The sequence below is a fragment of the Salmo salar genome, chromosome 21, assembly GCF_965601325.2.
Source record: "Salmo salar chromosome 21, fSalSal1, whole genome shotgun sequence".
Lineage (NCBI taxonomy): Eukaryota > Metazoa > Chordata > Actinopteri > Salmoniformes > Salmonidae > Salmo > Salmo salar.
Window position 1 is genome coordinate 47744890 of NC_138311.1, and position 144179 is coordinate 47889068.

At 41.4% G+C, this 144179-nt stretch overlaps 2 protein-coding genes across 2 annotated transcripts; both read right to left on the bottom strand.

Moving 5' to 3' along the window:
* Nucleotides 1-4138: 4138 nt before the first annotated feature.
* Nucleotides 4139-113413, bottom strand: LOC106582420 (SH3 domain-binding protein 4). The gene is made up of 5 exons (XM_014165522.2): nucleotides 113274-113413; nucleotides 48172-48398; nucleotides 45615-48004; nucleotides 6464-6652; nucleotides 4139-5754 (listed from the first exon to the last, which is right to left on the bottom strand). The coding sequence occupies exons 2-5, from the start codon at nucleotides 48293-48295 to the stop codon at nucleotides 5530-5532; spliced, it is 2928 nt and encodes a 975-aa protein (XP_014020997.1). The 5' UTR covers nucleotides 48296-48398; nucleotides 113274-113413; the 3' UTR covers nucleotides 4139-5529.
* Nucleotides 113414-136852: 23439 nt separating this feature from the next.
* Nucleotides 136853-137896, bottom strand: LOC106582415 (uncharacterized). Its single transcript, XM_014165512.2, has one exon. It carries the CDS (start codon nucleotides 137894-137896, stop codon nucleotides 136853-136855), a length of 1044 nt encoding a protein of 347 aa, XP_014020987.2.
* Nucleotides 137897-144179: the final 6283 nt, after the last annotated feature.

Here is a 144179-nt window from a genome sequence, read left to right on the forward strand (position 1 = left end):
GGGAGAGAGACACCTACAGTATGGTGCAGTGAGAGAGAGACACATACAGTATGGTGCAGGGAGAGAGAGAGACACCTACAGTATGGTGCAGGGAGAGAGAGACACCTACAGTATGGTGCAGGGAGAGAGACCTACAGTATGGTGCAGGGAGAGAGACCTACAGTATGGTGCAGGGAGAGAGACCTACATTATGGTGCAGGGAGAGAGAGACACCTACATTATGGTGCAGTGAGAGAGAGACACCTACAGTATGGTGCAGGGAGAGAGAGACACCTACAGTATGGTGCAGGGAGAGAGAGACACATACAGTATGGTGCAGGGAGAGAGACACCTACAGTATGGTGCAGGGAGAGAGACACCTACAGTATGGTGCAGGGAGAAAGACCTACAGTATGATGCAGGGAGAGAGACACCTACAGTATGGTACAGGGAGAGAGAGACACCTACAGTATGGTGCAGGGAGAGAGACACCTACAGCATGGTGCAGGGAGAGAGAGACACATACAGTATGGTGCAGGGAGAGAGAGAGACACCTACAGTATGATGCAGGGAGAGAGACACCTACAGTATGGTGCAGGGAGAGAGAGACACCTACAGTATGGTGCAGGGAGAGAGACACCTACAGTATGGTGCAGGGAGAGAGAGACACATACAGTATGGTGCAGGGAGAGAGAGAGACACCTACATTATGTTGCAGGGAGAGAGACACCTATAGTATGGTGCAGGGAGAGAGACACCTACAGTAAGGTGCAGGGAGAGAGAGACACCTACAGTATGGTGCAGGGAGAGAGAGAGACACCTACAGTATGGTGCAGGGAGAGAGAGAGACACCTACAGTATGGTGCAGGGAGAGAGAGAGACACCTACATTATGTTGCAGGGAGAGAGACACCTACAGTATGGTGCAGAGAGATAGAGACACCTACAGTATGGTGCAGGGAGAGAGACACCTACAGTATGGTGCAGGGAGAGAGAGAGACGCCTACATTATGGTGCAGGGAGAGAGACCTACAGTATGGTGCAGGGAGAGAGACCTACAGTATGGTGCAGGGAGAGAGACACCTACAGTGTGATGCAGGGAGAGAGACACCTACAGTATGGTGCAGGGAGAGACATCTACAGTATGATGCAGGGAGAGAGACACCTACAGTATGGTGCAGGGAGAGAGACACCTACAGTATGGTGCAGTGAGAGAGAGACACATACAGTATGGTGCAGAGAGAGAGAGAGACACCTACAGTATGGTGCAGGGAGAGAGAGACACCTACAGTATGGTGCAGGGAGAGAGACCTACAGTATGGTGCAGGGAGAGAGACCTACAGTATGGTGCAGGGAGAGAGACCTACAGTATGGTGCAGGGAGAGAGAGACACCTACATTATGGTGCAGTGAGAGAGAGACACCTACAGTATGGTGTAGGGAGAGAGACCTACAGTATGGTGCAGGGAGAGAGACCTACAGTATGGTGCAGGGAGAGAGACCTACAGTATGGTGCAGGGAGAGAGACCTACAGTATGGTGCAGTGAGAGAGACCTACAGTATGGTGCAGTGAGAGAGACCTACAGTATGGTGCAGCGAGAGAGAGACACCTACAGTATGGTGCAGGGAGAGAGACCTACAGTATGGTGCAGCGAGGGAGAGACACCTACATTATGGTGCAGGGAGAGAGAGACACCTACAGTATGATGCAGGGAGAGAGAGACACCTACAGTAAGGTGCAGCGAGAGAGAGACACCTACAGTATGGTGCAGGGAAAGAGAGAGAGACCTACAGTATGGTGCAGGGAAAGAGAGAGAGACCTACAGTATGGTGCAGGGAAAGAGAGAGACACCTACAGTATGGTACAGGGAGAGAGAGACACCTACAGTATGGTGCAGGGAGAGAGACACCTACAGCATGGTGCAGGGAGAGAGAGACACATACAGTATGGTGCAGGGAGAGAGAGAGACACCTACAGTATGATGCAGGGAGAGAGACACCTACAGTATGGTGCAGGGAGAGAGAGACACCTACAGTATGGTGCAGGGAGAGAGACACCTACAGTATGGTGCAGGGAGAGAGAGACACATACAGTATGGTGCAGGGAGAGAGAGAGACACCTACATTATGTTGCAGGGAGAGAGACACCTATAGTATGGTGCAGGGAGAGAGACACCTACAGTATGGTGCAGGGAGAGAGACACCTACAGTAAGGTGCAGGGAGAGAGAGACACCTACAGTATGGTGCAGGGAGAGAGAGAGACACCTACAGTATGGTGCAGGGAGAGAGAGAGACACCTACATTATGTTGCAGGGAGAGAGACACCTACAGTATGGTGCAGAGAGAGAGAGACACCTACAGTATGGTGCAGGGAGAGAGACACCTACAGTATGGTGCAGGGAGAGAGAGAGACGCCTACATTATGGTGCAGGGAGAGAGACCTACAGTATGGTGCAGGGAGAGAGACCTACAGTATGGTGCAGGGAGAGAGACACCTACAGTGTGATGCAGGGAGAGAGACACCTACAGTATGGTGCAGGGAGAGACATCTACAGTATGATGCAGGGAGAGAGACACCTACAGTATGGTGCAGGGAGAGAGACACCTACAGTATGGTGCAGTGAGAGAGAGACACATACAGTATGGTGCAGAGAGAGAGAGAGACACCTACAGTATGGTGCAGGGAGAGAGAGACACCTACAGTATGGTGCAGGGAGAGAGACCTACAGTATGGTGCAGGGAGAGAGACCTACAGTATGGTGCAGGGAGAGAGACCTACAGTATGGTGCAGGGAGAGAGAGACACCTACATTATGGTGCAGTGAGAGAGAGACACCTACAGTATGGTGTAGGGAGAGAGACCTACAGTATGGTGCAGGGAGAGAGACCTACAGTATGGTGCAGGGAGAGAGACCTACAGTATGGTGCAGGGAGAGAGACCTACAGTATGGTGCAGTGAGAGAGACCTACAGTATGGTGCAGTGAGAGAGACCTACAGTATGGTGCAGCGAGAGAGAGACACCTACAGTATGGTGCAGGGAGAGAGACCTACAGTATGGTGCAGCGAGGGAGAGACACCTACAGTATGGTGCAGGGAGAGAGAGACACCTACAGTATGATGCAGGGAGAGAGAGACACCTACAGTATGGTGCAGCGAGAGAGAGACACCTACAGTATGGTGCAGGGAAAGAGAGAGAGACCTACAGTATGGTGCAGGGAAAGAGAGAGAGACCTACAGTATGGTGCAGGGAAAGAGAGAGAGACCTATAGTATGATGCAGGGAGAGAGAGACCTACAGTATGATGCAGGGAGAGAGACACCTACAGTATGGTGCAGGGAGAGAGACCTACAGTATGGTGCAGGGAGAGAGACCTACAGTATGGTGCAAGGATAGAGAGCGAGAGACCTACAGTATGGTGCCGTGAGAGAGACACCTATTGTGCAGGGAGAGAGAGACACCTACAGTATGGTGCAGGGAGAGACACCTACAGTATGGTGCAGGGAGAGAGACACCTACAGTATGGTGCAGGGAGAGAGAGACACCTACAGTATGGTGCAGGGAGAGAGACCTACAGTATGGTGCAGGGAGAGAGACACCTACAGTATGGTGCAGGGAGAGAGACACCTAGAGTATGGTGCAGGGAGAGAGACCTTTGGAACCGTTCAGCTGGAACTTTAAACGGTTTGATGGTTGCTTTCAACATCAGACTTATGGAGTGATGGGAATGCTTGGCAAAGCAGAAAGTTGGATAAACAAACAGGCTGCTGGATGTCATCCAAAAATTCAACTCTTCCTCCATTCCATCCGTCTCCATCTATTCCTCATCCTCTCTTTCATGGGTGTCTATCTCTCGCTGGTGTATTTCAACCTCTTTCACTTCATCTGTATCAGCCAATTAACCGTTAGTGTCTCACCCCCATCTTACCTTTTTTCTCCCTGTGTGCCTGTACATCTCCTCTCAACAGAACATGCTGTATTCTCTGGTATGTGGTTGGGTGGTCAGCACAAACATAACGCTGATTAGAAAACCAAACAACCTGTTCCATCACTAATACTATTTCCACGCTTGTAAGGGAAAACGAGAACACAAACAAATCTGACATGAATATAAATTATTGCTACTGTGGTAGGTAAGAAATCCCATCTTTCAGCATAATGAATTGCGTAAAAATATTCACATTTTATTTATATTCTCCACAAAAGTATGCAGTCACAAAACAGATGTGAAATGTGTATGTGTACAACATACAGGGGACAAAACATATCCAGAATCTTTAACAGAGTTAGCATTGTAACAGTGGTTGGATATTGAATGAGGCATATATGTAGTTATATGTAGAGTCATATTAACTGCTGACAAGCTTCGGTACAATATATTCACTAAGTCTAGTATATAAAGAACTGCAGGCCATATGGTTTAATTTTAAAAGATAGTTAGAGAGGTGAAAAAGCAGTGAGAGATGAATTTATTTGAAATTAAAGAGCAAAGTTAATCTGTGAGTTATGCCCAGTTATTAACTCGGTCCTTAAAAATATGTTCACTAACAAAGTAGTTGAAATAAAACGGACAACAGTAGGAGGAAAAAATAAGAGAGCGCTTTCTTCTCAACAACTCCAAAGCTTTATAAATAAACACATTTATTTAGCTCCTTTGACACACGTGACAAGGCTAAAGAACAAGGATACCATTTAAAAAGTTTGTTTTAGCACTGGATCGAGTCCACAGTTATGAACGAAAGGTGTCAAAATGTCTTTAAAAAATGCTGTGCCATATTTAGAGTAAAAAAATACATACTATGTCAGACAATGAAGATTAAAATAGTCTTTGTGAATACTGAGACTGTAGCATTGTGTAGTTTGGCTGGTGGCTATACAAAGATGGGTGGTTGAGGACTAGCAGTCTAATCCTCCTGGAGGTGAGGAGGAGTCTAGTCCTCCTAGGGGTGAGGGGGTACAGTCTAGCAGTCTAATCCTCCTGGAGGTGAGAGGGAGTCTAGTCCTCCTAGGGGTGAGGGGGGACAGTCTAGCAGTCTAATCCTCCTGGGGGTGAGGAGGAGTCTAGTCCTCCTAGGGGTGAGGGGGGACAGTCTAGCAGTCTAATCCTCCTGGAGGTGAGAGGGAGTCTAGTCCTCCTAGGGGTGAGGGGGGACAGTCTAGCAGTCTAATCCTCCTGGGGGTAATGGGAGTAGTCTAGCAGTCCAGCCCCTCACCCCCATGAGGTCTAAAGGCAGATTAGGAGGAAGCAGGACTCAGAGGGACCAGACAGACAGCTGTTGTTCAGAATATTCAATACAAACAGGGAATAAGGTTGTGGGGGTCAGGGGTGGGGTTAGGGATCGGGTCAGGGGTGGGGATAGGATGTTGATGGACATAGGAAGGACAGCAGGAGGTGGAGTCTATATCAACAGTCCAATGGTTCATCCTATCCTCCTCTTCTATCTTTCATCTATACAGGTGGGAAATAAATTGCTATCCAATTAGCGGAGATATAAGAGAAGGAAACAAGCTGCACCCTATGAGTGATGATGACGATGATCATGGTCAGTTTGGTCTATATGGCACAGTCGTCCTGAGAGGCGGGGCTGAAGGCGGAGCTCCGGAGCGTATCCAGGCAGTTGACAAGGATGAGCGTTCCCGTTAGGTGTTTCCAACGCTTGGTGATGGGGCTCTTCATCTTGTCCAGGCCTATGTGGAGCTCCTGGATCACGTCCCGGTAGCTGTCCCCAATCTGGGCCGCCCACGTCACTAGGAAGTCATAGGCTGGCTTCCACATGGCCTACACAGGGAGAAAGAGAGAGAGGTGGCGATTGAAGGGAGCATATTGAACTGACAATAGATCACATGGGAATTGCATGTTGTTTTCTGATGTTTCTATGGTAATAATTAAATAAACTCAGTGACCTTGTGATTAGATTGCCCGCCCTGAGATTGGAAGGTTGGGAGTTTGATTCTCGGCCGCTTCATACCAAAGACTGTAAAAATGGGACTCGACGCATCTCTGCTTCGCACTCAGCATAAGGATATAGATTGTAAGGCCCTGTGATAGACTAGCGTCCTATCTGTCCAGGGGGTGTACTTGTACATCAAGCTGCCTCACACTACAGAAACAGGAGATAGGCTCCTGCTCCTATGAGCTGTTCTAGCTCGCACAAGCCAACGCTCGTGCAAGGTTATTTACTTACCATGGTCATAATGATGTTGTTGGCTTACACACAGTGCAGCACAGGGAGAGATAAGGACAGAGGACAATGTGGGGTGGTAATTAAAGGAAACATACTGAAGTGATGGTGACAATAAAATCACATGGAACTGGCATGTTACATTCCACCAGTTTAACTATGGTTATGTGGCTGACATTCACAGTATATCAATCCAAAAGTATGTAAAGCACAAAAAGTATTTAACCATTTACAGTTCACAGGTCATGTAATTTCCAAAAGCTGTGTGTAGTATTTCAATAATGCCAGATCAGAACCTAGCCTCACCTCGTTGTCCACCACTCCGTTCCTGTCTCTGTGCGGTCCCTCGTATGCATCCAGCTGCAGACGGGACACTTTGGATAGCCTTTCAGCCAGTTCCCTCCACCGCCCAGCCACCTCCACCGCCGTGGTCAGCAGGACAAAGTCCATCACCAGCCTGGCCACCAGGCCCTGGCAGTCCATCTTCAGCAACGCCTGAGGGGGGAAGACAGAGACTGGTTAAAAAAATGAAAAATGAAAACACAAACTGTACATTCTTGCCAGTACAATTTCACGAGGAGAGCTGGTCAGGACAGGATAACATACAAAACCCACAGGAACAAACACACACAAGAACACAAGATTAAAAGTTTTGTTTATTGGCTATGCTTCCCATTGTTCCTAAATATCCTCTTTTCCATAATCTCAACTGTGTCATTTCCCATAATCTCAGATCTGTGTCATTTTCCATAATCTCAGGTCTGTTATTTTTCTGATGTATTCCGGAGGGCCTGACGGGAACAAAGCCTCTACAGCGCTAAGCACCACCTCACCAGGAGGGCTACAGCATTCCAGAGCCATGCAGGCTCCAACTCTCTGGCTCCAACTCTCTGGCTCCAGCTAGGTACAGTAGCTGGCTATGCTGCTGGGCTGAGAGGAAGAGAGCGATTCCTGTTTGACTAACTCAGCGATAGGCAGGGGAGCAGACCAGGGGACAATGTGCCAGTATGGAGCACAGCAAATAGCAGGAAACCCATGCCGTTTTACACTACTTCAAATGGAGAAAGAGACATTTGACTGGCTAGCACTGTGTAAAATGGCCTGTTTCCAAGTGTGTACATGTAAATTAGAATATCTTTAATGATAAGAAGTAGAAAAGCAATATTGAGAAGTCAGAACAAAAACAGAGTCTGACCAGTCGGCTCTGGAAGGTCATGGATATTTACACACGCTAATAGCCTCTAACACCTTGTCTATTGTCCTCATATCACATCCCAGTTCAGCTCAGCAGGCAAACTACTCCAAACATGTATTTAGTAGGTTTATAACCTAGTACATATATTTTTAAGTCTTAACAAGAAGTATAGACTATAAAGTTAATGGTGTCTATATTCATACAATCATCAATAAAGATCTAATATCAAATCAAACTTAATTTAAAACTATTTGAATTACATTTAAAATAGCAACACATTTAAAACAACAAAATGAATATGTGAACTTTCATGTGCCTTAATAACAAACTTGTATGCAATCTGTAAATACAAATAAAAATTGTTAAAATTACGAGCCTAGTTCGTTTAGCCACAGAAAACGAAAGCAACCTTCCCGCTAGCCATGATTGGCTGAGATAATGAGTGGGCTGGACATGCTGAGAGATGAGTTTGGATTGGTCTGCCATATAGCATGCTTCTGTCTATTTGAGCTGGTCAGTATGTGTTGGTAATCCTGTCTAACGCTGCTTCTAAATGTTTTTTATCCCGTAGTAAAACTGCATACGTGTTGCTTTCCACTTTCTGGAGGACCGAGTTCAGTGGAATTTGAGTATGATAGCTAAGGAGATGGAGAAAACACCTGTCTCCAGATTACATCTTAAAACTAAGGGCAACCATGGCATGTGCGACAGGAGACGTATCCATAAATGAAAAGGGGTTTAATTTCAAGTTAAAGTGTACTGTTAGCCAACTAACGTTAGCTGCCTGGCTCGCTAGCTAACATTACGTGCATGATCTTATTATACGTATCTCAGAGCCATTTGCTTGGCTAGCTAACATTGAACCTGATTGGTTAGCTACCTTCAGATTCATGCAGGGTAGGAACATCAGGAGTTGGGATTATGGTTCATTGTTTAGCCTCTCTGGGCTAGGCGGGACGAATTCGTCCCACCTACGCAACAGCCAGTTGAATCCCGTGGCGCGATTTTCAAATACCTTAGAAATGCTATTACTTCAATTTCTCAAACATATGACTATTTTACAGCATTTTAAAGACAAGACTCTCGTTAATCTAACCACACTATCCGATTTCAAAAAGGCTTTACAACGAAAGCAAAACATTAGATTATGTCAGCAGAGTACCCAGCCAGAAATAATCAGACACCCATTTTTCAAGCTAGCATATAATGTCACATAAACCCAGAAGACAGCTAAATGCAGCACTAACCTTTGATGATCTTCATCAGATGACAATCCTAGGACATTATGTTATACAATACATGCATGTTTTGTTCAATCAAGTTCATATTTATATCAAAAACCAGCTTTTTACATTAGCATGTGACGTTCAGAACTAGCATACCCCCCGCAAACTTCCGGGGAATTTACTAACAATTTACTAAATTACTCACGATAAACGTTCACAAAAAACATAACAATTATTTTAAGAATTATAGATACAGAACTCCTTTGTGCAATCGAGGTGTCCGATTTTAAAATAGCTTTTTGGTGAAAGCACATTTTGCAATATTCTCAGTAGATAGCCCAGCCATCACGGCTAGCCATTTAGACACCGACCAAGTTTAGCCCTGACCAAAGTCAGATTTACTATTACAAAAGTTTGATTACCTTTGTTGTCTTTGTCAGAATGCACTCCCAGGACTGCTACTTCAATAACAAATGTTGGTTTGGTCCAAAATAATCCATCGTTATATCCAAATAGCGGCGTTTTGTTCGTGCGTTCCAGACACTATCCGAAATGGTAAATCAGGGTTACGAGCATGGCGCAATTCGTGACAAAAAAATTCTAAATATTCCATTACCGTACTTCGAAGCATGTCAACCGCTGTTTAAAATCCATTTTTATGCCATTTTTCTCGTAAAAAAGCGATAATATTCCGACCGGGAATCTCCGTTTAGGTAAACAGAGGAAAGAAAACAAAGCTTTCGGTCGACGCGGGCACGAGCCTGAGTCTCACAGTACTGTAACCAGCCACTACCCAAACGCGCTACTTTTTTTCAGCCAGAGCCTGCAAAGCCACGATTCAGCTTTTTGCCGCCTTCTGAGAGCCGATGGCAGCCGTAGGAAGTGTCACGTAACAGCAGACATCCTTTGTAATGGATAGAGATGGCAAAGAAGGCCAAGAAATGGTCAGACAGGGCACTTCCTGTACAGAATCTTCTCAGGTTTTGGCCTGCCATATGAGTTCTGTTATACTCACAGACACCATTCAAACAGTTTTAGAAACTTTAGGGTGTTTTCTATCCAAAGCCAATAATTATATGCATATTCTAGTTACTGGGCAGGAGTAGTAACCAGATTAAATCGGGTACGTTTTTTATCCAGCCGTGTCAATACTGCCCCCTAACCCTAACAGGTTAGCTAGCTAGATGTCTTAACAAAAGACCCCACTATGCAAGTAACCCATTTTGGGTGCGTTCGTAAATTCCGTCTGGCCAACTACTTCGATTTCAGAGCACTCTCATCTGAGTGTGGCAGAGCGCAGAATAACTGAAGAATTTACGAATGCTCAACACCCGTTGAATATGGCCGGTGTCAGTAAACATTGGCAAAAAAGCATAATTAAATTGTTTCCAGCAGCACAGGTACAGTCACCAATGCTCTGGATAACATAAAACAGCCTAACCAGCTCTGCTAGGGCGATGGTCAGAGTGGGTTTTTCTCTCATATGTGTCTGGAAGTAGCTAACAAGCTGGCCAATATTAGCCAGTTAGCTTGGGTGCTTGACTGCCGTTATGAGGTCAGAACGTTCGGATCAACCATACTCATCGGCCAGAGCGTCCAGCGTGCGATCTGAACGCTCCGAGAGCGAAACGCTCTGAATTTATTGACTGACAATAAGACAGCACAGTTGCAGTCACCAACGCTCTGGGAAACATAAAAACAGCCTAACCAGCTCTAGTAGGGTGAGTAATGTTCAGTGAGCTTTTTTGTCTGGAAGTAGCTAGCAAGTTAGCTTGGGTGCTTGACTGCTATTTTTTTTAAATTATTATTATGAACAAAACAAATACAAGAGTACATAGACAGGGGTATTACAAAAAGTTTTATGGTACGTATTGCTTTTTTGTTTTTACACTTACTGATAATTTCAAAAATAATATTTAAATTCTATGTGAAGAGGGGTTTGTTCTCCGCCCACTTCATTTTATGGATAAAGAATCTGCCATGAAAAATAAACAAATTAACAATGAAAGTTAAATCAGGGCCCATATAATTTCGATCAAAATAAAACATATCAGTCTTTCAAACTGACATTAATAGTAGTTTATTTGAAAATAAAATCTTCTAACTCACTCCAAAATCTTCTGACATGAGAACAGTCCCAAAATAAAAAGGTCAAGAGTCCCTGAGTCACAACCACAAAATACACATTTGTTATCAATAGCCATTTTGAATCTGTTTATAACAAAGGTCTTTACAGGGGTGCTTGACTGCTGTTGTTAGTACAGCATGCTCGGATCAACCCTTAAAGAGATGGGTGGGGCTAAAGCTTAAGAGGGTGTGAATGATGCTGAATGGGTGTAGACAAAGAAGGGCTCTCCAGTAACAGTACCAAAACATTCAAAAGGCCATTTTCTCAAAAAGGAAGTTTACAAGTTTAATCAACTTTGAAAGCAAAATTACTTTTCCATTGTTCCTCAAATGCAGTGTATGATATACCATCTTGTAGCTCTGAGGCTACATTAGACCGGCTTGAGCCGGTTGGTCACACATTGTACTGTAGTCCAAAACGCATTTCTTCAAGTGGCTACGGAGGTGCATATTCAATGTGCAATACTGTTTTCCATACAACCTTGCAAAGTTCTCACATAACTGTTGCAAGTGGAAAAGAGCCAACTCGCTCCACTGTGATACATAAGACGGTACAGGCTTTGACAAAATAGGTCCAGCAATCATAACAGGAAAGTACCTTAAGAGCGAAGAAGGAGTAAACGCATGTCACATTTTTACATTCATGTGCATTGAAATGAGAAAACCCTGATGAGATTTCAGCGAGCAGGTGGCCAACTTAAGCTGAATATTTCTCATCATTCCATCATCCAGCTCACCAATATTCTTCCAGACGGTAAAAACGTGTTTTGATGCCCCCAGTAAGATTATGCATAGGGTCCACTACAGCCATGTCCATGGGCATGAAATATGGCAATATAAATAGCTCTGAGGATCTCAGTTTCAGTCTCTATTGTTTTCCTGTGTGCCTTGGTCTTTACCTGTGTCCACATACTCTGTTGCATTTTGTGAACTTAATTCTGATGTTGCAGTACATGGTTGTCCATCCAGTGCATGATGGAGTAATCTGCTTTTTTTTTACCCCAGTTCCATGGAAATGTCTGTAGGCATTTGTTGCAACCTGTGTGAGCTTGACATGGATCTGTGTTGTTGAGCAGATAAAAACATGGTGGTGAAATCACAAGTAGACTACATGGAAGTTAAAAACGTCACGCTAGGGGAAAAAAAGTTTCTAATAAAAGGTTTCTAATAAAATGACATTGAAAATAAACAGGTGCCTGAAAGGCTTAGCAATAAAGTAGTCAACTGTATAACTTATGAAATGTCATCGATGTACACTAGTTGTTAGTTGGAGAATAGGCTACTTGGAGAAAAGATTATTAATGCTTTTACAGAGACGCAAACAACTCTGTAATAATAAACACACACAAAACATGTTCATCCTGCCAAAATAACTCATGGGTCTGTTCTGGCTGCAATGGCAATTCATCTGGAAAGGTGGCTGTGTCTTGCTGTTCAACTGTCCATTGAGTGAATTTATCCTAGAACTTAGTTTTATAAAATGATGTTCATCATCGTATGCGGTCTTTCTCAAAAGTCTGTGGCAGTGATCTAGGTTTGAGATCTGCCTTGCGCTTTTACATGATTGCGACACAATCTATTTTTACAGCCAATCATCAATAAATAATATGTGAGGCAGAGATACTTTATGTAGAATTACGGACACAGGCTTTGAGCTAAGTCTTGTGGATCCGTGCACCTAGAGCCAAAGATGGTGGATAAATGAAGATGTCTTACTCAGGTCTTTTACCATTGACAAAGTGGTCACAGTTGCTGTCTACTTAAGGGGTGGCTCTCCCATAGACACCAATGCGATAGCAGCTGGGTCTGGTCTACTAGTATATGAACTAGAAAAATGTGCAAGTCTCTGCTGGAGCAACCATATACAGTCATCGGCAGCGACACACTTGGCTCCCGAGTGGCGCAGCTTTCTAAGGCAAGGCATCTCAGTGCAAGAGGCGTCACTACAGTCCCTGGTTTGAATCCAGGCTGTATCACATCCGGCCGTGATTGGGAGTCCCATATGGCGGCGCACAATTGGCCCAGCGTCGTCCGAGTTTGGTAGGCCGTCATTGTAAATAAAAATTTGCTATTAACTGACTTGCCTAGTTAAAAAAAACTTGTATCACAGTTTCCACTAGATGTCAAAATCGTAAAAATGAATGAAAACAAACATTTGCTCTTTGGTTTTAATTGAAGGTTAGGCATAAGGTTTGTGGTGTTTTTAAGGTTTAGAATCTAATTTTATGAAGATAAATTGTACAAATAGGTGGGGTTTATGGCTTTGTGACTGTGGTAACTAGCGACGCCCAGAGTTTCTGTGCTTGTTTGAGTGGTAAGGCTGAAGCAATCAACTGCAGATGAAAGTCGAAGAGTGAATTCGGGGAGCTGCATCTGCTACAGCTGAAAGTCGGCCACTGATGTGGTTTTCCAACAGCAGGGCTCAGTGCAATAAGGCAATGTTGCCATTGTTTATAAAAGTATCACCCACACAAACTGTAAATATATGTGTACATTGTACTATCAATTGGGGAGAGAGAACCTCAAATATCACTTTAATTTATACCTATCCACTTAATAGTTATAGAATCGCGGAAAATATGCTTCCTGTTTCAGTCACATCTTTGGTCCCGTTCGCGTGGGTTAAACCCCCCCCACTAATGATTCGTTGACAAATAGTGCCCCCCACAATGAAGGTGATGGCTGGAAATTGCAGCTGGTGAGGAGCAACTGCCGAAAATCTACACATAGGCGCAAGTCGGACAATATTTATCCCCATAATGCAACAGACTTTGAAAGACTTGACAAAAGCGATCTGCTCGAACACAGACGCTGTTTTGATGGAACAGAAAGTGAAGCTTCATTAAACACAAGCACAAACTCATCAGCCAATCAAATGCATGGGAATTGAAGGGAAGGCGTAGTGATTGAAAGGTAAACAATCCAATCAAACTAACAAAACCAGAAGGGCTGTTGAAAATGACCAGTCAAAAGAACGCGATTTGAAAACTCTGCCACAGGTTTTCTAAACTGTCTTTGGGTGCGTTTGAGTGGTAAGGCGAAAGTAGACGGAAGTCAACGATTGAAGTCGGGGATGTACATATGCACCAACAGGAAGTCGGATAACTTCTGCTGTTTCTAGGAAAACGCGAATGGCTGACATGGCACTCGCCTTTGTTATTGTCGATTAAGTGAATGATATAAAAATTCCACTTTTTTATATCATTCATATTATCAACATGTTCCAAGGAATGAATATCCTGATAAAGAAATATTAGATACAAGCCCAAGCTCTTCCTTTGTGAGGTTCTCAAAATATAGCCAGGTACAGTAGTGAATGCATAGGCTACAACAATGAGAACATATAGGTGTTTTTGCAGCATATGGGATATGCTTGGTTGTTTGCCATTACTTCATGCCCTTGTACCTGTACCTTGTATTATTTGTGATTGTGCAACATGGAATTGTAACATATGTGATTAAATGGTCCACAAAGATTCTTACTGAATGCAAATTGATTGCATATCAGCGTCGCTACAGCCTGCAGTGTATATTTCTTTAATTCACAACCTTTATATTGCTTGTCAGTAAGCATGTAAAGAACAGAATTTGATTCAATTACATGAAGTATACAACACTCACCGTACAGAACAGCATTAGACTATACAGTGGCTAAAATTGAGATTTTGTGCCACTGATCTACACACAATACCCCACAATGTCAGTGGAATTTTGTTTAGAGAATTTTTTACGAATTAATACATTTGTCTTGAGTCAATAAGTATTCAATGCCTTTGTTATGACAAGGCTTAAAACGTCCAGGAATAAAAATTAGCTTAACCTTTCTGGGCCCGGGGGCAGTATTGAGTAGTTTGGATGAATGAGGTGCCCAAATTAAACTGCCTATTACTCGGGCTCAGAACGTAGGACATGCATAGTATTAGATTTGGATAGAAAACACGCTGAAGTTTCCAAAACTGTTTGAATGATGTCTGTGAGTATAACAGAACTCATATGCAGGCATAAACCTGAGAAAAAATCCAACCAGGAAGTGGATTGTAGTTTTTCAAGACTGGGCCTATTCAGTACACAGTGACTTAGGGTTCAATTTGTACTTCCTAAGGCTTCCACTAGATGTCAACAGTCTTTAGAACGTGTTTCAGGATTTCGCAGTCAACAGAGAGCAAACAAGACCTCCTGGAGTCTGATGACTGAGAGAATGACATGGCCTCAATTACACGCATTCACGTGAGGGGTAGCTGTGTTCCATAATGTTTTTCAAGACATTGGAATCTTCCGGTTGGAATATTACTGAAGTTTTACGTTAAAAAGGCCCTAAAGATTGATGCTTTTACAACATTTGACATGTTTCAATGAACGTAAATATAACTTTTTGTCGTGAAATTTTCGGCGCGCTGCCTACATTTGGAGTAGCTTACTGAACGCGCAAACAACAAGGAGGTATTTGGACATAAATTATGGACTTTATCGAACAAAACACCATTTATTGTGGACCTGGGATTCCCTGGAAGTGCCTTCTGTTGAAGATCAAAGGTAAGTGAATATTTATAATGCTATTTATGATTTTAGATGACTCCAAAATGGCGGGTATCTGTATTGCCTGATGTATGTTTCTGAGCGCCGTACTCAGATTATTGCAAAGTGTGCTTTCCCCGTGAAGCTTTTTTAAAATCTGTCACAGCGGTTGCATAAAGGAGATGTTCATCTATAATTCTTTGAATAACAGTTTAATATTTTATCAACGTTTATGATGAGTATTTTTGTAAATTGTTGTGCTGATTCACCGGCAGTATTGAAGGCAAAATATTTTCTTAACATCACGCGCCAATGTAAAATGGGGTTTTTGGATATAAATATGAACTTTATCGAACAAAACATACATGTATTGTGTAACATTGAGATCTAGGAGTGTCAAAGGTCGTCAAAGGTTAGTGCTTAATTTTAGCTGTATTTCTGGTTTTTGTGACCCCTCTCCTGCTTGGAAAATGGCTGTGTGGTTTTTCTTGTGTTGGCACTGTCCTAACATAATCTAACTTTATGCTTTCGCCGTAAAGCCTTTTTGAAATCGGACAATGTGGTTGGATTAAGGAGAGGTGTATCTCTAAAATGGTGTAAAATAGTTGTGTTTGAGAAATTTGAATTATGACATTTTGTTGTTTTGAATTTGCCGCCCTGATATTTCACTGGCTGTGTCCCGCAGGTTACGCTAGCGTACCACGTAGCCCATAGAAGTTAACAAGTCACATAATAAGTGCATGGACTCACTGTGTGCAATAATATTAAAGTACTTTTTGAATGATTACCATCTCTATACCCCACATATACAACAATTATCTATGAGGTCCCTCAGTCGATCAGTGAATTTCAAGCACAGATTCAACGACAAAGACCAGGGATGTTTTCCAATGCCTTGCAAAGAAGGGCACCTATTGGCAGATGGGTAAAAATAAAAAAAGCAGACACTGAATTTCCCTTTGAGCATGGTGAAGTTATTAATGACGATTTGGATGGTGTGTCAATACACTCAGTCACTACAAAGATACAGGCATCCTTCCTAACTCAGTGGCCGGAGAGGAAAGAAATCGCTCAAGGATATCACCATGAGGCCAATAGTGATTTTAAAGCAAAGTTTAATGGCTGTGATAGGAGAAAACTGAGGACGGATCAACAACATTGTAGTTACTCCATAATTCTAACCTAAATGACAGAGTGAAAAGAAAGAAATCTGTACAAAATAATATTCCTAAACATGCATCCTGTTTGCAATAAGGCACTAAAGAAATACTGAAAGAAAAGTGTGGCAAAGATATTAACTTTTTGTACTCAATACAATGCGTTATGTTTGGGACAAATCCAACACGTCACTGAGTACTCTTCATATTTTCAAGCATGGTGGTGGTTGCATCAAGTTATGGATATGCTCGTCATCGGCCAGGGCTTGGGAGTTTTTTGGGGGAGAAACCCCCCCCAGAATAGAGCTAAGCACAGGTAAAATCCTAGAGGAAAATCTGGTTCAGTCTGCTTTCCAAAAGACACTGGGCGACAATCTAACTTTTCAGCAGGACAATAACCTAAAACTTAAGGCCAAATATACACTGGAGTTGCTTACCAAGACAACATTGAACGTTCCTGAGTGGCCTAGTTACAGTGTTGACTTAAATCGACTTGAAAATCTATGGCAAGACTTTAAAATGGCCGTCTAGCAATGATCAACATCCAACTTGACAGAGCTTGAAGAATAAAAAAAGAAAAAAATGAAAAGGCAAATATTGTACAATCCAGGCGTGCAACGCTCTTAGAACAAAACTGCATTCTTTCAACTTACCCAGAAAGACTCAAAAAACTGTAATTGCTACCAAAGGTGATTCTAACATGTATTGACTAAGGGGCCTGAATATTAATCTCAGTAAATGTTAGAAAATCTTTAGAAAATGTTTTTCTTTTCTTCTTCCACTTTGACATTAGAGTATTTTGTAGTTAACATGATAATTTTACATTGATTTAATTTTAGGAGTAAAAAATAGCATGTTGCTGTTTTGACTGGCAAGCAAAGTTAGCCAACTATCCTTTGGTAGCTAGCTAGCTAACGTTAGCTATCCAATGTTGGTGGGAGAACAGATTGCTTGGTGGCTAGCTAACGTTAACTATCCAATATTGGTGGGAGAACAGATTGCTTGGTAGCTAGCTAGCTAACCAAGTCTAGTAAAATACAGCAAAGGAGAAAAGCGCCTATTGACATTTGATTTTTATTGTTTTGATACAATTAGTTAGTGGGAACGATGCATCACCAAATGAGGTAATGGATTTCCAACAACTCATGGCCATGCGGAATCAGATGCCAGACTACAACACGGGGGCTGATATGAACGAAAGGCTGACAAGTAACTCAACTATTTCAACAACAGAAGTAGAAGCTATAGCCGACCACTCCTCCAGCGACTGCAACATAACAGGAGTTTGTCGAGCAAGATGGAATGAGCTATCCACAAGTTCAATGTTTACCTTCATAACTTGCACTTTGATGGTAGCTAATGTAGAATATTTTAATCCTGTTAATTTGCTAATGATGTTATTTTCTGTTTTAATAGCAAACAGCAAGGATCTACACATTAATGCTGACTTGGAGGACAAATATAAGCCACAAGAAAAGTGACTACAAATCTGTATTTCTTTGACTTTGACAAATATATACAGTACCAGTCAAAAGTTTGGACACACCTACTCTTTCATGGGTTTTTCTTTGTTTTTACTATTTTTTACATTGTAGAATAATAGTGAAGACATGAACTATGAAATAACACATATAGAATCATGCACTAACCAAAAAAAGTGTTAAACCAATCAAAATATATTTTATATTTGAGATTCCTCAAAGTAGCCACCCTTTGCCTTGATGACAGCTTTGCACACTCTTGGCAGTCTCTCAACCAGCTTCACATGGAATGCTTTTCCAACAGTCTTGAAGGACTTCCCACATATGCTGAGCACTTGTTGGCTGCTTTTCCATGACTCTACGGTCCAACTCATCCTAAACCATCTCAATTGGGTTAAGGTCGGGTGATTGTGGAGGCCAGGTCATCTGATGCAGCGCTCCATCACTCTCCTTCTTGGTCAAATAGCCCTTACACAGCCTGGAAGTGTGTTGGGTCATTGTCCTGTTGAAAAACAAATGAGAGTCCCACTAAGCGCAAACCAGATGGGATGGCGTATCACTGCAGAATGCTGTGGTAGCCTTGCTGGTTAAGTGTTCCTTGAATTCTAAATAAATCACAGTGTTACCAGCAAAGCACCGCACACCATCACACCACCTCCGCCATGCTTTAACCACACATGCAGAGATCATCCGTTCACCTACTCTGCATCTCACAAAGACACGACTGTTGGAACCAAAAATCTCAAATTAGGACTCAGACCAAAAGGACAGATTTCCACCGGTCTAATGTCCATTGCTCGTGTTTCTTGGCCCAAGCAAATCTCTTCTTCTTATTGGTCCTTTAGTAGTGGTTTATTTGTAGCAATTCGACCATGAAGGCCTGATTCACATAGTCTCCTCTGAACAGTTGATGTTGAGATGTGTCTGTTACTTGAACTCTGTGAAGCATTAATTTGGGCTTCAATCTGAGGCTGGTAACTCTAATGAACTTATCCTCTGCAGCAGAGGTAACTCTGGGTCTTCCTTTCCTGTTGCGGTTCTCATGAGAGCCAGTTTCATGTATACCCCCCCCCCCCCACCTTGTCACAACACAACTGGCTCAAACACATTGAGGAAAGAAATTGCACAAATTAACTTTTAACAAGGCACACCTTAATTGAAATGCATTCCAGGTGACTACCTCATGAAGCTGGTTTAGAGACTGCCAAGAGTGTGCAAAGCTGTCATCAAGGCAAAGGGTGGCTACTTAGAAGAATCTCATATATAAAATATATTTTGATTTGTTTAACACTTTTTTGGTTACTACATGATTCCATGTGTGTTGTTTCATAGTTTTGATGTCTAAACTATTATTCTACAATGTAGAAAATAGTAAAAATAAAGAAAAACTCTGGAATGAGTAGGTGTGTCCAAACGTTTGACTGGTACTGTATAAATATATATTAAAAAAATTACATCCAACCAAGCAATCAGGTTGTTGTAGGATGGTTATCTTAGCATTGTCAAATATGTTACATGAAATAGTGGTGTGAATATCATGCACAATCTTAATTTTATGTTTTTCTTTGTCATGTCTCAGGAAGAACACTCTGCACAACACCCATGTACTGTCTGCCGTTCAGTCAGCTGAGGTTAAGGTACACAGATGGAAAGTGAAGCATGGCAGAGTTTAAGTTGAAGGTCAGTAAAAACATGGACTGACTAACATAGTTCTACATCTTACAACTTTCTCAATGATTTTGATGCATATAACCTTTGATAATACACCACACTGACTACTCAGATGTAAAATCGGTAGTATTGGACTGAAAGAGAGGTATAAGTCGTCAGACACTCCAGACAGAGCAAAGGAACGGGACATAAAAAAGGTGGCATCGCCAGAGACAGGTTTGATTATAAATGTAAACCAATCCATACATTTTCAATTCAGTACCGAGTTTTGAAAAGTTAAGACTTGTTCCACAGATTTTAATGTGTGCTTTTTTTTGCAGAATAACTTATTGTCTCCTGTAATGTCACAGACTCTCTGCTGAAGAGAAGAGTATCCGGATGAATTTTTAATAACCTCCCACCCTGGCACTCCCCAGAGTTTTAGAACCTGATTGCGTCAGCAGACCGGAAAAGGGCCAAGCAAGCTTATGGGGAGAAAAAGCGCAGTCAGAGCAACCGTCCACGTCAAACGCAGCCCTACCCAGAACAACCGAATGTGCAATAGACCACAGACTATTTTCACTGACTCTTCACACTTGCTCCTCAAGAGACTTATTGCACCGACTCCCACTCACTCACCCAGCCTTACATATACGCACTCACAGAACATCCTCTTCTTTATTACTTATATATATTTTTAATAAATTGTCTTGATATTATGCATTTTTTTATAAACGTGTATTGCACCGCTGAGAGCGTGTCATTTTTTTGTTATTTCATTACTTGTTTTTTTGGAAGGGGGTTTGGGAATATATCATTTTTTACTTATATGTTATAAATGTTTTATTTTTTTATTAGAGATGTAGTGTATATTATGACACCTACAAAAGACTGTCAAAACCCACATTTATTCAAATGTGTTTTTCCCTGCCAAGAAGTTTCCTTTCGTTTGAAAGTTGGTTTCTTAAATCCATTGTTGTTGTAATGATTTCTTTACATTCAAGTTTTTTTTCACCGTATTTTAAAGAACTTGTAGAAAATATTTGGTCATTTGTTTGGAACAATAACATGTCTAGGTGTTTTATCAGAGATAAAACACCTAAGTTCTTCCGACTGGCATGGTAGTGTCTAGAGTCTTCAGAGCTGTAAGTATAATTAGGAGTCTGAAACTATTTTGTGGCAGTGTAGTCATGGGCTTGTTTCTGTATATCTTATCTGTTTGGAGTATTGCCCAGACCAACCAGTCGCCCTTTAAAACCCTCAGTCTTGTCAAGTTGAGGTGAAAGCAAACTATGCCTGTGCTCATGGAATCTGAATATGTTTTCATGTAGTACAGCCTCAGGCAGAGAGAATCATAGGGCATGACTGAAGTGCAGCATGCAAAGTCATTCACCCAAACACATATCTGAACACACAACAAACCCATGTACATGCCAAAGACCCATGCTTTACTGATACTCACAGCACACATGGTTAACCTCAGTGACTCTGATCCGTTCTCTGACTAGCAGACTCAGAGCTCCGCCAACTAAAGCTCTTATTTGGGCTTTAGTTCCATGGGCAGGAATACATGGAATGACAGGAAACGGGCATGGTGGGGGGGGAGGAATGTGGTTGGTGGAGATGCTCACTCTCTGTGTGTACAGAGACATAGACAGGTTACAGACAAGAGTATAAGATAGCGGGATGGATGCCTGGAGTTCCTGCTAACGGCTACCCAGGAATGCACAGTTTCAGCCCAGATCAGAGTTCAATAGCAGAGGGAGTTTCCACTTCAGCCCAGTCTATATTATATATACCCTTATCCAGAGAGAATAACAAGGACATTCAAAAGAAGGATTATGTTCCCATCTGTGTGCATTTGTACAGGATAAGTAAGACCTGAGACAAGCACCTGCTTCCTCTCTGGATAACAGGAAATTCCCTGCAGGAATCAAGGAGATTGCTTCCTAAGTCACCTTCAGCTAGGTCCTGACCCAGCCAGGAGTCCTGGTGCTAACAGACAGACAATAATACTGCACATATAGAGCCAGTAAAGTTGACTTTGCACACAACACAAACAGTTTCAGTGTTGACCTACACTGAGTGTAAAAAGCATTAAGAACACCTGCTCTTTCCATTACAGACTGATCAGGTTAATCCAGGAGAAAGCTATGATTCCTTATTGATGCCACCTGTTAAATCCACTTCAAAAAGTTTATTTTATTTTTATTTATTTTTTTACATTGGATAAAAGTAGAGACTAGATGGTATATCATACACTACAGTTGAGGAACAATGGGAAAGTAATTCTGTTTTAAAAGTTGATAAACTTGTAACCTCACTTTTGAGAAAATGGGCCTTGAATGTTTTGGTACCGACTGGAGAGCCTACAAGCCTACAACCATTCATTTTTATTATTTAACCTTTATTTAACTAGGAAAGTCAGTTAAGAACAAATTCTTAATTACAATGACAGCCTACTGGAGAACAGTGGATTAACTGCCTTGTTCAGGGGCAGAACGACAGATTTTTACCTTGTCAGCTCGGGGATTCAATCCAGCAACCTTTCGGCTCTAATCTGACGCATTGTTCACACCCTCTTAAGCCTTAGCCCCAGACATCTCTTTATTTTAGCACATGTGAGGCCATGTGCTAAACAACCATGATTTCAAGTCTAAAGGCTGGTTTATACTATGGGTGTGTTCGGAAATTTAATCTGGAGTGCCAGTGTGATCAGAGTGCGCTCTCTGGGCATTCTTAAACTCAGAGCATTGTCAGATTGTCAGTTCATAAATTCAGTGTTTCTCGCTCTCGGAACGTTCAGAGCGCACACTGGATGCTCTAGCCGAGGTGTAGGGTTGATCCGAGTGTTCTGACCAAGTCAAGTACCCAAGCTAACTGGCTAACATTGGCTAGCTTGCTAGCTACTTCCAGACACAAATGAGAGAACAGCTCACTGACCATTTTACTCGCCCTAGCTGAGCTGGTTAGGCTGTTTTCATGTTATCCAGAGCGTTGGTGACTGCAACTGTGCAGCTGGCAACAATTTAATTACTATTTTTTTGCCAACGTTTACTGACACCGGCCATATTCAACGCCTGTTGAGCGTTCATAAATTTGTCAGTTATTCTGCACCCTGGCACACTCAGACGACGAATTTACCAGCTACGTCTATCGACAGTTGTCACAGTGACATCATGAACATTCTATTGAAATGTCTTTTGTTTAGACATGTAGCTAGCTAGCTAAACAATGAACCATGATCCCAACTCATAACATTACTACCCTGCATGAATCTGCAGGTATCTAACCAACCAGGTTCAATGTTAGCAAGCTAACAGGCTATAATTAGCAATGCAAATGGCTCTGAGAAAAGAATAATATAACTACACAGATCATGTACTTAACGTTAGCTAGCGAGCCAGCCAGCTAATGTTAACTAGCAAGCTCGCAGTACACTAACTTGAAATGAAAACGACTGACAAAATTAGAAACATGTAATATCTGAAAATGTTGCTAGCTAGACTATCTTACCCGTATATATGGATGGACGCTTCTCCCTCTCTGTCACGGATGCCATGGTTGCCCTTAGTTTGAAGATGGAATCCAGAGAGAGGTATTTTATACGACAGCCTTCTGCGTGTTCTCTTTTCGACTCCGTCTGCATATTTACAAACAACCAGAATCATTTTCTACATCTCCTTAGCTATCATACTCGAATTCCACTGATTTCGAAACTCAGTCCTCCAGAAAGTGGAGAGCAACGCTTATGCAGTTCTACTATATGATATCTTTCAAAAAAGCCACGAGAAGATTGCTGTCTTTTTCTGTGGCTAAACCAACTGGGCTCGTAATTTCACAAATGTATTCATATTTTCAGTTGGCATACATGTTTGTTATTAAGGGACATGAAAGTTCCAGAAGGCAAAACAATTTAATAATGTTCAAATGGCCCTCCTGTGAAGTAGTGACACATGCATAGTTTCCTGAAAATGAAGTGTTCCTACTGTTATGATGCGTATCATGTATTTACATTGTCAAGAGTCGTATGATAACATCTCGGCACTGAGACAGGATTCAAGGAAGCAAACATATTTTTCTAATTTTTATGGTATTTGAAGTCAATTTCTACTTAATAATCGTCCACCAATAGACAATGGGTTAAATCCATGCAGGGCATAATTGCCATTTACACAGCTTAAGGCCACACACAATCACAGATAGCTGAAGAGGAATTATATGCTGTGCTGTTTTTCTCAAATGTCACTGAGGAATAAAGGATTGGTGTTTTGTGTGTGATGTGTGTGTGGCTGTGTGTCCGAGTGTATGTCTGTGTGCGTGTGCCTGCCTGTGTCTGTGTGCGAGTGGTTTAGCTAAATGTCACAATGATTGTTTCACCAGCACATCAGTCAGTACGCATACCCTTCACTGCATAAATCTTCTCACTGAATGCAACTCCGGCAGGCATATTTCTGAGAGGGACGGGCGGGGCTTTACACAGTGTATCGGTCTTTACACAGTGTGAATCAGTCTTGGCTCGATCGTTTACTACTTGTAAACAAAGTGTATGAAAGCAAGATCTAAGGATAGCTCTGAGTGATCAATGGCAGGTTGAGAACTGAGGGAGTTCATTTGAGGAATGTGATGCTTCTTGAAGAATAGCAATCTCTCTCGTCTCTCTAGACCTCTCCTTATTCTCTAATCATCTCGAGGGCTCCGGAGTGGCGCAGCGTTCTAAGGCACTGCATCTCAGTGCTAGTCGTGCAGGTTTGGGGAGGGTTTGACCAGGGTAGGCCGTCATTTGAAATAAGAATTTGTTCTTATCTGACTTGCCTAGTTAAATAAAAAAGATTTAAAAAATGTATAAAATCTCCCATTACTTATGTACTGTGTATATCAGCTTTGTCAGTCTCCCTACTTCCATCTTATCCACTTCTCTTCTATTTCGCTCTCCATTTCTGCTCCCTCGTCTCTCGTTCCATCTCAGCCACTCACTCTGTATTTCAGTCACGCTCTCGTTCTCTTACTTCTACTTTTCCCTTTCAACCTGTAGGCTCTCTTCATGTTTTCCTGTTTGAATACACATATCCAACTGAACGCCTCCATACCCTCAACCAAAACATGAGTCTGCTTAGCTGCGATTAGAGAATTCTGGGTTCTGATTGTGTCACTCCACCCCTCTGCATGAACCCCCTCCATTCTACCCAGACTGGCAGAAGAGTGAAAACAAACAAACAAACAAACAAACGTCTCAAATCTCCGGAGAGAAACAGATATGGAGAGCTGTCAACTGCACCACCACAGTAGTTGGCCACACCTTACTGCTGAAGGAGGGAAGGGTGGGAGGGAGAACAGGAGAGCATTGATTAGAAAGTGAAGAACAGAAGATGGAGTCTAGGGATGCTGAGAAAAAAAGGGGGGGGGCTGTGTGCAAAAATGGCAAAGCACAGAGCTAACCGCACATAATCATCCTGATGGTCGCTTCCAACTTTCAAAGTAGTCTTCCAGAAACAGATTGTTATCACTACTCCAGAGTACTACCAACTGCATGGGATCTCTCTCTCTGCAAATAATTCAAAGAGTAGAGTAGGGGTCTGCTACAGAGTTGGGAACGAAATCCCTCTCAGTGCAGGACACAGTGGGGTGCCCACCTACATGGTTTAGAACCTCTCCAGATTTTCCCTCTTTTTCCAAATCCTATTTGCAGAATGGAACGGGTGCAAAGGTGGCTCGGTCAGAGCCCATCTGAAAACTGAAGTCAGTATGCACACACACACACAAACACCCGCTGGCCTCCAATTCATGACCCAACAACACCGGACAGCACAGGGAGTGTTTCTGCATAATTGTCTGGTCCTAGCTGGGCTGAGGTAGGTTGTCTGGTCCTAGCTGGGCTGAGGTAGGTTGTCTGGTCCTAGCTGGGCTGAGGTAGGTTGTCTGGTAATAGCTGGGCTGAGGTAGAGGGGCTATCCGAGGGGGTAAAGGGGAGGTCAAGTGGACAGCAGGCGCCTCTTGGTCCATAACTGGCGCTTCTGTTTAGCCTGTTAACAATGAGACAGGAAACATCTGTGGGGCTGTGATCCTCCACAGAGACATAACCTGGCCCACGTCCATCATACACCAAACTCCATGGTCATTACACACAGAACTCTGGTTCTCAGAATGGGGTTGATACAAGCCCACATTATTGTTATGTGCAGATGTAGGATCATAATTTGAGCCAGTTCGCTACAGCAGGAAAATGATCCTGCAGCAACAGGATTCTGTGAAATTAATTAAATACATTGTTGTAGAGGTTGATATTTTTCGTGAGAGAAAATCAAGTCAAATTTCAGTGGAAATTAAAGCCTTTTTAAACACCAAATACACTACAAGTTTTAAGTTTCTCTCATTGATCAAATTAAGATCCTACATCTGTAAAAGTCCAGAAGACGCAATACACATAAATCACAAAATAGTGTGATTATTTTTGTCTCTCAGTCAGTGACAAGGCTGGCTGTTTGATGTTGCAGTGCAGAGCTCAGACATCACAGCTGAGGCTTGATTTCATATACAAAGAGTGAGTGAGAAAATCCGTACATCTTATAGAGAATTGGGTTCTTTCTACATTGAACAAAAATTTGAATGCAACATGTAAAGTTTTGGTCCCATGTTTCATGAGCTGAAATAAAAGATCACAGAAATGTTCCATACGCACTAAAAACGTATTTCTCTCAGATTTTGGGCACAAATTAGTTTACATGCCTCTTAGTAAGCATTCCTCTTTCGCCAAGATAATCCATCCACCTGACAGGTGTGGTATATCAAGAAACTGAATAAACGGCTCAATCATTACACAGGTGCACCTTGTGCTGGGGACAATAAATGGCCACTCTAAAATGAGCAGTTTTGTCACACAACACAATGGAATAGATGTGTCAAGTTTTGAGGGAGCGTGCAATTGGCATGGTGACTGCAATAATGTCCACCAGAGCTGTGCCAGATAACTGGATGTTAATTTCTCTACCATAAGCCACCTCCAACGTCGTTTTAGAGAATTTGGCAGTAGGTCCATCCGGCCACACAACGTGTAACCACGCCAGCCCAGGACCTCCACATCCGGCTTCTTCACCTGCAGGATCGTCTGAGAACAGCCACCCAGTCAGCTTATGAAACTGTGGGTTTGCACAAACAAAGAATTTCTGCACAAACTGTCAGAAACCGTCTCCAGGATGCTCATCTGCGTGCTCATCGTCCTCACCAGGGTCTTGAACCGACTTCAGTAGGCAAATGCCGGACTTCGATAGCCACCGGCACGCTGGAGAAGTATGCTTTTCACGGATGAATTTCAGTTTCAAATGTACTAGGCAGATGGCAGACAGCACGTATGGCGTTGTGTGGGCGAGCGGTTTGTTGATGTCAACGTTGAGCGATGGCAGTGCGGCATAGGCAAGATGCAGTAGATGGTATAGAATACAGTATATACATATGAGATGAGTAATGTAGGATGTAAACATTATTAAAGTGACGTTATTTATAGTGACTAGAGATATCTTTATTAAGTCCATTTATTTAAGTGGCCAGAGAGTCGAGTCAGTACGTTGGCAGCAGCCACTCTATGTAAGTGAAGGCTGTTTAACAGTCTGATGGCCTTGAGATAGAAGCTGTTTTTCAGTCTCTTGGTCCCAGCTTTGATGCACCAGTACTTGCTTTCTGGATGATAGCGGGGTTAACAGGCAGTGGCTCGGGTGGTTTTTGTCCTTGATGATCTTTTTGGCCTTCCTGTATCATCGGGTGCTGTACGTGTCCTAGAGGGCAGGTAGTTTGCCTCCGGTGACGCATTCTGCAGACCGCACTACCCTCTGGAGAGCCTTGCGATTGAGGGCGGTGCAGTTGCCCTACCCTAAATTGTGCATCTGTAAAAGTGTGAGTGTTTTCGGTGACAAGCCAAATTTCTTAAGCCTCTTGATGTTGAAGAGGCGCAATTGCGCCTTCACCACGCTGTCTGTGTGGTTGGACCATTTCAGTTTGTCCGTGATGTGTATGCCGAGGAACTTAAACCTTTCCACCTTCTCCACTACTGTCCCGTCGATGTGGGGGTGCTCCCTCTGCTGTTTCCTGAAGTCCACGATCATCTCCTTTATTTTGTTGACGTTGAGTGAGAGGTTATTTTCCTGACACCACACTCCGAGGGCCCTCACCTCCTCCCTGTAGGCCATCTCGTCGTTGTTGGTAATCAGGCCTACCACTGTAGTGTCGTCTGCAAACTTGATGATTGAGTTGGAAGTGTGCATGTGTAACAGTTTAGCTTCCGTCCCTCTCCTCGCCCCAACCTGGGCTTGAACCACGGACCATCTGCACACATCACCCCACGAAGCATCGTTACCCATCGCGCCACAAAAGCCGCGGCCCTTGCAGAGCAAGGGGAACAACTACTTCAGGTCGCAGAGAGAGTGACGTCACCCGATTGAAACGCTATTAGTGCGCACCACCGCTAACAAACTAGCCATTTCACATCGGTTACACATGGCCACGCAGTCATGGGTGAACAGGGAGTACAGGAGAGGGCTGAGAAAGCACCCTTGTGGGGCCCCAGTGTTGAGGATCAGCGGGATGGAGATATTGTTTTCTACCCTCACCATCTGGGGGCGGCCCGTCAGAAAGTCTAGGACCCAGTTGCACAGGACGGGGGTCGAGACCCAGGGTTTCGAGCTTAATGACAAGATTGGAGGGTACTATGTCGTTAAATGCTGAGCTGTAGTCAATGAACATTATTCTTACATAGGTATTCCTCTTGTCCAGATGGAATAAGGCAGTGTGCAGTGTGATGGCGATTGCATCGTCAGTGGACCTATTGGGGCGGTAAGCAAATTGGAGTGGGTCTAGGTAGGGTGGAGGTGATATGATCCTTGACTAGTCTCTCAAAGCACTTCATGACGACAGAAGTGAGTGCAACGGGGTGAGTCATTTAGTTCAGTTACCTAAGCTTTCGTGGGAACAGGAACAATGGTGGCCATCTTGTAGCATGTGGGGACAACAGACTGGGATAGGGATTGATTGAATATGTCCGTAAACACACCAGCCAGCTGGGTCTGCGCATGCTCTGAGGACGCGGCTAGGGATGCCGTCTAGGCTGGCAGCCTTGAGAAGGAGAGCCCAGAGGCTTTGGTAGCGGGCCGTGTCAGTGGCACTGTATTGTCCTCAAAGCGAGCAAAGAAGTTGTTTAACTTGTCTGGGAGCAAGATGTTGATGTCCGCGACGGGGCTGGTTATCTTTCTGTAATCCGTGATTGACTGTAGACCCTGCCACATACATCTCGTCTTTGAGCCGTTGAATTGCAACTCTACTTTGTCTCTATACTGACGCTTTGCTTGTTTGATTGCCTTGCAGAGGAAATAGCTGCACTGTTTGTATTCGGTCATGTTTCCAGCCGCCTTGCCATGATTAAAAGCAGTGGTTCGCACCTTCAGTGTTGCATTAATGCTGCCATCAATCCACGGTTTCTGGTTAGGAAAGGTTTTAATAGTCACACTTTGCATAGTATGTGTGCAATATTCGTCACATTAATTACATCTAGATGTGCCGCTAGCGGAACACCTCGCCAATACCCAATGATAGAGCGTGGCGCGAATTACAAACTCCTCAAAAATCTAAAAACTTCAATTTTTCAAACCTATGACTATTTTACACCATTTTAACCTGTTAGGGCTAGGGGGCAGCATTGACACGGCTGGATAAAAAACATACCCGATTTAATCTGGTTACCACTCCTACTCAGTAACTAGAATATGCATATACTTATTACATATGGATAGAAAACACCCTACATTTTCTAAAACTGTTTGAATGGTGTCTGTGAGTATAACAGAACTCAAATGGCAGGTCAAAACCTGAGAGATTCCTTTACAGGAAGTGGCCTGTCTGACCATTTCTGGAACTTCTTTGCCATCTCTATCATTTACTAAGGATCTCTGCTCTAACGTGACACTTCCCACGTCGTCCATAGGCTCTCAGAGCCCGGGAAAAAAGAGAATGTCGTCATTCCAGCCCCAGGCTGAAACACATTATCGCCTTTCTCAAGTGGCCCATCAAGAGACACTAGCTTATGCGCGTGACCCCGACCGCCCCCGCCTTTGGGATTTTTTCCTCTGTTTGCCGAAAAGGAGATTCCCTGTCGGAATATTATCGCTTTTCTACGAGAAAAATGACGTAAAAATTGATTTTAAACAGCGGTTGACATGCTTCGACGTACGGCAATGGAATACTTTGAATTTTATTGTCAGGAATTGCGCCAAGCGCGCGACACTTCTTTACTATTTCGGATAGTGTCTGGAACGCACGAACAAAACGCCGCTATTCGGATATAACGATGGATTATTTTGGACCAAACCAACATTTGTTATTGAAGTAGACGTCCTGGGTGTGCATTCTGACGAAGACAACAAAAGGTAATGACATTTTTATAATAGTAAATATGATTATGGTGAGTGCTAAACTTGCCGGGTGTCTAAATAGCGAGCCCGTGATGCCTGGGCTATGTACTTAGAATATTGCAAAATGTGCTTTCACCAAAAAGCTATTTTAAAATCGGACATATCGAGTGCATAGAGGAGGTCTGTATCTATAATTCTTAAAATAATTGTTATGCTTTTTGTGAACGTTTATCGTGAGTAATTTAGTAAAATGTTAGCGAATTCCCCGTAAGTTTGCGGGGGTATGCTAGTTCTGAACGTCACATGCTAATGTAAAAAGCTGTTTTTTGATATAAATATGAACTTGATTGAACAAAACATGCATGTATTGTATAACATAATGTCCTAGGGTTGTCATCTGATGAAGATCATCAAAGGTGAGTGCTGCATTTAGCTGTCTTCTGGGTTTTGGTGACATTATATGCTGGCTTGAAAAATGGGTGTCTGATTATTTCTGGCTTGGTACTCTGCTGACATAATCTAATGTTTTGCTTTCGTTGTAAAGCCTTTTTGAAATCGGACAGTGTGGTTAGATTAACGAGAGTCTTATCTTTAAATGGCTGTAAAATAGTCATGTTTGAGAAATTGAAGTAATAGGATTTTGAAGATTTTGAAAATCGCGCCACAGGCTGGCAGTGGCTGTTACGTAGGTGGGACGAATTCGTCCCGCCGGTCCCATAGAGGTTAAAAGACAAGACTCTCCTTTATCTAACCACATTGTCCGATTTCAAAAAGGCTTTACAACGAAAGCAAAACATTAGATTATGTCAGGAGAGTACACAGCCAGAAATAATCACACACCCATTTTTCAAGCTAGCATATAATGTCACAAAAAACAAAACCACAGCTAAATGCAGCACTAACCTTTGATGATCTTCATCAGATGACACTCCTAGGACATTATGTTATACAATACATGCATGTTTTGTTCAATCAAGTTCATATTTATATCAAAAACCAGCTTTTTACATTAGCATGTGACGTTCAGAACTAGCATACCCACCGAACACTTCCGGTGAATTTACTAAATTAGTCACGATAAACGTTCACAAAAAACATAGCAATTATTTTAAGAATTATAGATACAGAACTCCTTTATGCAATCGCGGTGTCCGATTTTAAAATAGCTTTTCGGTGAAAGCACATTTTGCAATATTCTGAGTAGATAGCCCGGCCATCATGGCTAGCTATTTTGACACCCACCAAGTTTGGCACTCACCAAACTCAGATTTACTATAAGAAAAATTGGATTACCTTTGCTGTTCTTTGTCAGAATGCACTCCAAGGACTTCTACTTCAACACCCAATGTTGTTTTAGTTCCAAATAATCCATAGTTATATCCAAATAGCTCAGTTTTGTTCTTGCGTTCAAGACACTATCCGAAGGGTGACGCGCCGGCGCGTATCGTGACAAAAAAATTCAAAATATTCCATTACTGTACTTCGAAGCATGTCAAACGCTGTTTAAAATCAATTTTTATGCAATTTTTCTCGTAAAATAGCGATAATATTCCGACCGGGAGACCTTCTTTTCGTTCAAACACTGAAAATAGAAAATGGAGTCTTCACATGCATGCGGGCGCCCGTGTCATTGTTCTCAGAATGACCACTTTGCAAAAGCCCTACTGTTTTTCGCCCAGGGACTGCAGAGTCATCATTCCCCGTTCTGGCGCCTTCTGAGAGCCTATGGGAGCCTTAGAAAATGTCACGTTACAGCAGAGATCCTCTGTTTTTGATAAAGAGGCTATAGAAGGCCAAGAAATGGCCAGAGAGGGAACTTCCTGTATGGAATCTTCTCAGGTTTTGGCCTGCCATATGAGTTCTGTTATACTCACAGACACCATTCAAACAGTTTTAGAAACTTTAGGGTGTTTTCTATCCAAATCAAACAATTATATGCATATTCTAGTTTCTGGGCAGGAGTAATAACCAGATTAAATCGGGTACGTTTTTTATCCGGCTGTGAAAATACTGCCCCCTATCCTAAACAGGTTAACGCTTGGCGGTCAGGCTCTTCTATGGATTTAACCATTTCAGCACTTGTGAGTCTAGACAACATTTTAATTGTAAGTTGTCCTCAGCATTCAGCCTCGGTCTGCTAACAGTTTTTTAAGATGCACAGCAACAGGATAATAACGACACAAACAATTCCTTTAGAAGACACACTCTCTTGCGCTTTGCTTTGTCTGTCAATTTTATGTAATCCCAAATACACTGAACAAAAATATATACGCACAGCAACAATTTCAAAGATTTTACTGATTTACAGTTCATAAAAGGAAATCAGTCAATTGAAATAAACAAATTAGGCTCTAATCTATGGATTTCACATGATTGGGAATACAGATATGCATATGTTGTTCACAGATACCAACAAAAAAAAGGCAGTGGTGTGGATTAGAAAACCAGTCAGTATGTGGTGTGACAACCATTTGCGTCATGTAGCACGACATCTCCTTCACAGTGTTGATCAGGCTGTTAAATGTGGTCTGTGGAATGTGGTCCCACTCTTTAACCTCTTAGGGCTAGGGGGCAGTATTTACACCGCCGGATAAAAAACGTACCCGATTTAATCTGGTTACTACTCCTACCCAGTAACTAGAATATGCATATACTTATTAGATATGGATAGAAAACACCCTAAAGTTTCAAAAACTGTTTGAATGGTGTCTGTGAGTATAACAGAACTCATATGGCAGGCAAAAACCTGAGAGATTCCTTTACAGGAAGTGGCCTGTCTGACCATTTATTGGCTTTCTTTGACATCTCTTTCCAAAACAAAGGATCTCTGCGGTAACGTGACACTTCCCACGGCTCCCATAGGCTCTCAGAGCCCGGGAAAAAGCTGAATGTCGTCATTCCAGCCCCAGGCGAAACACATTATCGCCTTTGTCAAGTGGCCGATCAGGGGACAGTGGGCTTAGGCGCGTGCACTGGTCGCCCCCGTCTTTCTTTTTTTCCCTCTATTTACCGAAACGCAGATTCCCGGTCGGAATATTATCGCTTTTTTACGAGATAAATTGCATAAAAATTGATTTTAAACAGCGGTTGACATGCTTCGAAGTACGGTAATGGAATATTTAGACATTTTTTGTCACGAAATGCGCCATGCTCGTAACCCTGATTTACCATTTCGGATAGTGTCTAGAACGCACGAACAAAACGCCGCTGTTTGGATATAACGATGGATTATTTGGGACCAAACCAACATTTGTTATTGAAGTAGAAGTCCTGGGAGTGCATTCTGACGAAGAACAGCAAAGGTAATAACATTTTTGTTATAGTAAATCTGATTTTGGTGAAGGCTAAACTTGCTGGGTGTCTAAATAGCTAGCCCGTGATGTCTGGGCTATGTACTTAGAATATTGCAAAATGTGCTTTCACCAAAAAGCTATTTTAAAATCGGGCATATCGAGTGCATAGAGGAGTTCTGTATCTATAATTCTTAAAATAATTGTTATGCTTTTTGTGAACGTTTATCGTGAGTAATTTAGTAAATTGTTAGTAAATTCCCCGGAAGTTTGCGGGGTATGCTAGTTCTGAACGTCACATGCTAATGTAAAAAGCTGTTTTTTGATATAAATATGAACTTGATTGAACAAAACATGCATGTATTGTATAACATAATGTCCTAGGGTTGTCATCTGATGAAGATCATCAAAGGTTAGTGCTGCATTTAGCTGTGGTTTGGGTTTATGTGACATTATATGCTAGCTTGAAAAATGGGTGTCTGATTATTTCTGGCTGGGTACTCTGATGACATAATCTAATGTTTTGCTTTCGTTGTAAAGCCTTTTTGAAATCGGACAGTGTGGTTAGATTAACGAGAGTCTTGTCTTTAAATAGCTGTAAAATAGTCATATGTTTGAGAAATTGAAGTAATAGCATTTCTAAGGTATTTGAAAATCGCGCCACAGGATTCAACTGGCTGTTACGTAGGTGGGACGATTTGGTGCCACCTAGCCCAGAGAGGTTAAATGCTGTGCGGAGTTGCTGATATTTGCGGGAATTGGAACACGATGTCGTACATGTCGATCCAGAGCATCACAAACATGCTCAAAGGGTGACATGTGTGAGTATGCAGGCCATGGAAGAACTGTGACATTTTCAGCTTCCAGGAATTGTGTACAGATCCTTGCGTCATGGGGCTGTGCGTTATCATGCTGAAACATGAGGTGATGGCGGTGGATGAATGGCACGACAATGGGCCTTAGGATCTCTCAACAAAATCTCTGCGCATTAAAATTGCCATTGATTAAAATGCAATTGTGTTCGTTGTCCGTAGCATATGCCTGCCCATACCATAACCCCACCATCCATATATTTACATGTACATATTCTTATTCATCCCTTTACATTTGTGTGTATAAGGTAGTTGTTGTGAATTTGTTAGATTACTTGTTAGATATTACCGCATTGTCGGAACTAGAAGCACAAGCATTTTGCTACACTCGCATTAACATCTGCTAACCATGTGTATGTGACCAATACAATTTGAAGTGGTCATGTTGTAAACCCAGGACGCATGTGAAGTTTAAACGCTTCCATAATGTTAGAATGTACAATAGGCTTTAATCTTACAAGCTTGGGGGGTGGGGGTTAATAAACTGATTTAGAAGCTTTGTCATTTCCTTCCTAAGTGGGGAGTCTATGATATAACAAATGCCATGGAGAAAGTAACACAAATCATTGTTAAAAAGCAGGGCACAAACAAGAACCCATACAGGGTTACAACACACACACTATATGTAGTGATCACACACATAGGACGTAGTGATTAAAATAAAGTAGCCATATCTAGGGAAACCAAAGTTCCAAAGGCTGGGCGTAATAAGAGGTCAAATCAGAAGTTCTGTAGTGATTCTTATGTTGATGTAAAGAATATTTGCTAGTCTGTAGTGTGTAAGCAACCAGACACTAGACTTGAAATATTTATTAAATTGCTTACTCCAGTTACTAATAAGTATGCAACCATTAAGAAAATGACTGTAAAAACCTAAATCCCCTTGGATTGATGAGGAATTGAAAATTTGTATGGTGTAGAGGGATGAGGCAAAAGGCATGGCAAATAAGTCTGGCACAACCGATTAGCAAACGTGCTGCAAATTGAGAAATCATGTGACTAAACTCAATAAAAAATAAGAAACTATACTATGAAACAAAAAATAAATTATATAAAAGATTGATAGTAAAAAGCACCTTAAATGAAATTTTAGGTCAAAAAAAGCAAACTTGGCTCCATCATCCATTGAATCATTCATCACAAAACCCACTGATATTGTAAAGTACTTTATTATTTTTTTCATTGCTAATCTTGTCAAACTTAGGCATGACATGCCAGCAACAAACGCTGACACTACTGATCAAGTATATATGACCAAATTATGAAAGACAAGCATTGTATTTTTGAATTCTGTAAAGTGAATGCGGAAGAGGTGAAAAAAATGGTTGTCTATCAACATGACAAGCCACCGGGGTCTGACAACCTGGATGGAAAATTACTGGGGAAAATAGCAGACGATATTACCACTCCTATTTGCCATATCTTGAATTTAAGCCTACTAGAAAGTGTGTGCCCGCAGGCCTGGAGGGAAGCAAAAGTCATTGCGCTACCTGAGAATAGTAAAGAACCCTTTACTGGATCAAAAATCCGACCAATCAGCCTGTTAGCAAACCTTAGTAAACTTTTGGAAAAAATTGTGTTTGACCAGATACAATGGTATTTTTACAGTAAAAAAAATGTATAACAGACTTTCAGCACGCTTATAGGGAAGAACATTCAACAAGCACAGCACTTACACAAATAACTGATGATTGTATCATCAATTTCTCTCAGCCAAAGATTGTGGGGGTTGTTTTGTTAGACTTCAGTACAGCTTTTGACATTATTGATCATAGTCTGCTGCTGGAAAAACTTGTGTTATGGCTTTACACCCCCTGCTATACTGTGGATAATGAGTTAAATGTCTAACAGAACACAGAGGGGTGTTCTTTAACCTCTTTGGGAAAGGTGGGATGCTAGCGCCCCATCTCAACAACATCCGGCGAAATTGCAGAGTGCGAAATTGAAAATACAAAGATAGTAATATTTAACATTCATAAAAATACAAGTGTGAGTAAAGCCAGTGTGTCTGTGTATGCGGATGACTCAACACTATACACATCAGCTACTACAGCAACAGAAAGGACTGCAACACTTATCAAAGAGCTGCAGTTAGTTTCAGAATGGGTGGCAAGGAATAAGTTAGTCCTAAATATTAGAAAATTGAAAAGCATTGAATTTGGGACAATTCATTCATTAAACCCTACACCACAACTAAATATTGTAATAAATCATGTGGAAATGAGCAAGTTGAGGTGACTAAACTGCTTGGAGTAACCCTGGATTGTAAACTGTCATGGTCAAAATATATTGATAAAACAGTAGCTAAGATGGGGAGAAGTCTGTCCATAATAAAGCGCTACTGCCTTCTTAACAACACTATCAACAAGGCAGGTCCTGCAGGCCTTAGTTTGTCATACCTGGATGACTACTGTTCAGTCGTGTGGTCACGTGCCACAAAGAGGAATGTAGGAAAATTATATTTGGCTCAGAACAGGGCAGCACAGCTGGACCCTTAAAAGTACATGGGGAGTTAACATTAATGATATGCATCTCTCATGGCTCAAAGTGGAGGAGAGATTGACTTCATCACTACTTGTTTTTGTAAGAAGTGTTGACACTAAATGTACCAAGCTGCCTGTTTAAACTACTAGCACACAGCTCGGACAAGCATCCATACCCCACAAGACATGCCACCAGAGGTCTCTTCACAATCCCCAAGTCAGTAACAGACTATGGGAGGCACACAGATCTACATAGAGCCATGGCTACATGGAACTCTATTCCACATAAGGTTAGTGATTCAAACAGTAGAATTAGATACCATTTTTTTTTAAACAGGTAAAAACATACCTGATGGAACAACGGGAACTGTGAAGAGACACACCTACACACACACAAAGGTACAGACACACATACTAGCACATGCATCTACACACACGTACATTGTAATATTATTGTATGGTGGTATTATAATTTTGTATTGTAGATATGTAGTGGTGTAATAAAGTTATATGATGTACTGTTTTATCTTTTGTTTTATATGTAATATAAGTGCCTTAATGTGTTTGGACCCCAGGAAGAGTAGATATGGGGATCCCTAATAAATACAAATACACACACGCACGTGTCAAAAGCAGTGGCCGATTACATTTTTCTTGAGAAACATCCTGTTCAATACCTACTAGGCTTGGGCGGTATCCACATTGTCATACCATTCCTCTGCCATCCTGGGATTTATGGTATTACCGGCATAGCACACAAGGAGGCGCTATTACCAAAACGCTAACACGATTATCACAAGTAATAGAGAAATTGCACAGATGCTGTTAGTTTATGTTAGTTTTCACGTTAGCATTTAGCTAATTGCAAAGACAGGCAAATCCAGCTCATAAATTTATACAAGCATAGCTAGTAGCTACCGAATATCATTTTCGGTGAGTGTGGAAAACAAGGCAGAAAGCTGTTAAGATATCCGATGGCAAACATTTAGTAGTGAAAGGCGTACAAGTGTAACTTCACCTTGTGTGCGCCGCACAAGAGACACGTCGATAGAACGCTACGGACTCACCAGCAGAGACTCGCCGATAGAACGCTATGGACTCACCAGTAGAGACTCACCAATAGAATGCTATGAACTCACCAGCTCCCACTTTCTATTGTTGTGCTCTTTACAACGAACGTGTGAATGGCTCAACTGTTCTGGGGAACTATGGTAAGCTTCATAATGTAAAATAATGTGACCTGTGAAATGAAGATCGCAATATGCTTTATAGCCTAATTTATTGTGCAATTTGTCTGCAGGCATTAACTTAAAAAGTAGCTACAAATATTCAAATTTATTGAAACACTTCAAAGAAATAGTTCTGACGAAATTTACAGTATTGAAAAACCATCCTGTGGCTTTTCCCCAGTATACGGTATATAAGGTATACCGCCCAAGCCTAATACCCATGTTGACCCAGACTGCTGAGCTTTGTTGACTCATGGACATTGGAGAAAAATTACTGAGTGCAGGTTAAGCTGGGGTAGGTGTAACTCTGCCCAGTGCAGGGATCACATTGGATCAAGTACTTTTGTGTTGTATTACCCCTTTTGGCTAGCTACGAGAGAACGACATGACTGACAGATGAGGGCCAAGCTCTGGGTAAAAGGAACTTATCTCCAAAAGCCCTGCTTCAAAAGAGCTTTACTCTTCCTGATGAAAGAGAAGTAATGTGGCATTCTTCTCAGTGAGTTGAATGAGAAATAAAAATGGCACTGGATTCATTCGGAGTACAATGATTTGCAAACAAACAAAAACAGTCTCAATATTTTCACCACTATGAAGGTCATGACTAGTTTCTGTCATACGTTCTGTGCCAGAATATTTTTTGTTTGTTGTTGAGGTGTACAGTAGTCCACCACGGTTTCATCTGTTCAGGCAAGTCTGTACCTGACAAAAATATGCAATAAATATATATTTTTGAATTCTGTCAATGTTACAATGTATTGTTGCTGAAAGGATATCTGATGTGACAGAGTGGGGCATTCCAATCTTTTTGCTTAGCTTGCTTCAGGCTTTGTGTTTGTAATAAATAGCCCATTGTACCATCAACCCGTTAGGCTTTTGTCAGGGCCCTTGAGGAGCTCTGTATTTCATTGCTAAAGTCTACAGTGAATCTGGGGGCTTATTCTGAAAAGCCTGGAGGATTGTAGCCTACGTACCAGAAAAATAATGGTCTGCTCAGCTCAATTATCAGGATAAACATCAGGGTGTTTTGGTTCAAATGTAGGTTAGACAAGACTCAAATAGAATATAATTAGTACTTTACTACCCTAGCTCTGAAATATACATCCACAGGAAAACTCCTACAAAATCAGTCATGGGCAAATTAGCTAGATCACAAAAGCATTGCTGGAGCCTTGCATGAAATAAACATGCAAAATTAACAGAATGCACTAAACATATTTTGTCATACATGGTATTAAGGTAACCCCATAGGCATCACAGATTTCAATGAAACAAAGTTTAGTTCACTGGCCTGCTGCTAGATATGGATTTAGCATGGTTACTGCAGTTTTGTGCTTTAGCAGTGAAGTTCAATTGGTGGTCGCTATTATCATAAGCAGACTCATTATCCATATATCTTCTTTTTTATATATAGAAAGTGTTTCTAATTGATTGGATTATGCTTAAACAGGCAATTACTACAGGCAATGCAGTTCCACTAACTCAGAGAAGGTAAAATGGGGGAGGCAGCGGGAGAAAATCTGAGGAATCTCTCTCTCTATTTGGGAGGAGTGGGTATAGTCCCATGTCTAACACAGAGGAATCTCTCTCTCCATTTGGGAGGAGTGGGTATAGTCCCATGTCTAACACAGATGAATCTCTCCCTCTATTTGGGAGGAGTGGGTATAGTCCCATGTCTAACACAGAGGAATCTCTCTCTCTATTTGGGAGGAGTGGGTATAGTCCCATGTCTAACACAGAGGAATCTCTCTCTCCATTTGGGAGGAGTGGGTATAGTCCCATGTCTAACACAGATGAATCTCTCCCTCTATTTGGGAGGAGTGGGTATAGTCCCATGTCTAACACAGAGGAATCTCTCTCTCCATTTGGGAGGAGTGGGTATAGTCCCATGTCTAACACATGGCTGATAAATCCTTTCTTCCAGAACAATGAGAGAAACTCTGCATGCATTCAGATGCTTGAGCACAAAGGCTGTCATCTCCCTTTCAGAGGCGCACACAATCCCTTTTGATTTCCTTTGCTTTGTATCTAAAAATACACTCTCAGCTCTCCGTCATATGACATGCAAATAAGTCAGGAAGAATTGTTTTCAGTGTCAGTGAAAACACTTAATTGGCGAGAGACGTAGGAGATGGTAATTCAATTGACAGCCACATACTAAGCTTCGGAAGACCACAATGGAGGCCCACCACGATGTATGAAATGTAATATCTTGGGGGATACACACATGCACAAGATGCTTCTCTTAAAATGGCTGCCCATCTATGCATTTAAAAAGCTCTTGAAATACAACGGTGCAAAAAGCAACAACAGTTTTGTTATTGTTGTGTACACAAGAAAAGTGATTACCTACATTGGATTAACCTATTAAATTAATCCTAACAAGTAAAGATGCATGTACATTGATGGGTCCTTTGTGGCTCAGTTGGTAGAGCATGGCGTTTGCAAAGCCATGGTTGTGTGTTCAATTCCCACAGGGGACCAGTTTAAAAAAATGTATACACTCTACTGTACGTCGCTCTGGATAAGAGTGTCTGCTAAATGACTGACATGTAGATCACAACACAGTTGCTAACAAATATCCATCCTGCAAGTTTCAGTTCCCTTGTACCTTGGGCTAACTCAGTGGAGCCTCATAAGACTAACATCCTCTCAGTGGAAGGAAGTGGATTAACTTTTTCCATTTCCACTCTGCATAAGCACCAAATAACATTGTGTGAAGTTGTTTACGCTGTGATATTTGCCATAAATCAACTATAAGAGTGAATGTTAAGGTCTTTGGGAGTCATCCATCAGGAATTGTACATTCTATGAATGCAAGGCTGGAGGAGTTTGGTATAAGCATGCCAACTTGTTTTGTGTATAATTTGGAATTTTGTAAAAACATCAGTATTATTGGTTGCTGCACCATCGCTTCCAAAGATCCATCCAATGAGGTAGATCCTACTTGCCAAGATGTTCTATGTACATATGAAAAGGGAAAACGCGCCAACTATTAATGCTGATTGTATCACATAATTAAAACGTGTACACCAAACAACTGAATTAAACAGGGCCCTGAGAAATTGGCCTTTTATTCACCACCATGGACACATCTTTATATTAAGATCTTCTTCTCCACACTGAAGCTCCCCCCATGTCTATAAATGGTTGTAACCCAACTTAAATTATAGCTTATGTTCCATCTTACCTCTTTACGGCCATGACTTCTAAGGGACTTCAACAATGTTATTGAAAACATTTATTATTATGAGGTACAGAGAGTGAGGGAGGCTGAAGTTTTCTTGCACTTTAAATATGTGAGAATTCTCAAATAGCACACACACAGTGTATCTAAAATTCAATGAAATTGACACGCAGATGACAACATTGATGATTATCAAATCAATATCACATCTCTTAGATGTTGTCAACACTTTGAAACATAAGGAGGGAAGGAAAGACTTTTTCAATATTGGTTTGTGAAGAAACTTACTGCGGGACCTGTTGTCAATTTTGCCAAAGGCAATCCTGGGCAATACTGAACGAAACTATTTTGAGACCAACATCTTTCCACACAATAGTGCGAGAAAGGGAAACAGACAGAAAGGGTTGGGTTTGCGGGAAAGTTTTGAAGTCAGGCCCAAACTAGCTGGTTTCTGGTCTAGTGTAATGACACCAAAAGTAATGACACCAATAGTTATGTCTTGTGTGTGGCCTCCCATCTCAAACACATCTGAAGGGAAACTTTCTTGCATAATATCGATGTCACTGTTACAGCATTACATAAATCTCAGCTATCAAAGAGAACAGGGAGCATAGTGATACTTTCTGAAAGGGGAGGTAGAGACTAGAGGTCAACCGATTAATCGGAATGGCCGATTAATTAGGGCCGATTTCAAGTTTTCATAACAATCGGTAATCTGCATTTTTGGACGCCGATCATGGCCGATTACGTTGCACTCCACGAGGAGACTGCGTGGCAGGCTGACTACCTGTTATGCGAGTACAACATGGAGCCAAGGTAAGGTTGTCACGACTTCCGCCGAAGTCGGTGCCTCTCCTTGTTCGTTCGGCGCCTCTCCTTGTTCGTTCGGCGTCGCCGGTCTTCTAGCCATCATCGATCTACTTTTCATTTTCCATTTGTTTTGTTTTGTCTTTCCACACACCTGGTTTCAATTCCATCATTACATGTTGTGTATTTAACCCTCTGTTCCCCCCATGTCCTTGTCTGGAATTGTTTCTTGTAAGTGCTTGTGCACGTTATGTCTGGTGTGCGATGGGTTTTGTACCCATTGATTGATTGTTCTGTTTTCCGGTGGTTTTTATTATTAAACTGTGCTATTGTCAACACAGTTTTTGCTCTCCTGCGACTGACTTCTCTTCCGCCAGTACGCACCCCTTACAAAGGTGCTAGCTAGCATTAAACATATCTTATAAAAAACAATCAATCAATCTTAACATAATCACTAGTTAACTACACATTGTTGATAATATTACTAGTTTATCTAGCTTGTCCTGCGTTGCATATAATCGATGCGGTGCCTGTTAATTTATCATTGAATCAAAGTCTACTTCGCCAAATGGGTGATTTAACAAACGCATTCACGAAAAAAGCACTGTCGTTGCACCAATGTGTACCTAACCATAAACATCAACGCCTTTCTTAAAATCAATACAAAAGTATATATTTTTAAACCTGCATATTTAGTTATTATTGCCTGCTAACATTCATTTCTTTTAACTAGGGAGATTGTGTCACTTCTCTTGCGTTCTATGCAACAGAGTCAGGGTATATGCAGCAGTTTGGGCCGCCTGGCTCGTTGCGAACTGTGTGAAGACCAAACGGGGGATGATTTAACAAAAGCGCATTTGTGAAAAAAGCACAATCGTTGCACAAATGTACCTAACCATAAACATCAATGTCTCTCTTAAAATCAATACACAGAAGTACATTTTTTTAAACCTGTATATTTAATTAAAAGAAATTCATGTTAGCAGGCAATATTAAACTAGGGAAATTGTGTCACTTCTCTTGCATTCATTGCACGCAGAGTCAGGGTATATGCAACAGTTTGGGCCGGCTGGCTCGTTGCGAACTAATTTGCCAGAATTTTACGTAATTATGACATAACATTGAAGGTTGTGCAATGTAACAGCAATATTTAGACTTACGGATGCCACCCGTTAGATAAAATATGGAACGCTTCTGTATTTCTGTGTAAGAATAAACGTTTTGTTTTCGAAATGATAGTTTCCGGATTTGACCATATTAATGACCTAAGGCTCCTACTTCTATGTGTTATTATATTACAATTAAGTATATGATTTGATAGAGCAGTCTGACAGAGCGGTGGTAGGCAGCAGCATGTTCGTAAGCATTCATTCAAACAGCACTTTACTGCGTTTGCCAGCAGCTCATCGCAATGCTTCAAGCATTGCGCTGTTTATGACTTCAAGCCTATCAACTCCCAAGATTAGGCTGGCAATACTAAAGTTCCTATTAGAACATCCAATAGTCAAAGGTATATGAAATACAAATGGTATAGAGAGAAATAGTCATATAATAACTACAACCTAAAACTTCTTACCTGGGAATATTGAAGACTCATGTTAAAAGGAACCACCAGCTTTCATATGTTCTCATGTTCTGAGCAAGGAACTTAAACGTTAGCTTTTTTACATGGCACATATTGCACTTTTACTTTCTTCTCCAACACTTAATTTTTGGATTATTTAACCTGTTGGGGATAGGGGGCAGTATTTGCACGGCCGGATAAAAAAACGTACCCGATTTAATCTGGTTACTACTCCTGCCCAGTAACTAGAATATGCATATAATTAGTAGATTTGGATAGAAAACATCCTAAAGTTTCTAAAACTGTTTGAATGGTGTCTGTGAGTATAACAGAACTCATATGGCAGTCAAAACCCTGAGACAAATCCTAACAGGAAATGGAAATCTGATGTGTGGAATCACTTCAAACCTTTGCCATTGAAACACACAGGGACTTAATCATTTAGCACTTCCTAAGGCTTCCACTAGATGTCAACAGTCTTTACAAAGTGGTTTGAGTCTTCTATGGTAGAATCTGACCCAAAGAGAGGCTTGGGAAGTTGGTCACAGGGGGAGGGCCATTACTACTATGACGCGGGCGCCCATGGGAACCCTTTTGTTCCGAAACGTTTAGTAAGACAATGCAATCGTCCGCCTTGAATATTATTGAAGCTCTGGTTGAAAAAGGCCCTAAAGATTTATGTTATACAACGTTTGACATGTTTGAATGAACGTAAATATATATTTTTTGCACATTCGTGACGACAAGTCCCGCACGCTTCAGTACATTATGAGTAGCCTTCGGAACGCGCTAACAAGAAGGAACTATTGGGACATAAATTATTAACTTTTTCGAACAAAACTACATTTGTTGTGGACCTGGGATTCTGGAAGTGCCTTCTGATGAAGATAATCAAAGGTAAGGGAATATTTACAATAGTATATTTGATTTTAGATGGTTCCAAGATGGCGATAACATGTATCGCCTAGCCTATTTTTCTGAGCATACCACGTCGTTTATTGCAAAGTGTGATTTCCCAGTAAAGTTCTTTTTAAATCTGGCAATGCGGTTGCATTCACGAGATGTTAATCTATAATTCTTTGAATGACAATATTACATTTTAACAATGTTTTTGAATAGTAATTTTGTCAATTGTAGCGCTGATTCACCAGAAGCATTTAAGGGAAAATATTTTCTGAATGTCACGCGCCGATGTAAAATGCTGTTTTTATATATAAATATGAACTTTATCGAAAAAAAATGCATGTATTGTGTAACATGATGTCCTAGGAGAGTCATCTGATGAAGATTGTCAAAGGTTAGTGCTGCATTTAGCTGTGTTTTGGGTATTTGTGATGCATGCTAGTTGCTTTGAAAATGTCAGTGTGATTTTTTTGGCAGGGTACTCTCCTAACATAATCTAATGTTTTGCTTTTGCTGTAAAGCCTTTTTGAAATCGGACAGCGTGGTTCGATTCAGGAGAGGTGTATCTATAAAATGGTGTAAAATAGTCATATGTTTGAGAAATTGAAGTTATAGCATTTATGAGGTTTATATATATATATATATATATATATATATATATATATATATATATACACACACACACACACATATATATATACTATATATATATATATATATATATATAAAAATCGTCCGATTAATCGGTATCGGCGTTGAAAAATCATAAATCGGTCGACCTCTAGTAGAGACGTTTCTATGGATCTCTTCTTCAGTGTGTCTGTGAGTTTATCATGTTAAGTCACATAATAGTATTCACCACACCCTCTACAATGGTCAGAACACTGAATATGACTTCCAAAATCAACCAATGACAAAAGTCAGGCACTTTTTCATAAACATAGTTTGACAGTACTGTTGTTTTCTGGTAGGTTTTGATTTACACAAGAAATGAAGACAGAGCATTATCTAGGCAGGCTGAGCCCTCAGTTGGATTTACGAATGCAGCACATCTCTAACTCAATGTGATTTACAAGAAAGAAACGGTGGGGGTTGGACTACGCCAAAATATTCTGCTGCTCTCCACAACTCCTTAGATGTCGATGCCCACGCAGCACTTATTGACTGCACTCTCAACAGGATTAGCCCACTGGACCATAGCCTCAAGCAGTTGTAAGTAGATAAGGGGCTGAAGCATGCACACTAGATGAAACAGACAAACAAAAAAGTTGCACACTAGACGAAAAACACAACAACAAAAAAGTTAATCACATCAAAAAGACAGACAAAAGCACCCATTTCTGACTGAATAATAGTTGAAAGGAAATGCTAACTTACTGTCATGAGTTCCTTCTGGAAGGATTTCCTCTCCTTGCCCTCTGTATTATTGCAGTCCTCTTTCAGCTTCTCCAGAACAGACGCCACCCTCTCAGGCTCGCTGTCCAGCTCTGCACGGCAGAAGTGTGAGAGCGGTAGGTTAACGTAACCCAGGGCATCGGCAAACGCCCTCCAGCTTCCTACGTTCTCCATCAGTATAGTCCTCACAGAGGCATATATGTACGTCAGGAACTTGCAGGGCTTCAGGATTTGATCCAGTAAGAGTGTAGTGGTTAGTTCAGCCCCGCTGAAGTAAATGGGTTTTACTTTCCCCACCAACAGAACATTTTTTGCATGTACAAGCCCTGTTCTACCCTGATAGTAACAGATGTACCATTCCTTAGTCCACAACTGTCCCTTCAATTTGATTTTCTCTTCGCTCAGAAGGGCAAAGTAATCTCCCTTTTTGTACTCCAGTAAGTATTGGTTCTTGGTCTGACGGATGACTGTTTTGATCAACTTGCCAAACTTCAGGTTGCGGATTCGTCGGTCGTGGAACACAGGGTATTTGGTAGTGATGGCCAGAGGGGACAAGACAATTTTCCCTAGTTCCTTCTTCTTCAGGAAGCGCCTCTGTACAGATGTTTGTGGACCGGTCTTGGGTGGAGGTGTTGGAGTTTGAACACAAAACTGGGCGAGAATACAGTCTTGGTCATCCTTGACCTGGACACGTAATGTGAAATCTGAGACATCATCAGCAGTGCGTGAGGCGATCACATAGACTATCCGGCTAACCTTTCCCAGTTTGACCTGGAAACCCCTAACCACCCTGGCCTGCTCACTGGCCTTTACCTCATAGTTGGCCATGTTGGAGTAAACACCAACCCGAAGGTCCTGGGGCCTTGCCAGGACAAACTGGTGCTTCCCCCAGAGCTGAAGAGCCACTGGAGGGGTGGCGTGGGCCTGCTTCCCTACTTCATTCACCAGTAATGTTTTTGGGGCACAGTCATGGCCGAAGATGGCCACCACAGCCTTAAAGGATGGGTGAATGTGCTTGGGACCATAGACACCCAGGGTGACCTTCTTCACCACGTTGTCCCAAACAGTGGTGTCTGGAGCAACTGACTGAGCCTGGGCCACAACAGACACATACATGCAGGGCTCAAGGTTATCCAGACAGACCTGGATGGTGTCCCCATACATATAGGCTTGGGGGATTGGTGTGTAGGGCCCCTCCTTGCAGTCACCCCTCACACATATGACCTCTGTTGTCTGTCTGCTTTCCTTCTTCACCACAACGGACACCTTCATCTCAAGGGTGACTGTGGTTTTGGTCTCCATGTTGCCGAGCTTGATCTCCACCACAGGGCTTACGGTCGTTGTTCGGTCGTTGTTGAGCTCCAGCGGTGGGTCCAGCAGGGCCTTCATGGAGATCTGCTGGGAGTCTCCAGGGGCCACGTGGCCCTCCGGGATGTGGATGCTGATGCTGGTGTCTGGAAGCTGGACGGTCCCTCCAGAACTGTCTAAACGGCACACAATGTTGGTCTCCACTGGCTGTGTTTGTCCCCAGCCTGGGTTCTGACCCAAGGAGTCCAGGTCATGGCAGGACCTGGCTAGCTTGCGGTGATTGAGCCATGCCACCCGGAAGTCCTCTCTGCTCTGGAACTGTTCAGGTGCAGGGGCTTTCAGGCCTCCAAAGAAACCTGAGGATGCCTGAGGGGTGTCATTCTGAGCTTGCAGGATTGAAAGTTCTGAGAGACTGTAGGATCGCTTGCTCCTGAAGAATGGGTTGTCCCTGCGTAACATCTGGCCCACTCCCAAATTGGGGCTGATGGGTTTCAGATCGAAAATGCCGCTGCCAAAGCTGTTGATGTTGATGCTACTGCTGGTAGAGTTTGGTGGGACAGAGGGGGCTAGGTTGTCAAAAAGAAGAAGGTCCACTGACTTACTGTTCTCATTACTGTTCTGATCCAAAGAACCTTGAAGGGCCCCGTTGAGGAAAGGGTTAGTGGAGCTACGGCTAAGGGGCTGGTGATGGGGGGCAAAGGGGTTCCCGTTTTGGGGGGCAGTAGGTTTCAGCATCACCCCGGGCCAATCTCCAAGGAGGTCCAGCTCCTTGGCTCCCTCCTCAACAGAGCAGTCTCCTAAGCTGTCGATCATACCACTGTCACTGAATGAGGAGTCCCGGTAGTTGATGGGCTGGACGTATGTCGCAGGGATGTAACCCATCTCAGTGCTGTTGTGGGCGTACCACCACTCTCCACCCGATGTGTCCAGCACAAAGAGATGTTCTCCCTTGGAGAACCTGAGGGTGGTGAAGCTGGAGGGACAGTAATCCTTAATAGCAACGACTTCCCTGGCAGTGCCGAAGGAGGCAGTGGCGTCCAGTCTTAAGGCACTGGGAGAAGGCACTGGAAAAACAGAACATAAAAAAAAAAATAGGTAAATCAGAGAATCAATATTACGACAAATATCTTAACATAAAGGTTTATGGTAGTCATGTGATGACTGTACATTTACAAACAAAAAGTTTTTTTATGCAGTTAATTAACACGTAATAATCAACCTCATAGCGTACCTTTGACATCTGTGAGACAGTTGGATTCAGACACTCCATCACTGAGGTCAATGAGTGTCCCCTCTGACTTGCAGCGCGGCAGTGCAATGTTGTTGTTTGTCGCTCTGATTCGATGGGCGGCCATTGTTGGTTATTTCCCTGCACACCCAACCTATGTGTTCATGCTGCTCTCCTGAGTTAGGTTTTAGCCAAAGGCAGAGTTAGCCATCAACAGCCTTCCATGGTGTCTGGAGGAGAGAAAAAAACTGGATTTAATTAGCTTTTAGCTACACTTGACAATCTCATTAAATGGGCCAGATGCATTCTGATTAGAAAAATAAATCAGACTGCAACCTGCTCACTAATATAATCAAGAGGAACAAATGGATTACCAAATGCTGACAGGATGTAAATATCCCCTAGATATTTGCAAGTTTCACATGTGGCAGGAATTTGAATGTGGAAAGTGAAAGAAAAACACCCCTAGTCCATAGTGTGTGTGTGTGTGTGCGTGTGAGAGTTGTGTCTGACCACGTAATTCCTGCACACACAAAGTTCTCTTCCTCGAGGTGGGTGGAGGACATTCAATGTGAGACTCCAAAGAATGCATGATCATTTCCAATAGAATGCCAAAAAAATATTATTGGACATTCGTGCGAAACTCTATAAACACTGAATTGTCTTACTCTCATCTCTCCTTGGTCTACAATCTTGAAATTCTACATTCTGTTAAACTATACCAAAAGACAGGTTGTCCTGAGAGTAGTTGCATGGTATACCAAACGTATGTACTTTTTCCAATAATAGAACATGAACAACGGTTAGGTACTAGAATTTGTTACTTTCAGCAATTCTGTCAAATGAGTCTCACGTTGTCTACTGATTGAGAGAGGATGAAGTCTGTCTATCAGCACAGCTCATGTCCCCTTATAGTGCTAGAGCACCGTGACTGCTCCACTTACTCATTGCTAGCTCTAGCCTGTCCTGAGGAATCACTGAACTCACTGGGAGTCTGGGCTGCGTCATGTTAACTCTCCTTTCATACTGTTCTGAGGAACCACTGAACTTACTGGGAGTCTGGGCTGCATCACCTCTTATTCTACATAGAACACAACTGAATAATGTAACAAGGCATGTAGAAAATGTTGAAACTGTTCATTACAAAACAAGCTATTTGATATGGAATTTTAGGACCCGTTTAGGTATCAAAAAAATATTGAATTTGGCCTCTACTTCTATAGCCCAGAGAAACGCATTGAATAACACATTCATGAATGCCGAAAAATGTATCATAAGAAACAAGGTTTTGAAGCGATTTGTCCCTATATTTAGGAGATAAAAGTTCAGGAAATATTTTATATATACTGCTAAAAAAAAATAAAGGGAACACTTAAACAACACAATGTAACTCCAAGTCAATCACACTTCTGTGAAATCAAACTGTCCACTTAGGAAGCAACACTGATTGACAATACATTTCACATGCTGTTCTGCAAATGGAATAGACAACAGGTGGAAATTATAGGCAATTAGCAAGACACCCCCAATAAAGGAGTGGTTCTGCAGGTGGTGACCACAGACCACTTCTCAGTTCCAATGCTTCCTGGCTGATGTTTTGGTCACTTTTGAATGCTGGCGGTGCTTTCACTCTAGTGGTAGCATGAGACGGAGTCTACAACCCACACAAGTGGCTCAGGTAGTGCAGCTCATCCAGGATGGCACATCAATGCGAGCTGTGGCAAGAAGGTTTGCTGTGTCTGTCAGCGTAGTGTCCAGAGCATGGAGGCGCTACCAGGAGACAGGCCAGTACATCAGGAGACGTGGAGGAGGCTGTAGGAGGGCAACAACCCAGCAGCAGGGCCGCTACCTCCGCCTTTGTGCAAGGAGGAGCAGGAGGAGCACTGCCAGAGCCCTGCAAAATGACCTCCAGCAGGCCACACATGTGCATGTGTCTGCTCAAACGGTCAGAAACAGACTCCATGAGGGTGGTATGAGGGCTCGACGTCCACAGGTGGGGGTTGTGCTTAAAGCCCAACACCGTGCAGGACGTTTGGCATTTGCCAGAGAACACCAAGATTGGCAAATTCGCCACTGGCGCCCTGTGCTCTTCACAGATGAAAGCAGGTTCACACTGAGCACGTGACAGACGTGACAGAGTCTGGAGACGCCGTGGAGAACGTTCTGCTGCCTGCAACATCCTCCAGCATGACCGGTTTGGCGGTGGGTCAGTCATGGTGTGGGGTAGCATTTCTTTGGGGGGCGCACAGCCCTCCATGTGCTTGCCAGAGGTAGCCTGACTGCCATTAGGTACCGAGATGAGATCCTCAGACCCCTTGTGAGACCATATGCTGGTGCGGTTGGCCCTGGGTTCCTCCTAATGCAAGACAATGCTAGACCTCATGTGGCTGGAGTGTGTCAGCAGTTCCTGCAAGAGTGGACTGGCCCGCCCGTTCCCCAGACCTGAATCCAATTGAGCACATCTGGGACATCATGTCTCGCTCCATCCACCAACGCCACGTTGCACCACAGACTGTCCAGGAGTTGGCGGATGCTTTAGTCCAGGCCTGGGAGGAGATCCCTCAGGAGACCATCCGCCACCTCATCAGGAGCATGCCCAGGCGTTGTAGGGAGGTCATACAGGCACGTGGAGGCCACACACACTACTGAGCCTCATTTTGACTTGTTTTAAGGACATTGCATCAAAGTTGGATCAGCCTGTAGTGTGGTTTTCCACTTTAATTTTGACTCCAAATCCAGACCTCCATGGGTTGATAAATTGGATTTCCATTGATTCTTTTTGTGTGCTTTTGCTATCATCACATTCAACTATGTAAAGAAAAAAGTATTTAATAAGATTATTTCATTCACTCAGATCTAGGATGTGTTATTTTAGTGTTCCCTTTATTTTTTTGAGCAGTATATATATATATATAGATATAGATATAGATATATATGTTTATTATACACACAAAATATGTGGACACACTTCAAATTAGTGGATTCGGCTATTTCAGCCACTCCCCTTGCTGACAGGTGTATAAAATTGAACACATAGCTATGCAATCTCCATAGACAAACATTGGAAGTGGAACAGCCTGACTGAAGAGCTCAGTGACTTTCAATGTAGCTCCATCATAGAATGCCACCTTTCCAACAAGTCAGTTCGTCAAATTTCTGCCCTGCTAGAGCTTCCCCGGTCAACTGTAAATGCTGTTATTGTGCAGTGGAAATGTCTAGGAGCAACAATGGCGCAGCCGCAAAGTGGTAGCCCACACAAGCTCACTGAACGGGACTGCCGAGTGCTGAAGCGCGTAAAAAATATCTGTCCTTGGTTGCAACACTCACAACAGAGTTCCAAACTGCCCCTGGAAGCAAAGTCAGCACAATAACTGTTTGTCGGTAGCTTCATGAAATGGGTATTCATGGCCGAGCAGCCATACACAAGCCTAAGATCATCATACGCAATGCCAAACGTCAGTTGGAGTGGTGTAACGCTTGCTGCCATTGGACTCTGGAGCAGTGAAAATGCATTCTGTGGAGTGATGAATGGTTTTTCATGGTTCGAGCTAGGATTCTTAGTTCCAGTGAAGGAAAATCTTGACGCTACAGCATACAATGGCATTCTAGACAATTCTGTGCTTCCAACTTTGTGGCAACAATTTGGGGAAGGTCCTTTCCTGTTTCAGCATGACAATGCCCCTGTGCACAAAGCAAGGTCTATACAGAAAAGGTTTGGAAGAACTTGACAGGCCCGCAGCAATGTTCCAACATCTGTTGGAAAGCCTTCCCAGAAGAGCAGAGGCTGTTATAACAGCAAAGGGGGGACCAATTCAATACTAATGCTCATGATTTTGGAATGAGATGTGTATATATATATATATATATATATATATATATATATATATATATATATATATATATATATATATATATACTGCTCAAAAGAATAAAGGGAACACTTAAACAACACATCCTAGATCTGAATGAAAGAAATAATCTTACTAAATACTTTTTTCTTTACATAGTTGAATGTGCTGACAACAAAATCACACAAAAATAATCAATGGAAATCCAATTTATCAACCCATGGAGGTCTGGATTTGGAGTCACACTCAAAATTAAAGTGGAAAACCACACTACAGGCTGATCCAACTTTGATGTAATGTCCTTAAAACAAGTCAAAATGAGGCTCAGTAGTGTGTGTGGCCTCCACGTGCCTGTATGACCTCCCTACAACGCCTGGGCATGCTCCTGATGAGGTGGCGGATGGTCTCCTGAGGGATCTCTTCCCAGACCTGGACTAAAGCATCCGCCAACTCCTGGACAGTCTGTGGTGCAACGTGGCGTTGGTGTATGGAGCGAGACATGATGTCCCAGATGTGCTCAATTGGATTCAGGTCTGGGGAACGGGCGGGCCAGTCCATAGCATCAATGCCTTCCTCTTGCAGGAACTGCTGACACACTCCAGCCACATGAGGTCTAGCATTGTCTTGCATTAGGAGGAACCCAGGGCCAACCGCACCAGCATATGGTCTCACAAGGGGTCTGAGGATCTCATCTCGGTACCTAATGGCAGTCAGGCTACCTCTGGCGAGCACATGGAGGGCTGTGCGCCCCCCAAAGAAATGCCACCCCACACCATGACTGACCCACCGCCAAACCGGTCATGCTGGAGGATGTTGCAGGCAGCAGAACGTTCTCCACGGCGTCTCCAGACTCTGTCACGTCTGTCACATGTGCTCAGTGTGAACCTGCTTTCATATGTGAAGAGCACAGGGCGCCAGTGGCGAATTTGCCAATCTTGGTGTTCTCTGGCAAATGCCAAACGTCCTGCACGGTGTTGGGCTGTAAGCACGACCCCCACCTGTGGACGTCGAGCCCTCATACCACCTTCATGGAGTCTGTTTCTGACCGTTTGAGCAGACACATGCACATTTGTGGCCTGCTGGAGGTCATTTTGCAGGGTTCTGGCAGTGCTCCTCCTGCTCCTCCTTGCACAAAGGCGGAGGTTGCGGTCCTGCTGCTGGATTGTTGCCCTCCTACGGCCTCCTCCACGTCTCCTGATGTACTGGCCTGTCTCCTGGTAGCGCCTCCATGCTCTGGACACTACGCTGACAGACACAGCAAACCTTCTTGCCACAGCTCGCATTGATGTGCCATCCTGGATGAGCTGCACTACCTGAGCCACTTGTGTGGGTTGTAGACTCCGTCTCATGCTACCACTAGAGTTAAAGTACCGCCAGCATTCTAAAGTGATCAAAACATCAGCCAGGAAGCATAGGAACTGAGAAGTGGTCTGTGGTCCCCACCTGCAGAACCACTCCTTTATTGGGGGTGTCTTGCTAATTGCCTGTAATTTCCACCTGTTGTCTATTCCATTTGCACAACAGCATGTGAAATTTATTGTCAATCAGTGTTGCTTCCTAAGTGGACAGTTTGATTTCACAGAAGTGTGATTGACTTGGAGTTACATTGTGTTGTTTAAGTGTTCCCTTTATTTTTTTGAGCAGTGTATATATATATATATATATATATATATATATATATATATATATATATATATTATTTTACACATACAGTTGAAGTCGGAAGTTTACATACACTTAGGTTGGTGTCATTAAAACTCGTTTTCAACCAGTCCACAAATTTCTTGTTAACAAACTATAGTTTTGGCAAGTCGATTAGGACATCTACTTTGTGCATGACACATCATTTTTCCAACAATTGTTTACAGACAGATTATTTCAATTACAATTCACCGTATCACAATTCCAGTGGGTCAGAAGTTCACATACACTAAGTTGACTGTGCCTTTACACAGCTTGGAAAATTCCAGAAAATGATGTCATGGCTTTAGAAGCTTCTGATAGGCTAATTGACATCATTTGAGTCAATTGGAGGTGTACTTGTGGATGTATTTCAAGGTCTACTTTCAAACTCAGTGCCTCTTTGCTTGACATCATGGGAAAATCAAAAGAAATCAGCCAAGACCTCAGAAAAAAAATTGTAGAACTGCACAATTCTGGTTCATCCTTGGGAGCAATTTCCAAACGCCTGAAGGTACCACGTTCATCTGTACAAACAATAGTATGCAAGTATAAACACCATGGGACAACGCAGCCGTCATACCGGGCCTCTGGTAGTCTTTTTGGGGGTGCCACAGGGTTCAATTATTGGGCCAACTCTTTTCTCTGTGTACATCAATGATGTCGCTCTTCCTGCTGGTGAGTCTCTGATCCACCTCTACGCAGACGACACCATTCTGTATACTTCTGGCCCTTCTTTGGACACTGTGTTAACAACCCTCCAGACGAGCTTCAATGCCATACAACTCCCCTTCCGTGGCCTCCAACTGCTCTTAAATACAAGTAAAACTAAATGCATGCTCTTCAACCGATCGCTGCCTGCACCTGCCCGCCTGTCCAGCATCACTACTCTGGACGGTTCTGACTTAGAATATGTGGACAACTACAAATACCTAGGTGTCTGGTTAGACTGTAAGCTCTCCTTCCAGACTCACATCAAACATCTCCAATCCAAAGTTAAATCTAGAATTTGCTTCCTATTTCGCAACAAAGCATCCTTCACTCATGCTGCCAAACATACCCTCGTAAAACAGACAATCCTACCAATCCTCAACTTCGGCGATGTCATTTACAAAATAGCCTCCAATACCCTACTCAATAAACTGGATGCAGTCTATCACAGTGCCGTCCGTTTTGTCACCAAAGCCCCATATACTACCCACCACTGCGACCTGTATGCTCTCATTGGCTGGCCCTCGCTTCATACTCGTCGCCAAACCCACTGGCTCCAGGTCATCTACAAGACCCTGCTAGGTAAAGTCCCCCCTTATCTCCGCTCACTGGTCACCATAGCAGCACCCACCTGTAGCACGCGCTCCAGCAGGTGTATCTCTCTGGTCACCCCCAAAGCCAATTCCTCCTTTGGCCGTCTCTCCTTCCAGTTCTCTGTTGCCAATGACTGGAACGAACTACAAAAATCTCTGAAACTGGAAACACTTATCTCCCTCACTAGCTTTAAGCACCAGCTGTCAGAGCTTCTCACAGATCACTGCACCTGTACATAGCCCATCTATAATTTAGCACATATTCTTCCCCTACTGTATTTATTTAGCTCCTTTTCACCCCATTATTTTCTATTTCTACTTTGCACTTTCTTCCACTGCAAATCTACCATTCCAGTGTTTTACTTGCTATATTGTATTTACTTTGCCACCATGGCCTTTTTTGCCTTTACCTCCCTTATCTCACTTCATTTGCTCACAATGTATATAGACTTATTTTCTACTGTATTATTGACTGTATGTTTGTTTTACTCCATGTGTAACTCTGTTGTTGTATGTCGTCGAACTGCTTTGCTTTATCTTGGCCAGGTCGCAATTGTAAATGAGAACTTGTTCTCAACTTGCCTACCTGGTTAAATAAAGGTGAAATAAAAAATAAAATAAATAAATACCGCTCAGGAAGGAGACGTGTTCTCTCTACTAGAGATGAGCGTACTTTGGTGCGAAAAGTGCAAATCAATCCTAGAACAACAGCAAAGGACCTTGTGAAGATGCTGGAGGAAACAGGTACAAAAGTATCTATATCCACAGTAAAACGAGTCCTATATCAACATAACCTGAAAGGCCACTCAGCAAGGAAGAAGTCACTGCTCCAAACCCGCCAGCAAAAAAAAAACCAGACTACGGTTTGCAACTGCACATGGGGACAAAGTTCATACTTTTTGGCCATAATGACCATCGTTATGTTTAGAGGAAAGAGTGGGACGCTTGCAAGCCGAAGAACACCATCCAAAACCGTGAAGCACAGGGGTGGCAGCATCATGTTGTGGGGGTGCTTTGCTGCAGGAGGGACTGGTGCACTTCACAAAATAGATGGCATTATGAGGCAGGAAAATTATGTGGATATATTGAAGCAACATCTCAAGACATCAGTCAGGAAGTTAAAGCTTGGTTGCAATTGGTCTTCCAAATGGACAATGACCCCAAGCATACTTCCAAAGTTGTGGCAAAATGGCTTAAGGACAACAAAGTCAAGGTATCGGAGTGGCCATCACAAAGCCCTGACCTCAATCCCATAGAACATTTGTGGGCAGAACTGAAAAAGTGTGTGCGAACAAGGAGGCCTACAAACCTGACCCAGTTACACCAGCTCTGTCAGGAGGAATGGGCCAAAATTCACCCAACTTATTGTGGGAAGCTTGTGGAAGGCTACCTGAAACGTTTGACCCAAGTTAAACAATTTAAGGCAATGCTACCAAATACTAATTGAGTGCATGTAAACTTCTGACCCACTGGGAATGTGATGAAAGAAATATAAGCTAAAATCATTCTCTCTACTATTATTTCACATTCTTAAAACAAATCGGCTATCCTAACTGATCTAAGACAGGTCATTTTTACTAGGATTAAACATCATGAATTGTGAAAAACTGATGTATTTAGCTAAGGTGTATGTAAACTTTCGACTTCAACTGTATTTAACCCTTTTTAGGGGTTGGCACAAAACTACCTTCAAACGAGTCCCAAGACGCGTGTGGGGGTCGTAGAGCAAAACTGTGAACACCATCATGTTCGTGACAGTCATAATAGTTACTAGGTGAAACTGTTCGGACGCTACAGACATTTTCGTGAGATGCAGAAGTGCGACATCGGCGGATGCGGTGGATTAAAGTGACAGATTTTGATGGGCATTTTTTTAAATGATGTTACTTAGATTGGGCTTCAGGGCCACACTGCACTTAAGCATAATTTACCAACAAATTTGTGTTTAGTGAGTCCACCAGATCAGCGGCAGTAGGGATGACAAGGAATGTTCTCTAGACAAGTGCATGCATTGGAGCATTTTCCTGTCCTGCTAAGCATAGTGCCTTTGTGTGTCAGGGAAAATGTATAGAATAAAAAGTACATTATTTTCTTTAGGAATGTAGTGAAGTAAAAGTTGTTAAAAATATAAATAGCAAAGTACAGATACCCCAGAAAACTACTTAAGTAGTACTTTAAAGTATTTGTACTTAAGTACTTTACACCACTGCCTAGTACCTTAACCATAATGCAAAATATTTCAGATTTCAAAGCTGATGGTCACCAAAAACATTCTTTAACTTTGTCTCTCCTGCCTCACGTCTCTCCCAGTCAAGATCATCTTTGCTCAAGCCTGTGTATGTGAATGAGGTCATGGGTCTTAAAGAGACAGTGCAAAAGATACAGAGCACACTTTTATAAGTGCAAATGTTGTTGATCAGGGCCCAGTTTCCCAAAATCATCTTAAGGATAAATTCATCGTTAGAACCTTAAGCATTGGTAAATCTCCAAGTTTTTTCCAAAAACCATCCTTATTAACGTTGGTAATCTAACGCCTGCCTCAGACCGCTGGTAATCTAACGCCTGCCTCAGACCGCTGGTAATCTAACGCCTGCCTCAGACCGCTGGTAATCTAACGCCTGCCTCAGACCGCTGGTAATCTAACGCCTGCCTCAGACCGCTGGTAATCTAACGCCTGCCTCAGACCGCTGGTAATCTAACGCCTGCCTCAGACCGCTGGTAATCTAACGCCTGCCTCAGACCGCTGGTAATCTAACGCCTGCCTCAGACCGCTGGTAATCTAACGCATGCCTCAGACCGCTGGTAATCTAACGCCTGCCTCAGACCGCTGGTAATCTAACGCCTGCCTCAGACCGCTGGTAATCTAACGCATGCCTCAGACCGCTGGTAATCTAACGCCTGCCTCAGACCGCTGGTAATCTAACGCCTGCCTCAGACCACTGGTAATCTAACGCCTGCCTCAGACCACTGGTAATCTAACGCCTGCCTCAGACCACTCGTAGAACAGTTAAGTGCGTCGGTAGATTATTTTTTGCCCTCCTGTCACTTTATACACACAAACAAAATCTTATCCGCATCTTTGTGACAGCCGACAACTTCAGACTAAAGTTGACTAAAAATACAAAGTTGCCGATGTCGTTGCAATTGATACAAACAAGGGAAGTATAAAAAGGTCCTTCAATTGCAAATCGAGATGAGTGCATTAAAACAAATAGTAGGCTATAGGCCTACTTTAATCATATTGAAATACATTTCATGATCAATCAACTGAGTTCTATTTTGCTACATGTTTTCATTTTTTTATTTTAATTTCACCTTTATTTAACCAGGTAGGCCAGCTGAGAACAAGTTCTCATTTACAACTGCGACCTGGCCAACTGCGACACAAACAACACAGAGTTACACATGGAATAAACAAACGTACAGTCAATAACACAATAGAAAAGTCTATATACAGTGTGTGGGAATGAAGTAAGATTAGGCTATAGTGGCAAAATAATTACAATTTAGCAATTAAACACTGGAGTGATAGATGTGCAGAAGATGAATGTGCAAGTAGAGATACTGGGGTGCAAGGCTACTGTAGGCTACTGTCTAATTTGTTTCAATATATTTCATGATCTGTAGTCTAACATGTGCAGGAGCTGATCCGTCATCAGTATTGTGAAATAATTATAATGTTAAGGAAAGATTTGAATGGAGAAAGGTGATTCGAAAGCAGCGCTCCCTTTCTTTCGATCCCATCAGTAATCGACAGATGCTCGAATGAAGCACTTAGCGACCATTCTGTCTGCATGGTGTTAGAGGAATGATGCATCATTAAAACACCCGTAAGCCTTCGTTCCATCGCTATCGGGAAACCAGGCCTAGTACAAGAAAATAAGTCCCAAATGGAAGGGAAACAGATTGTCATCTGTAGCTTCATGAAATTTGCCAAAACAAGTTCAATAACTCAATGCATGCACACACTCCTATTAAATATGCATTCACCTGCATTGTGAATAGGCGCAGGCTACATCTTGATTTACACAATTTATCAATAGAGATTTACCATTACAATAAATCACAACCAATATGTTATGCAGTTACAATGGTATAAAACTAAGTCAAATTGATTCTATGATTGCATAATTGATTCATTAATGCATACATTCTCCCCCAATTATTGTTTATTTTTACTAAAAAGATCTGTCTGGATTAAATGCCACCGTGACTGGCTAATATGCCTTCTTTTGATGCCGTGGAATCATTTTGGTATTGAGTATCGTGATAGTATTGAGTATTGTGATACTAAACCTGGTATCAAAGTCAAAATTCTGGTACTGTGAGAATACAGAGAATGCAACCTGCTGTTTTCAACTCTCTAGAGACAGCAGGAGCGGTAGAGATACTCTCAATGATCGGCTACGAAAAGCCAACTGACATTTACTCCTGAGTTGCTGACTTGTTGCACACTCGACAACCACTGTGATTATTATTATTATTATTATTATTTGACCCCGCTGGTCATCTATGAACATTTGAACATCTTGGCCATGTTCTGCTATAATCTCCACCCGGCACAGCCAAAAGAGGACTGTCCACCCCTCATAGCCTGGTTCCTCTCTAGGTTTCTTCCTAGGTTCAGGCCTTTCTAGGGAGTTTTTCCTAGCCACCGTGCTTCTACACCTGCATTGCTTGCTGTTTGGGGTTTTAGGCTGTGTTTCTGTACAGCACTTTGTAACATCAGCTGATGTAAGAAGGGCTTTATAAATAAATTTGATTGAACCAACAGATTGCTACCTTTTTTGCAATTAAGTCATGTGACTTACAGTTAGTGGCCCAGTGACGTCTGGGTTTGGCCTTGGGTAGGCCGTCATTGTAAATAATAATTTGTTCTTAACTGACTTGCCTAGTTAAATAAAGATTAAATAAAAATGAAAATAGTGCATTCATCTTAACTCTGGGATAAGGTCTAGTTTCCTGAATTTCCGCTTGACTGACATGCCTAAAGTACACTGCCTGTTACTCAGGCCCAGAAGCCAGGATATGCATGTAATTGGTAGCATTGGATAGAAAACCCCTACGTTTCTAAAACTGTTAAAATAATGTCTGCGACTATAACAGAATTGATATGGCAGGCAAAAATCAGAAGAAAAACCAACCAGAATAGGTTTTATATTTTTTGAGGTCCCAGGCTCTTATAATGGAATCCTATTGTTCCTATGTAATTCCGTCTCCCAGATTGCAATTCCTATGGCTTCCACTAGATATCAACAGTTTCTATTCAAGGTATCAGGCTTGTTTTTTGAGAAGAGCACCGGAACAATATCAGTCTTTCGGGGCGTGAGGAAGAGGGTGCGCACTTGCTAATTTTGCTTTCCTATTGAACATACTACTTTCCATATGAAATATTATAGTTTACTTACATTTTAGAGTACCTGAGGATTAAATAAAAACGTTGTTTGACTTGTTTGGATGAAGTTGAGCTTTTTGGACTCCTTTGTCTGCATGTTGAACGAGTGGATTACTGAAATCGATGGCGGCAGCGAAACAGACTTTCTGGGATATAAAGAAGCATTTTATCTAACAAAATGACCATTCATGTTGTAGCTGGGACCCTTGGGATTGCAAACAGAGGAAGATCTTCAAAAGTAAGTGATTTATTTAAATCGCCATTTGTGATTTTATGAAGCCTGTGCTGGTTGAAAGATATGTTGATCTGGGGCGCCGTCCTCAGACAATCGCATGGTATGATTTTGCCGTAAAGCCTATTGTAAATCGGACAGCGCAGTTAGATTAACAAGAATTTAAGCTTTTAAATGATATAAGATACATGTATGTTCATGAATGTTTAATATTACGATTATTTATTTGAATTGCCCGCCCTCCAATTTCACCGGATGTTGTCGGCTGGTGTCCCGCTAGACGCCTATCCCTAAGAAGTTTTTAAGATACCTGGGTGGGACACGCACATATCACAGTAAGTACACATTTTTCTCAAAGTAGCTTGGCAAAGTCAGAGCTAGTAGGAAAAAGTAAAGTGAGTGGTTTACCTCCTCTTGTCTTGGAAATATATCCTGTTGATGTTAGTAGGGCCCTTTCGTGACACAATCTTTGAAATAGTAAACCCTTGAGTCTTTGAACAGTTTGAGATTTCGCTTCACTCAGTTTTTCTGTACTTTGAAATAAATCTAACCATCAAGGATATATCAGTGAAAGGGATTTCTAGAATATGTATATTAGTTAAAAATAGTACGACAAGCTCATTTCTATATCCATTCCCTCTGAAACTTTTGATCGTTGATCATACTTTGGAGAGGATGGTTCTGTACTAAGAGAGATGTGAAAAAAGACCTGGAAGAAGATATATTGGAGAGGAAATGAGATAGCTAAAGAGCCATACTGAAACAGAATGATAAATGAAGTGCATATCCAAAAAGCTCAATTTGATTTCAAGTAAACATTATGTCTGACAGACTCGGATCCTTCAGGAGGGGGAATAGACAGCACTTTGAGCTGCAGCCCCAAAACAATTTGACAAAATAGGTGTGACTCTCGCTCAATGTTAAAAATATTTATTCTAGTCTACTTTTTAGAACATGCCTTTTCGGTCAAGACAACCTAAGCGGAAAAAAAAGCCTTTTTATAATTCTTGCTGCTTGTATCAAAAAACAACAGACCAGGTGTTGCTACTCACTGAAAAGCCAGACCTCATCTCAGCTATTCTCAGTCTTGTCTTTAAAATGCTGTAAAATAGTCATATGTTTGAGAAATTTAAGTAATAGCATTTCTAAGGTATTTGAAAATCGCGCCACTGGATTACACTGGCTGTTGCGTAGGTGGGTCGAATTCGTCCCGCCTAGCCCAGAGAGGTTAACCTCTTACATCTAGACGTTCCGCTAGCGGAACACCTGCTCCAATATCCAATGATAGGCGTGGCGCGAATTACAAATTCCTCAAAAATACAAAAACTTCAATTTTTCAAACATATGACTATTTCACAGCATTTTAAAGACAAGACTCTCCTTTATCTAACCACACTGTCCGATTTCAAAAAGGCTTTACAGCGAAAGCAAAACATTAGATTATGTCAGCAGACTACCCAGCCAGAAATAATCAGACACCCATTTTTCAAGCTAGCATATAATGTCACAAAAACCCAGAAGACAGCTAAATGCAGCACTAACCTTTGATGATCTTCATCAGATGACACACCTAGGACATTATGTTATACAATACATGCATGTTTTGTTCAATCAAGTTCATATTTATATCAAAAAACAGCTTTTTACATTAGCATGTGACGTTCAGAACTAGCATACCCCCCGCAAACTTCCGGGGAATTTACTAACAATTTACTAAATTACTCACGATAAACGTTCACAAAAAGCATAACAATTATTTTAAGAATTATAGATACAGAACTCCTCTATGCACTCGATATGTCCGATTTTAAAATAGCTTTTTGGTGAAAGCACATTTTGCAATATTCTAAGCACATAGCCCAGCCATCACGGGCTCGCTATTTAGACACCCGGCAAGTTTAGCCTTCACCAAAATCAGATTTACTATTATAAAAGTTTGATTACCTTTTGTTGTCTTCGTCAGAATGCACTCCCAGGACTGCTACTTCAATAACAAATGTTGGTTTGGTCCCAAATAATCCATCGTTATATCCGAATAGCGGCGTTTTGTTTGTGCGTTCCAGAAACTTTCCGAAATGGTAAATCAGGGTCGCGCGCATGGCGCAATTCGTGACAAAAAAATTCTAAATATTCCATTACCGTACTTCGAAGCATGTCAACCGCTGTTTAAAATCAATTTTTATGCAATTTATCTCGTAAAAAAGCGATAATATTCCGACCGGGAATCTCCTTTTCGGCAAACAGAGGAAAAATCACAAAGACGGGGGCGGCCAGGGCACGCGCCTAAGCCCACAGTCCCTTGATCAGTCACTTGAGAAAGGCGATAATGTGTTTCAGCCTGGGGCTGGGATGACGACATTCTGTTTTTTCCCGGGCTCTGAGAGCCTATGGAAGACGTAGGAAGTGTCACGTTAGAGCAGAGATCCTTTGTAAAAGATAGAGATGGCAAAGAAGTTCAAGAAATGGTCAGACAGGCCACTTCCTGTAAAGGAATCTCTCAGGTTTTGACCTGCCATTTGAGTTCTGTTATACTCACAGACACCATTCAAACAGTTTTAGAAACTTTAGGGTGTTTTCTATCCATATGCTAATAAGTATATGCATATTCTAGTTACTGGGTAGGAGTGGTAACCAGATTAAATCGGGTACGTTTTTTATCCAGCCGTGAAAATACTGCCCCCTAGCCATAACAGGTTAACTGACTTGCCTAGTTAAATAAAGGTCACACACACACACACACACACACACACACACACACACACACACACACACACACACACACACACACACTAAAAAGTTATTTTGTTGGCATTTACGTATGTCCCCATTACCAGTAAAACAATCAAAACCTATTTATTTCACGTACTTGCTGTGCTGTTTCGTTGTTCATTTGTTCAGTCGTTTCATTCTCAACCAGGATTTCTATGGAACGCCGTTTGGGTCTTTGCATGTCAAAAAAGAGAGACGTCAAATAACACTATATGACGTGTCAAATAAACTTGTTGACTTATCAGGACCTGAATATGATTGCACGTCACATAATAATTTAAGGCGTTCATAAATTTTACGTAGTTATTACACATTGATTACACTATCAGTCGTATTTCATGTCTCAACGATTCATCGATACGTATGCTATGATGCTGGTAAAGTTGTCTCACGCACTTACAGTGCTGGTCATAAAAAAAGCTAGCTAGCTCATGGATGCAAACAATGTTCTTCCCCCAAAACATAGGAAAAATTCATAATCTGCTATAGTTAGCTAGCTACGTGTCATCATCTAAAATAACCTAAGAAATTATGACAGTTCTTATTTGATTAATGGTGGTCCGACCCATCTATGTGAAGCTAGCCACAATAGTGGACTTTGCGGTTAGCCTTCAAAATAAAATAATGTCATTGACAGTAATGCAAATGAATACATATAGTAGAATTATGCCATAATTGAATAGATCATGCTAAACGAGGTTGGAATGTTATATAAAATCAACAAAAAGACAATTTGTTAATTTGACAAAAATCTGTTGAAATCAAACTGGATGTATTATACTTTAGAATTGCATTGGGGGCATACTTATTTCACTGTACAGTGACAGTGACACTCAGTGACACCCAGGGAACATTAGCATTGTAGCTCTTATTGCCGGACAGTGATTTGACCCACATTTATTGTCAACCTATGTGTATTGAACACTATTCCAGAGGAAAAACAATACTGCGTGGATGTTTTGCAGTCTGATAACTCTTTTGAGGATGTTGTGAAAAAATATATTGGGATTCCCCATTTCATTGATCCCCAATCCTCGGGTAAAGCTGTACAGTGCAATATGAATGTCAATACACACAATAGGCTGACTGGGGAGGTGATTTCACACAGTCACAGTCCCGCAATAAGAGCTCCAATGCTAATATTTGTGTGAACTCTTCAAAGTTGTGTTCTATGGGTGTCCCTGAGTAGACTCATACCCCATTTCATTGCTTCACATTCCAACCTTGTTTACATTATCTGGCCTAAATATGGCATGAATCCACCAATTGTATCGTTCTGCATCACTTTCAAAGGGGTACTTTTATTTGGAAGGCAAAACGCAAATTCCACTATTGTGCCTAATCCTTATTGTGGCTAGCTTCACAACACATAACCCGGTCAGGTCGAGCCTCACTAGCCAGATGAAGCTAGCTGGCTGCTTATAATGTTAGCTTTGGGCAACAGGTTTAAGTAGCTGGCTAGCTATTTATTTTCATGAACTGTAGTTCAATTTCAATAGGCGAACAACAAAGGGCTACCTACATAATACTTACTCACAAGGATTCCTAAATCTTTGCTAAGAATAGTGAAAATGACTGCAGTTTCTACTGGTCATTGTTTTCAGGCTGGTTGTATTGGTGCTAGCTAGCTACCCCAGAAGTTGCGGTCGAACAAATAATGCTTTATTACCAATGCGGTATAGTAAACACATCGTTCGGGGACGGTGCTTAATTGTTTGCAGACTTTTTTGTACAGCTTTGACAGCGCTACTGTTGGTAGGATGCCGCTTGGCTTGCACGCGCAAATTCAGAACACACAACATTCTATAATAGAACAGTGTTATTTGACGTGTCAAGTTAAAAGCTTATTTCAAATCAAATCACATTTTAATAGTCACATGCGCCGAATACAACAGGTGTAGACATTACAGTGAAATTCTTACTTACGAACCACTAACCAACAATGCAGTTTAAAAAAAATATGGATAAGAATAAGAAATAAAAGTAACATGTAATTAAAGAGCAGCAGTAAAATAACAATAGCGAGACTATATACAGGGGGGTACCCGTACAGAGTCAATGTGGAGACTATATTTTTATTTATTTATTTATTTCACCTTTATTTAACCAGGTAGGCAAGTTGAGAACAAGTTCTCATTTACAATTGCGACCTGGCCAAGATAAAGCAAAGCAGTTCGACAACATACAAAAACACAGAGTTACACATGGAGTAAAACAACATACAATCAATGATGCAGTAGAAAAAGAAAAAAAAAGACTATATACAATGTGAGCAAATGATGTGAGATAAGGGAGGTAAAGGCAAAAAAATGCCATGGTGGCAAAGTAAATAAAGTATAGCAAGAAAAACACTGGAATGGTAGATTTGTAGTTTGAAGAAAGTTCAGAGATAAAATATAAATAATATGGTGCAAAGGAGCAAAATAAATAAAATAAATAAATACAGTAGGGGAAGAGGTAGTAGTTTGGGCTAAATTATAGATGGGCTATGTACAGGTGCAGTGATCTGTGAGCTGCTCTGACAGCTGGTGCTTAAAGCTAGTGAGGGAGATAAGTGTTTCCAGTTTCAGAGATTTTTGTAGTTCGTTCCAGTCATTGGCAGCAGAGAACTGGAAGGAGAGACGACCAAAGGAGGAGTTGGCTTTAGGGGTGACCAGAGAGATATACCTGCTGGAGCGCGTGCTACAGGTGGGTGCTGCTATGGTGACCAGTGAGCGGAGATAAGGGGGGACTTTACCTAGCAGGGTCTTGTAGATGACCTGGAGCCAATGTGTTTGGCGACGATTATGAAGCGAAGGCCAGCCAACGAGAGCGTACAGGTCGCAGTGGTTGGTAGTATATGGGGCTTTGGTGACAAAACGGATGGCACTGTGATAGACTGCATCCAGCTTGTTGAGTAGGGTATTGGAAGCTATTTTGTAAATGACATCGCCGAAGTCGAGGATTGGTAGGATGGTCAGTTTTACGAGGGTATGTTTGGCAGCATGAGTGAAGGATGCTTTGTTGCGAAATAGGAAGCCAATTCGAGATTTCACTTTGGATTGGAGATGATTGATGTGAGTCTGGAAGGAGAGTTTACAGTCTAACCAGACACCTAGGTATTTGTAGTTGTCCACAAATTCTAAGTTAGAACCGTCCAGAGAAGTGATGCTGGACAGGCGGGCAGGTGCAGGCAGCGATCGGTTGAAGAGCATGCATTTAGTTTTACTTGTGTTTAGGAGCAGTTGGAGACCACGGAAGGAGAGTTGAATGGCATTGAAGCTCGTCTGGAGGGTTGTTAACACAGTGTCCAAAGAAGGGCCAGAAGTGTACAGAATGGTGTCGTCTGCGTAGAGGTGGATCAGAGATTCACCAGCAGCAAGAGTGACATCATTTATGTATACAGAGAAAAGAGTTGGCCCAAGAATTGAACCCTGTGGTACCCCCATAGAGACTGCCAGAGGTCCAGACAGTAGGCCCTCCGATTTGACACACTGAACTCTGTCAGAGAAGTAGTTGGTGAACCAGGCGACGCAATCGTTTGAGAAACCAAGGCTACTGAGTCTGCCGATGAGGATGTGGTGATTAACAGAGTCAAAAGCTTTGGCCAGGTCAATGAATACGGCAGCACAGTATTGTTTGTTATCGATGGCGGTTACGATGTCGTTTAGGACCTTGAGCGTGGCTGAGGTGCACCCATGACCAGCTCTGAAACCAGATTGCATAGCGGAGAGGGTGCGGTGGGATTCGAAATGGTCGGTAATCTGTTTGTTGACTTGGCTTTCGAAGACCTTAGAAAGGCAGGGTAGGATGGCTATAGGTCTGTAGCAATTTGGGTCAAGAGTGTCACCTCCTTTGAAGAGGGGGATGACAGCAGCTGCTTTCCAATCTATGGGAATCTCAGACGACACGAAAGAGAGGTTGAACAGGCTAGTAATAGGGGTTGCAATAATTTCGGCAGATAATTTTAGAAAGAAAGGGTCCAGATTGTCAAGCCCAGCTGATTTGTAGGGGTCCAGATTTTGCAGCTCTTTCAGAACATCAGCTGAATGGATTTGGGAGAAGGAGAAATGGGGGAGGCTTGGGCGAGTAGCTGTGGGGGGTGCAGTGCTGTTGAATGCAGTAGGGGTAGTTAGGTGGAAAGCATGGCCAGCCGTAGAAAAATGCTTATTGAAATTCTCAATTATAGTGGGCTTATCGGTGGTGACAGAGTTTCCTATCCTCAGTGCAGTGGGCAGTTGGGAGGAGGTGTTCTTATTCTCCATGGACTTTACAATGTCCCAGAACTTTTTAGAGTTGGAGTTGCACGAAGCGAATTTCTGTTTGAAAAAGCTAGCCTTGGCGTTTCTAACTGCCTGTGTGTATTGGTTTCTAACTTCCCTAAAAAGTTGCATATCGCGGGGGCAGTTCGATGCTAATGCAGAACGCCACAGGATATTTTTGTGTTGGTTAAGGGCAGTCAGGTCTGGGGAGAACCAAGGGCTATATCTGTTCCTGGTTCAAAATTTCTTGAAAGGGGCATGCTTATTTAAGATGGAGAGGAAGGCATTTAAAAAAAATAACCAGGCATCCTCTACTGACGGGATGAGGTCAATATCCTTCCAGGATACCAGGGCCAGGTCGATTAGAAAGGCTTGCTCGTTGAAATGTTTCAGGGAGCGTTTGACAGTGATGAGTGGAGGTCGTTTGACCGCTGACCCATTACGGGTGCAGGCAATGAGGCAGTGATCGCTGAGATCTTGGTTGAAAACAGCAGAGGTGTATTTAGAGGGCACGTTGGTTAGGATGATATCTATGAGGGTGCCAGTGTTTGCGGCTTTGGGGTTGTACCTGGTGGGTTCATTAATAATTTGTGTGAGATTGAGGGCATCAAGCTTGGATTGTAGGATGGCTGGGGTGTTAAGCATGTCCCAGTTTAGGTCACCTAGTAGCACGAGCTCTGAAGATAGATGGGGGGCAATCAGTTCACATATGGTGTCCAGAGCACAACTAGGGGCCGAGGGGGGTCTATAGCAGGCGGCAACGGTGAGAGACTTGTTTTTGGAGAGGTGGATTTTTAAAAGTAGAAGTTCAAATTGTTTGGGTACAGACCTGGATAGCAGGACAGAACTCTGCAGGCTATCTCTGCAGTAGATTGCAACACCGCCCCCTTTGGTCGTTCTATCTTGTCTGAAAACGTTGTAGTTAGGGATGAAGATTTCAGAGTTTTTGGTGGACTTCCTAAGCCAAGATTCAGACACAGCTAGGACATCCGGGTTGGCAGAGTGTGCTAAAGCAGTGAATAAAACAAACTTAGGGAGGAGGCTTCTAATGTTAACATGCATGAAACCAAGGTTATTACGGTTACAGAAGTCATCAAAAGAGAGCGCCTGGGGAGTAGGAGTGGAGCCAGGCACTGCAGGGCCTGGATTCACCTCTACATCGCCAGAGGAGCAGAGAAGAATGAGTATAAGGGTACGGCTAAAAGCTATAAGAATTGGTCGTCTGTGACGTCCAGAATAGAGAGAAAAAGGAGCAGGTTTCTGGGGGCGATAAAATAGCTTCAAGGTATAATGTACAGACAAAGGTATGGTGGGATGTGAGTACAGAGGAGGTAAACCTAGGCATTTAGTGATTATGAGAGAGATATTGTCTCTAGAAACATCATTGAAACCAGAAGATGTCATAGCATGTGTGGGTGGAGGAACTGAGAGGTTGGATAAGGTATAATGAGCAGGGCTAGAGGCTCTACAGTGAAATAAGCCAATAAACACTAACCAGAACAGCAATGGAGATATACAGGGGGGGGTACCGGTACAGAGTCAATGTGGAGACTATATACAGGGGGGTACCGGTACAGAGTCAATGTGGAGACTATATACAGGGGGGTACCGGTACAGAGTCAATGTGGAGACTATATACAGGGGGGTACCGGTACAGAGTCAATGTGGAGACTATATACAGGGGGGTACCGGTACAGAGTCAATGTGGAGACTATATACAGGGGGATACCGGTACAGAGTCAATGTGGAGACTATATACAGGGGGGTACCGGTACAGAGTCAATGTGGAGACTATATACAGGGGGGTACCGGTACAGAGTCAATGTGCGGGGAGACACTGGTTAGTTGAGATAATCAAATCAAAGTATATTTGTCATGTGCGCCCAATACAACAGGTGTAGACCTTACAGTGAAATGCTTACTTACAGGCCCTAACCAACAGTGCAATTTGTAAGTAAAAAAAATAGGTATTAGGTGAACAATAGATAAGGAAATAAAAAACAGCAGTAAAAAGACAGTGAATAATAACAGAAGCGAGGCTAAATACAGTAGCGAGGCTATATACAGGCACTGGTTAGTCGGGCTAATTGAGGTAGTATGTACATGTAGGTATGGTTAAAATGACAATGCATATATGATAAACAGAGAGTAGCAGTAGTAGCCAATGGGCGGGGCACCGGTTAGTCGGGCTAATTGAAGTAGTATGTACATGAATGTATAGTTAAAGTGACTATGCATATATGATAAATAGAGAGTAGCAGCATCGTAAAAGAGGGGTCGGGGTTGGACGAAGATGCACAATGCAAATAGTCCTGGTATTTCATAAGCTGTTCAGGAATCTTATGGCTTGGGGGTAAAAGCTGTTAACTTCTCTAGGATAGGTGGGACGGTAGCGTCCGGTGAAATTGCAGAACGCTAAAATTCTAAATACACCCTTCGTAATATTAAACATTCTTGTAAATACATGTATCTTACATCCTTTAAAAGCTAAACTTCTTGTTAATCCAGCCGCTGTGTCAGATTTCAAAAACGCTTTACGCGAAAGCATACCTTGCGATTATCTGAGGACAGCGCCCTACACACAAGTATTACTAGCATTTTCCAACCAAGCATTAGCGTCACGAAAGTCAGAAATAGCAATAAAATAATCAATTACCTTTGAATATCTTCTTCTTTTGGCAATAGAAAAGGTCCAATCTACACAATAAATGGTTGTTTTGTTCGATTAAATCCATTTATATAGCCTAACACGAAACATTTTGTAAACGGCTTGTGTCATGAATTCCATCTCCTTCAACTTTCGACAAAACAGTTGATGTAATTACTCACACTAAACTTACGTTTATCTAGTCATGGTTGGTTTCATTGCAATCCTTTGTTTGTTAGTAACACAACCAGACTTCATGGTTCTTTTCGTGGGACGTATTGACCGAAAGGAACTGATTTGAACACACCAAACAATGACATCATTGCGCACCAATGATATGACCAGTGCTTCGTTGATTGACTGTATTTCGGCCCAATGACCACTGATCGTCTTGAAATCTAGCTTGGTAGATAGCCAATGAGCTGAGGTAAACGGCAATGTGTAATGTTTATATCCGGGAAGACTAGCCCTTGCTTGAAACTCAAGCGTAAAGACACTCATTCGCCATTGAAAATTTTACCTGAAGTAGCCACGCTGGTTACGCCTAGCAGTATTGTTTCGAGAGCATTTTCCGCAGTTTTATCTGAAGAATTATGGCGACCAAATCTGGGAAATCAAAGGCAATGTCTAGGTATACAGATCTATACAATATTATCGACAAAATTGATAGAGAAAGTGAGACGGAATTACTACAAGATGAGTCAGATAGTGACAATAGTTTTGACTCGCAAACCGAGGAGATGTTCTTGTATGGAGAAGATGCAATGTTGGACTGGTGAGTACTTCTCATGCCATTGTTTGAAATTAATAATATAAAATATTATTCATTTGAGTTGTTTTGGAGATATTTTTATTTTATTTGCCATGTATAAAAATATGTAATGAAATGTGTAAAGTAGCTCTACATTGTGGGTAGAGTGTATGTATGTATGTATGTATGTATGTATGTATGTATGTATGTATGTATGTATGTATGTATGTGAGGTCGACCGATTATGATTTTTCAACACCGATACCGATTATTGGAGGACCAAAAAAGCCGGTACCGATTAATCGGCCGATTTAATAAAAAAACTGGCCACTTCCTGTAAAGGAATCTCTCAGGTTTTGACCTGCCATTTGAGTTCTGTTATACTCACAGACACCATTCAAACAGTTTTAGAAACTTTAGGGTGTTTTCTATCCATATATAATAAGTATATGCATATTCTAGTTACTGGGTAGGAGTGGTAACCAGATTAAATCGGGTACGTTTTTTATCCAGCCGTGTCAATACTGCCCCCTAGCCCTAACAGGTTAACTAGTGATTATGATTGATTGATTGTTTTTTTATAAGATAAGTTTAATGCTAGCTAGCAACTTACCTTGGCTTCTTACTGCATTCGCGTAACAGGCAGGCTCCTCGTGGAGTGCAATGTAAGGCAGGTGGTTAGAGCGTTGGACTAGTTAACCGTAAGGTTGCAAGTTTGAATCCCCGAGCTGACAAGGTAAAAATCTGTCGTTTTGCCCCTGAACAAGGCAGTTAACCCACTGTTCCTAGGACGTCATTGAAAATAAGAATATGTTCTTAACCTGTTAGGGCTAGGGGGCAGTATTGACACGGCCGGATAAAAAACGTACCCGATTTAATCTGGTTACTACTCCTGCCCAGTAACTAGAATATGCATATAATTATTGGCTTTGGATAGAAAACACCCTAAAGTTTCTAAAACTGTTTGAATGGTGTCTGAGTATAACAGAACTCATATGGCAGGCAAAAACCTGAGAAGATTCCTTACAGGAAGTGCCCTCTCTGACAAGTTCTTGTTCTTCTTGGCTCTGTTTATTGAAAACTGAGGATCTTTGCTGTGATGTGACACTTCCTACGGCTCCCATAGGCTCTCAGAACCCGGGAAAAAGCTGAATGATATCGAGGCAGCCCCTGGCTGAAAAACATTAGCGCGTTTGGATAGTGGCCGGTCAGAGTACTATGAGACTCAGGCTCGTGCACGAGGGGATCCCATGCTTTTATTTTCTCTCTCTTTGAACGTAAACACGCTTTCCCGGTCGGAATATTATCGCTTTTTTACGAGAAAAATCGCATAAAAATAGATTTTAAACAGCGGTTGACATGCTTCGAAGTACGGTAATGGAATATTTTGATTTTTTTTGTCACGAAATGCGTCGTGCGCGTGACCCTTATTTACACTTTCGGATAGTGTCTTGAACGCACGAACAAAACGCCGCTATTTGGATATAACTATGGATTATTTTGAACCAAACCAACATTTGTTATTGAAGTAGAAGTCCTGGGAGTGCATTCTGACGAAGAACAGCAAAGGTAATAATATTTTTCTTATAGTAAATCTGACTTTGGTGAGTGCTAAACTTGCTGGGTGTCTAAATAGCTAGCCCTGTGATGCCGGGCTATCTACTCAGAATATTGCAAAATGTGCTTTCACCGAAAAGCTATTTTAAAATCGGACATAGCGAGTGTATAGAGGAGTTCTGTATCTATAAATCTTTAAATAATTGTTATGTTTTTTGTGAATGTTTATCGTGAGTAATTTAGTAAATTCACCGGAAGTTTGCGGGGGGGTATGCTAGTTCTGAACGTCACATGCTAATGTAAAAAGCTGTTTTTTGATATAAATATGAACTTGATTGAACAAAACATGCATGTATTGTATAACATAATGTCCTAGGAGTGTCATCTGATGAAGATCATCAAAGGTTAGTGCTGCATTTAGCTGTGGTTTGGGTTTATGTGACATTATATGCTAGCTTGAAAAATGGGTGTCTGATTATTTCTGGCTGGGTACTCTGCTGACATAATCTAAAGTTTTGCTTTCGTTGTAAAGCCTTTTTGAAATCGGACAGTGTGGTTAGATTAACGAGTCTTGTCTTTAAAATGGTGTAAAATAGTCATATGTTTGAGAAATTGAAGTAATAGCATTTCTAAGGTATTTGAATAACGCGCCATGGGATTCCACTGGCTGTTACGTAGGTGGGACGAAATCGTCCCACTGGCCCTAGAGAAGTTAACTGACTTGCCTAGTTAAATAAAGGTGTAAAAAAAAAATAATAATAATAAAAACAAATCGGCCAAATCGGTGTCCAAAAATATAGATGTCCGATCGGCCTTCCCTGTGGCTCAGTTGGTAGAGCATGGTGTTTGCAATGCCAGCATGTTGTGTGCAACGCCAGGGTTGTGGGTTCGATTCAGTACAAAAATAAAAAAAATGCATGAAATGAAAATGAAATGTATGTATTCACTACTGTAAGTCGCTCTGGATAAGATCGTCTGCTAAATGACTAAAATGTAAAATGTTATGAAAACTTGAAATCGGCCCTAATTAAATCGGTCAACCTCTATTATGTATGTATGTATGTGTGTGTGTCTGTATATATTAGATCTTTTTTACATTTATTTTATCTAAACATGGAATGGGGTAGAATGGAACAACACCTCACCATAGTGATTTGGTTCCCTCTATATATAATCTGTGTCTGTCTTTATTTCACAGTCCCAGCAACTCTGACTGGGAGCCCCCACTGCCAAGGTGCCCATCCCCCACAGAAGCTGGTTCATCCAGCCGGACCCCTGCTGTCTCCGTCTCCACACCTACCCCCGCCCGGTCAGGTGTGAAGTCAGTGACAAAGAAGCGGAGGTGGGGAAGAGATAAACCTGCAAACAGAGAGGAAGAGGGTCGTTGGCACTCTGTGCTGGAGGAGGATGTCGAGCCACTTCCTCCAACATTCAGAGCGAAAAGGCCACCAGGACCTCCGCTGGACATGACTTCAAAGTACAGCCCCATTCAACTCTTTCAGCTGTTTTTCACCTCGTCAGTTGTTGAACACTAATAAGTATGGTGCCAAGAAGCAGGCAGGCAAGAAACATGGATTGAAGCCCATTTCCATGTCAGATCTTTTTTGTTACCTGTCAATGGTCATTTACATGGGTCTTGTGAAACTGAAAACCCTGAAAGACTACTGAAAAACTGAAATCCTCTATATCCACTGCCTTTCCCCTCCACTGTCATGTCATGGAAAAGGTTTCTGACAATCTCACGGGCGATTCATATCAGTGACCCAGAAGTTGATGAGGACAACAAGAAGAAGCGTGGCACAGCAAGGTTTGATAAGCTCTCCAAAATAAAACCTCTACCACAGTGTGGTTGAGGCCTGCAAGACCTGTTTTCAGCCCGCCCAGAACCTTTCCATCGATGAGAGGATGGTAGCCTCAAAGGCCAGAATTGGCCTAAAACAATACATGCATGACAAACCAACTAAATGGGGTTACAAACTGTTTGTTTTGGCTGATTCTGCGTGTGCATATACGTGCAATTTTTTTGTTTATGAGGGGAAGAGCAGTTTTGCGACCGGTAAGGGACTCAGTTATGATTCCGTTATGGAGTTATTCGATTTTCAACTGCTGGGGAAGGGCCACAAACTTTTTGCGGACAACTTCTACACAAGCCCTACCCTGTTCACAGACCTGAGGAAGCTGGATGTGTGGGCTTGTGGCACCATTCGGACCAACAGAATGGGCTTTCCGAAAACCAAGGTGAATGACATGCCTAAGCGGGCTACCATGAGATGGATTCGCCAAGATGGCCTGCTCTTTGTGAAGTGGATGGATACCAGAGAGGTGGTTATGTGCTCCAGTATCCACAAGTCCTTCAGTGGAGATTTCTTCATCAGGCGTGTGAAGGACGCTACTGGGGCATGGACCACCAAAAATGTCCACATTCCTGCAGCTATAAAGGATTACAACAAGGGCATGGGAGGTGTGGACCTGTCAGAAGCGCTGATAAGTTACTACAATGTTCTCCACAAGACAATGAAATGGAACAAGACATTTTTCTATCATTTCATCGACATTGCTGTGGTGAATTCCTTCATCCTCCAGAAGGAAATGGCTAAGAGCTGTGGACAGCCCCTCATCTCACAGCTAGCCTTCAGAGAGCTGCTCATCCAGGAGCTTGTTTGCTACAGCAAGTCCACTGCTGTCCCCTCTACTTCTGTCCCTTCTGCTCCTTCAACCAGTGGTGTTCACCTGCCAAACTTAATCTCTACAGGCATGAATGTACCTCAGGGCAAAAAGGACACAGTGGGGAGGCGTAGTTGTGCGCTTTGTCACAGGAAATGCCCCATCACCTGCACCACTTGTTCAGTAACCCTCTGCTTTACAGCAGAAAGAGACTGCTATGGGGCATGGCATCAGAAGTACAATCTTGTGTAGAGGACTGAGGGTCTTCACAATATTGTACATTATACATTGAATGTGTGTAAATAGTTACCCTTGTTATTATTATTTTTTTGTTAATTTTCAATTGGGGGTGTGTTAGAATATAATTTTAGTATTTTGTATATAGTTATTTACATCAAAATGTATCACGGTACCAATTCGGCCACTTGGGTACATTTGGGTAACTTGTGTGGGACACTTGGGTGACTACATGCTCAATGTCATGTAGCTCGCTCATTCCTGAAGATATCTGTCTGAAACTTTCCTCAAATACTGTTGCCCTCTTATGGTCTGCATCGAAATTATCCCCAGCATCATATCTGAATGTTTGGCTATTCTTGTTCAGTTGAAGGATGATGCAACAACAATAAAAAACAGAAAACGTATGTTTATGTCCTTGTATTTTCTTCTACCAGATCTATTGTTTTATATTCTCCTACATTCAATTCACATTTCCACAAACTACAGAGTGTTTCCTTTCAAATGATACCAAGAATATGCATATCCTTGCTTCTGGGCCTGAGCTACAGACAGTTAGATTAGGGTATGTCTTCAGGCGGAAATTGAGTGACGGGGGGGGTATTGGCGCTTTGCCTGTTTGATGGTTCGTCGGAGGATATAGCAGGTTTTCTTATAAGCACCCGGGTTAGAGTCCCGCACCTTGAAAGCGGCAGCTCTACCCTTTAGCTCAGTGCGAATGTTGCCTGTAATCCATGGCTTCTGGTTGGGGTATGTACGCACAGTCACTGTGGGGACAACGTCCTCGATGTACTTATTGGTAAAGCCAGTGACTGATGTGGTGTACTCCTCAATGCAATCGGAAGAATCCAGGAACATGTTCCAGTGTGTGATAGCAAAACTGTCCTGTAGTTTAGCATCTGTTTCATCTGACCACTTTTTTATAGACCGAGTCACTGGTGCTTCCTGCTTTAATTTTTGCACATAAGCAGGAATCAGGATGATAGAATTGTGGACAGATTTACCAAAAGGAGGGCGAGGGAGAGCTTTGTACGTGTCTCTGTGTGTGCAGTACAGGTGATCTAGAATGTTTTTCCCTCTGGTTGCGCATTTTACATGTTGATAGAAATTGGGTAAAACTGATTTAAGTTTCTCTGCATTAACCTGTTAGGGCTAGGGGGCAGCATTGACACGGCTGGATAAAAAACATACCCGATTTAATCTGGTTACCACTCCTACTCAGTAACTAGAATATGCATATACTTATTACATATGGATAGAAAACACCCTAAATTTTCTAAAACTGTTTGAATGGTGTCTGTGAGTATAACAGAACTCAAATGGCAGGTCAAAACCTGAGAGATTCCTTTACAGGAAGTGGCCTGTCTGACCATTTGTTGAACTTCTTTTCCATCTCTATCATTTACTAAGGATCTCTGCTCTAACGTGACACTTCCCACGTCGTCCATAGGCGCTCAGAGCCCGGGAAAAAACAGAATGTCGTCATTCCAGCCCCAGGCTGAAACACATTATCGCCTTTCTCAAGTGGCCCATCAAGAGACACTAGCTTATGCGCGTGACCCCGACCGCCCCCGCCTTTGGGATTTTTTCCTCTGTTTGCCGAAAAGGAGATTCCCTGTCGGAATATTATCGCTTTTCTACGAGAAAAGTGTCGTAAAAATTGATTTTAAACAGCGGTTGACATGCTTCGAAGTACGGTCATGGAATACTTAGAATTTTATTGTCACGAATTGCGCCAAGCGCGTGACACTTCTTTACTATTTCGGATAGTGTCTGGAACGCACGAACAAAACGCCGCTATTCGGATATAACGATGGATTATTTTGGACCAAACCAACATTTGTTATTGAAGTAGCTGTCCGGGGTGTGTATTCTGACGAAGACAACAAAAGGTAATGAAATTTTTATAATAGTAAATATGATTATGGTGAGTGCTAAACTTGCCGGGTGTCTAAATAGCGAGCCCGTGATGCCTGGGCTATGTACTTAGAATATTGCAAAATGTGCTTTCACCAAAAAGCTATTTTAAAATCGGACATATCGAGTGCATAGAGGAGGTCTGTATCTATAATTCTTAAAATAATTGTTATGCTTTTTGTGAACGTTTATCGTGAGTAATTTAGTAAAATGTTAGCGAATTCCCCGGAAGTTTGCGGGGGGTATGCTAGTTCTGAACGTCACATGCTAATGTAAAAAGCTGGTTTTTGATATAAATATGAACTTGATTGAACAAAACATGCATGTATTGTATAACATAATGTCCTAGGGTTGTCATCTGATGAAGATCATCAAAGGTGAGTGCTGCATTTAGCTGTCTTCTGGGTTTTGGTGACATTATATGCTGGCTTGAAAAATGGGTGTCTGATTATTTCTGGCTTGGTACTCTGCTGACATAATCTAATGTTTTGCTTTCGTTGTAAAGCCTTTTTGAAATCGGACAGTGTGGTTAGATTAACGAGAGTCTTATCTTTAAATGGCTGTAAAATAGTCATATGTTTGAGAAATTGAAGTAATAGGATTTTTAAGGTTTTGAAAATCGCGCCACAGGATAGCCGTGGCTGTTACGTAGGTGGGACGAATTCGTCCCGCCTAGCCTAGAGATGTTAAAGTCTCCAGCCACTAGGAACACCGCCTCTGGGTGAGTGGGTTCCTGTTTGCTTATTTCCTTATACAGCTGACTGAGTGCGGTCTTAGTGCTAGCGTCCGTATGTGGTGGTAAATCAACAGCCACGAAAAGCATAGATGAAAACACTCTTGGTAAATAGTGTGGCCTACAGCTTATCATAAAATACTCTACTTCAGGCAAGCAAAATCTAGAGACTTCCTTGGATTTCGTGCACCAGCTGTTGTTTACAAATATGCACAGACCGCCCCCCCCCCCCTCATCTTACCAGAGTGTGCTGTTCTATCTAGCCGGTGCAGCGTATACCCTGCTAGCTGAACATCCTTGTCATCATTCAGCCACGATTCCGTGAAACATAAGATGTTACAGGTTTTTGATGTCCCGTTGGTAGGATATTCATGATCTTACCTCGTCTAATTTATTGTCCAATGATTGTATGTTGGCGAGTAATATTGACGGTAACGGCAGCTTTCCCACTCACCTTCTCCGGATCCTTATGGGGCACCCCGCTCTGTGTCCTCTGTACCTGCATCTCTTTCTCTTGTCAATAACGGGGATGTCGGGCTTGTTGCGTGTTCGCAGTATATCCTGTGCTTCCTGCTTGTTGAAGAAAACATCTTACTCTAATCTGAGGGAAGTGATCGCTGTCCTGATATCCAGAAGCTCTTTTTTGCCGTAAGATACGGTGGCAGAAACATTATGTAGAAAACAGGTTAAAAATAATGCGAAAAAACCCCACATAATAGCAGTTAGGCGCTATTAGGCGCTGGTAAAACTGCTGCCATTTCTTCCGGCGCAATTTTGAACCAATATGTACATGGAGTTATTAAAGTTATTCAAATGACTATGCATAGATGATAACAAGAGAGTAGCAGCGGCGTAAAAGAGGGGGAGAGGGGGGCAATGCAAATAGTCTGGGTAGCCATTTGATTAGATGTTATAAATCCTGTTGGGGATAGGGGGCATTATTTGCACGGCTGGATAAAAAACGTACCCGATTTAATCTGGTTACTACTCCTGCCCAGTAACTAGAATATGCATATAATTAGTAGATTTGGATAGAAAACACTCTAAAGTTTCTAAAACTGTTTGAATGGTGTCTGTGAGTATAACAGAACTCATATGGGAGTCAAAACCCTGAGACAAATCCTAACAGGAAGTGGAAATCTGATGTGTGGAATCACTTTCAAGCCTTTGCCATTGAAACACACAGGGACTTATTAATCATGTAGCACTTCCTAAGGCTTACACTAGATGTCAACAGTCTTTACAAAGTGGTTTGAGTCTTCTATGGTAGAAACTGACCCAAAGAGAGGCTTGGGAAGTTGGTCACAGGGGGAGGGCCATTACTACTATGACACGGGCGCCCATGGGAACCCTTTTGTTCCGAAACGTTTAGTAAGACAATGCAATCGTCCTTGAATATTATTGAAGCTCTGGTTGAAAAAGGCCCTAAAGATTTATGTTATACAACGTTTGACATGTTTGAACGAACGTAAATATATATTTTTTGCACATTCGTGACGACAAGTCCCGCACGCTTCAGTACATTATGAGTAGCCTTCGGAACGCGCTAACAAGAAGGAACTATTGGGACATAAATTATTAACTTTTTTGAACAAAACTACATTTGTTGTGGACCTGGGATTCCTGGAAGTGCCTTCTGATGAAGATAATCAAAGGTAAGGGAATATTTACAATAGTATATTTGATTTTAGATGGTTCCAAGATGGCGCTAACATGTATCGCCTAGCCTATTTTTCTGAGCATACCATGTAGTTTATTGCAAAGTGTGATTTCCCAGTAAAGTTATTTTTAAAATCTGGCAATGTGGTTGCATTCACGAGATGTTAATCTATAATTCTTTGAATGACAATATTACATTTTAACAATGTTTTCAAATTGTAATTTTGTAAATTGTAGCGCTGATTCACCGGAAGCGTTTGAGGGAAAATATTTTCTGAACGTCACGCGCCGATGTAAAATGCTGTTTTTATATATAAATATGAACTTTATCGAACAAAAAATGCATGTATTGTGTAACATGATGTCCTAGGAGTGTCATCTGATGAAGATTGTCAAAGGTTAGTGCTGCATTTAGCTGTGTTTTGGGTATTTGTGATGCATGCTAGTTGCTTTGAAAATGGCAGTGTGATTTTTTTGGCAGGGTACTCTCCTAACATAATCTAATGTTTTGCTTTTGCTGTAAAGCCTTTTTGAAATCGGACAACGTGGTTCGATTCAGGAGAGGTGTATCTATAAAATGGTATAAAATAGTCATATGTTTGAGAAATTGAAGTTATAGCATTTATGAGGTTTTGTATTTCGCGCGACGCGATTCCACTGGCAAGTGTCCCACGTTCCCAGACAGGTTAAGGAGTCTTATGGCTTGGGGTAGAAGCTGTTTAGAAGCCTCTTCGGCCTAAACTTGGTGCTCCAGTACCGCATGACGTGCATTAGCAGAGAGAAAAGTCTATGACTAGGGTGGCTGGAGTCTTTGACAATGTTTAGGGCCTTCCTCTGACACTGCCTGGTATAGAGGTCCTGGATTGCAGGAAGCTTGGCCCCAGTGATGTACTGGGCTGTTCGCCAGTCGCGAATTCCAACATCACCCATAACAGAGAACGGTTGATTGTCAACAAGGGCAATGAATACCATTATCTTGGTGTTAATGGATTTCACCTTTGAGTTGTCTCTCTGAAATGTTCTTACTCTTTCAAATGACTGCTTGACTTGTTGACTGCTCAATCCACACAGCAGACATTGTGGGCTAGGTTAGGAATTCTGTGTTGCACGTGTAGCGCAACATTTTGTGTGGCGTCATATTTCATGTATCTACGTTATATAGGTATGCACGTCAGATTTGACATCGGTTGTTCACATTGGCGTTAAAATAGACATCAGGCCGATACGGATGATGGCATTTTTAGATAATATCGTCCGATTCCGATATGTTCACTGATATATGGGGCATCCCTACTTTGTATCCCTCATTTAGTCTAGTGTTTTTCCATTATTTTGGCAGTTACCTGTATCTCTCAACTCTTGGCCTATCCTTGAAACCAGATGTGGGTCAATGAAACCCAGCTCTGTCTCGACACATACCAACAAACTACTCTGAGCTTTTTTACATCCCATCTATAATTCAATAAGTTCTTTAAGTTTTCATGGGAGAAATGTCTTATGATACCACTGACATGTTTTTACTAAAGCATGAGTGATTCTAAGGGTGCTCCTCCAGGCTGTGAAAGAAGAGTATAATGAGGAATGCAGCGTTACTTCACAAAGTGTTGAGCCCATTCTGTCCTACGACTGCCAACATAAGCCTTTGATAAAGAGTTTGGGGGAATTTGATGGTCTGTATCAAATGCATGTGTCCATCTGCTTTCACACTACCCATGGGTGGTCTACAGTGCTTTGTAAAGGTATTCACTCCCTTGGACTTTTTCCTATTTTGTTTCCTTGCAACCTGTAATTTAAATGTATTTTTATTTGGATTTCATGTAATGGACATAGACAAAATAGTCCAAATTGGTGAAGTGAAATGCAAAAAATAACCTGTTTCACAAAATAAATAAAAAGTAAAACGTGCATATGTATTCACCCCCTTTGCTATGAAGCCCCTAAATAAGATCTGGTGCAACCAATTACCTTCAGAAGTCACATAATTAGTTAAATAAAGTCCACCTGTGTGTAATCTAAGTCTCACATGATCTGTCACATGATCTCAGTATATATACACACCTGTTCTGAAAGGCCCCAGAGTCTGCCACACCAATAAGCAAGGGGCACCATGAAGACCAAGGAGCTCTCCAAAACAGGCCAGGGACAAAGTTGTGGAAAGTACAGATCAGGGTTGGGTTATAAAAAAATATCACAAACTTTGAACATCCCACGGAGCACCATAAAATCCATTATGAAAACATTGAAAGAATATGGCACCACAACAAGCCTGCCAAGAGAGGGCCGCCCACCAAAACTCATGGACCAGGCAAGGAGGGGCAACAAAGAGACCAAAGATAACCCTGAAGGAGCTGCAAAGCTCCATAGCGGATCTTGGAGTATCTGTCCATAGGACCGCTTTAAGCCGTACACTCCACAGAGCTAGGCTTTATGGAAGAGTGGCCAGAAAAAAAAGCCATTGCTTAAAGAAAAAAATAAGCAAACACGTTTGGTGTTCGCCAAAAGGCATGTGGGAGACTCCCCAAACATATGGAAGAAGGTACTCTGGTCAGATGAGACTAAAATTGAGCTTTTTGGCCATCAAGGAAAACGCTATGTCTGGCACAAACCCAACACCTCTAATCATCCCGAGAACCGCATCCCCACAGTGAAGCATGGTGGTGGCAGCATCATGCTGTGGGGGTGTTTTTCCATCAGCAGAGACTGGGAAACTGGTCAGAATTGAAGGAATGATGGACGGCGCTAAATACAGGGAAATTCTTGAGGGAAACCTGTTTCAGTCTTCCAGAGATTTGAGACTGGGACGGATCTTCACCTTCCAGCAGGAAAATGAGCATACTGCTGAAGCAACACTTGCGTGGTTTAAGGGGAAACACTTAAATGTCTTGGAATGGCCTTGTCAAAGCCCAGACCTCAATCCAATTGAGAATCTGTAGTATGATTTAGAGATTGCTGTACACCAGCAGAACCCATCCAACTTGAAGGAGCTGGAGCAGTTTTGCCTTGAAGAATGGGCAAAAATCCCAGTGGCTAGATGTGCCAAGTTTATAGAGACATACCCCTAGAAACTTGCAGCTGTAACTGCTGCAAAAGGTGGCTCTACAAAGTATTGATTTTCGGCGGGTGAATAGTTATGCACGCTCAAGTTCCGTTTTTTTGTCTTATTTCTTGTTTGTTTCACAATAAAATACATTTTATCTTCAAAGTGGTAGTCAGATTGTGTAAATCAAAAGATACAAACCCACAAAAAATACATTTTAATTCCAGGTTGTAAGGCAACAAAATAGGAAAAATGCCAAGGCGGTGAATACTTTCGCAAGCCAATGTACATCTCTAGACCTATCCCCTGGCCTTGACCAGTGACCACCCTACCATACTTAACCTCACAGCAGCAGTTCAAGAAGGACAATAGTGGGAAGTGGCGTCTGGAATTCAACAAACAGAAACAACTGGTAAGGATGTTACCTGAGACGTAAATCTAAGTAGTTGCAAAAGTAGCACACTCAGTAACAAAGCGTTTGGAGTGAGAGCTAAATTAGGTTTCATGTCTTCTGGAGTCCCACTGGATGTGCCAGACGCCATTTTTGCTGTGCTTAGCTGCTCTCTCTGCCTCCATGGTTCACCTCATAGGGAAATAAAGTTAATATGGCTACTTCATGCAACTAATCAGGGATTTATCTTGTGACTATTTCATGCTCAAATGCAGGTGCTTTAGCAGGATATTACAGCAATGTAACTCACAGGTTGAACTGCTTGCTACATGTTTTCTCTCATCTCTTGCTCTCCAAAGCACCCGCATCTATTCTAGCAAACAACTTCAGAAAAATGCATATTTAAAAATATGCTTTAAATATGACATGTTGTCAGTCAAAAAAACTCCATTAGAGACAGTGGTAATACTGCCTGGCTACCCTTCCACATGGCGCTGGTCAAACGCCACGCCCACTAATGTTTCTTCTCCACGATGACTTCTGGAATCCCAACACATTCAAACCGATGGCTAGAGCAGCGGAATTAAATGCAGGATGAATCGTCAGGCAAGTGGTAGTAGCCAATGTTTACAAAACAAAATGAATTGGACTAACGAATGACAGTGAGGGGGAATGCAGTTTGCATGAGGTTTCTTAATTTGTCTTTTAAAACTGGTTAACCTGTTATGGATAGGGGGCAGGATTTTCACGGCCGGATAAAAAACGTACCCGATTTAATCTGATTATTACTCCTGCCCAGAAACTAGAATATGCATATAATTATTAGCTTTGGATAGAAAACACTCCAAAGTTTCTAAAACTGTTTGAATGGTGTCTGTGAGTATAACAGAACTCATTTGGCAGGCCAAAACCTGAGAAGATTCTGTACAGGAAGTACCCTGTCTGACCATTTCTTGGCCTTCTTGATCATCTCTATCCAAAACAAGGGATCTCTGCTGTAACGTGACACTTCCTACAGCTCCCATAGGCTCTCAGAAGGCGGCAAAAAGCTGAATCGTGGCTTTGCAGGCCCGGCTGAAAAACATTAGCGTGTTTGGATAGTGGTCGATCTGAGTACTATGAGACTGAGGCGCGTGCGCGAGACGACCCCATGTTTTTATTATTTAGTCTTTGAACGAAAACAACGACTCCCGGTCGGAATATTATCGCTTTTTTACGAGAAAAATAGCATAAAAATTGATTTTAAACAGAGGTTGACATGCTTCGAAGTACGGTAATGGAATATTTAGAATTTTTTTGTCACAAAACGCGTCGGGCGCATAACCCTTCGTCACCCTTGGATAGTGTCTTGAACGCAAGAACAAAACGCCGCTATTTGGATATAACTATGGATTATTTTGAACCAAACCAACATTTGTTATTGAAGTAGAAGTCCTGGGAGTGCATTCTGACGAAGAACAGCAAAGGTAATAACATTTTTCTTATAGTAAATCTGACTTTGGTGAGGGCTAAACTTGGTGGGTGTCTAAATAGCTAGCCCTGTGATGCCGGGCTATCTACTTAGAATATTGCAAAATGTGCTTTCACCGAAAAGCTATTTTAAAATCGGACATAGCGAGTGCATAGAGGAGTTCTGTATCTATAATTCTTAAAATAATTGTTATGTTTATCGTGAGTAATTTAGTAAATTCACCGGAAGTGTTCGGTGGGAATGCTAGTTCTGAACGTCACATGCTAATGTAAAGAGCTGGTTTTTTATATAAATATGAACTTGATTGAACAAAACATGCATGTATTGTATAACATAATGTCCTAGGCATGTCATCTGATGAAGATCATCAAAGGTTAGTGCTGCATTTAGCTGTGGTTTTGTTTTTTGTGACATTATATGCTAGCTTGAAAAATGGGTATCTGATTATTTCTGGCTGGGTACTCTGCTGACATAATCTAATGTTTTGCTTTCGCTGTAAAGCCTTTTTGAAATCGGACAGTGTGGTTAGATAAAGGAGAGTCTTGTCTTTAAAATGGTGTAAAATAGTCATATGTTTGAAAAATTGAAGTTTTTGTATTTTTGAGGAATTTGTAATTCGCACCACGCCTATCAATGGATATTGGAGCAGGTGTTCCGCTAGCGGAACGTCTAGATGTAAGAGGTTAAAACAAATCAAATCAACCTAAAGGTGGTGCCTTTAATTAAATCATTACTGCAGGCCATCTCATCGTAAACCTGATATCTGCCATTACTGCAGGCCATCATCTCATTGTAAACCTGATATAGTGAGGGAAAAAAGTATTTGATCCCCTGCTGATCTTGTAAATTTGCCCACTAACAAAGAAATGATCAGTCTATAATTTTAATGGTAGGTTTATTTTAACAGTGAGAGACAGAATGTTATAAATTGATTTGCATTTTAATGAGGGAAATAAGTATCTGACCCCCTCTCAATCAGAAAGATTTCTGGCTCCCAGGTGTCTTTTATACAGGTAACAAGCTGAGATTAGGAGCACACTCTTAAAGGGAGTGCTCCTAATCTCAGTTTGTTACCTGTATAAAAGACACCTGTCCACAGAAGCAATCAATCAATCAGATTCCAAACTCTCCACCATGGCCAAGACCAAAGAGCTCTCCAAGGATGTCAGGGACAAGATTGTAGACCTACACAAGGCTGGAATGGGCTACAAGACCATCGCCAAGGAGCTTGGTGAGAAGGTGACAACAGTTGGTGCGAGTATTCGCAAATGGAAGAAACACAAAAGAACTGTCAATCTCCCTCGGCCTGGGGCTCCATGCAAGATCTCACCTCGTGGAGTTGCAATGATCATGAGAACGGTGAGGAATCAGCCCAGAACTACACGGGAGGATCTTGTCAATGATCTCAAGGCAGCTGGGACCATAGTCACCAAGAAAACACACTACGCCGTGAAGGACTGAAACCCTGCAGTGCCCGCAAGGTCCCCCTGCTCAAGAAAGCACATATACATGCCCGTCTGAAGTTTGCCAATGAACATCTGAATGATTCAGAGGACAGCTGGGTGAAAGTGTTGTGGTCAGATGAGACCAAAATGAAGCTCTTTGGCATCAACTCAACTCGCCGTGTTTGGAGGAGGAATGCTGCCTATGACCCCAAGAACACCATCCCCACCGTCAAACATGGAGGTGGAAACATTATGCTTTGGGGGTGTTTTTCTGCTAAGGGGACAGGACAACTTCACCGCATCAAAGGGACGATGGACGGGGCCATGTACCATCAAATCTTGGGTGAGAACCTCCTTCCCTCAGCCAGGGCATTGAAAATGGGTCGTGGATGGGTATTCCAGCATGACAATGACCCAAAAACAAACGGCCAAGGCAACAAAGGAGTGGCTCAAGAAGAAGCACATTAAGGTCCTGGAGTGGCCTAGCCAGTCTCCAGACCTTAATCCCATAGAAAATCTGTGGAGGGAGCTGAAGGTTCGAGTTGCCAAACGTCAGCCTCGAAACCTTAATGACTTGGAGAAGATCTGCAAAGTGGAGTGGGACAAAATCCCTCCTGAGATGTGTGCAAACCTGGTGGCCAACTACAAGAAATGTCTGACCTCTGTGATTGCCAACAAGGGTTTTGCCACCAAGTACTAAGTCATGTTTTGCAGAGGGGTCAAATACTTATTTCCCTCATTAAAATGCTAATCATTTTATAACATTTTTGACATGCGTTTTTCTGGATTTTTTTGTTGTTATTCTGTCTCTCACTGTTCAAATAAACCTACCATTAAAATTATAGACTGATCATTTCTTTGTCAGGGGGCAAACGTACAAAATCAGCAGGAGATCAAATACAGTGAGGGGAAAAAAGTATCTGCCATTAACTGCAGGCCATCATCTCATTGTAAACCTGATATCTACCATTACTGCAGGCCATCATCTCATTGTAAACCTTGCTTGCCAAATGAATTACACCATTAAAGTCACATGAAGAAAATGAAAAACATAATTATTTACGGCTGAAATTAAACTACCCTACTGCTCCCCATACTTTTACTTTACCAGTACTGCCAGTCAGCATTCTTAACTTCAAATGGCTGCCTTCTAACACTGCCTGTCAAGATCTGTCTACAGCGTGTGTAGCCTGTTGTCTGTGTATGTGTTAGTGAGTTTAAGCCTACGTTCAAAGGGAAGAGTGAGTGAGAGAGAAGAGTGGCAGGCAGCTAGATGGTAGCGGGTAACTCAACCGCAGCACCAGGAAGGCAGCGTAAGCGGATTAGCCTATCAAACTCTGATACAGCTCTGAGGCCATGACAGAACAGCCAAAATGCTCTTTCCCTTTTCACTAAAATCCCCACAGAGGAAACGCACTATGAATCTCATCCACACCACTAATTTTATCCAGTGATTTGGTTCCTGATGTGTTCTGGCCCCCAGGGGAGCGCAGGTGCAAATGGGTTTTATTACAGAGGAGCGGATGACGATGCTACGCCTGTCTTTTACTTCCAGGTCAGATACAGGTGCTCATATATTCCTCATCTAAGGTGTGACATGAGGAAATATGTCATAAAATACATCCTGCAAAAAAAAAAAAAAAAAATCATCAATATGTCCACTGAAATGTAAATGAAATGGGCCCTGGGGCTGACATTATTCATACTGTAGGAATATATCTATGCTCACAAAAACCATAGGTGCATAAGAAAGTGAAAAGATAATTAAAGAATCCCTGAAACACTGTTCTTGAATTGGCACAATATCTATCCAGCTCTCCTGCATAGCTAGGCTACTTTCTGTTATCATACTGAATCTGCTGAATGTGAAAATGGAAAAATATACCAGCCCTACAGTTTATTGTTTCGGTGTGAAGTTGAGGATTAGTGTGAAGAGGTCTTGAGAGGTCCAACTGAAATAGGGAAGAGAAATGTGACCCTGCTTTCACGTTTCAAAGGGATGGTGTGTCCAAATGAAACAAAGTAAAACAATGCCTACAAAGGATATTGTGTACTGTGTAATGTTTCCAACAGTCAAAACAACAATGACATCATTTCCAGCCATTTCCATCAAAACAAGTATGTCTTCAGGTATAAAGCTATTCTCAATTCCCCATCATCCTCCCCACAGGATTTGGACTCAGACACCATGATTAACCCATTACAGTTAAATTAAAGCCGGAGGGGGGGGGGGGGTCCTACTCAGCTACATGGACATGTTTTAAGGTCATACTAAGGATAATTTTGCTATTTGATTTAGAAATGAAAGGCCCTTGACATAGTCCCCCATCACCCTCCAACACAGGATATAGACTCATTTACCAAGGTGATGTGGTTAACATTCCATGTAGAGCTATTCTTCTGTTGGAGGGTACCTTGTTTTGGCTCATTGTTGGCTCCCTATTGACAGTGGCACTGCATCCCTGACAGAGTGTGCTCCAAAAATGTTTACTGACACCAGATGGACAGAGCGGTCCAGTGATGAGATTTCACTTGTGCATACCGCATTAGTAATACAAACAGTTGAAGTATTGCCTTTAAATTGTTTAACTTGGGTCAAACATTTTGGGCAGCCTTTCACAAGCTTCCCACAATAAGTTGGGTGAATTTTGGCCCATTCCTCCTGACAGAGCTGATGTAACTGAGTCAGGATTGCTGCTGGTGACTCTGATCCACCTCTACGCAGACGACACCATTCTGTATACTTCTGGCCCTTCTTTGGACACTGTGTTAACCTCTATGGGACCGGCGGGACGAATTCGTCCCACCTACGTAACAGCCACTGCCATCCTGTGGCGCGATTTTCAAAATCTTCAAAATCATATTACTTCAATTTCTCAAACATATGACTATTTTACAGCCATTTAAAGATAAGACTCTCGTTAATCTAACCACACTGTCCGATTTCAAAAAGGCTTTACAACGAAAGCAAAACATTAGATTATGTCAGCAGAGTACCAAGCCAGAAATAATCAGACACCCATTTTTCAAGCCAGCATATAATGTCACCAAAACCCAGAAGACAGCTAAATGCAGCACTCACCTTTGATGATCTTCATCAGATGACAACCCTAGGACATTATGTTATACAATACATGCATGTTTTGTTCAATCAAGTTCATATTTATATCAAAAACCAGCTTTTTACATTAGCATGTGACGTTCAGAACTAGCATACCCCCCGCAAACTTACGGGGAATTCGCTAACATTTTACTAAATTACTCACGATAAACGTTCACAAAAAGCATAACAATTATTTTAAGAATTATAGATACAGACCTCCTCTATGCACTCGATATGTCCGATTTTAAAATAGCTTTTTGGTGAAAGCACATTTTGCAATATTCTAAGTACATAGCCCAGGCATCACGGGCTCGCTATTTAGACACCCGGCAAGTTTAGCACTCACCATAATCATATTTACTATTATAAAAATGTCATTACCTTTTGTTGTCTTCGTCAGAATGCACACCCAGGACGTCTACTTCAATAACAAATGTTGGTTTGGTCCAAAATAATCCATCGTTATATCCGAATAGCGGCGTTTTGTTCGTGCGTTCCAGACACTATCCGAAATAGTAAAGAAGTGTCGCGCGCTTGGCGCAATTCCTGACAATAAAATTCAAAGTATTCAATTGCCGTACGTCGAAGCATGTCAACCGCTGTTTAAAATCAATTTTTACGTCATTTTTCTCGTAGAAAAGCGATAAAATTCCGACAGGGAATCTCCTTTTCGGCAAACAGAGGAAAAAATCCCAAAGGCGGGGGCGGTCGGGGTCACGCGCATAAGCTAGTGTCTCTTGATCGGCCACTTGAGAAAGGCGATAATGTGTTTCAGCCTGGGGCTGGAATGACGACATTCTCTTTTTTCCCGGGCTCTGAGAGCCTATGGACGACGTGGGAAGTGTCACGTTAGAGCAGAGATCCTTAGTAAATGATAGAGATGGCAAAGAAGTTCCAGAAATGGTCAGACAGGCCACTTCCTGTAAAGGAATCTCTCAGGTTTTGACCTGCCATTTGAGTTCTGTTATACTCACAGACACCATTCAAACAGTTTTAGAAAATTTAGGGTGTTTTCTATCCATATGTAATAAGTATATGCATATTCTAGTTACTGAGTAGGAGTGGTAACCAGATTAAATCGGGTATGTTTTTTATCCAGCCGTGTCAATGCTGCCCCCTAGCCCTAACAGGTTAACTAACCTCCAGACGAGCTTCAATGCCATACAACTCCCCTTTCCGTGGCCTCCCACTGCTCTTAAAAGTACCGTAAATTCCGGACTATAAGCCGCAACTTTTTTCCCAGGCTTTGAACCTCGCGGCTTAAACAATGACGCGGCTAATATATGGATTTTTCCCGCTTTCAATTTTTTTTCTCCAAAAAAACACATTCTGTGACGTGCTCAGTTTTTTGGCGGCATGAAGCTTTCATTAGACCAATGAATTTGCCGAACGGGTTAAGGTCAAAAAACATTTTTGTTTACTGTTTAGATTAAATCGAGCGCTCTCAAACTTCCCATAATTCTGATTACGGTAGTCATTTTGTCACCCTCATCATGGCAAAGACACGGAGAAATGCATATGATGCAGCTTTCAAGTTGAATGCGATTGATCTGGCTGTTGGAAAAGGAAATAAAGCTGCTGCACGGGAGCTTGGTCTTAATGAGTCGATAAGACGTTGGAAACAGCAGCGTGAGGAATTGACTCAGTGCAAAAAGACAACTAAAGCTTACTGCTAATTTTTTATTTTTTGTTACAAGCCGAGTTTCGTTAACCTGTTAGGGCTAGGGGGCAGCATTTGCACGTCTGGATAATTTTTTTTTACCCGATTTAATCTGGTTACTAATCCTACCCAGTAACTAGAATATGCATATACTTATTATATATGGATAGAAAACACTCTAAAGTTTCTAAAACTGTTTGAATGGTGTCTGTGAGTATAACAGAACTCATTTGGCAGGCAAAACCCTGAGACATTTTCTGACAGGAAGTGGATACCTGATGTGTTGTATTACCTTTAAACCTATCCCATTGAAAAACACAGGGGCTGAGGAATATTTTGGCACTTCCTATTGCTTCCACTAGATGTCACCAGCCTTTACAAAGTGTTTTGAGTCTTCTGGAGGGAGATCTGACCGAACAAGAGCCATGGAACGATGATGTCCCATTAGACACCTGGCGCGCGAGTTCATGTTGGGTACCCTCGTTCCAATACGTTATAAAAGAGTATGCATTCGTCCACCTTGAATATTATTCATGTTCTGGTTAAAAAAGGCCCTAATGATTTATGCTATACAACGTTTGACATGTTTGAACAAACGTAAATATATTTTTTCCCCTCGTTCATGACGAGAAGTCCGGCTGGCTTAGATCATGTGCTAACAAGACGGAGATTTTTGGACATAAATGATGAGCTTTTTTGAACAAAACTACATTCGTTATGGACCTGTGATACCTGGAAGTGACATCTGATGAAGAGAATCAAAGGTAATGGATTATTTACATAGTATTTTCGATTTTAGATCTCCCCAACATGACGTCTAGTCTGTATCGCAACGCGTATTTTTCTGGGCGCAGTGCTCAGATTATTGCAAAGTGTGATTTCCCAGTAAGGTTATTTTTAAATCTGGCAAGTTGATTGCGTTCAAGAGATGTAAATCTATAATTCTTTAAATGACAATATAATATTTTACCAATGTTTTCTAATTTTAATTATTTAATTTGTGACGCTGACTTGACTGCCGGTTATTGGAGGGAAACGATTTCTTCAACATCAATGCCATAGTAAAACGCTGTTTTTGGATATAAATATGAACTTGATAGAACTAAAAATGCATGCATTGTCTAACATAATGTCCTAGGAGTGTCATCTGATGGAGATTGTAAAAGGTTAGTGCATCATTTTAGCTGGTTTTATGGTTTTGGTGACCCTGTCTTTGACTTGACAAAACATTACACACAACTCTTGTAAATGTACTGTCCTAACATACTCTAAATTTATGCTTTCGCCGTAAAACCTTTTTGAAATCATAAAACGTGGTTAGATTAAGGAGATGTTTATCTTTCAAAGGGTGTAAAATAGTTGTATGTTTGAAAAATTTGAATTTTGACATTTATTTGGATTCAAATTTGCCGCTCTTGAAATGCACCTGCTGTTGATGGAGTGCACCACGGGTGGAACGCTAGCGTCCCACCTAGCCCATAGAGGTTAAAGCCTATTTATTTTTGTAACAAGCCGTGTTTCGTTAAAGCCTGTGTAAAGTTCATTTGTTTCAATGTACCGGTAGGCACCTGCGGCTTATAGACATGTGCGGCTCATTTATGTTCAAAATCATTTTTATTTTTTTAATTCAGTGGGTGCGGCTTATTTTCAGGTGCGCTTCCCACACCTGCACAGCATCACTACTCTGGATGGTTCTAACTTAGAATATGTGGACAACTACACATACCTAGGTGTCTGGTTAGACTGTAAACTCTCCTTCCAGACTCACATTAAGCATCTCCGATCCAAAATTAAATCTAGAATCAGCTTCCTATTTCACAACAAAGCATCCTTCACCCATGCTGCCAAACATACCCTCGTAAAACTGACTATCCTACCGATCCTTGACTTTGGTGATGTCATTTACAAAATGGCCTCCAACACTCTACTCAGCAAATTGGATGCAGCCTATCACAGTGCCATCCGTTTTGTCACCAAAGCCCCATATACTACCCACCATTGCAAACTGTATGCTCTCGTTGGCTGGCCCTAGCTTCATATTCGTCGCCAAACCCACTGGCTACAGGTCATCTATAAGTCTTTGCTAGGTAAAGCCCTGCCTTCTCAGCTCACTGGTCACCATAACAGCACCCACCCGTAGCATGCGCTCCAGCAGGTATATTTCACTGGTCACCCCCAAAGCCAATTCCTCCTTCGGCCGCCTCTCCTTCCAGTTCTCTGCTGCCAATGACTGGAATGAACTGCAAAAATCACTGAAGCTGGAGACTCATATCTCCCTTACTAACTTTAAGCACCAGCTGTCAGAGCAGCTCATAGATCACCGCAAAAAAGATTTGCAGGCCTCCTTGCTCACACACGCTTTTTCAGTTTTGCCCACACATTTTCTATAGGATTGAGGTCAGGGCTTTGTGATGGCCACTCCAAAACCTTGACTTTGTTGTCCTTAAGCCATTTTGCCACAACTTTGGAAGTATGCTCGGGGTCATTGTCCATTTGGAAGACCCATTTGCGGCCAAGCTTTAACTTCCTGACTGATGTCTTGAGATGTTGCTTCAATATTCCCACCTAATTTTCCTTCCTCATGATGCCATCTATTTTGTGAAGTGCACCAGTCCCTCCTGCAGCAAAGCACCCCCACAACATGATGCTGCCACCCCTGTGCATCACGGTTGGGAAGGTGTTCTTCAGCTTGCAAGCGTCCACCTTTTTCTTCCAAACGGTGGTCATTATGGCCACCATTCCAAAAAGTTATATTTTTGTTTCATCAGACCAGAGGACATTTCCCCAAAAAGTGAGATCTTTGTCCCCATGTGGAGTTGCAAACCGTAGTCTGGCTTTTTTATGGTGGTTTTCGAGCAGTGGCTTCTTGCTTGCTGAGTGGCCTTTCAGTTTATGTCGATATAGGACTCGTTCTACTGTGGATGTAGATACTTTTGTACCGGTTTCCTCCAGCATCTTCACAAGGTCTTTTGCTGTTGTTCTGGGATTGATTTGCACTTTTTGCACCAAAGTTCGTTCATCTCTAGAAAGAATGCGTCTCCTTCCTGAGCGGTATGACGGCTGCGTGGTCCCATGGTGTTTATACTTGCGTACTATTGTTTGTACAGATGAACGTAGAACCTTCAGGCGTTTGAAAATTCCTCCCAAAGATGAACCAGACTTGTGGAGGTCTACAATTTTTTTTGAGGTCTTGGCTGATTTCTTTTGATTTTCCCATGATGTCAAGCAAAGAGGCACTGAGTTTGAAGGTAGACCTTGAAATACATTAACAGGTACACCTCCAATTGACTAAAATGATGTCAATTAACCTATCAGAAGCTTCTAAAGCCATGACATTCGGGAATTTTCCAAGCTGTTTAAAGGCACAGTCAACATAGAATGTAAAACTTCTGACCCACTGGAATTGTGATACAGTGAATTATAAGTGAAATAATCTGTCTGTAAACAAGAAATGTGTGGACTGGTTGAAAAACGAGTTTAATGACTGCAACCTAAGTGTATGTAAACTTCCAACTTCAACTGTATGTCATACAGTATATTTGTATGTAAAGTACTACCGTCTTTGTGGTGTTATTAATTCAACCCAAGGCTTGAGCTGCTGCTGTCCTGTTTTGGGAATGACCGTGCACATCAGACAAGTGTGGTACAGTGCTGGCTGGCCGAGGAGGTTGCCAGACATCACTGGTCATCACAGCTGTAAAAGTGAGTGAGCGTGTGTAACAACTTCCAAACGCTAGTTTGAATATCATGAAAATGGACTGCCACTTTCCTGCTGTTGTACTGCAGATCACTGTGTAATGTAAAGTGTTCCACACAACAGGAAGGGAAACTGTCTGTAGTTAGAGGAGTGGGGAACATTCACAGAACATTATGGGGCGGTGTGTGTGTGTTTGTGTGTGTATAGGAAGAGACGAACACTGACAATTGTCATTACAGTTGTAGTAAATTTGTGTTCAAGGCCAAAGACGCAGGACAGGCACAGTACAAGCTTGCACCCTGTGGTAAGAAAAAGGATATTGATAGCTTAGAGATTTGGGTTCATATCCTTTTTGGCATACAGTCCAGAGTAGGGATGGGCACGGTTATTCCAATATCTGAACAGACGTTAGTATTTGATTACTTGCGAGAGTATTCTTCTTTTTTTTTTTTTTTTTTTAAAGGAGGCCTATTTCAATGAAAATGCTTCATTTAAAATCTAATTATTTGTGTGACATTGTGACGTACAAGGATAGACCATGACATTAGACATTTTAATAAAACAACAGTTATGAGTACGCCAGCGGTGGAAAAAGTACCCAACTTTCATAAAAGTATAGATACCTTAATAGAAAGTTACTCAAGTAAAAGTGAAAGTCAGCCAGTAAAATACTACTTGAGTAAAAGTCTAAAAGTATTTGGTTTTAAATATACTTAAGTATCAAAAGTAAATGTATTTGCTAAAATATACTTAAGTATTAAAAAATACAAGTAAAAGTATAAACAATTAAAAATGTCCTATATTAAGCAAAGCAGCACCATTTTCTTGTTTTTAAAGTGCACGGATAGCCCTGGGCACACTCCAACACTCAGACATTATTTACAAAAGATACAATTGTGTTTAGTGAGTCCGACAGGCCAGAGGCAGTAGGGATGACCACGTGTTCTCTTGATAAGTGCTTGAATTTGACAATTTTCCGGTCCTGCTAAGCATTCCAACTGTAAAGACTACTTTTGGTTGTCAGGGAAAATGTATGGAGTAAAAAGTACAATATTTTCAGGAATGAGGTGAAGTAAAAGTAAAAGTTGTCAAAAAAAGTACAGATACCCCAAAAACCTACTTAAGTAGTACTTTAAAGTACCTTACACCAGTGCCGGTAGCCTAAACACTTTTCACACCTATCTTGTTATTGTTGTAGCTTGTTTACATCGATTTGATGCAGTCAAGACAGACACTACCAGATGAGATGATAGACTAACTTGTCCTTGCAAAAGGTTAACTTGCCAGAGTCTAACAACAAGCTGAGTGCATCGCCTCTGAGTCGCGCAAGCAAGCCCCCATTGAAGTAAAAAAAATAAAAATAAACATGTCTTTAAAACATGCATTTCAACTATCCGGATATCCGAAGAAAAAAAACTATGATATTGTTTGAATAGTGAAATAATTTCAAATGCCCATCCCTAGTACATAGGAGGTTCTTGCCTCTATGTCTAAGGAGGGCTGTTCAAGAACAGGACATCCCTGAGGAGCAGCAACAAGAAGGAAATGCCTTTGTGATGAGGGGCAGCCAGATCCCCCATGCGCCTCACTGTCTCCTCCCCAACATCCCCTGACTTCAACTGTGACTCAGCTTTACTGTGCATTGTTCTCAGCTCTTGCAAATTAAAAATAAACCGCAAGCCAATACTGAGAAGTAAAAAAAAAAAAATCTATGGAATATGGCAATAAAGTTGATAATAATAATAATAATAATAATAATAATAAGCTCACTTGTAATCCATTGTAACCAGTCTTCCTGAAACCTGATTATCTTTGGCTAACAAATCTACTGAAAGCATGCAGTAAAGCAGGATTCCCCAACTGGTGGCCTGTGGGCCGAATTTGGCCTGCGCATGGATTTATTTGCCCCCCCCCCCCAAGTTCTCTGAGCAGAAGAAAAACAAAAACTGTTGAATTTTCATAGTTGAACATAAAAGAGAGTGTAAAACACCAGGAAATCAAGTCCAAAGAAAATCTGTTCCCAAGTATTGCCACGCATAACAGATAGATATATGTGATTGTAAACAAATAATAATAATACTACAGTGGCTTGCGAAAGTATTCACCCCCTTGGCACTTTTCCTACTTTGTTGCCTTACAACCTGGAATTAAACTGTATTTTTGGGGGGGTTTGTATCACTTGATTTACACAACATGCCTCCTACTTTGAAGATGAAAAATATATATTTTTTAAAATTGTGAAACAGACAAGAAATAAGACACACAAAAAAAAACTTGAGCATGGTTAACTACTCACCCACCCAAAGTCAATACTTTGTAGAGCCACCTTTTGCAGCAATTACAGCTGCAAGTCTCTTGGGGTATGTCTCTATAAGCTTGGCACATATAGCCACAGTGATTTTTGCCCATTCTTCAAGGCAAAACTGCTCCAGCTCCTTCAAGTTGGATGGGTTCCGCTGGTGTACAGCAATCTTTGTCATACCACAGATTCTCAATTGGATTGAGGTCTGGGCTTTGACTAGGCCATTCCAAGACATTTAAATGTTTACCTTAAACCACTCGAGTGGGGTTACATCTCTGGAAGACAAACAGGTTTCCCTCAAGAATTTCCCTGTATTTACCGCCATCCTTCATTCCTTCAATTCTGACCAGTTTCCCAGTCCCTGCCGATGAAAAACCTCCCCACAGCATGATGCTGCCACCACCATGCTTCACTGTGGGGATGGTGTTCTCAGGGTGATGAGAGGTGTTGGGTTTGTGCCAGACATTGCATTTTCCTTGATGGCATAAAAGCTCAATTTTAGTCTCATCTGAACAGAGTACCTTCTTCCATATGTTTGGGGAGTCTCCCACATGCCTTTCAGCGAACAACAAACATGTTTGCTTATTTTTTTTTTACTACTCTTCCGTAAAGCCCAGCTCTGTGGAGTGAACGGCTTAAAATGGTACTATGGACAGATACTCCAATCTCCGCTGTGGAGCTTTGCATCTCCTTCAGGGTTGTCTTTGGTCTCTTTGTTGCCTTTCTGATCAGTGCCCTCTTTGCCTGGTCCGTGAGTTTTGGTGGGCGGCCCTCTCTTTGCAAGTTTGTTGTGGTGCCATATTCTTTCCATTTCTTAATAATGAAATGAATGGTGCTCCGTGGGATGTTCAAAGTTTTGGATATTTTTTTATAATCTGTACTTCTCCACAACTTTGTCCCTGACCTGTTTGGAGAGCTCCTTGGTCTTCATGGTGCCGCTTGCTTGGTGGTGCCCCTTGCTTAGTGGTGTTGCAGACTCTGGGGCCTTTCAGAACAGGTATATATATATATATATATATATACAGATCATGTGACAGATCATGTGACACAAATTGCACACAGGTGGACTTCATTTAACTAATTATGTGACTTCTTTTGGTTACACCAAATCTTATTTAGGGGCTTCATAGCAAAGGGGGTGAATACATATGCACGCACCACTTTTCCCTTTTTTATAATTTTTTTCATTTTGCTTCACCAAATTATGTCTGTGAGTATAACAGAACTTAACAGTTTTAGAAACTTTAGAGTGTTTTCTATCCAAATCTACCAATTATATGCATATCCTAGCTTCTGGGCCTGAGTAGCAGGCAGTTTACTTTGGGCATGCTTTTCATCTGGACGTGAAAATACTGCCCCCTATCCCAAACAGGTTAAAGCACTTTATATTGTAGGGGGAAAATCACCTCATCCACCATCAATGTGTAGCACCCACCTCAGTGATTCACAGCGACCATTTTTGTGCCCGAACTTTCTCCACACATCAGCTATCAGGTGGAGAGGTGAGGAGTGATACAGTATATGCCAAATAGGAACGAGGGGGATGATTAGGTGGCCATGATGGAATGTGCAAAGTTGTGAATATAGCCGTGACACCATGGTGAACACCCCTACTCTTACAATTAGCACCATGGGATTTTGAATAACCACAGAGTGAGGACACCCGTTTTAACGTCCCATCTGAAAGACACCACCCTACGCAGAACAATGTCCCCAAATATAATCAAAGTTGGTTTGAAAGTATTGTGTTTTACTCAAATAGTACATCTGTTTACACTTCTTGCGGTCAATTTGCAGCCTAAAAATATATTATGTTCCGGCACCCCGACCATCCACTCAAGAAAAAGATGATGATTGAAAAAAAGACGCTGGAGGAGATGACTGCCGATTTACGTGCACTTAACCAATTGTGCTATTGTGTGTATATTTTCACGTTTTTGTAACTTATTTTGTACATAATGTTTCTGCCACCATCTCATGACCAAAAAGAGCTTCTGGATATCAGGACAGCGATTACTCACCTCGTACTGGACAAAGATTTTTTCTTTAACGAGTCGGACGCGAAGGATCTACTTCAGACAAGGCCCAAAACCCCAGGGGTTCGCATGAGAAAGAGACAGAGATATCGGGGACGTAGGTCGGGGTGATGATTGATGATGATGATGATTGAAAGAAAGGTGCTGGAGTCGATGGCTGCCAGCCAGGCACGACTTCAACACCATCATTAAGTTGGCTGACAACACAACAGTGGTAGGCCTGATCACCGACAATGCTGAGACAGCCTATAGGGAGGAGGCTAGAGACCTGGCTGTGTGTTGCCAGGATAACAACCTCTCCCTCAACGTGATCAAGACAAAGGAGATGATTGTGGACTACAGGAAAAGGAGGACGAGCACGCCCCATTCTCATCGACAGGGCTGTAGTGGAGAAGGTTGAGAGCTTCAAGTTCCTTGGTCCACATCACCAATAAATGATCTTGGACCAAACACACCAAGTCGGTCGTGAAGAGGGCACGACAAAGCCTATTCCTCAGGAGACTGAAAAGACTTGGCATGGGTCCTCAGATCCTCAAAAGGTTCTACAGCTGCACCATCGAGTGCACCCTGACTGGTTGCATCACTGCCTGGTATGGAAACTGCTCGGCCACCGAGGGTAGTACGTACGGAGGGCAGTGCGTATGGCCCAGTACATCACTGGGGCCAAGCTTCCTGCCATCCAGGACCTCTACACCAGGCGGTATCAGAGGAAGGCCCTAAAAATTGTCAAAGACTCCAGACACCCTAGTCATAGACTGTTCTCTCTGCTACCACACGGCAAGCAGTACCGGATCGCCAAGTCTAGGTCCAAAAGGCTTCTTAACAGTTTCTACCCCCAAGCCAGAAGACTCCTGAACAGCTAATCAAATGGCTACCCAGACTTTTTACATTGTGTGCCCCCCCCCCACACGTTTACGCTGCTGCTACTCTCTGGTTATCTATGTATAGTCACTTTCTCTACCTACATGTACATATTACCTTGACTAACTGGTGCCTCCACACATCGACTCTGTACTGGTATCCCCTGTATATAGCCTCGCTACTGTTATTTTACTGCTGCACTTTAACCATTTGTTATTTTTAACTTAACACTTATTTTTCTTAAAACAGCATTGTTGGTTCAGGGCTTGTAAGTAAGCATTTCACTGTAAGATCACACCTGTTGTATTTGGCGCATGTGACAAATTTGATTTGATCCCTGCACTGAAGAATAGGTGTTATCCCAGAGGTGAATGTTTCAGCAGCGGTCTAGAACCCTCGGTGTTGTGAGTTTTAGAACCACCCTGTGGTCCTTATAGCCTGCAGATAAACTGTGGTCTACAAGTTTAGCTCCAACATAAAACAGAGACACTCTTCATGACTCTATGTGTGGCTCTATTGACTATTGGCCAGTCAAAGATAATGTAATCAAAGACCAATGTTGACGGAGAACCATAACAGAAGCCTCACTGTGTACATTGACTGATTCTGATGACAGCATCAGATTCTAGATTCTTCAGTGACATCATCTGTCTCACATGGTACTAAGATTGGTTTACAGCCAGTGATGAGATTTGAATGGGTTGGTAAACATTTGTCTAACAGCCCGACATTTCTATGCATGCAAACTTCTGTCTTGCAAATCATACATGGTAATACAATTTCCTTTCAACACTTTAACTGAAAATGCATTAAAACTATGTTGTGGTTGTGTATCACATTGCAAAGAGTCTAAAACTGGCATTATGCCTTATTAAATGCCTGTGGAAAACCCCTTTTTGCTAACAGAGGGGAAATATGGCTACTAGCCTTGGCTATCCCTCTCCACTTCATTCACTTGAAAGCTTTGAACATAAATATTTCATTGTAAATTGGCACAAGAGATGAAGTGAAAAGGAATCATTCTTTCGATTAAAAAAAAATAGGGTGTCTTCCAACTGTCAATGCAGGCTTTCTAAAATCAGCCATTTCAGTGGAATTCTCTTCTCATCACATTGCTAGTCTCACCATGAAGTAGGAGGAATGCTATGGTAACATTGGAATCCAAAGGGAAATGTAGCCTCTGGTTTCACTTCCTAATCTCCCTTTCTAAAAGCCACTGCATGTTCCAGGTTATCAACAACACTGGTTGTACATTCAAGACTCAGAATTGGAACACCCAGTAGCTGATGGGCTAATGTTACACAAATAAAGCTGAGAGGAAAGTTGCCTAGGTAATCCAGTTAATACATCCCTGTGGAGATGGGCACTAGAAACATGGACACAATCAAACAGAAGCTACAGGAAGGATCGGCCTCCTCCATCTTAAAACCTGTTAGGGCTAGGGGGCAGTATTTGCACGGCTGGATAAAAAAAATGTACCCGATTTAATCTGGTTACTAATCCTACCCAGTAACTAGAATATGCATATACTTATTATATATGGATAGAAAACACTCTAAAGTTTCTAAAACTGTTTGAATGGTGTCTGTGAGTATAACAGAACTCATTTGGCAGGCAAAACCCTGAGACATTTTCTGACAGGAAGTGGATACCTGATGTGTTGTATTACCTTTAAACCTATGCCATTGAAAAACACAGGGGCTGAGGAATATTTTGGCACTTCCTATTGCTTCCACTAGATGTCACCAGCCTTTACAAAGTGTTTTGAGTCTTCTGGAGGGAGATCTGACCGAACAAGAGCCATGGAACGATGATGGCCCATTAGACACCTGGCGCGCGAGTTCATGTTGGGTACCCTCGTTCCAATACGTTATAAAAGAGTATGCATTCGTCCACCTTGAATATTATTCATGTTCTGGTTAAAAAAGGCCCTAATGATTTATGCTATACAACGTTTGACATGTTTGAACGAACGTAAATATATTTTTTCCCCTCGTTCATGAAGTGAAGTCCGGCGGGCTTAGATCATGTGCTATCAAGACGGAGATTTTTGGACATAAATTATGAGCTTTTTTGAACAAAACTACATTCGTTATGGACCTGTGATACCTGGAAGTGACATCTGATGAAGAGAATCAAAGGTAATGGATTATTTACATAGTATTTTCGATTTTAGATCTCCCCAACATGACGACTAGTCTGTATCGCAACGCGTATTTTTCTGGGCGCAGTGCTCAGATTATTGCAAAGTGTGATTTCCCAGTAAGGTTATTTTTAAATCTGGCAAGTTGATTGCGTTCAAGAGATGTAAATCTATAATTCTTTAAATGACAATATAATATTTTACCAATGTTTTCTAATTTTAATTATTTAATTTGTGATGCTGACTTGACTGCCGGTTATTGGAGGGAAACGATTTCCTCAACATCAATGCCATAGTAAAACGCTGTTTTTGGATATAAATATGAACTTGATAGAACTAAAAATGCATGCATTGTCTAACATAATGTCCTAGGAGTGTCATCTGATGGAGATTGTAAAAGGTTAGTGCATCATTTTAGCTGGTTTTATGGTTTTGGTGACCCTGTCTTTGAATTGACAAAACATTACACACAACTCTTGTAAATGTACTGTCCTAACATACTCTAAATTTATGCTTTCGCCGTAAAACCTTTTTGAAATCGTAAAACGTGGTTAGATTAAGGAGATGTTTATCTTTCAAAGGGTGTAAAATAGTTGTATGTTTGAAAAATTTGAATTTTGACATTTATTTGGTTTCAAATTTGCCGCTCTTGAAATGCACCTGCTGTTGATGGAGTGCACCACGGGGGGGACGCTAGCGTCCCACCTAGCCCATAGAGGTTAAGAAATCACTGTTGATTAAAACTGTTCAAACACTTAGAGAACACAATCACTTACAACCCACGCTGAATGGAACAATACAGAATGACCCAACCAAACCTCTAGTATGAGTGACACCTGGCAATAAGTGGCTATTATCCATGAGTCAGACAGGGTCCCAGGGTGCCCCGGGGCGAACAAAGCTGCCCTGTCTGATGCCAATTGTGCCAGCGTGCCCTCTGTTGTAAAGGACGGTGTAACTAACCAGCTGGATCCAGCACTAATGTCCACAGGGAGAGTGCGGAGGGAGAGAGTGCGGAGAGGCACGTTCTCACTGTGGGAGCAGCTTATCTAGAATCACATGCACATTCACTCACACAATGAACTCCATTTAAATCATTTGTCACTCAAGAGGGAGCTCTGAAAGACGGAAAAATGAGTTATGCTTTGGCAGAGGCTTCGTATTATACAAGTGACCTGAGAAATAGCAGAAAGTAGGCAGAGGTTAATAAAGTGATCATTGGTACGGCTGGCTTCCGGGTTAAGAGGGCGGGTATTAGGAAGCGCAGTTTGGCAGGTCATGTTTTCGGAAGAAAACCTTCGCCTCCCGAGCCCGTTGAAAAATTGGGGAGAAAAAAAGGGGTAAAAAAAATGTCAATAAAAAAAGACTGAGCTCCATGTCACCCGTTAGTGCACTAAGACGCTCTGCCCCAGCTGACTAAATAAAACATACAGGGACTAACCAAGTCCATGCATTATTCAATATGAACTTCAGTCCAAGTAAAAGAGCAAGACTCTTCTCAGGCCCACAAACTGTGAAAAACATTTTAATCTATCAAAATATATCACTGTGTTGTGCAAAAACATGGGTTAATGTTGCTCCAAGATATGTTATTTATTTTGTACTGAACAAAAATCTAAAACGCAACAATTTCAATGATTTTACTGAGTTATAGTTCATATGAGGAAATCAGTCATTTGAAATGAATTAGGCCCTAATCTATGGATTTCACATGAGTGGGTATAAAGATATGCATCTTTTGGTCAAAGATACCTTAAATGGGCCTCAGGATCTTGGCACAGTATTTCTGTGCATTACAATTGTCATCGATAAAATGCAATTGTGTTTGTTTTCCGTAGCTTATGCCTGCCCATTCCATAACCCCACATGCCAACAATACACGTGGTTTGCGGTTGTGAGGTCGGTTGGACGTACAGTCAGATTCTCTAAAATGACGTTGAAGGTAAAGTAAATTATCATTAAATTCTGTGGCAATAGCTCTGGTGGACATTCCTGCCATCAGCATGCCAATTGCACGCTCCCTCAAAAGTTGAGACATCTGTGGCATTGTGTGTTATGGGAAAAACTGCACATTTTAGAGTGGCCTTTTATTGTCCCCTGCACAAGGTGCACCTGTGTAATGATCATGCTGTACAACCAACTTCTTGATATGTCACGCCTGTCAGGTGGATGGACAATCTTGGCAGAGGAGAAATGCTCACTAACAGGGATGTAAACAAAAGGGTGCACAAAATGAGAGAAATAAGCTTTTTGTGCATATTGAACATTTCTGGGATCTTACATTTCAGCTCATGAAACATGGGATCAACACTTTACATGCTGCGTTTATATTTTTGTTCACTGTATAAAGATGAATGAACAGCTGTGCAAAATACATTTGTAGAGATTTTGTACTAATTATGAAGCTTGAAGGTGACTGACCGTATGATGGGAAAAGACAAGCATTTGAGATTATATGCCGTTCCGCATAGATTTTAAGTACGCACTTTAAAAACTAATTATTATACTCCCAGGTGTCTGAATAATTACATGAATAAGGTATCTGTTTTTTAAGTTTGAATAAATTAGCAAAAATTCAAGAAAAACTGTTTTTGCTTTGTCATTGATGTTTTTTTTTTACTTAATCATTTTTTGAAAAAGGCTGTAACGTAACATGTGAAAAAAGGTCTGAACACTTTCCGAATGCACTGTAAATGCTGCTGCTACTCAGATTTTAATTATCCACACTTTAAAGGCTGATCATTGTTATTATTCTCCCAAGAGTCTCTTTAATGCAGATAGGATAAAGTAAAGAGAACAGAATGAGGGAATCAGATTCATCTGAGCGGGCATATTTCTTCACTAAGTGAAAGTTGACTGAATTGATTCTGGAACTAGGGTGCCATTAAAATAACATGAAATTGATTAGAAATACAGTGCAGACATTGTTAATGTTGTAAATGACTATTGTAGCTGGAAATGGCTGATTTTGTATGGAGTTCCTCTGTCCAGTGTCTGTGTTCTTTTGCCCATCTTAATCTTTTATTGGCCAGTCTGAGATATGGCTTTTTCTTCACAACTCTGCCTAGAAGGCCAGCATCCCGGAGTCGCCTCTTCACTGTTGACGTTGAGACTGGTGATTTGTGGGTACTATTTAATGAAGCTGCCAGTTGAGGACTTGTGAAGCGTCTGTTTCTCAAACTAGACACACTAATGTAGTTGTCCACTTGCTCAGTTGTGCACCGGAGCCTCCCACTCCTATTCTGGTAAGAGACAGTTTGTGCTGTTCTTTGAAGGGAGTAGTACACAGCGTGGTACGAGATCTTCAGTTTCTTGACAATTTCTCGCATGGAATAACTTTCATTTCTCAGAACAAGAATAGACTGACAAATTTCAGAAGAAAGTTCTTTGTTTCTGGCCATTTTGAGCCTGTACTTAAACCCACTAATGCTGATGCTCCAGATACTCAAATAGTCTAAATAAGGCCAGTTTTATTGTTTCTTTAATCAGCACAACATTTTTCAGCTCTGCTAACATAATTGCAAAAGGGTTTTCTAATGATCAATCAGCCTTTTAAAATGATAAACTTGGATTAGCTAACACAACGTGCCATTGGAACACAGGAGTGATGGTTTCTGATAATGGGCCTCTGTATGTGTATGTAGATATTCCATTAAAAAACAGCAGTTTCCAGCTACAACAGTCATTTACAACATTAACAATGTCTACACTGTATTTCTGATCAATTTGATGTAATTTTAAATGGACAAAAACAATTGCTATTCTTTCAAAAACAAGGACATTTCTATGTGACTCCAAATTTTTGAACTGTAGTGTATATTTTATGTAGAAGAGAAGTTGCATGTTTCTGGACGATGCACCATGCTGCCTTGTTGACAACATGACTGAACACCACAGATTACTGAGAAGGGCGCTCATCCCTCGCCACTTTTGCCCGTTCATGTCATGGGCCATAGACCGGTGACCCGCAGCTCAGCATAATCCAATCCGCCCAATGACAGCAGTCACCCATGGCTACTGTTTTTTATTTACTATTAGGACTGTCTGCCTATTAGCAGCCATCCCAAGCCATTGACTGTTCTCTCTACTACCGCACAGCAAGTGTGGAACTAACTAGAGAACGGCCAATAATCACCTTTTGAAGTCTATTGGCCCTTCTCTATCGGTTGTGCAGATAGACCCTCTAAATAGCAAAACTGCTGCTATGCCAGCCGCCACTCACCGCCTGAGCCACGAGCACTGCACAATGCCGAGGAACGTCTAGCTGGGATAAATAAGCAGCAAGCTAGCTCATTCTCCAAAAGAAAGGTGCAGTATTGAGAAATTGATGAATTGACACAGTGATCAAAATTGAACTCCTGTTGCAAATATTAGTTTAGTAAATTCACTAAAAATAAGGCTTGTGTCAACGTGCTCAGATATGAATTCAATAAGCAAGATAGCTATGCAGATACTGTACCTATGTGACCTGTTAGCAAAGATTATGATAACTAAACCTTTCATCTGTGGCGTTATCTAGCTAGCTATATTAGCTACTATGCTAGTTGGCTAGATAAACATGGTGCTAAGATATGAGATAAGAGCGGATAGCCAATGTAGCTAGCTAACGTTAGCTGGTTAAAATTTTGAACATGCACCTTTATCGGCAAAAAGCCATCTGACTTGCGGGGTAATGTTAGCTATTTATTGATGTGCTGATCTGACCAACCACAATCGTATCCGTAAATTGCAGTGGTGGAAAAAGTACCCAATTGTCATATTCAAGTAAAAGTGAAAGTCACTAAGTAAAATACAACTTGAGTAAAAGTCAAAGTATTTGGTTTTAAATATACTTAAGTATCAAGTACAAGTATAAATCCTTTCAAATTCTTTATATTTACATTTACGTCATATATTAAGCAAACCAGACAGCCACATGTTCTAGTTTGGTTTTCATTTTACAGATAGTTAGGAGAACACTCCAACACTCAGACATCATTTACAGATAGTTAGGGGAACACTCCAACACTCAGACATCATTTACAGATAGTTAGGGGAACACTCCAACACTCAGACATCATTTACAGACAGTTAGGGGAACACTCCAACACTCAGACATCATTTACAGATAGTTAGGGGAACACTCCAATATCAGTTACAGATAGTTAGGGGAACACTCCAACACTCAGACATCATTTACAGATAGTTAGGGGAACACTCCAACACTCAGACATAATTTACAAATGAAGCATTTGTGTTTAGTGAGTCTACCAGATCAGAGGCAACAGGGATGACCAGGGATATTCTCTTGATAAGTGTGTGAATTGGACCATTTTCCTGTACTGCTAAGCATTTAAAATGTATGGAGTAAAAACATTTTTTAAACTACATCATTTTCTTCAGGAATGTAGTGAAGTAAAAGTCACTATATAAATAGTAAAGTACAGTACAAATGCCCACAAAAACTTAAGTAGTACTTTAAAGTATTTTTACTTGAGTACTTTACACCACTGGTAAATTGACAGTTGATAGTTAGATGATTGCCATAATAGGGAAAGAAGGAAGTGTTTTAAAATACCTAAATCAAGTTTGGCAATAAGTTTAGCTACAGTGGGCTCCAAATTTACTGGAACCCCTGACTGGCAATGCATAAACAATACTTAAAAAATATTAACAATATAAATTATAGAGAAACTTAAAATAGCAACATGTGAGAAATTCTGTCCTTTATTAATGTTTTAATGACAGATGGTCGTACAACCTTCATAAATCTGGTAATGGCTACAAGAAGATTCACAAACGGTTGAATATACGATTGACAACTTTACCAGCATCATAACAAGCGTATCGATGAATCGTTGTGACATACGAAATATGAGTGATAGTGTAATCAATGTGTAATAACTACATAAAAAATGTATGAAAGCGTGAAATTATTATGTGACGTGCAGTCATATTCAGGTCCTGATTGGTCAAATAGCATTAATTGACACGTCAAATTGCGTTATTTTGACACGCAAAGACCCAAACGGCATTCCATAGAAATCCTGGTTGAGAATGAAACGACTGAACAACAAAACAGCACAGCAAGTACGTGAAAGAAATAGATTTTGATTATGTTTAACTGGTAATGGGGACATACGTAAATGCCAACAAAATAACTTTTTTAGTCAGTGTGGTGTGTGTGTAACCTTTATTTAACTAGGCAAGTCAGTTAAGAACAAATTCATATCTGCAATGACGGCCCGGACAACGCTGGGCCAATTGTGCGCCGCCAAATGGGACTCCCAATCACGGCCAGATGTGATACAGCCTGGATTCAAACCAGGGACTGAGATGCAGTGCCTTAGACCGCTACGTCCTTGTGTTGCCTATTCAACTGTACTAGAATGCTTAAAAAGGCCGCTAAAACTGTAGTTATCTGTATTGTTTTTTGGGGCAAGGAAAATATCGGAATCGGCCAAAAATGTCATATTGGTGCATCACTACTTGACATACAGCATCACTACTTGCCATACAGCTGAACTAGCCAACTGAGTTGTTTCGAATTTCATTCTGGCAGCTGAGTAGTTTAGAGATGTGTCCTGACACCTGAAGAAAAAAAATCCCGATCACAGAAAAGGACTACAAATACAAATTGGAACTGGACCTGTAAGCATTTCATTGTTTAGTCTAAACCTGTTATTTATAAAGCATGTTTCAATGTGATTAGATTTTTGAAGCACATTGACTGAACCCTTCCTCAAGGCCTTGGTCAATGAGGAGAGTGATGAGTAAAGATATTACAAGGCTTGTGAGATTTCACTCTGCGCTAAATGAATAAATTAACATTCTGACCAATGAAGCTAGCAAGACTTCAAAATAGAACGCAGAGACCCGCAAGGAAATATTGAATGAGGTTCGGGGAAAACTTAAAATTAACAGGAGAAAGTGCACCATATCCACATGACACAATTTCACTCCTATTCAAACTCCTAATTTACATGTTGTGTGAGTTGGATTGATTGATACCATGGCAACGAATGTCATGCATGCGAGCCAGTGCCGTTTGACCAGCTTTTCAATGGCGGGGGAGACTTGATTGCGTCAGTGGAGGCTCCTCAGAGGAGGAAAAGGAAGGACCATCCTCCTCAGTGAATTTTATGAAAATAAAAATTGTGAAACATTTAAAAAAGTAATCCTTTCTGGATAAAACTATACAAAAAAATATTCACCAAATAACTGATAAAAATACTTTCTTGCAATGAAGTTCTACAGTAGCCTCAACAGCACCCTCTAGGGTAGCACCATGATGTAGCCGGAGGACAGCTATTTTCCATCCACTTGGTAAATTGACTTCAATAAAAAACCTAGGAGGCTCATAGTTCTCACCGCGTCATAGGTTTTTTATGACAACTTCCGGGGGACATCTTCCAACCTATCAGAGCTCTTGCAGTATGAACTGACATGTTTTCCATCCAATTAATAGACCAGAGAAGGAACCTAGAACTGAAAAAAATAAACTACAGCAAGCTAGCACTGCAGTGCATAAAGTGTGATGAGTAGTTGACTCAGAGAGAAAGACAATAGTTGAACAGATTTGAACAAATTAATTTCTTAAATTAATGAGAAGCAGCAGAGAGAGCAAACTATATTTTGTGGTATTTTTTAATTCTTCTTAGTTTACCTTCCCTTACTTACAGTGGGGGAAAAAAGTATTTGATCTCCTGCTGATTCTGTACGTTTGCCCACTGACAAAGAAAGGATCAGTCTATAATTTTAATGGTAGGTTTATTTGAACAGTGAGAGACAGAATAACAACAAAAATATCTAGAAAAACGCATGTCAAAAATGTTATTAATTGATTTGCATTTTAATGAGGGAAATAAGTATTTGACCCCTCTGCAAAACATAACTTAGTACTTGGTGGCAAAACCCTTGTTGGCAATCACAGAGGTCAGACGTTTCTTGTAGTGGCCACCAGGTTCATTTCTTTTTTAAGTGGGCAAACGTACAAAATCAGCAGGGGATCAAATACTTTTTTCCCTCACTGTAGGTAATGCAGCTACTTTAGCCTACTCAACAACCCGACTCAAACATAGAGGAATGCTATTGGATCGTGGGTTTACTAACTCATTAGTTCTAGTTTGTTGACTATAACGTTAATAAGGTTACAACTTGAGCCAAAAAGATACCAGTATTGCAATATTTGTTCCATGGCAAAATGGAAAACATGAAGCAGATCAAACTATGGTCCATAAAAAAACCTGCTGTATGTAAAGTACTGTGTTCTATAGCTTGGAAAATAAATGTAACTCTGGATGACAACAATTATGTTTGTTGTTTCTTTTTTTCTCATTAGGGCTGTTGTCATAAAAAAGTTAAATCCGCTTTGTATTTTGTTTCCTTGCCACGATACAAAGAAGTATCATGGTACAAGTATGGTCCAGGACCTAGTGACAGTGATGTAGGCTGTGTAGTGGTTAGCGATTAAGGTATGAAGGCTTGGCTTGAAGAGGTTTTTGCACCTGGTCAAAGACAGCTGTTGTTTTGTGCACTGAAGTCCACAAGCGAAAGGAAAATGTGAGAGGAGGAGAGTAGATGCAAGAAGGAATTATAAACTGGTTGGTTCGAGCCCTGAATGGTAATTGGATGACAGCCGTGGTATATCAAACTGTATACCACGATTATGACAAAACATTTCTTTTTACTACTCTAATTACCTTGGTAACCAGTTTATAATAGAAATAAGGCACCTCAAAGTTTGTGATACATGGCCAATATACCACAGCTAAGGGCGTGCCTAAGAACAGCCCTAAGCTGTGATATAGTGGCCAGATACTACACCTCAGGCCATATTGCTTAACTATAAAATCAACAGAAAAAGAAACATCCTTTTTTTCAGGACCCTGTCCTTCAAAAGATTATTCGTAAAAATCCAAATAACTTCACAGATCTTCATTGTAAAGGGTTTAAACACTGTTTCCCATGCTTGTTCAATGAACCATAAACAATTAATGAACATGCACCTGTGGAACAGTCTTTAAGACACTAACAGCTTTTAGAGGGTAGGCATTTAAGGTCACAGTTATGTAAACTTAGGTCACTAAAGAGGCCTTTCTACTGACTCTGAAAAACACCAAAAGAAAGATGACCAGGGTCCCTGCTCATCTGCGTGAATGTGCCTTAGGCATGCTGCAAGGAGGCATGAGGACTGCAGATGTGGCCAGGGCAATAAATTGCAATGTCCTTACTGTGAGACGCCTAAGACAGCGCTACAGGGAGACAGGACGGACAGCTGATCATCCTCGCAGTGGCAGACCACATGTAACAACATCTGCACAGGATCAGTACATCCGAACATCACACCTGCGGGACAGGTACAGGATGGCAACAACACCTGCCCGAGTTACAACAGGAATGCACAAACCCTCCATCAGTGCTCAGACTGTCTGCAATAGGCTGAGAGAGGCTGGACTGAGGGCTTGTAGGCCTGTTGTAAGGCAGATCCTCACTAGACGTCACCGGCAACAACGTCGCCTATGGGCACAAACCCACCGTCGCTGGACCAGACAGGACAGGCAAAAAGTGCGCTTCACTGACAAGTCGCGGTTTTGTATCACCAGGGGTGATGGTCGGATTTGCGTTTATCGCCGAAGAAATGAGCGTTACACCGAGGTCTGTACTCTGGAGTGGGATCGATTTGGAGGTGGAGCGTTCATCATGGTCTGGGGCGGTGTGTCACAGCATCATCGGACTGAGCTTGTTGTCATTGCAGGCAATCTCAATGCTGTACGTTACAGGGAAGACATCCTCCTCCCTCATCTGGTACCCTTCCTGCAGGCTCATCCTGACATGACCCTCCAGCATGACAATGCCTCCAGCCATACTGCTCGTTCTGTGCATGGTTTCCTGCAAGACAGGAATGTCAGTGTTCTGCCATGGCCAGCGAAGAGCCCGGATCTCAATCCCATTGAGCACGTCTGGGACCTGTTGGATCGAAGGGTGAGGGCTAGGGTCATTCCCCCCAGAAATGTCTGGGAACTTGCAGGTGCGTTGGTGGAAGAGTGGGGTAACATCTCACAGTAAGAACTGGCAAATCTGGTGCAGTCCATGAGGAGGAGATGCACTGCAGTACTTAATGCAGCTGGTGGCCACACCAGATACTGACTGTTACTTTTGATTTTGATCCCCACCCTTTGTTCAGGGACACATTCTATTTCTGTTAGTCACATGTCTGTGGAACTTGTTCAGTTTATGTCTCAGTTGTTGAATCTAGTTATGCTCATACAAATATTTACACATGTTACGTTTGCTGAAAATAAACACAGTTGACAGAGAGAGTATGTTTCTTTTTTTGCTGAATTTACGTCGAGCAAAGTGATGATGCTGAATGTAGCTGCTACGAAAGAACTGTGTGCGCACGCAGGTGATCAGGGGTGTATTCATTCCCGCCGATTCTGTTGCAAAATGTTTCTTAAACGGAAGTAAACGGAATGAAACGGGGAGGGGCCTATATTAACTTGTCCAATAGAAACTCTCGTTTTAACTGTTTAGACTAATGTTTACACACCAGATCAGCTCGATACAGGCAAGAGTATACAAGGCATTATTGAATGTGTCACCTTGATTACGCCAATTTATCTCTAGACCTGTTCACCTAAATTATAAACTTTCAGTTGAAGGCTAGGTTGTAGCATGCTCATGATGGGTATATTCGAGTTGCCTTGAGTTGGGTGAATGGAATATGAATGACAGTTATCAAATATATTGTGATAGAAATAAGGCCATGATCATTAAAAAAAATCCTCCTCCCTAATCTTGATCTGCACCGACTGTCACTGCATTACATCAATGTTGCGAATGCACCACTCTTAAAACATTTTAAATTGTTGTGTTCAATAGGTGATGGAGAGTGGAGACAATTTCGACAATTTATGACTGCTATTACTCAAGGCAAAACTGTTTTTATAATCGGCAGCAAAACTTGTGTGGAGGCAGAGAGATATAGTGATTTATAGGGTGCATGACGTGGTAAAAAGAAACAATGTAGGTAGAGCTACAAATTAGCACCGCAAAGACAGAAAAACCCACCCACCTTTGGTCAGCTAAGTGGCTGCACTGCCCCTTCCGCTCGTAAAAATATCCAACCATTAAAATGACAATAGTTTCCATTAAAATAACATCACAACTACGGTCTCCATTCTGAATTAAAAACAAAAAGTTATTCGTAAATGAGGTTCCTAAACTATGAGAACGCAACTACATCATGTAAACTGTTTTGTCGACGCGAGCACTTCTGTTTGGATGACAGCATAAGTTTAACATTTGAAACATGGGAATAAGAACTTTAAAATCTTAGCTCACCTAGTAAAAGTCCCTTAAATAAATCCTTTGGAATAAAAGCATCAAACGGGCGTAGTTTTGCGAGTTCCGACTATCCAGTTGTAGTCCTTTGTGAGTCTTTGGCGATGGGAAGAGAGAGCGAGAGCAGGACCCTGCTGATGTCACCGCGAGGGAGGGGCATGGATCAGAGGAGTTTCATATGGATCTGATGACATTTCACATTACTTTTCACTGTACTACTGTCATGTCATAAAATACATCTAATAGACTGGCCTACTACTCTCATTCTCATCATACCTCACTGTTTGAAAATACCACGTAAGAGATTTGTAAGGTCAATAGGCATATAGTTCTCATAAACTAAATCAGATGTACGAAGTACAGTAGGACTTTATCAGGAGCTAGAGCCTATCTGTGACTGGTCTTGGTAATGGCTGGTTGCATTTTATTCTCAGTGAATCACACCATCCAACCAATCTTCATGTATTTCATGTAGGAGAGGAGAAGAAACAGGTTCTTGGAAGTTTTAAGTAATTCCATTAGATAACATACTTGATTTGTTTGACTTGATTTGTTTGCAGTGTAGGCTAGGATATTGTTTATTGCTAACCATGAGTAGCCTATTCTGGGTTTATGGGAAGGTGGGAGTGAGGATAGTAGGAAGGAAGGGTAGCCTACCCATGGCCGGATTACCGATCAGGCATTTATTATATTTATTTTATTTCACCTTTATTTAACAGGTAGGCCAGTTGAGAACAAGTTCTCATTTACAACTGCGACCTGGCCAAGATAAAGCAAAGCAGTTCGACTCATACAACAACACAGAGTTACACATGGAATAAACAAACATACAGTCAATAATACAGAAGAAAAAGTCTATATACAGTGTGTGCAAATGAGGTAAGATAAGGGCATGCGGGGCCAAACCTGTGTCTGACAGACAAAGGAGGTTATAAAGCCTGTTGCATGCTTCCCAGTCGAAACAGTTTGCGCATATACAGTATTATGACCACATTTTGTGACTTTTTTGTTCATTTATGTGTTCGGCTGGGTTTTTTTCCAGCTGTTTGCGCACACCACATTTTTTTCTTAATTAAGGCAAGTCAAAGTTCAGTGGCCGAAGTCTAGTCACCTTCATCGGTGATTGGTCAACAGTACTACTCCTAGTAAGAGCGGGAACTATGGACAGGATTCCTCAATGAAGTGTTTGTTGTCATTCAACGAGAGACGACTAGTTTTCATGCAACTTTTGTCACTTGAGAAATACTGCAACAAACTTCTTAGCTGGATGTAAAATTTTGCGACTAAGACCACCTTGGCAAAAACGTCAAAATGAATTGCAGATTTCTTGATTTCTCTTAGAGAGGAAGTGTACTGGCGGTGTTGTTGCTATGGTGTCTCAAGAGGGACAAACAACAGTAATACTACCCTTTTTTTCTCGTTTTGCAAGCGAAGGCCATTGAGGGAGTATGCAAGCACAGACATTCGCTTATGCCTAGGACCAAACAGAACCTATTTGCAGACGACTCAGGCTGCGATTTGGCAAAATAGGCTTATCTGACCATATGCAAATGGTGTTTGCAAAACCAATGTGACATGTAGGTTAATCAACTAGACATTAGCAGCATATAATAACATATCATAAGAATTGCAAAAAATTGCAGGACATAACATATCATACAAAATGGACGACGTAGTACACAATTGGATGACACATGGTAGACAATTGGATGACACATGTTACACATTTGGATGACGTAGTACACAAAAATGCTTTTTGGGGGGCTCGTGAGCACCACTTTCAAAACTACTGGCTGAAATTATACAAACGTTTTAAATCAGCTGGGTCTGTTGGTAGATGACGAGTTAGGAATGTGTTGAGTAATTGGCTTTGGGAGCCCGTGTCTGATCAACCAGAGAGTGGGACCTGGCTGCTTATCTGACTCCACATCCTGAGTGACAGAACTGCTACTTAAACATACAACAGCAGCAGGCATGTGCCAGCAATGAAACTGAGCTCACAGAACAAACACAGGAATACACCTGATGCAGCCTGTGTAAAGTCTGAGGCATAGCTATATACTTATTCTATTTCTACGGACTGAAAACCCAATTCAATCAAAATGTAATTCAATGGAAGCGTTTCTGGGTGGGACAACTGTCTTCCTTGGCAGAGAGAGTGTGGTATTCAAGTTGATATCCAGTTGATCTTAGTCTTGTTTCACATAGTAATTGTTGCATTTCAGATTAAATTATTGCCAGTTGTGTGATTGATCTAATAGAAGTTGTGTGATTGATTAGCTAATGAATCCGTTATACAGATACAACTGACACTATTATGGGCATTTCAATGTACTTGTGGATGTGACATTAAAACTTGCAAACGTCACATGCCTCAGACCATAAGCAACTGGAATAAAGGCCTCATAACTAGCAAAGCCGTAAGAAATGCCTATTTAAACAATAAGGCCTGAGGAGGTGTGGTATGTGGCCAATATACCATGGCTAAAGGCTGTTCTTATGCACGACACATCGTGGAGTGCCTGGACACAGCCCTTAGCCGGGGTATATTGGCCATATACCACAAACCCCCGAGGTGCCTGATTGCTATTATAAACTGGTTACCAATATAATTAGGGCAGTAAAAATTAATGTTTTGTCATACCAGTGGTTTACGGTCTGATATACCACGACTGTCAGCCAATCAGTATTCAGAGCTCGAACCATCCAGTTTATATTTATAAATATAATACATATCTACTTCTGTCTTGTGACCCTTGCAAGGAGGTAGAACTGCTCAGGGGCAATATGTGCATGGGCAGAATTACACAACGCAGTTGGGACCACATGTTCTGTCATGTCCTCAAAACTGGTTTATGGTTTTGCTTATGTTGGAGCATAAACTGTGAGTGTCATCACTCATGTCTAAGTGTTTGACTCAGTTTTCGGTATCGGTTCTTGTCCTGCGAGTAAACGTCTACAGGTTAAAGGATTGTTGGTGTGAAATTGGTAAATTGTCGAATGACAGTCCAGCCATACTGTAGTATATTCAATACCACATTTCATAGCTGAATTTGAGGATATAAAACAACAACAAAAAGACAAACTGGTGAATAGTAACTATCAAAACAACCGTAAACATGGCCATTAAAAAAACCTCATTACATCTGGCATAACCTAAGAGAGGGAAACTACTGTACCACGTCTGGAAGAAAAGGTGGAAGCAGCCAAACAAAGAACGGGAACACCAACCTCTCCACAGCCATTGATAAGCAACACACATTGTGCTTTTCTGTACTTCCTGCTTTACTCTAATTGAATTAGGACATTAACAAGGTACTGTAGAATAAAATATAGACACACACACACACACACACACACACACACACACACACACACACACACACACACACACACACACACACACACACACACACACACACACACACACACACACACACACACGCACACACACACACACACACCTACCTTTAGAACTGAGTGCTACAGTGTAAATAATTATACAACCTCCAAAAGTTTCTGTATGGCTGCGTTTAGACAGGCAGCCCAAATCTGATCTTTTTTTCATGATAAATGGTCTTTTGACTAATCAGCTAAGCGCTGAAAAAGAGCTGATGTGAAAAGATCTGATGTGATTGGTCATAGACCAATTAGTGGAAAAATGATCAAGAATCTGGATGCCTTTTTAAACACAGCCTTAGTCTCCTCTCGCCTAAGTAGTCTGCGAGACAGCGGACATGCTTTAACGCAGATAATATTGGGACACTTTTCAAAATGTTAATAAAAGCAGTTATCGCTTCACAAAAAAAAAAGGCCTGCCTTCAGTGAAATGCTGAAAAACAACATTAAATATTGATTGAGGAATCCCCAAGGCTTTGCTTGCCCCCCTATGAGGCAAGGAGAGAGTCAACACTTAAGAGTCCCGATCATTCACTTCTCCTCACACAGTATGGAGTTGTAGAGGTGCTCTGGAGTTGTAGGGGTGCTCTGGAGTTGTAGAGGTGCTCTGGAGTTGTAGGGGTGCTCTGGAGTTGTAGGGGTGCTCTGGAGTTGTAGATGAGCTCTGGAGTTGTAGAGGTGCTTTGGAATTGTAGAGGTGCTCTGGAGTTGTAGAGGTGCTCTGGAGTTGTAGAGGTTCTCTGGAGTTGTAGAGGTGCTCTGGAGTTGTAGATGAGCTCTGGAGTTGTAGAGGTGCTCTGGAGTTGTAGATGAGCTCTGGAGTTGTAGAGGTGCTCTGGAGTTGTAGAGGTGCTCTGGAGTTGTAGAGGTGCTCTGGAGTTGTAGAGGTGCTCTGGAGTTGTAAAGGTGCTCTGGAGTTGTAGATGTGCTCTGGAGTTGTAGAGGTGCTCTGGAGTTGTAGAGGTGCTCTGGAGTTGTAGATGTGCTCTGGAGTTGTAGATGAGCTCTGGAGTTTATTTCCCAATGGCTGGATATCATCTCCAAATGAATGTATCACATACCTAAAACTCTCCCCCTCTATCGTTTTCTCTCTCCCCCACCCCCCCTCCTCTCTCTCTCTCTCTCTCTCTCTCTCTCTCGCTCTCCCACTTTCTCTTTCTCTCTATTTCTCTCTATATATATCTATACATACATACAGTGCCTTCGGAAAGTATTCAGACACCTTGACTTTTTCCACATTTTGTTACGTTACAGCCTTATTCTAAAATTGATTACATCGTTTTTTCCCCCTTGCCAATCTGAACACAATACCCCATAATGACAAAGCAAAAACAGGTTTTTATAATGTTTTGCGAATTTATACAAAAATAAATAATAATAATATACATTTAAAGAAGTATTCAGACCCTTTACTTAGTACCCTGTTGAAGCACCATTGACACAACAAGCTTGGCACACCTGTATTTGGAGAGTATCTCCCATTCTTCTCTGCAGATCCTTTTAATCTCTGTCAGGTTGGATGGAGAGCGTCGCTGCACAGCTATTTTCAGGTGTCTCCAGAGATGTTTGATCGGGTTCAAGTCCGGGCTCTGGCTGGGCCACTCGAGCACATTCAGAGACGAAGTCACTCCTGCGTAGTCTTGGCTGTGTGCTTAGGGTCATTGTCCGGTTGGAAGTTGAACCTTCGCCCCCAGTCTGAGGACCTGAGAGCTCTGGAGCAGGTTTTCATCAAGGATCTCCCTGTACTTTGCACCATTCAGCTTTGCCTCGATCCTGGCTAGTCTCCCGGTCCGCTGAAAAACATCCCCACAGCATGATGCTGTCACCACCATGCTTCACCATAGGGATGGTGCCAGGTTCCCTCCAGACGTGACGCTTGGCATTCAGACCAAATAGTTAAATCTTGGTTTCATCAGACCAGAGAATCTTGTTTCTCATGGTCTGAGAGTCTTTAGGTTCCTTTTTGGTAAACTCCAATTGCTGGAGTGCTGCAGAGATGGTTGTACTTCTGGAAAGTTCTCCCATCTCCAAAGCCGAACTCTAGAGCTCTGTCAGAGTGACCATCGGGTTCTTGGTCACCTCCCTGACCAAAGCCCTTCTCCCCTGATTGCTCATTTAGGTCTGGCGGCCAGCTCTAGGAAGAGTCTTGGTAGTTCCAAATTTCTTCCATTTAGGAATGATGGAGGCCACTGTGTTATTGGGGACCTTCAATGCTGCAGAATTTTTTTGGTACCCTTCCTCAGATCTGTGCCTCGACACAATGCTGTCTTGGACCTATACGGACAATTCCTTCAACTTCATGGCTTGGTTTTTGCTCCGACATGCATTGACAACTGTGGGAACTTATATTGACAGGTGTGTGCCTTTACAAATCATGTCCAATCAAGTTGTAGAAACATCTCAAGGATGATCAATGGAAACAGGATGCACCTGAGCTCAATTTCTAATCTCATAGCGAAGGGTCTGAATACTTATGTAAATAAGGTATTTCTGTTTCTATTTTTACAAGTCTGGTTCATCCTTAGGAGCAATTTCCAAACGCCTGAAGGTACCACGTTCATCTGTACAAACAAAAGTATGCAAGTGTAAACACCATGGGACCACGCAGCTGTCATACAGCTCAGGAAGGAGACACGTTCTGTCTCCTAGAGATGAACGTACTTTGGTGCGAAAAGTGCAAATCAATCCCAGAACAACAGCAAAGGACCTTGTGAAGATGCTGGAGGAAACGGGTAAAAAAGTATCTATAGCCACAGTAAACTAGTCCTATATCGACATAACCTGAAAGGCCGCTCAGCAAGGAAGAAGCCACTGCCTCAAAACCGCCATAAAAAAGCCGGACTACGGTTTGCAACTGCACATGGGGACAAAGATCGTAATTTTTGGAGAAATGTCCTCTGGTCTGATGAAACAAAAATAGAACTGTTTGGCCATAATGACCATTGTTACGTTTGGAGGAAAAAGTGGGAGGCTTGCAAGTCAAACAACACCATCCCAACCGTGAAGCACGGGGGTGGCAGTATCATGTTGTGGGGGTGCTTTGCTGTAGTAGGGACTGGTGCACTTCACAAAATAGATGGCATCATGAGGCAGGAAAGTTATGTGGATATACTGAAGCAACATCTCAAGACATCAGTCAGGAAGTTGTTAAAGCTTGGTCGCAAATGGGTCTTCCAAATGGACAATGACCCCAAGCATACTTCCAATGTTGTGGCAAAATGGCTTAAGGGAAACAAAGTCAAGGTACTGGAATGGCCATCACTGGAAAGCCCTGACCTCAATCCTATAGAAAATGTGTGGGCAGAACAGAAAAAGCTAAGTATGTGCGAGCAAGGAGGCCTACAAACCTGACTCAGTTACACCATCTCTGTCTGGAAGAATGGGCCAAAATTCACCCACCTTCTTGTGGGAAGCTTGTGGAAGGCTACCCAAAACGTTTGAACCAAGTTAAACAATTTAATGGTAATGATACCAAATACTAATTGAATGTATGTAAACTTTTGACCCACTGGGAATGTGATGAAAGAAATTAAAAGCTGAAATAAATAATTCTCTCTACTATTATTCTGACATTTCACATTCTTAAAATAAAGTGGTGATCCTAACTGACCTAAGACAGGGAAATTTTACTAGGATTAAGTGTCAGGAATTGTGAAAAACTGAGTTTAGATGTATATGGCTGAGGTGTTTGTAAACTTCCAACTTCACCTGTATTTATACGTGTATATCAATCTCTCTTTCTTCAACTCCCTCGTCCATCCCCTAGTTTGTGTTCTTGTAATCCCTCAAATTTGCTGTGTTTCCATGGCTGTGTTTTCATGGGGAGGTGTGGGCAGGAGGGGGACAGGGGGAGCAAGTTCCTGACTTGTGGTGGCTATTCAGCAACCTGGGGGTAGAAGCTATTGGCCAGTCTGTTAGTTTTAGCCATGATGCTCCAGTACTGTCTGCGTCTGAGTGATGGAAGTGGGGAGAAGAGACTGTGATGCAGCCCGACAGTATGCTCTCGATGGTGCTTGAATAGAACACTGAGGGCCCTCGGGGACAGGCTGAATTTCTTCAGCCTTCTGATGTTAAAGAGTTGCTGTCGTGCCTTCTTCACCACGGTGTTCATGTAGTTTGACCATTTCAGCTCCTCTGAGATGTGTATGCCAAAGAACTTGATGTTTTTGACAGTCTCCACGGCGGCCCAGTTGATGAGGATGGGGGCATGCCCAGCCTGGTTCCTCCTGAAGACCACAATCAGCTCCTTTGTCTTGCTGACATTGAGGGAGAAGTTATTTACCTGGCATTACACAGTCAGAAGTGCCTACCTCCTCCTTGTAGGCTGTCTCGTCATTTTTAGTGATCAGGGTACTACTGTCGTGTTGTCAATGAATTTGATAATGGAGTTCGAGAGGTGGAACTGCATTGGAGCCGTCAAATCCTTAAGCAGCTGCTCTTGTGATTATTGTCACAAAGTCGCAAAGTGTAGGCTATATAGAAATTATTACACTCAAATTGAAAATCACTAAACAAAATAATGAGGATATATATAATCCTAATGGAGGTGTAGATTACATCTGACATTTCATTGTTCGGACTTGTAAACAAGGCTTCATGGGATTTATCTTTATGCAACAATGGCAAGGCCCACTTTAAGTTGAATGCCAGGAGACACTTGTGGATTTGACAGCTCAAACAAAGTTCAAACTCCGACACTACGAAAACAATCGCTATGCGGATGTTGGCTAAAGCGGACCTGATTGAATCGAGCCCCTTGTCTCAGCATAACTACAAAAAAATCTATTCAAAAAGTTGAGGAAGTCCTCAGCAGCATGATCCAAACATCCACAGTCCAGCAGCAGTGCAGGCTGGTGGGAGGAGGTATAGGATGATGGGCTAGTTGTAATGGCTGGAATGGAGTTCTTCACCTGTGGGATCATCTGAGACCAGCCACCCGGACAGATGATGAAACTGAGGAGTATTTCTGTCGGTAATAAATCTCTTTTTGTGGCTAAAAACTCATTCTGATTGGTTGGCCTTGGCTCCCCAGTGGGTGGTCTTAATGCCCTCCCAGGCCCACCCATGGCTGCGCCTCTGTCCAGTCATTTGAAATCCATAGATTAGGGCCTAATTAATTTATTTCAAATGACTGATTTCCTTATACTCAGTAAAATCTTTGAAATTGTTGCATGGTGCGTTTATATTTGTGTTCAGTATGTGAAGTCAGACTTTTCTTTTTTCTACTAAATATCCACACACTTTGCTCCATTGCAATTTCCATGAAATTGGTCGAAGAGTATAAAGTGGGATATCATGAATATAAAAGGCAAAAACACATTTAGATGACTTTCAGTGTTGGACAAGTGGGAATAAAGAGGATGAAGAGACATCAAACCTCACCTTGGGGAGTTAGAGAAAAATAATGGTCCAATTCTATAAACAGCTCATAAGCAAGATAGATGAAAAATAGTAAACAAAAACAAAAAACGAATGTAATAACAGCAAAAACCACAGAGGATAAAATTCGTTTGTTTTCATATTACGTTTGGAAAATGAAAAGATAATGGTCTTTTTAATTGACTTTTTAAGTAACTGGAAAATAGAGGAAGTGTAATAAGAATTTCAGTCAGCTGCTTTTGCATTTACGTTAACCCTCTTCTGTCAATCCTCTGGGATCTATGCGCTGTACTTCAATGACAAATGTGGAAGTGCCACAGATACAGTAAGTAATGGAGGTATTACTGTCAAATACCACAGAGGACAGTGAGGACGAAAGTGTGTAACCACGTTTTGTTATTGCAGATAAACTACACTTTCATATATTAATGGTATACAATGCGTTCTGAAAGTATTCTGACCTTGACTTTTTCACATTGTTACGTTACAGCCTTCTTCTAAAATGGATGAACTGTTGTTGTTTTTCTCATCAATCTACACACAATACCCCATAATGACAAAGCAAAAACTGTGTTTTAGAAATGTTTCCTGTCTCGGATCTCTATGGACAATTCCTTCGACCTCATGGCTTGGTTTTTGCTCTGACATGCACTGTCAACTGTGGGACCTTATATAGACAGGTGTGTACCTTTCCAAATCATGTCCAATCAATTGGATTTACCACAGGTGGACTCCAATCAAGTTGTAGAAACATCTCAAGAATGATCAATGGAAACAGGATGCACCTGAGCTCAATTTCAAGTCTCATAGCAAAGGGTCTGAATACTTAAGTAAATAAGGTGTTTTTATTTTTTATCCATTTGCAAAAATGTCTTAAAACCTGTTTCGCTTTGTCATTATGGGGTATTGTGTTTAGATTGATGAGAAAAAAATATATTTTATACATTTTAGAATAAGGCTGTAACAACAAAATGTGGAAAAAGTCAAGGGGTCTGAATACTTTGCAAATGCACTGTACTTAATCACACTATATTACAAAAAGCATCACAATACATTACATGATACATCACAATACATATCAATACATTACATAATACAGCACAATACATTACATAATACACCACAAGACATTACATATTGCATCACAATACATTACATGATACATCACAAGACATTACATAATGCATATCAATACATTACATAATACATCACAATACATTACATAATATATCACAATACATTACATAGTGAAATACATCACAATACATTACATAATGCATCACAATACATTACATACTGTAATACATCACAATACATTACATAATACATCACAATGCATTACATGATACATCACAATACATGACATAATGCATATCAATACATTACATAATACAGCACAATACATTACATAATATATCACAATACATTATGTAGTACATCACAATACATTTCATAGTACATCACAATACATTACATAGTACATCACAATACATTACATAATGCATCACAATACATTACATACTACACCACAATACATTACATAATACATCACAATACATTATGTAGTACATCACAATACATTACATAATACATCACAATACATTACATAATACATCACAATACATTACGTAGTACATCACAATACATTACATAGTACATCACAATACATTACATAGTACATCACAATAAATGACATAATACATCACAATACATTACATAATACATCACAATACATTACATAGTACATCACAATACATTTCAAGGAAATACTGACAGCTGGATGTTAACTCTGCAAGGGGAATAATCATCAGATCAGCGTTTGCCCATGATAGTTCAATCTCATCCTGCAGTAAAAGCAAACATATAAACTTGCCCTCCTCTTTATCCATCACTGTCCCTTACTCGACACCAGTCCCATAGCAGTCTGTTCATGTTGTGGATATAGCCTAAGACACTCACTGAGTGGTGATATGAGAAATCTCCGCACTCGCAGCAAGGCCAAAATCATTGAAATTCTGATCACAGGACTAGCAGAAGTACAGCATGTCTCTCAGGAAATTGGAGTTCAAGCGCTCTCACAGGAGATGGGAAGAGCGCAAACTCCTCACGTCACCAGGAGCCTCGTAGGCTGGGGATCTGTTCAGGGACCTCTTCGACAAGGAGACACCCGTACACTCACTCACACACACACACACACACACACACACACACACACACACACACACACACACACACACACACACACACACACACACACACACGCACACACACACACACACACACACACACACGTGCAGTACTCCTTGTAGAAGAAAAATATTTTGATGTGTTAGTACATTAAAAAGAACAGTCATGTATTATTTTCTCTGTCCTCCATTCACTAAAAACACTTAGTTTACACTGCAGAGATTTAGACAGTTTGATTAAAAACGGAAGAGCTAATGGCATTTACAATCATCTGCAAACAAGTGAGTGGCATTAGGACTATTTGCTGAATGCTTTTGAAAGAAAAGGTTAGAGATGTGTGGGAAGGCCAAAGAGGTACTTTTTTTGTTTATCCTCACGATAGATCGTGATAATAGATAATGCGTGCTTCATTTGGTTCCTGTTGCTAAATGGGTTCACTTCCTGAATACCAAATCAATGCACTATTAAATAAAAGTCGTCCTGAAAAATAGGAAAGGGGTAACAAGGGCAACAATCTGGATAAGCTACCTATTTACAGACCTCGTCTTCAAGGTCATTAATAACAGTAAATCAAACAAACATCCATACATACTGTAGCTTATGTCTGGTTATGTAAAATAACACACATACTATTACAATAACAAAACAAGAATGGAATCTCAGCCTTTGGACACAATAGCATTCCAACTTAACTCCACTCCTCGGTGCTCTCTCTGACCCGATTTGGAAACAAGGGTCTTTTTAGAGGAAACATGCTAGCCAACTGAGGCCAAACAAGCTGTGACAACTACCTCCACAGCTGTTGCTATGGACACGGGAGCCAAGGGGCTAACTGAGTCAATATTCAGCCTATGGTTTGATGTCGGTTACACTCAGGCTGGATGTGACTTCGGCGCTGTGACATTTCCTTTTGACAGTTTGTGACAATAGAAGTTCCCAGGCCCAGGCCAGACCCCACCTTGGTGAGAAGTCAAATCATTTGAATGCTTTGAACTGCTTGTCTTCATCCTCCCTTCTCTTCTGTTTGCCTGACAAGTTCAGAGGGAATAGATCACAGCGTATAAGTCAACAGCATGGTAAAGGTTACATTCCTTAATGCACCTCTAGACATTTAGGGAAGATTCAGAGCAAGAAAACAGAATGGTAGTTGTAACACTGAAGCCTCTGATTCAAGTCTTTGAGCATTTGGACCTTCTGGATCTGGGCTCTAAAATTAATTTTAAAGTAGTGTATTCCAACAACATGTCATACTGAATCCTAGCTTTCCCAGCCAGGCAGAGCACAGCAGGCCAATATGCTCCCAGCCAGGCAAAGAAACAACCCAACCAACACAATAACAACAACAGAGCTATCCCACCGTGCATGGTGACAGTGACAGCTTAGTGTAACTGGAAAGTCAGATTGGTGGCCAGGATAGAGGATTATGAAAGGTGGATCCCACGACCAGGCACAGACCATGAGGAAGAGAAAAGGAATGAAGTGACAGAGTAGAACTGGGATGATAAACTGAAAATGATCAACACCGAACAAACCGACCACTTATCGTAGACAGTTTGCTGATATCGTTCATGACCATAAACAATCTATAGGGCCCTATGAAATAAATGAAATAAGTTTGCTATGGTTGATCGTCAATGTGACAATTGATAGCTACAACATTCAAAGTAGTAGTTGTTGTTTTAAGGGTATTATACAACATTTTTATAAATGTATCGTTCAGTTTATTGTTATCGTGATAATTCAGTCAAGTTATCGTTGTATAAATGTTTGTCCATATCGCCCGGCTCGATGATGGAGTGACATATTGCTGGCTCAGGAGTGGAAAAGGCAGGAAGTAGACTACATTATATCATACTTCACAGCCTAAGAATGTCATGGAATGTCATGGAATGTTGTTAATATTAATGTAAACAATAGGCTGTATAGGATGAAGTACCAGAATACAGGACAATTCAACATACACTTTTTTCTTCAAGTGTCCTTACAGTCTAAGGAAGGGTGTTTGTAACCATCTTTCGCTCTGGTTCATCAATACTCAATAGAGGCCATTCCACTACTTTCTGTTGGGTTGGCATTGTCCTACTCGTATCCATCCTTTTAGTTAGTGACATGTTTGCTGGCTAGGGTTGAGTTAAATGCCCTGAGAGAATTATAGGTCCTAATTGTAAGGAGCTTGACCAGGCTGCAGAGGGTATTTCTCCCCACTGTTTGATTCTGACCCCTGGGACCCAGAAAGGGAGAGACTAAATTATTCCCTTAATGTGGTAGATTCTGCTGAGTGGTCGCTTGTCCATTAAACTAACACAAGAGTGAAGGGCCTCTTATAGCCAGATAAATAACAAGGAATGGCCTAAGTGAGCTTATTGTAGACTAGCGTAAAACCAAGGCAAAAATCAACAGGCTCATTAGTCTGCTCTTGTGATTGTCTGTGTAGACATGTCTCCATCATTCTTTCAGTCCGACTTCTCTCTGTGATCTGAGTAATGCTAATTGTTGTTCCTCAAAAGTAAGAAGATATACCAAGTGACTTTATTTTATTACAATTGTTTTTCAGGGGGTAGATCAGTTTTAATATTGCAGATAGATTGTGGCTTCAATCAATGTAATTGTCTGCATCATTTCCAATCCCCAATATATATTTTTGAAAATATATATATAAATATGTATATATATATATATATTAATATATACATTTTCCTTTATTATTTTCCCCTAACCCTACCAGCCCTCCCCTTATTTGAGTAAACTAATGGACAACAACTCTTAGGCTTCTACTTCCAGCTTATACATACTATATACATTTCACAGACAAAGTATATTTTACAATAGTTATCTTTTCTTTGTTTTTAGTCCCATCCTTCAGCTCCACTTAACCCCTCCTATCTATCTCTGAAGACGATCAAGTTTTAATTTATATTTGCCATGTCACGTTCTGACCTGTAAAGGTGTTATTTGTTAGTGTTTAGTTTGGTCAGGACATGGCAGGGGGTATTTGTTTTATGTGGTTCAGGGTGGTTTTGTGTATGTGTCCAGGTAGAGGGGTATTTGATTTATTAGTCCAGGGTTTTGGTTATTGTTCTATGTTAGTTTATTTCTATGTTCTGTCTAGTCATTTGTATTTCTATGTTTAGCTAATTGGTGTTGGGGCCTTCAGTTGGAGGCAGCTGTCTATCGTTGCCTCTGATTGAAGGTCCTATAATTAGGGGTGTGTTTGTATTGTGGGTAGTTGTATTCTGTTTTGTGTTCTTCACCTGACAGAACTGTTAGTGTCGGTTTCGTAATTGTATACGTGTTTCATTTTGTTTCACATTCTTCAATATTAAAAAGAAGATGAGTATACACTTCCCTGTTGCGTCTTGGTCCTCCACACACGACACCCGTTACATGCCATGTATTTTTAAACTGTGCTGTGATGTTTCACAAAAGTTATGAACCTTTCTATTCTCATAGACTCTACAGTGACTTGCAAAAGTATTCACCCCCCTTGGCGTTTTTCCTATTTTGCTGCATTACAACCTGTAATTTAAATAGATTTTTATTTGGATTTCTTGTAATAGACATACACAAAATAGTACAAATTGGTTAAGTGAAATGAAAAAAATTACTTGTTTCACAATTCTAAAAAATGGAAAAGTGGTGCGTGCATATGTATTCACCCCCTTTGCTAAGCACCTAAATAAGATCTGGTGCAACCAATTACCTTCAGAAGTCACATAATTACTTCAATAAAGTCTACCTATGTGCAATCTAAGTGTCACATGATCTGTCACATGATCTCATATATACACCTCTTCTGAAAGGCCCCAGAGTCTGCAACGCCACTAAGCAAGGGGCACCACCAATCAAGTGGCACTATGAAGACCAAGGAGCTCTCCAAATAGGTCAGGGACACATTTTTGGAGAAGTACAGATCAGGGTTGGGTTATAAAAAAAATATCCGAATTTTTGAACATCCCACTGAGCACCATTACATCCATTATTAAAGAATATGGCACCACAACAAACCTGCCAGGAGAGGGCCGCCCACCAAAACTCACGGACCAGGCAAGGAGGGCATTCATCAGAGAGGCAACAAAGAGATCAAAGATAACCCTGAAGGAGCTGCAAAGCTCCACAGCGGAGATTGGAGAATCTGTCCATGGGACCATTTTAAGCCGTACACTCCACAGAGCTGGGCTTTACGGAAGAGTGGCCAGAAAAAAAGCCATTGCATAACCTGTTGGGGATAGGGGGCAGTATTTGCACGGCCGGATAAAAAACGTACCCGATTTAATCTGGTTACTACTCCTGCCCAGTAACTAGAATATGCATATAATTGTTTGATTTGGATAGAAAACACCCTAAAGTTTCTAAAACTGTTTGAATGGTGTCTGTGAGTATAACAGAACTCATTTGGCAGGCCAAAACCTGAGAAGATTCCAAACAGGAAGCGCTCTCTCTGACTATTTATTGGCCTTCTTGATCATCTCTAACCAAAACAGGGGATCTCTGGCATAACGTGACATTTTCTAACGCTCCCATAGGCTCTCAGAAGGCGCCAGAACGATGAATGGTGGCTTTGCAGGCCCTGGCTGAAAAACATTAGCGCATTTGGATAATGGTCGATCTGAGGACAATGAGACTGGAGGCGCGTGCACGTGCCGACACCATGTTTACTTTCTCTCTCTTTGAACGAAAACAACGACTCCCGGTCGGAATATTATCGCTTTTTTACGAGAAAAATAGCATAAAAATTGATTTTAAACAGCGTTTGACATGCTTCGAAGTACGGTAATGGAATATTTAGAAATTTTTTGTCACGAAACGCGTCGGGCGCGTCACCCTTCTTACCCTTCGGATAGTGTCTTGAATGCACGAACAAAACGCCGCTATTTGGATATAACTATGGATTATTTGGAACCAAACCAACATTTGTTATTGAAGTAGAAGTCCTGGGAGTGTATTCTGACGAAGAACAGCAAAGGTAATCAAACTTTTCTAATAGTAAATCGGAGTTTGGTGAGTACCACACTTGGTGGGTGTCAAAATAGCTAGCCTGTGATGGCCGGGCTATCTACTCAGAATATTGCAAAATGTTCTTTCACCGAAAAGCTATTTTAAAATCGGACATAGCGAGTGCATAAAGGAGTTCTGTATCTATAATTCTTAAAATAATTGTTATGTTTTTTATGAACGTTTATCGTGAGTAATTTAGTAAATTCACCGGAAGTGTTCGGTGGGAATGCTAGTCACATGCTAGTCACATGCTAATGTAAAAAGCTGGTTTTTGATATAAATATGAACTTGATTGAACAAAACATGCATGTATTGTATAACATAATGTCCTAGGATTGTCATCTGATGAAGATCATCAAAGGTTAGTGCTGCATTTAGCTGTGGTTTGGGTTTATGTGACATTTTATGCTAGCTTGAAAAATGGGTGTCTGATTATTTCTGGCTGGGTACTCTGCTGACATAATCTAATGTTTTGCTTTCGTTGTAAAGCCTTTTTGAAATCGGACAGTGTGGTTAGATTAACGAGAGTCTTGTCTTTAAAATGGTGTAAAATAGTCATATGTTTGAAAAATTGAAGTAATAGCATTTCTAAGGTATTTGAATATCACGCCACGGGATTACACTGGCTGTTGAGTAGGTGGGACGCAAGCGTCCCACTGGCCCAGAGAGGTTAAAGAAAAAAATTTGCATATAGAAGAAGGTCCTCTGGTCAGATGAGACAAAAATTTTGCTTTTTGGCCATCAAGGAAAACACTATGTCTGGGGCAAACCCAACACCTCTCATCACCCCGAGACACCCATCCCCACAGTGAAACATGGTAGTGGCAGGTAGTGCTGTGGAGGTGTTTTTCATCAGCAGGGACTGGGAAACTGGTCAGAATTTAAGGAATGGTGGATGGCGCTAAATACAGGGAAATTCTTGAGGGAAACCTGTTTCAGTCTTACAGAGATTTGAAACTGAGACGGAGGTTCACCTTCCAGCAGTACAATGACCCTAAGCATACTGCTAAAGCAACACTCGAGGGGTTTAAGGGAAAACATTTAAATGTATTGGAAAGGCCTAATCAAAGCATCGACCACAATCCAATTGAGAATCTGTGGTATGAATTAAAGATTGCTGTACACTAGCGGAACCCATCCATCTTGAAGGAGCTGGAGCAGTTTTGCCTTGAAGAATGGGCAAAAATCCCAGTGGCTAGATGAGCCAAGCTTATAGAGACATACTCCAAGAGACTTGCAGCAAAAATTGCTGCAAAAGGTACCTCTACAAAGTATTGACTTTGGGGGGGTGAATAGTTATGCACGCTCAACTTTTCAATTTTTTAGTATTATTTCTTGTCTGTTTCACAATGAAAAATATTTTGCATCTTCGAAGTGGTAGGCATGTTGTGTAAATCAAATGATACAAACAAAATAGGAAAAATGCCAACGGGGTGAATACTTTCACAATCCACTGTACATATTGTAAATTAAAGATAAATATTTTTGCTAAGAGTATTATTATAATATTAATCGATTGACTGTGACTTTTTAAATCACCCAGGAGTGCTATTTGCAGAGGTAAATTTTGCAATTCTTCAGCCATTCCTCTGTTACAAAAAACAAGCTACACATGGACAGTACCAAAACAAATTATCTAATGATTCTATCTCTTCACAGCAAAATCTGCAGAGCTGGGATGATTGTATCCCACATATATATAACATTCTATTGTTTGCAACAATTTTTATAATCATTTCAATAGAAAAACTCTGTTTTGAATCCAGCGTTGTTTTCTGTATCAGTTCATAAACCAATCGGTACATGGAAACTCTCTTCCCAACTATTTTGAGATATATATGGCACAGCTGTCAATGTTTTGGTCCTTAAATTAAACTGGTATACTTTTTTTATTTATCACAATTTTCTTTAGCCAATTTTGGTATTTAATGCAGTGCCGAAAGACAAGTTCCATGTGACTTTATTACATTTAAGTGGATTTTCTCATCCTATCTACAGCTGGTGTCACCGTAGATTGCATACTGTATTCTCTCTCAATATCTCAGACAGAAAATTGCATTTTGCAATATAAAATGGAAAGCAATAACCGTTTGTTATTTCACATCCATGCACAAACACAAAATATTTATATATCTATCTGAGTAATCTCAAATATCAAACAGTCTCACAAGTATATATTCTTTGGATAAATTGTCTTCATTTGAAATAACAACCCATGAACAGATTTGAGTTACTTTGCATGATTGGCAGTAATTTAGCAGCTGAATAGATTGAAACGCAAAGAAAGCCTTCAGTGATGGATTTTGAGATATTATGCACAAGTCATTTGTCTCACAAAATTCCGATACATTGAAGGGGTTTCTCAGTGATTTCCCTTGTTTGCTTCAGTCTTAATCTTAGAGACAACATTCATTACACTGTCTGTCTGCCAGAGTGTTGTGAGGATTCCAGTCATTCCAATCAACATCCTTCCTCAGACAACACCATACTTACCTGATCAGTTATCTTCTCACCTGTCAGCTGGGAGACAAGGACACAGGCTACGCTGAATGTCTTGACGTCTAATCTGAGTGTTTCTATTGTTGTTGTTGTTGGCATTTCTAGAGTGTGAATCCAAATAGTATGGTGGCCAATAAAAGGTTTAAATGATCATGATGCAAAAATCTGTGGCCTGCCCTCACATCGGATGTTGTTGTTATGAAAGGATATCCTGTTAGTATTGTGCCCTCTGAAGTGGATTAACCGCTGATTGTGTGTTTTACAGGTGGACGTGCCAAGTTGTGCCGAGTTGTATCAGTGTCAAACTCTCCTTAAAGTCACTTGATCTGAATCATCCTGTAATTCAAAGGCAGTTAGCAACAATAGAATCAAGGAAGTGAAGGACCACCAGCTCCTGGAATACAGGTAGGACATGTATGCCTCTCACACTTTAAGACCTACTACCCTCTAGTGGTAATCTTGGATGGTACACTATTTAGTCAAAGAAGCCCTGGAATAAAGATCTATGGTATGACCATCTTTAGTGACCTCTGGTGTTGAGGAAAGATATTACACCAACCTCTGTGAAAATTAGTTAATCTGTTAACCAAAAGGTAGACTACTTATATAAAACATATATACATTTGAATTTGGTTGGATTGGATTTGGTTGGACATACAAATCTATGAAAAACTTTCCTAGATAAGTTAGGGTGCTTTCTTCAATTGTTCAGTTATTGATATTTTTAAGATTTCATGCAGGCCTAGTTCAAATGCAAATTGTAAAAATACCCCCATACTTAATTATATATCTGACTCGAAACCAGCAGAGTTAATTATGTAATGTTGTGCGAATTAATGGAAACACCTTGACCACTCTCTGAGATGCAAAGTAGAGCTGTGAAACATGATGGATGCGAGCCAACCAGGATGCGGTAACAGCGATATGGGGCATGATGATAAAACATGCAGGCTGAAGTAGAGTAAGATAAATAATTCAGATACAAGTACCAGACTAACACAATTCTAATCAGGATGCCATTAAAACAACTGCTAAGGTGAGGGGGAAAAAAGGTCATTTGATATCTTAAAACCCTTGATTACCAATTCAATGAATCTTGTCTGTGTGTAATGCATGTTTAGCCTATATGAACCAGTAAATGAACCAGATGTCATGTAATGAATGGTTATAGCATTATGTGTGATATGAAGCAATTAGGCCCGAGGGGGTGTGGTATATGGCCAATATACTACAGCTAAGGGCTGTTCTTAGGCACGACGCAACACGGTGTGCCAGGATACAGCCCTTAGCCGTGGTATTTTGACTATAGACAACAAACCCTAGGTGCCTTATTACTATTATAAACTGATTACCAACGTAATTAGAACAGTAAACAAGTAGTTGTGTGTCATACACATTGTATACTGTCTGATATACCACGTCTTTCAGCCAATCAGCATCCAGGGCTCGAATGACCCGTTTTTTTGCGAAAAAAAAATCATTATACATTTATTAATAATGCATTATACAGTACATGGTTGGTTCATAGAAAGGATTCCAAAGACTCTTTTTTTCCCATGCATCTCATTCTTCCTCTTTTTAATTATAATGGAGTTCACTGCCAAAGCAACTGCGAAGACAGACGGACAACTGCAGCACCTACTTTGTCTTCAGAAAGTATTCACACCCCTTGACTTTTTCCACATTTAAATGGATTAAATATTCTTTTTTTTTCACTCGCCTACACACAATACCCCATAATGTCAAAGTGAATGAAACATTTGTTTTTTCTTCAATTGATCAATTAATTAAAAACCGACATGTCTTGAGTTGATAAGTATTCAACTCCTTTGTTATGGCAAGCCTAAATAAGTACCTTGACTTAGTTGTTTTTAAGCCATTTTGCCACACCGTTGGAAGTATGCTTGGGGTCATTGTCCATTTGGAAGACCCATTTGCGACCAAGCTTTAACTTCCTGACTGATGTCTTGAGATGTTGCTTCAATATATCCACATAATTTCCCTGCCTCATGATGCCATCTATTTTCTAAAGTCTCCCCCTTTTTCCTCCAAACATAACAATGGTCATTATGGCAAAACAGTTCTAATTTTGTTTCATCAGACCAGAGGACATTTCTCCAAAAAGTACAATCTTTGTCCCCATGTGCAGTTGCAAACGGTAGTCTGGCTTTTTTATGATGGTTTTGGAGCAGTAGCTTCTTCCTTGCTGAGCGGCCTTTCAGGTTATGTCAATATAGGACTCGTTTTACTGTCGATATAGATACTTTTGTACCTGTTTCCTCCAGCATCATCACAAGGTCCTTTGCTGTTGTTCTGGGATTAATTTGCACTTTTCGCACCAAAGTATGTTCATCTCTAGGAGATGAACAATTAGCCTATCAGAAGCTTCTAAAGCCATGACCTCATTTTCTGGAATTTTCCAAGCTGTTTAAAGGCACAGTCAACTTAGCGTATGTAAACTTCTGACCCACCGGAATTGTGATACATTGAATTATAAGTGAAATAATCTGTCTGTAAACAATTGTTGGAAAAATGACTTGTGTCATGCACAAAGTATATGTCCTAACCGACTTGCCAAAACTATAGTTTGTTAACAAGACATTTTTGGAGTGGTTGAAAAATGAGTTTTAATGACTCCAACCTAAATTCATGTAAATTTCTGACTTCAACTGAATGTTTTGGGAAAATCCAATCCAATACATTACTGAGTACCACTCTCCATATTTTCAAGCATAGTGGTGGCGTCATCATGTTATTCGTATGATTGCAATCGTTAAGGACTGGGTAGTTTTTCAGGATATAAAAATCTATGGAATCGAGCTAAGCACAGTCTAAATCCTAGAGGAAAACCTTGTTCAGTCTGCTTTCCACCAGACGCTGGGAGATTAATTCACCTTTCAGCAGGTCAATAACCCAAAGCAAGGTAAAACCTACACTGGTGTTGCTTACCAAGTTGACAGTGAATGTTCCTGAGTGGCCGAGTTACAGTTTTGTCTTAAATCTACTTGAAAATCTATGGCAAGACCTGAAAATAGTTGTCTAGCAATGATCAACAACCAATTTGACAGAGCTTGAATACTTTTTTTAATGCGCAAATGGGGCACAATCCAGGTGTGGAAAGCTCTTAGAGACTTACCCAGAAAGACTCACAGCTGTAATCATTGCCAAAAGTTGATCTAAAAAGTATTGACTCAGGGGTGTGAATACTTACACTACCGTTCAAAAGTTTGGGGTCACTTAGAAATGTCCTTGTTTTTTAAAGAATAGCACTTTGTTTGTCCATTAAAATAGCATCAAATTTATCAGAAATACAGTGTAGACTGTGACAGGGTTTGGTCAAGACTTTTACACAGATCAGACATGGACAGAGTAGGATTAGCTCGGTTTCAAGGGTGTTTATTTAAATAATAAATCAAAAGAAAAGGATAGGTCTCCCCATGAGAACCTCTCCAGGATACCGTCTTCTGGGCTCCGAGTCTTGCTGTATCCTGTCGGGCTCAAAAACTGAACTCCCTCCTTTTAGCTCGGGCACCATCTCCAACTTCACTTTTCTTCCCTCAGTCCCTCTCCTTGTGTGCTGTCCTTCTGGCAGCTTTATGGGACTCGTACAGCTGGTGAGCAATCAGCCCTTGATTACCCACAAACCACAATCAGCCCCAATTAGTCCTAGCCGGAGAGCCCGTCGAGACCTGGCACGTCCAGCAGAGGGAGCCATCGCCTCGTGATGTAGACTCCGTCTGCCACCAGGCCTCGACGAGTCTCCCCCTGGTGGCTGACCTGCTGTACGCCACAAGACATTGTTCATGTTTTAAACTGAGCAAGAGGACAAGTACAGTTGAGGACTTGTGAGGCATCTGTTTCTCAAACTAGACACTCTAATGTACTTGTCCTCTTGCTCAGTTGTGCACCGGGGCCTCCCACTCTTCTTTCTATTCTGGTTAGAGACAGTTTGTGCTGTTCTGTGAAGGGAGTAGTACACAGCGTTGTACGAGATCTTCAGTTTCTTGGCAATTTCTCGCATGGAATAGCCTTCATTTCTCAGAACAAGAATAGACTGACGAGTTTCAGAAGAAAGTTATTTGTTTCTGTCCATTTTGAGCCTGTAATCAAACCCACAAATGCTGATGCTCCAGATACTCAACTAGTCTAAAGACGTTCAGTTTTATTGCTTCTTTAATAAGCACAACAGTTTTCAGCTGTGCTAACATAATTGCAAAAGTGTTTTCTAATGATCAATTAGCCTTTTAAAATGATAAACTTGGATTAGCTAACACAACGTGCCATTGGAACACAGGAGTGATGGTTGCTGATAATGGGCCTCTGTACACCTATGTAGATATTCCATTAAAAAACAGCCGTTTCCAGCTACAATAGTTATTTACAACATTAACAATGTCTACACTGTATTTCTGATCAATTTGATGTTATTTTAATGGACGAAAAATGTGCTTTTCTTTCAAAAACAAGGACATTTCTAAGTGACCACAAACTTTTGAACTACATACACTAGTGTGTAAATTCGATATTTCTGTATTTCATTTTCAATACATTTCTAGAAACATGTTTTCACTTTGTCAATATGGGGTATTGTTTGGAGATGGGTGAGAGAAAAAATCTATTTTAACCATTTTGTATTCAGGCTGCAACACAACAAAATGTGGAATCAGACTAGGGCTATTAATACCTTTTGAAGGCACTGTAAAGGATATCTGTATCAACATTGTCATTTTGAGGTGTAGGTAATGATTACATAACATATGCATGATTGTAATTTGTCAAGAACTTTTAAACTCTCATCTTCCCTTAATGTACTGTAATGGTTGCATTACTAAAGGACAGTCTTATGGCATTTGGTGGGTTAGTTATCCTGCCCCTAACAGTGGTCATGTCAACTGTCACAGCGAAATAGTAACTTGTCAAAACAAGGCTTTCACTGCCTTATATAGGGAATCAATACGACATTTCCTATTCTACAAACTAAGAGGGCGAATCTCTTTGAGAATAGTTATAGTTATCAAAGAAAATCTGCTTGCATTCCATGTTGTTAATCAGATCTTTAGCCACATTGGGAGCTGAGGCGCAGTAAGTTTTCATTATTGTATCATGAGGAGGTGACAGCCTTAATTGTAATTGTCACAGTAGGTGTCCAGCCCTACGCTCTCCTCCCAATTCTTGGCCACGCTTTTCTTCTTGTTCTTCTCCGCCATGATAATGGCAGCTACCACGGTGATCACCACGGTGACCGTCAGAATGAGCACCGTCACAGTCTCTCCGACACACAGCTCATCATTCACTTCTCCCATGGACCTTCCCTTTAGCTCGGTAGGCTGGCTGCACCTCAGCTCCTGGTAGTCATCCAGGAAGACCCTGTGGATGCTGGACAACTTCCTGAACACCCTCTGAAGGTCGCAGTCACAGTGCCAGGGGTTGCCCTCCAACAGGACGTGGAGGCTAGGGGTGTGGATGCTCAACAGGGTCCTGTAGCCCAGGGTGCTTAGGCGGTTGAGGGCCAGGTCCAGCAGAGTTAGGGAAGACATAGGGGCGAAGACTCCTGGCTCAGTAGAGCTGATCAAGTTCCCCCGAAGGCCCAGCACCTCCAGGGAGCGCAGCGTGGAGAAGAGGCCGGAACCCAGGGAGGTTAGATGATTTCCCTCCAGGTGGAGCTGGCGCAGGCCAGTCAGGTAACCCAGGGCTCTGGGCTTTACTGTGGCGATTAGGTTGCTGCTCAGGTCCAGCTTCTGGAGGCTGTCCAGGCTGTGGAAGGTCCCATTCTCCAGGACGGTGAGATGGTTGTGATCCAGCAGGAGCTCGGTTAGGGTTTCAAGGCCCAGGGAGAAGCCAGGCCCCAGGGCAGAAAGGTGGTTACGGCTCAGGTCCAGCCTCCTCAGCCCCTGGAGGGAGGAGAAAGCTCCGTCAGCTACATGGCTGATGTTGTTGTCTTTTAAAAGGAGCACCCTCAGGCTCCACAGGTTCCCAAATGAACCTGCTTGGAGCACTGTCAACAGGTTTCTGGACAGGTCCATGTACTCTGTGTTGTGGGGGACATTCCTAAGAGGAGTGGTAAGATTCCAACCCGAACAGTTGATATATTTTATATCTGTGAGGCAGCTGCACCCGTCATAGCAAGCAGTAATTTTCTTCAATGGAAAAGTGATAACATACATGATGAATATGAACCAATGGGATGGATCCATCCTGTTCCTGAAATAAATAAAAGAACAAAGGCTCATGCATTTCACAACATATCCTGAAAAATGATATGACGTTGAATTATTTGTTAGTGTTTGTGTGAACACTACTCCCACAAGCTTGAGAAAAGCATCAGATACTTTACCCTGTCTAAAAACAACAACTGTTCAAACACTGTATGCTGAATATACCTTGTGCTGGTCTAGATTGTTAGCCTGTAATTAACAACAATTATGTCAAACAGACAACGTGACAGGAACAGCAACTTATTTTAGCAAACTATTAAGCAAAAAAACAAGATGAAGAACCCACGCCTTACCTGTTGTCTGTGGTAGCCTAATTGTAAAACTCAGCACACCATGTAGCATATGTCTGCGTCGAGCCCAGACTGCCAGCAGATGAACCACACAGAGCAGACAGACCAGACAGCTGACCTGATCCATCTGTCAACCTCTGAAAAGAAGGGGTGGTCTGCTCACAGCCCCCCTCCCCCTCCACCCTTCCACTCTCCTCTAATGCACCTGTTGACAGGTGAGGGCTGCTCTGACAATGGCAGTGTGAATAATTCACACAGTGGCAGGAACAGAGCCGACTTCCCACCCTGCCTGGTCACAGTCACATACTGTACCAATGGAGATGGAAGTGATGGGGGTGAAGTGGTTCCTTATTGCATTGTTAGTAGCTAGTAAGCATTTGCTGCACCCGCTAGAACATCTGCTAAACTGTGTATGCGACCAATAAACTTTTGATTTGATTTGAAGAGGAGGAAGACTTGGCACTGCATCAATAAACAACACTTACGATAGTACGACGGAGTTACAGAACACTCGAGTCTACAGTAGACTAGCCAATGACAGACACAGCAGCTGTCTGTTATCTCTGATTGTAACCAGCATCATTAAGTGTTGCACACGTGGTTACTCCAGCTATATTGTTATTCCACTCCTTGTAGACTAGACCTTATTTCACTCCATCTCATTTAGAAGTCACATGCTTACTCTGTAAACCCAGCAGAGAGCAGGAGTATGCTACTATCTGCCTGGATCCTGGAGTCTGCTGCTCCTCTGCTGCTCTTCTGCTGCTCCTCTGCTGCTCCTCTGCTGCACCTCTGCTTCATAAAGATGTGTTGTGCTGGATCCCCACAGCTAAACCCAGCCCAGCTATCAAGTGGAGGAAACATGATTGGAAAAGAGGTTCATTACTCAACCGCTGTGCGCTGGGGCAAAACACCATGGGAGCAGATGAGTGCTGAATATCAAACCAGACTCTATCAGGGAGAACATGCAGACCACCCAGGAAATTCCTACCAGTGTGATCAGCAAGGATATTGTGTAATTGCAATTCATTTCACCATGACATGTAGCCCATCTATTTTTGTATTTAGACTGAAGGCTGTTCTGCTGGCTTCCTGAGTGGGTCTCAATAAGAGACAAATACAGCAGATGGCAGCATTGCCACGTGGTAGCACTTGACTTGCAAAGGGCAAAAAGAGGAAGACAAAGCTACTATAAATAAGCAATGGAAGACATTATTATGGCAATTCATAGATCTATGCAAATAGCACTTCTGAGTAGAACCAGTATCATACAAAGCACTGCCCCCAAAATTATTTGTTTTGAGAAAGAGAAGAAATGTTTGATTCAGAACAACCTTTTCTCCATGTACAGCAGTAGGTATAGGAAACCAGCTAGTGCAGAAACAATAGTTACTCCTATACAATGTAAAGCACTTCTATACCTAGATGCGATAAAAAGCTATTCATTATTAATTAATTCTCCATTAGCATTATAAAACAATTACTATTGCAATGGTTGCATCTTCTATTATGCAAACAAATACAGAAATGTTTTAATTTAAAGTAACTCAATGTATTACCACTGTCAAGGTTCCCACTGGGCACAGACGTCAATTCAACGTCACTTCCACGTTGGTTTAATGTAATTTCATTGAAATGACGTGGAAACAATTTTGATTCAACCAGTGTGTCCAGTGGGTTGATACTGAAAATAAAAAACACAAGACTGAAATCAACAACCTGTGTTATCCAGTTCTTGTGTTTTCCAGTTATTGTGTTTTCCAGCTCTTTTGTTTTCAATTTGTAGTGTTTTCCAGTTGTGTTTTTTTCCAGTTGTTGTTTTCCAGTTGTTGTTTGTTCCAGTTGTTGTTTGTTCCAGTTGTTGTTTGTTCCAGTTGTTGTTTGTTCTAGTTGTTGTTTGTTCTAGTTGTTGTTTGTTCTAGTTGTTGTTTGTTCTAGTTGTTGTGTTGTCCAGTTGTTGTTTAATCTAGTTGTTGTTTGTTCTAGTTGTTGTTTGTTCCAGTTGTTGTTTGTTCCAGTTGTTGTTTAATCTAGTTGTTGTTTGTTCTAGTTGTTGTTTAATCTAGTTGTTGTTTGTTCCAGTTGTTGTTTAATCTAGTTGTTGTTTGTTCTAGTTGTTGTTTGTTCCAGTTGTTGTTTAATCTAGTTGTTGTTTGTTCTAGTTGTTGTTTAATCTAGTTGTTGTTTGTTCCAGTTGTTGTTTGTTCTAGTTGTTGTTTGTTCTAGTTGTTGTTTGTTCTAGTTGTTGTGTTGTCCAGTTGTTGTTTGTTCCAGTTGTTGTTTGTTCCAGTTGTTGTTTGTTCTAGTTGTTGTTTAATCTAGTTGTTGTTTGTTCTAGTTGTTTGTTCTAGTTGTTGTTTGTTCTAGTTGTTGTTTGTTCTAGTTGTTGTTTGTTCTAGTTGTTGTTTGTTCTAGTTGTTGTTTGTTCTAGTTGTTGTTTAATCTAGTTGTTGTTTGTTCCAGTTGTTGTTTGTTCTAGTTGTTGTTTGTTCTAGTTGTTGTTTGTTCCAGTTGTTGTTTGTTCCAGTTGTTGTTTGTTCCAGTTGTTGTTTAATCCAGTTGTTGTTTGTTCTAGTTGTTGTTTGTTCTAGTTGTTGTTTGTTCTAGTTGTTGTTTGTTCTAGTTGTTGTTTGTTCTAGTTGTTGTGTTGTCCAGTTGTTGTTTGTTCTAGTTGTTGTGTTGTCCAGTTGTTGTTTGTTCTAGTTGTTGTTTAATCTAGTTGTTGTTTGTTCTAGTTGTTGTTTGTTCTAGTTGTTGTTTGTTCTAGTTGTTGTTTGTTCTAGTTGTTGTTTGTTCTAGTTGTTGTTTGTTCTAGTTGTTGTTTGTTCTAGTTGTTGTTTGTTCTAGTTGTTGTTTAATCTAGTTGTTGTTTGTTCCAGTTGTTGTTTGTTCTAGTTGTTGTTTGTTCTAGTTGTTGTTTGTTCCAGTTGTTGTTTGTTCCAGTTGTTGTTTAATCTAGTTGTTGTTTGTTCTAGTTGTTGTTTAATCTAGTTGTTGTTTGTTCTAGTTGTTGTTTGTTCTAGTTGTTGTTTGTTCTAGTTGTTGTTTGTTCTAGTTGTTGTTTGTTCTAGTTGTTGTTTGTTCTAGTTGTTGTTTAATCTAGTTGTTGTTTGTTCCAGTTGTTGTTTGTTCTAGTTGTTGTTTGTTCTAGTTGTTGTTTGTTCCAGTTGTTGTTTGTTCCAGTTGTTGTTTGTTCCAGTTGTTGTTTAATCCAGTTGTTGTTTGTTCTAGTTGTTGTTTGTTCTAGTTGTTGTTTGTTCTAGTTGTTGTTTGTTCTAGTTGTTGTTTGTTCTAGTTGTTGTGTTGTCCAGTTGTTGTTTGTTCTAGTTGTTGTGTTGTCCAGTTGTTGTTTGTTCTAGTTGTTGTTTAATCTAGTTGTTGTTTGTTCTAGTTGTTGTTTGTTCTAGTTGTTGTTTGTTCTAGTTGTTGTTTGTTCTAGTTGTTGTTTGTTCTAGTTGTTGTTTGTTCTAGTTGTTGTTTGTTCTAGTTGTTGTTTGTTCTAGTTGTTGTTTAATCTAGTTGTTGTTTGTTCCAGTTGTTGTTTGTTCTAGTTGTTGTTTGTTCTAGTTGTTGTTTGTTCCAGTTGTTGTTTGTTCCAGTTGTTGTTTAATCTAGTTGTTGTTTGTTCTAGTTGTTGTTTGTTCTAGTTGTTGTTTGTTCCAGTTGTTGTTTGTTCTAGTTGTTGTTTGTTCTAGTTGTTGTTTGTTCTAGTTGTTGTTTAATCTAGTTGTTGTTTGTTCCAGTTGTTGTTTGTTCTAGTTGTTGTTTGTTCTAGTTGTTGTTTGTTCCAGTTGTTGTTTGTTCTAGTTGTTGTTTGTTCCAGTTGTTGTTTGTTCCAGTTGTTGTTTGTTCCAGTTGTTGTTTAATCTAGTTGTTGTTTGTTCCAGTTGTTGTTTAATCTAGTTGTTGTTTGTTCTAGTTGTTGTTTAATCTAGTTGTTGTTTGTTCTAGTTGTTGTTTGTTCTAGTTGTTGTTTGTTCTAGTTGTTGTGTTGTCCAGTTGTTGTTTAATCTAGTTGTTGTTTGTTCTAGTTGTTGTTTGTTCTAGTTGTTGTTTGTTCCAGTTGTTGTTTGTTCCAGTTGTTGTTTAATCTAGTTGTTGTTTGTTCTAGTTGTTGTTTGTTCTAGTTGTTGTGTTGTCCAGTTGTTGTTTAATCTAGTTGTTGTTTGTTCTAGTTGTTGTTTGTTCTAGTTGTTGTGTTGTCCAGTTGTTGTTTAATCTAGTTGTTGTTTTCCAGTTGTTGTTTTCCAGTTGTGTTTTCCAGTTGTGTTTTCCAGTTGTTGTTGTTTTCCAGTTGTGTTTTCCAGTTGTTGTTTTCCAGTTGTTGTTTTCCAGTTGTTATGTTTTCCAGTTGTTGTTGTTTTCCAGTTGTTGTTTTCCAGTTGTTATGTTTTCCAGTTGTTGTTGTTTTCCAGTTGTTGGTGTTTGTTTTCCAGTTGTTGTGTTTTGACGGTTGTCATGTTTTCCAGTTGTTTTCCAGTTGTCATGTTTTCCAGTTGTTTTCCAGTTGTTTTGTTTACAAGTTGTCGTTTCCAGTTTTTGTTTTCCAGTTGGTGTTTTCCAGCTGGTGTTTTCCAGTTGGTGTTTTCAAGTTGGTGTTTTTTTCCAGTTGGTGTTTTTTTCCAGTTGTTGTGTTTTGACATGGTGGTAGTGCTGTCGGTCATCTCTTTTGGCAGGTTGTATAATAGTTTCATTGATAATCTGTCAGCACTGGCCCTTCTATCCTGGGCTCGTATGATGTGTGTTAAGGCCCTCCTGGTCCTATGTCGGTATTCCTGTATACAACTATGACATACATCACCGTTTGTGGCAGGTTAGGTTTCAGATAGTTTTCAACATGAAATTAGACTGGTTGTTTAATTTCACTTCATAGGCTACTCTGTTGAAAGGAAAAGTTGTAAATAGATCTGCATTGTATAAAATAGCTTTTCACTGCAACGTCGACTAAAAGCTGAGTTTTTGTTTACGTCCTCAAAGAAACAACTACATCAAGAATCACGCAGTAGCATCGGCATCAATAATAACATCGCACCAGTCGTGCCTCTCTCAAACACATTAAAATGAGTCAGCAGTACTATAAGACCAGACAACATCAAAACCCCCTGAGATAGAGGCATAGTGGTGTACATAACCTTAACACTTAATTAGATAAGGATTGATTATTGAGAATGGTAAGTGCAAGTTGTACCGAGGGCAGATGCTAAAGCTTCTTCTTGTCCTTCAGTGAGGGATTTTTCAAGGCTACAGGCACATGCAGATTCTTATGCTTTTGCTTTCAGGAGAAAAATATATATAAAAATGGAGCCGCTGTGCTCTCTTCTAGCAGATATCATCTCACTGTCCAACCTCGCAAAGTTTTATGAAATCCATTTACTTACCATTGAAGTCTACTTTTCACAAAATCAATGATTTAGATGTGCATCTTTGCAGCGCCCCGTGCCAATACAAGTGAAGCAGGGCCATAAATGATTCAGAATTACAAGACTTTTCTCTCTGTGTCTGGGCATTAGTCACTGTTGTTTTCACTCCCTGACTTTGTGGAGGAGAAGATCCCTCTGGGTGGAGAGGCCAGCATATTCACACGGCTCTGCTCTGACTGCACTGGAGCCTGGGCAGGTTTGGGTATACTGTCTGCAGTCTGTGGGGAGGGATGAATAACCATGGCAGTTCTTTGGTGCAAAACACAGAAGATGAGAGAGAATGATCTCTCCATAGAGTAATGGAGTCTAATACCAGGATACAATGATTGTAGTCTCTATGTGTCTCTGTTCATACAGGAATCCAGGGCACTGGGACATTTCTCATCCCATTGCACATTTCAAAGGATGACTAATCAATATGGTGTCTGGTCCTTTTTGGCAAGTGATGAGACCGAATGGATTAAGAGCTATAATACTAATGTGGAGAAAGCAATGTCAAGGTGCTGCTCAATAGGAAATGTT

Bases quoted from the DNA above. Each gene is read 5' to 3' on its own strand.
- LOC106582415 (XM_014165512.2), bottom strand. From the start codon at position 137,896: ATGTATGTTATCACTTTTCCATTGAAGAAAATTACTGCTTGCTATGAC.
- LOC106582420 (XM_014165522.2), bottom strand. From the start codon at position 48,295: ATGGCCGCCCATCGAATCAGAGCGACAAACAACAACATTGCACTGCCG. The intron at 48,005-48,171 runs GTACGCTATGAG...CTGTTTTTCCAG, and splicing joins CTGTCTCACAGATGTCAAAG to TGCCTTCTCCCAGTGCCTTA. The intron at 5,755-6,463 runs GTGAGGCTAGGT...CTCCCTGTGTAG, and splicing joins ACGGAGTGGTGGACAACGAG to GCCATGTGGAAGCCAGCCTA.